Here is a 141183-nt window from a genome sequence, read left to right on the forward strand (position 1 = left end):
ATGCAAGAACATCTGCTTCAGGACAAGTTACTACTAAAAGCAAATAATTACTTTCTGAGCCAGACATGAATTTACCTTGTATATTTAGTTTAATTTTAAGCACGAGTAGATAAGTAATAATCACTGCACTGACCAACTTTTTACACAACATCCAGGAATCAGGACCATCAAAGAGGTAGCTGGCATTCCGATCTCCTGAAAAGGATATGTGAGACCTTCCTTTCCTAGTGTTTCCGGGAAATAATCTGTAATTCCCAGTCTCACTAGAAACCCTGCTTCCTGTCCATCAACCCCAAGAAGGATGAAGCCCTGGACAGTGAGAAAGCACAGTATATCCTTCAGATAGCAGTAGCATGGAGGTACCTGGTAATGATACCTCTGAAGATACTTGGTTGGTGGCTACTTGCGCTTCCATTTGGCTGCATTTTAAGCCTATTACAGAAGAACTGGTCTGATCAGTTTTTGTAAAGCATTGTATTAAAGGATTAAGCTGGATATCCAGCTGAACATCTTATTGCATGTCAGAGCTTTGCATCTGTGTAATCGTTTGAGTCAAAACATGTAACCTGGCACCTGATATACCTGACCCTTTAGCAAGATGGAATCCCTGCAGTGAGGGCTGAGGCTAAATGATTCACAGAATTTTGGTCTGCAAACCAGATTTTCAGGAAGCCTCGTAAGCTAAACCAGATTGGTAGTTTTTGATCTCCTGTGGGGAAAAAGATAGAAGTTTACAGAAGAGTCCCTTGGCTTTTTTCTCTATATGACTGAATGAAAAGAAACAATGGCGTTGATTCTGCCCAGGGGTAGAGAGTTGAGAGCCATTTATTTAAATATGAAGCTGAAGAATTTAGATCTGTTGCCCCCTCAGAGGGGCCGTGAGCAGTACGTTTTGTTTTTCTGGGGCCTCAGCATCCTCTCTCTCCCTCCCAATGGGGGAACTTACTGTAGGTCACGGCCGTGGCAGAACATTTACCAGCTTCTCTTTAGAAAGGAGAGAGTGAAGACAAATGAGAGTTGTGCTGGAGAAGGAGGCATTTGTAATTAAATATTCTGTCAAAAATGAATTGTTCACCCAGGCACTTACACTGCACACAAATACCATGGGAAGTACTACCGGCTATATGTTTAACTGCTGGGCTTGAAGGGCAAAGGTACCAGTAAAGCCCATAACTAATTACAGTACTTTAAAAGGCACAGCACTAGCTTGACAACAGATTTCGCAATTCTCAGTACTTTGCAAACCTCAGGATTTTGGGACAGATTGTTGAATGATGTATAGAAGCTTGCAGCAAAGGATGTCAAAATCAAAGTAAGAGTTTCCCCTATTTCCTTTCCTTTTTTTATTTTTTATTTTTTACAATATGCACTTAGTGACCACTTTATTAGGTATTTATTTGACTCATTTTTAAAAAATGTATTGGTCTTGTATTGTATGACTATTTGAGTTAATGTTGCCTTCCTGTCAGCTTGAACCAGTCTGGCCATTTTCCTCTGACCTCTCTCATTAAAAACGTGTTTTTGCCCTTGGTGTTTTTTCCCCTCACTGGATGTTTTTTGTTTTTCACACCATTCTCTGTAAACTCTAGAGGCTGTTGTGCATGAATATCCAAGGAGATCAGCAGTTTCCGAGATACTCAAGCCATCCTGTCTGACTCCAGCAATCATCTCACGGTCAAAGTCACTTAGATAACATTTCTTCCCCATTCTGATCTTTGTTCTGAGCAACAACTGAACCTCTTGACCTTGTCTGCATGCTTATATGCATTTACTTTCTGCCACATGATTGGCTGATTAAATATTTGCATTAACAAGCTGGTGTACAGGTCTGCCTAATAAAATGCTCAGTGAATGTATCGCTCCCAGGCAGACAGCTTCTTTATACTGAATCAGTCAAAATTAAGATGATTTTAAGAAGGAAGAGAAATGCCTTATTATCTGACAAAGCAACATGGATCAGTTACATTTTAGAAGAGGCCAATTTTCTGGATTATGCATTCAGATCTGTCCATCAGTCAGTATTACAGGGAGAATGAAAGTGCTATAAAGGTTCAAATAGAGGTGGGTTTATGGTTGGGGCAAACGTTTAAATAAAATAAAATGAAAAATAGATAGCATTAGGGGTAAATAGGAATGAGAATCTTTTGACCCCTCAAACAGGCTCTAAAATTTAAGCATGTGAATACGCAGGGTGCCTGGTGCTGTGTGGTTACCAGGCCTCCCTGGTCTCACCATGGTCTCACTTAATTGGAGGTTTCTATGGAAACAAAGAAGTAGCCCCTCTTAGATAAACATGTTTCCTCTCCTCAAAATGATCTGTCATCTGGAACCTGCCTACCTTCTTTGTGTGTAACCATGGCAACTTCACACAGGAAAGCTTTCTGTGATCCAGTCAGGCCAGTCTCAGTTAATAATAATAATAATAATAATAATAATAATAATAATAATAATAATAATAATAATAATAATAATAATCATAATCATAATAATCATAATCATATAATATGACTGTGCTCTCATACAAACACTCAGCGACCGAGGGTGGGGTGAGGGTGATCCACAGTGTGACCTTTTAAAGGGCAGATGGGGGTGTTGTTTACTCCTGAGAACTGCTTTCTCGCCAATGTGGGTCAGGTGTGGTTGACTGCGGGGTGCATGTATGTATGACTAAAAGAAACAGTATGACACTGTAAGACAAATATGAAAGAATAGAACAGAAAAGTGGAATAATGAGGGGGAGGTGGAGCGAAGGAGGAGGAGGTGGGCTTGTGTTGAAAATTACTGAAAACTGGACGTCAAATGAAACCCTCTCACTGTTCCATTCCCCTCTTTTTTAGTTTTATTTATTTATTTATTTCCCCTGGAGTAGCCTTTTTTATCATTGCGGTTTACTTTGACTCATGCAACTGCTACTTCCATACCCAGCTTGTAGAGCGCTATGTGTCTCACCAAAGTGCCTTGCCACTCAAATCAAAATTCCTGGAAATGGAAGATTAATTCTAAATGTGCGTGTCTTTCTTCAGGCCAATGAACCTGTGCAGAAGGCTCTGCTCAGTATTATCATCAGAAAGAATGTCACTGGGTTTTGTAATTGCTCATGGTAAAGAATGGAAAGTAAATTTTGTTGTTTGAAATGAATAAAAATGACTGTAGTTTCTGAGGGTGGTGGTGATCTGCAGTATTAAGATTACTTTTATTTTTATATTTGTCAAATTACCGACTTTTCTGTGAAAATGAAATGGCTGTCCTATTGGTTGCATTTTGAAAGCTTCCTTCAGTTAATTTGAAATCTGGTATTTATTTATTTTATTTATTCCTTCATGTGAGATCAGAAAGTCTTGCCAGCCAACCACTGCCATCATATTCACTCAAGTTTTTTTCAAGCAGGATTGCCATGGTTACAAAACACTGCACACTCAAGCGCTGATGTGGCCTCGTTGTCTCTGTCTGACTACAATGTATGTAGTGTGGGATTACAGGGCCCAAGACCAATAATGCTGCAATGCAGGATATTGCTGTCCTATTGCCAGGCTGAATCAATTGTTTTCAATGAGAGAACTCTTTTGATTGTCATACTGGGCTTTTATAGTTTGTGGGAGGCTGTGTTACTGGGCGCTTTTGTTCTAGTCTCATGTGATTCTGCATGGGTTTGAGGCTTTCTCCCTGTGCCTGTGTTCTGGATTAATTTCAGCGCCCTTCTATTATGTGGTCACAGTGTCTGCTTTTCACCACAGTATTGATAAAATAAAACACATTTTAATTCATTATTTTCCCTCCATCGTCAATGACCTTCAATTCCTGTCCCCATCCGTTCCATTATCTGGTATGTTTTGTACCTGTCACTTTATCACACCTTGATTGTAGTTCTTAAAGAAGCTGGAGGGTTTATTGAAACTATGGTTGAGGGACTATGGCTTGTTCCTTGTTGTCTTGGTGATGGGTGCTGAACTTGAGTCTGTAAACACTTTTTAAATTAAATGGCTCCACCTTTGTGACATCAAAATTCCACTGTACATTTTTGCACCAAACTAGCTTTTACTTACAAATACTGAAGCCCACCTGGAAGTTTTAGAAATGAGCCTTGGCCATATACAGTCAGTGTACAATGATTAAGACCAAAGAAGAGGTTTGTAACCATTTATCAATGTTTCATAGGATTTATACCCTCAAGTAGTACATAATATATAATAGTTCCTGCTGGTGCTAATATGTATATTAACTTGTTTGATAAGTGTCGTGGTCCTTGCCAGTTTTTCAAAAGCACTTTTTTTTTTTTACGGTCTCATGATTTGTGCTGATTTTATAGAAACTGCTCGCTCTGACTACAGCATTAGCATCAGAACCGTAAACAGTGCAGTACTTTTCCAGGTAAATAACACATTTTTCAGTGTCTGTACTGGACGATTGGTATCTACTCACACAAATAAACAGGAGAAGGCTGCAGAAAATATCAACTATTTATGGGGATATTGTGTGCTGCTGAGCCACTTTTATAATGCAGTAATGTGACTGCGGAAGGCAGCCTCGCTGCGTGACGCACTACTGGCCATAATGTAGCCCACAGATGGAGGGCTTCAGGTGGCAGGCTCATTGTCTCCCAGTCTCTCCTGCAGTGTTGACTCATCAGGTGCCCACAGTCGTGCAGTGCGCAGTGAACTGTATTGCGCTAAAGGAACCCAGCTTTACTCAGTTATAGTCAGCTTTACTTAACTTTTAATACCGGTTTATGTTTACTGCTGCAAATCATTCCTCAACTATTCAACTTTCAGAGTAATACCATCTTTTGAATGATTACACCATGTGTATTGTGAAATTTGTATAATTAATTACCATTTCTATCTTTGGCGTCGATTTTCTCAAAACCTGATTTTGGATGATATTTCAGGACCCATCCTATCATTGCAAACCTTTCCTTGATATCCAGGATAGTGATGGCGGAAATTTGTCATTTCCGCCATCTTGAATAAAGTATGCAAATGAAGTCATTAACATATTTTGTCTGACCTTTTCAAGTCCATACCTCATGATACTTTGATACATGTACCTCTGAAATGATCTGGAAGACCGAAGATGCGTTTTCGGTGGAACATAAGCTTAACTCACTGCTATCATATGCCCACCTGAATTACAGGAGCATGGCATAGCAACAGGCTTACATTAAAGACTGAGTGCAGATACTGGAGCGCAAATAATTTCAATAATAATCTCAGAGAGTCATGTAATTGAATTAGCATTTTGAAGCCCCAATTTTTGTTCCTGAAAGTGAATGTGGGGAAAAATAAATTATTGTATTGATAAGAAGCAACAGCTGTTACATGAATAATGTTAAATTCAAGGACAACGGCTATTGAATCAGAGGGACCAGTCATTTCCACCAAAGGTAAAATAGTTATCTAGCTCAGGATATTCTGTAATGCTTCTGGGAACAACAGGAAAAATACTTCCGTGTAAAGGCTGAAACATTCAATGACTCACAGTACCTAAAACGTTGATTTGAAAATTATTTTATGAAATAATTGTAAAGTGCTTTAGTGTTCTACACTGGAGGCAGAGAGAAAACACAAAAGAGAAAAAATACATTTCCCTGGGGCTTTGTTTGTGTAGTTAATGACTGCTGCCAACTCACCCTTCTATTACTTTTGCATTTTAAATCAGGAGGTGCTTCAGTATTTTCTTAAGCGTTTATTTTTTACTACCAAATGAGCAAAAGAAAAGTAATTGGGAAAATGTCTGGACACTATGAGCTAGTTTAGCAGGTGGTCTTCTGAGTGCTTGGGATATTCAGGTACACATTATGCCTGATGTGTTTAAGTTACATAATCGTTTACATTTTAAAATGTTTACACTTTACGTTTTTATTTTAAATGGATGAAATAAAAAAATTTGCCCATCAATCTACACTCCCATACCCATAATGACAAAGTGATAACATGTTTTTATACATTTGTGAGAGATTTCAAACTAAAATCTTACATTTACATAAGTAAATCTTTTGACACTGGACATTGTGCTGAACTGACAGAACAGGCCCTTGTGAGAAGTGTCATGTGGGTGAAAACAAGCGCCCCTGAGTGAGTGACCTGAATTGGGAGCCTTCTGCCCAAGGTGCCCAACAAAAAAGTCAAACTCAACTGCTTCATCTCCCTGCCTCGAGTGGCTTTGAGAACCATCAAAGTTCCCGTTTCATGGGGAAAATGCTATCTGCATAGCACATACTGCCAATGTAGAAGTCTGTACTTTCCAGGGGTAGTACATTACATTACATTAATGGCATTTGGCAGACGCTCTTATCCAGAGCGACGTACAGCTGATTAGACCAAGCAGGAGACAATCCTCCCCGGAGCAATGCAAGGTTAAGGGCCTTGCTCAAGGGCCCAACGGCTGTGCGGATCTTATTGTGGCTACACCGGGGATCGAACCACTGACCTTGCATGTCCCAGTCCTTAACCACTACGGTACAGGCCGCACACAACCTAGTATACACAACCTGAATACAAACATTCAACCAACCCTACTTCTCATACAAAAGATTAAATAACAATAATTTTAGTCTTCATTCAAATGGCCTCCTCTATATGCCTCCAGCAGGGCACTGAATGGCAAAGCCACTCTGTAAAGGACTGCAACAGGAAATGAAGACCAGGGTTTTCAGCAAGCTGCAAGAGGTTTTCTAATAAAGCAGAAACATACCCATCGGCCCCAATCTCACCCCACGGACCCAGAGTATTCCACTTACGTTCGCTCTGAGGTAAAGAAAATTGTATAAATTAATTACAAAACGACACGGTCTGAAAACGGTTCATGCTACATTGAGCAGGGATTTCTATTTATTTTTTGGATCTTGTGAGGGGATCTTGATTGTGCTCCTTCACTTTCAAAGCATGGGTCTAAAGTGTCTTCAGATGTTTTGTTTAAAATTACATGGGGATTAAATACAATTGCAAAGGACTTCAACAACTGTAAAAAATGTAAACATTTGTAAATTTCATTTTTTTATCATTTGGATTTAAGACTCCGTGATACAGATAGCTCATACAAAACGCTTGAATTATGCAGCCTTTACAAAGTGGCAGAATCACAAAATGAACAACATTTTGGTGAGAACTGGAATGCATGAAGGAAGTCAGGCAGACAGGTAAACGCGCATTCACTTCAGACCTTGACCCAGTGCTCATTCATAATGGTTTCTATCCAGGGCCAAGACTCAAGGTAAAAACCAAATCTGAATTCACAAATCACGATTCCCTCCAGGTTTACAATTGAATGACTTTCAAAAGTTAAGAGTACGAAAATAATTTAAATATACGAGATGAGAAAACTCATTTTTTATCAAAATATTAGCTGGGTCATCCGTGTGCAGTGGAGGTTGAGCTCCAGAGAACGTGTCCATCGGAATGTGGTCCCCCGACAGCAGAACCTTGGGTTAAAGGTTCCGCTTCTTAATACTGACCGTGCACATGAGGCTCTCCTCAGCAGGAAAGTCAGGCACAGAAGTGTGGGTTCAACCCTCGAATGCCACCACAACTGGCACTGCACTCGACAGATCGAAAACCAGATCCACGCCTTCGAAGATTTGGAATGTGTTGAAATATTTAAGTTATAAAAGACGATGGTCCTTCACACACACACACGCACACACGCACACATCCGGTCCCCTCTTGGTCATTTCTTTTTTTAAACTTCACTGGGGGGGGGTTCAACTAAAGCATTTGCCAAAAGGGGACCTAGAAAATTACCCTCTTGTGTAATGACAACATGATTCCCAGTTAGATAGGTAGACTAGCACGCGCGCACACACATGCACACGCACACATGCGCACACACACACACAGATTTGAGGCAACTTGGCAAGCTTGCGGTGGGGCCCAAGCACGGTCTTGCGCACAGAGCAGCGGTGTCACCTCTCTACGACTACAAGGCACGTGGGGTAAACTCAAGCCCCTCCGGTCGCTAGGTCTTACACACACCCCCACTATACCAAGCACCACCAGTACAGTACTTAAACTTGTGCTTTCCCCCTCCGTTTCAGCGTTTCAGTTTGGTACATAAATACACTCATTGGTTCTTCATAGCAATAAGGCAGGTGTCCATTGGCAGTGGGATACACAGACCCCCCCGCCCCTCAGTGGCAGTGGTACGCTCCTCCCTGGGTGCGGCACGGTAGGTCAGATGGCCTTCACGTCGGTGGGGCGGCAGTGCTGGGCGCCCTGGCGCAGGGCCTTGATGTGCTGCAGGTGCTTGCCGTGCAAGGTGAAGCGGGACCAGGTCAGCAGCTGGAGCAGAGCACAGGTGACGGGCACGAACACCAGCAGGTAGAAGCAGCCCTGCCGCAGCGTGACCGCCTGCTCCCGGCTGGAGACCGCCGCCTGCACCGCCTCGTGCCCCACGTCCCGCTCGAAGATGTCGTAGCCTGAGGAGGGGGGGGGGACCGGGACGTTACAACGGAGACAGAAGCACAGAGAGACTCCAGTACAGAAAACAAAGACCCAGTGTATGCGTGTGTGCAGAAGGGGAGAGAAGGATAGAGAGAAGGAGTGAGAAGGCGTGAGAAGGAGAGAGAAGGGGAGAGGCCAGTTAAGAATGCAGAGAGCCAGATAGATAACTGTATAGGACACTGAGGGCCAAGGAGAGAACACGAAGATGGACAGTGGACATAAGCCCCGAAGCCGGGGAAGACCTGGAATTTGTCCCCCCCCCCCCCCACCAAAAAAAAATAAAAAAATAAAAAATAGGTAAATAAATAAAATAAAAGAGAGACTTCCTAGAACAGCGGAAACGGCACGGGGTCGATCAGCGAAACGGGCGTGGCCGAGGCCTGTTCTCCGCACCTGTGTAGACGCAGAGCAGCCAGGTGCCGACGAGGGGGGCGAAGGTCTGCCCAGGTTTGGTCACCAGCGCGACCATTCCGAAGAGCAGCGCGGAGGCAGCCTGCTGCCGGCGATTCAGCACAAAGTCCTCGTCCACCAGGTCAGTGACCACCAGGTTCAGCAGCTTGCAGGTGCCCTCGGTGAAGACACGGTTACTGAAGAGAGAGAGAGATATACATATACATACAGGTAAGAGTGGACAATGAGTTAAGGGACAAGGTCTACTCTTGAGTAATGATTGGGGGCAGGGGGCTCCTCACTGTGTTTGAAGTCAGTGCGGCACACAGAAGGTTCTCTGCAACCGACCATCTTAAGCCCAGTTTCCACCAAACAAACGAGACAAGACTAGAGAAGTATGGACTAGGCAGTCCACACCAAAGCTCCACGTAAACAAATAAACGACTGTTTCCATGACGACCCGAGTTAACTAATGTTAAATCACTAATTGTTCTGAAACTCCGGGCTTAAGACTTGACAAGCTCAGTTTTCGAAACACCAGGCGCTGAGAGCCAACGTTTAAAACTGGACTGTTAACACTGAAAAAAACTTTACTCTAATTGACATTATTCACCTTAACTTACACAAAATTGTGTTTTGTGTAATAATTATTTACTTTTGAAATACTTCCGGCCAAATATCTTTTTTATCCATTTTATTTAAGCCTACATTCCAAACAGTCTTGTAGGCCAATGGATACGTACCAAGCTGGTATTCAAATAAAACCAAAAATCTACATAAGGGGTCTGAAGGAACAATGTCAACATATTCCCTTTTGCCCCCCATAAGTCAGAAAAACTGCATGATCAAGGTTGTCCCATTTTCAAGCCACCTGTGGTAAAAGGCATAGATAAGCCTTTCTGCTCCCGTCAATGTCTTTCATAGAGACAGGCAATAAAGAGCAGAACCAACACTGCCCCAGACCAACCGGAACACAACATGCAAATCAAGCTGGGAGAACCGGTGGTTCTTCCCCTCTGGGAGACTGTCAGAAACCCACGGAGAGGTCATTTGCATTTCCATACTGGAGCGTGTGCTTCTGAACTGCGCGTGACCGCAGAGAGAGGCCTACACGGGCCCCTCCCAGGAAAAATGAAACCAAAAATGGAACACAGAAAAGAAGGGAGAGGTTGGACATTCCCGGCCGTGAAACAAAAGAAGTGACACACTCCCGCGACCTCTCGCTGTGACGCGTTAACCACGGCAACGTCAACCTTCAGAATTCCCAGAATGGGCAGGGCTGGGGAGAGAGGGAGAGAGAGAGAGACACACAGACAGACAGAGAGAGATACAGAGTGAGAGATAAAGAGAGAGACAGACACAGAGAGCGAGAGAGCAAGAGAGAGATACAGAGAGAGATAAAGACAGAGATACAGAGAGAGAGAGAGAGAGAGCGAGCGAGAGCGAGAGAGCGAGAGCGAGAGAGCGAGAGCGAGAGAGCGAGAGCGAGAGAGCGAGAGAGCGAGAGCGAGAGCGAGAGCGAGAGCGAGAGCGAGAGAGCGAGAGAGCGAGAGAGAGAGAGAGAGAGAGAGAGAGAGAGAGAGAGAGAGCGAGAGCGAGAGCGAGAGCGAGAGAGCGAGAGCGAGAGCGAGAGCGAGAGAGCGAGAGAGAGCGAGAGAGAGAGAGAGCGAGAGAGAGAGAGAGCTACCTGGCGATGAAGAAGCAGAGCAAGTAGATCTGGTCCGCCCCCGCCAGCAGCATGGTGCCGCTGAGGGCCAGCTTCAGGATGAAGAGCCAGCGGACGACCTCATACACCCCGAAACGCTTGCACAGCGTCAGGAAGTACAGGTTGTTCACATGGGGGGCGATGTACGAGATTCCTGCCAGGGGAGAAGGGGGTCAGTGACGCGTGACTTCACAAGGGTGTTTTTTTGGGGGGTGAAGGTGAGTCGGCAGTGATGAGGACCCCTCGGTCTGGCGTGCTCTTACCCAGCAGGAAGGATCCGGTGGAGGGCGAGATCCTGTCCGACAGAAGGTGCTCCAGGAAGAGCGGGAAAAAGTTGCTGTTGAAATGGCAGTGAAACACCTGCAGGGGGAGACAGGGAGCACACAGGGAAGGAGAGTCGAGGGAGTGGGCGTACATATGGTGCAAAAACAATTACTGAAAAAGAAAGATTTATCTGGAAGGAAGTTAAACAGTGTAGTTTTAGGCCTCTGCGTACCGGGATAAAGTCATGATATCATAAGAGAAAGTAACACCTGTTATTATCAGTCTCCCCTTCTCCCCCCTGCCTGTGTGACTATCACAGCTGGTCCCCTCTGCGTACCTGAACAAGGTTCATCGACACAAACCACATGAAGTTTTTGTGCTTGGAGAGCTGGCTGAGATACTCCCCGAGGGTGACCGCCTTCTCCTGCACCAAAGGGGCCTGGCCAACACACAGCCTATCAGAGAGGGAGAAGGAGAGAGACGGCCAATCAGCATCGCAGCCATACCACTTACCGGCAATTAGAAGCAGAGCAATTAAGCAGACGATGAATATGGACCTACCGACTGTCAGTTAGCATGGTTAACCCTGCTGTCTGTATCCGTCTGTCTGTATGGGCCCCAGTTTTAACAACATTTTCACATCAGACTAGGACCATTTAAGAGATTCCTTTCCCCAAGACTTAATTTACACATTATAGCCAAAGAAGCAGATAATGTCCTCAAATGTTTCTCTCTAAACCGAAATAACTACATTTATTTGACTGTAAATGACATAACGTAATGCCATTCAGCCATTTTCCAACCACTAATGGGTACCTCATGCTCACTGTTTACCAACAAATTTGGTAGTATCAAGGCAGCATAATGATAACTGTGGGCATAATGCCTGCGTTTAAGTTACTGGAGATGTATTATTCCATCAGCACAGGGAACACCACACTATGCCGATTCTTTCAGCAGGACAGGGAGAAAAGAAAGAGAAAATAAGAAAGAAAGAAGAGAATAAAGGAAATGAGAACTAGGGGGTAGCCTGTAGCCTAGTGGTTAAGGAAAATGACTGTGACCGGGAAGGTTGGTGGTTCAAGCCTTGGTGTAGCCACGATAACATCAGCACAGCTGTTGGGACCTTAACCCTGCATTGCTCCAGGTAGGATTCTCCCCCATTTAGCTAAACAACAAATTATTATCACTAATAAATAATGAGAATGGGAGAGAAGGAGCAAGAGAGATGGAAAGGAAGCAACATAGAGAGAGAGAAAGCCCAAAATGGCCGCCGACGCGCGCAAAGGTTCTCACTCCCGGAGCTGCTCGTCCTCGTCGAGCCTTGGCCGCGCCTCGCCCTGGAACTTCCTCCGGAGCAGCCGCGACGCCACGGCGAAGCCCAGCGCCGAGAGGGCGGCCAGCGCCACGCAGAAGAGCCGGAACGAGGACAGGTCGTCCTTGTCCCAGAAGGAGTAGGACAGGAAGACGGACAGCGAGCCCACGGCGCTGAACAGCGAGCAGTAGAAGTTGAGCTGGGTGCGGTCGGCGGCCGACACCGCCAGGTCGGCCAGCAGGGCGCTGTGGCTGAGGTCCACCGCCGTCAGGAAGCCGTCGTACAGACACAGGCACACCAGGAACTGCAGGCCCGGACGCGCCCACGCCACCCAGAAGGCCAGGAAGGAGAGGGCGAAGAGGGGGCCGTGTCGCGCCACCGAGCGCAGCCGCCGGACCACCACCTCCGGGGACGCGATCTGCTGCCCCGACCTGCAGGGTGGAGGAAGATATCAATATACAGTGCGTATTCTTGCCCCCCAGAGCCATAGGCATTTTACGTCAGTCAAATTGGTCGCCACCCTCCAAAAAACCCCTCCCCCGCCCCCGAAAAAGCCCTTTAACTCGTGTATACGTCATATCGCATGAGCTAGCGCTGCCCTAACTTCTATTTCAGTTGGTCTTTAACGAGCCTGGCCTCAGTTTAATGAGCAGACCTCTGCGTGAGCTCGTTTAATAGGTGATAGCAGTTCTGAAACTTATAAATGCACCACAGATTATTTGGTAAAGAAACAGCAGCATTGGGGCGCCGTTAGCAAAACGCTTTATCAATGCGGTCCCAACTTCCCAGCCTCAAACCACCATGCTGCTGCCAGATATGCAGTAGATATGAAAATAATTGTTTCGCCTGACAAATTTTCCTGTTGAACTCAGCGGAAAAAAGATACAGGAGAAACTATTACTTTCATATCTACTGCATTTGATACCTTGGAACCTTGATGACTTAAAGCCACCCCCCAATTCCCACAGAGATCCGTTAAAATGCAAAGAGTTTTAGTATAGAATAAGAAAATAAGATATCCAGACTCTGATGATGTTGATAGGTCACAGACATCAGGAAGTCATGGCATGCAAAGGATATGCAAAAAAATACAAAGCATGACTGCTTTCATTTACATAACATTGTTGTGTCCCAAACATTATGGTGCTGTGAAATGGGGGGGGGGGGGGGGGGAGACTAGGTATAAACACTGCTGTAATTTTTACACTGTGAAGCCAAAATGTATAAAAATGCCCTTTTTTAAAAATCTGATTTTTTTATTTTTTTATTACCAATCCAAAATTGTGGAGTACAGAGGCAAATAAATGATGGGTCTTTGTCCCAAATATTATGGAGGGGGCACTGTAGTTTCATTTGTTAACATTTCAATGAGTGCGCCAATCACAAACAGACTGAACGGAAGAGCACCGTGTGTGTGCAGGACAGACCAGGCCAAAGACCTGGGGATGGATGGGGCTCTTACTGTGGAGAACTGAGGAAGGAGTGGTCACTCAGCCAGCCAAACAGAGGGTCGTTCAGGCTGTTCCATATCAGGAACACGGTCTGTGCATCAGGGAGAGCGGGAGAGGGAAGAGAGAGAAAAGTGAGCACATAACAGAATGATAAAAAACGACAGAGGGAGGGAGAGGAAGAGAGGAGGAGAGCGGGAAGTGTAGTGAAGACACATCAAATAACCGGGCCAAGAATAACACCAGCCAGGGTGGAAACAAATCCCGGTGTGTGCTATCAGCAGTCATTTCTCAGAAATAAGGAACCTAAAATGTATAGCAGCTTGTAGGACTATCGTCCAGCTCTCTCCAAAAAAAACACCAACCGGGGGAACAGATACTGCATTAACAACAAAAAATTGCTAACTGAAAACATTTCATTTCATATCAGCAGCAAAATAGAAAGAGGTAGAAGGCCATAGCACTGACATGGCCCACTGGCAAACATTTGCCAATCTATCAACTGACCAAAGATATGCAGGGGAATATAATTATTTGTTGGAGTCCTCAATTCCATTTTTATTTCTATTTCTATTTGTGACATTTACAACCAAATTAAAAAGTCACAAAGTGGTGGTGAGTAACCAGTGTAACAAGGAAAGGCAGCAAGAAAATAGACTGGTAGCTCAGGGTCACCAGGCAACCATTAGGGTCAGGCCCTGGGAACATTCCGAAAGTGACCCCTGGGGGCCCTCCTCACCTCTCCGACCCAGAAGGAGACCTTGTCGATCTTGTAGACGGACACGAAGGTCTCCACGTAGTAGAGGAGGAAGACGTTGTGCAGGATGGAGATGAAGAGGGACAGGGAGCCATACAGCACGGCCGTGGATATGCCCAGCCAGCAGCTCCATACTCTCAGGCCCATTCTTCTCTCGCTCTCTCTCTCTCGCTCTCTCTCGCTCTCCCCCTCTCTCTCTCACGGGCGCTCCCTGGGCCGCCGTGCCACGCCCGTCTGGAGCCGTCCCATCGGGTCAGCTCACCGTCCCGGCCTGGAGGAGAGAGCAGACCGGACAAACCCCCGCGGAAGTCAAGTGACGTTAAAACATCCGCAACGGGCATCACAAAATCCCATAACCTGCAGTTTATGACTGTGTGTATGTTCACCTGACCCCTGACCTCCATAAATGAAAAGCTGCACTTAACCCGAGTCGTTAAATAAGCATGCCGTAGCATTCAATAAACAAGGGGAAAAAACGAGAGTCCAGGCGGACTAAGGTGGACTAAGTTTAAAAGCTTAAGCTTAAGCTTAAAAGATCAGTTGCACACCGGGGACCGGGGTTCGATTCTCGGTCCTGCCAAAAGCCAAGTTTGGCCGGCTCACGTGGGGCAGCAATAATTGGCTCGCTGCTCCAGAGGGAGGGACTTGGCAGGGTTATTAGATCGCCGCACAATAAGCACCTCGGGCGCCTCGGAATCACGGCAACGGGCACGAGACGAGACGGCTTGAAGAAGGCGTGTCGTTCTCATTCGGGCCGCCAAGGGACGGGGTACGGGCGGTACATCTAATACGACTACCTCCAAATTGAATCAGACGAGGTACAATTGGCTACCAAATTGGGAGAAAAAGGGAAAAATCTGGAAAAAAGAAATAAAAAATAAAATAAAATAAAAAAAGCCCGAGATGACATGAAAGGAAAGGCACGCGTTTGTTTTTAATTTCCCCACCCCCTCTTGCAGGAATCATTTTATCACGCATGCAGTGATTTAGACTGGAATATCCCCTTTCACACGCACTCACAATTTGTCTCCCGTGAGGCAGAAACTGCAGCAGCAGCTGCATGTAACAGACTGCTTCACGATAACAATCAAGTGTTCCCCCCCCATTTGGGAGGCTCAAAAAACGGTAGGAAAAACGCAAACCCCAAAAAACAAGAAGTCCCTATTTAGCTGTGGTGAAGCATTGATGGCCAGCTGCAAAGTCAAAGTTACTGGCTGGGAAACTGCTGCGTGTCCGCCTGGTCTCTCAGAGGGCTTCCCCTCTCAGCTGTATTTGTGCGCATGAGCTTGTGACTTAGCGCCCGTGTTTGTTTAAAAGTTCCCACATCAGATAAATAACTGGACTGGGAGGCGAGCCAACATGCACACAAAAGCACTGTGAGCAAACACAGACACACAGTCACAGTCAAACAGACACAGTCACACACTGCAGTTATTCCACGCTAACGTTGACTGGGTCCTGAGTCTACACTACAGAAACGGGTCATTTAACACCAGACACCCTCCCAAGAGTTCGCAAACACAAACGCGGAAACACCCATCACAGGGAACACTGTTCACTGTCACTTCTCTCTCACCCACAGCAGTAAGAAATTTGATAGGTTTGGAAAACTTGGACCGAAAACCATGTAGGGGTGATTTACCGACTGGTTGTGTGCAGATGTACTGGAGCTGTTCCTCCAGTTCACATACATAGAATTTCCTTTGACAAAGTCTCTTTCAATGCTCAGCCAATCGGAGAACAATAGGGTAAAACTTGAGGATCATTGTGTGTGAAATAACAACGTGGCAGACGTGACAGTAAACACGCTGCCAGTAACTTTTCTACCACAAGTGAGTACAGGCAAACACACTGTGATCCATTCTTAAAAAAATACAAATACATTTTAGATAAATCAAAATAATTAAAATGTGTATCAAGTGTGCAGGGCTTGAAACAAAAAAAACAAAAAACAAACAGACGCTTCAACAGTCAATTTAAATAACATTAAAATCAAACCTCTGTATTCTAAATAAACTGATTCTGGTTAAATGCGAGAAGCAGCAAAGCCTCTTTGCTTCGGAACACTGAAGTGGCAGCTCATTGGCTGCAGTGGTCCTCAGGGTAAATGGCTGCAATGGAGACTAAAATATTATCTTGACATGTGCTCTTGCCATGTTGTCCTGCTTTTGCCTCAATTATTGACACAACATCTGGGCCCTTTTGTATGGACGTCCAGCTGGCGGTTCAGACGGTAAGCCCAGCCACCCTCCACCGTGATGGGTCTCTGGTGGGCGCCTGCTCAACTGTCATGCCCAGCCTATTTCCCGGACGGAGCAGGCTCACTCTGTTCCATTCCCAGAACTTACCAACGTGTGACTTGTTGCTGGTACAGTATTGATTTCCCCCCTTTTACAGTAGAACAGTCATCAATAAATAAATAAATGACAAAACGGCAGTTGTTTGACCTTGCGTGTGTGTGTTTTGTACAAATATATATATAGCGTGTACCATTTTGAAAAATGTACAAATGATTCACAGAATGTGGATTTCAGCAAAATACAGCACCCCCCAAAATAAAACAGGGACACACGCAAACATGTGTAAACCAGCACAAACACACACACATACCGTAAATCCTCAAATTGTGTCCAGGGTCTTTTATTTACTTAGGCTGCACAAAGCACAGGCCTTTATTTGGGGCAGGCTTGTATTCGAGGCAGGCCTTTATTTCTTATTAGGCTTCTGTTGTAGAATTGTATTCTTAGACATGAAGTAAAAGGCTACACTTAAAGTGGGCCAACACTGTTCAACACTTCCTGTAACCGTTCAGAAATCAATTAGTGTAGGCTAATCAGGAAACACGGTTTGGTAAGTCATAGTGTCAGTCTTAACAGACTTAGTTTATTGCAAATATTCTCAAACACAATAAATCACATGCAAGTCCAGAATCCATAAAATAACAACTTGCCAGACACGCCTTCATGAACAATAACAAATTAGCGTAGACAGCAGCAAGTTAAGGATAATTTTTTCCTAAAGTGCGTTTTATTGTGAGACATGCGTTTCGTTTGGAGCAGCATACCGGTAGGCTATCAAAAGATTTTCGCTTTGGTTTGGGATTTAATTTACTTTTGGACTGTTTGATTCTATTGCTAAATGTTGGGACTGATGGGCACTGAAATCTAGGGGGTATTTGATGGTTCACTGTTAAGTTTTATGTAGTTGAAAGAGTGTCGGGATTTCCACCCGCCTGTTTATTGCGAGCCAAGGCAGCCGCTTTCATTCATTCATTGAACGTGCGCTGTGCTGTAAATACATGAAAACATTATTGCGCAGCCAAGTAGCCTAAATTGAGTTAATTTTTAATTTTGCCTGAATTTATTATTAAATTCGTAGGCTGGAATGCCTCGCGGCAACAATTGTGTTTAAATGTATACTGCTTCAGCCTTTGGCAAGCTACTTCGAAGGGGGCGGCAAGCGACTGGTAGCTTGAGAGCAACGTGTTGGAGACCCATGGTGTAGGACAACGACTTTTCATTGGCAACAGTATTAAACCAACCAACAATATAAAATATTAAGAAGAACTCTTATTTCATTGCGTTAAATCGAAACAATGTCTTCTAGTGCTCATGGACTGATAGCCCAACTGGTAGCCAATATTACCCCGGCTTGTATTTGGGGACCGGCCTTTTTTTTTGTCCGAATCGACCACGCCCCCGGCTATTATCCGAGGCCCGGCTTCAAATAGAACAATAGAACCCAGACACAATTTGAGGATTTACTGTACCCACATAGACACATCAAAACACAAAACGCAAACAGCCAGGCACGCGCAAACGCGCATGAACACGCACAAATATGCACACGTGTGTGGGTTTGCTACTTGCCGCAAATACGAGCACCCTAGTCCAGCAGGAGATCAGGTCCTAAAAAAAAACAACTGTACCACTAGCAGGCAGGTCCAAGACGCTGCAGAAGCCCGAAACGTGGCTCTGGGAAAACATGCACCTGCGGGGACCTTGACTGCTGTACCTAAAGTCTGCACACGCCCTGGGCCATCGGCAACCACGTCCCAGTGAGACGAGCAAACATAACTGTATCGACTTCTCGCTCTCTGATGCAGATCTAGCAGAGGCAACAAAGCATAAACCACTCGCTCTCATGCCGTATTGGCATCTTAGCGATCATCTTTGCTCTCTATCTCCGCAGTAGCAGCAAAGGATGACACAGACAAACCCTGTCCAGTACTTCTGCATGGGTGTGGTGGCCAAGGGGTTCTGGACAAACAACTAGACACCAGAGTAAATAGGGCAACGCTCTCCCATGTCCCTTTCTGATGCCACCATATCTCCTCCTATAAACTCAAAGTAGCACTGCCAATACAAGCCAGTGTGGTGACTAAAATGCAGTGACAAAACAACTAAATAACACTCTTCCCTGTATCTTGAGCGTGAAGAAACGCCAGGATTTGATGCTAGTATGTGGGCAACAAGCGGCTATCAGTGTTGCCTGAAGCAGTTTTGACACCAGTTTTCCAGCAATTTAAAGCAACCGTGTGACATTTAAATAGACGTCCCAGAACGTGTCCTTTTCTTTACAATGTTCCAAAAAGGCTACTGTACTTAGCGCACTGTATGTGTCCCCAGAATAGACGCAGGGACAGGGGACAGTGGCTTACAGATAGTGGCCTTTGAAGAGATATCCCACGCCGGCAACATTGCCTGCGATTCGATTTTTAGGACTGGACTAAACTTACATCCACACGATCCCTTGCACCCCAGCTGTTTGTGGATGGCACAGCTTCCATTTGCACTAGCGCATGTCTCATGCGCTCTGAGCTAGTCGCTTTTCCGTATTTAAAAATGATCTAACGTCTAAAGTTACTATATAAAATAACTTACTATTTCTTATCCAACACGAGTTCGGAATATCTCTGAAGTAGGGGAGGGGGAAAGTAATCCATAATCAAACTAGTTAATTTTGTAGTTAATTTACTATTCTGAGGAAACATCGGCTAAATTAAAACCTTAAACTCTCAGTTTAATTTAGCAATTGTCTTTCAATGAAACCAGGGTTGGCAACAGGCTGTGTTATATCTAGTAGCGTTACCGTTAGTTATCTTGCTATCCACCTATCAATCACGTTATCTACATAACGTTAGTTAACTTAGCTCACCCATATTATATATATAAGTTAGAAAGTTAACATGACATTAATATTAACGCTTATCTAACGCATTATTGTAAAGACCAACAGTTATCTAGCCAGGTTAATGTTAACTTATTTAAACAAAAAAACAGTGAAGTAACGTTACTAGCTAGCTAACAGTCATTAGCTAAGGGTTGTCCACATTTAGCCTGTCATAGGGTGCCTATGTTACAGTTAACTAACGTTAACTTATTTAACAGTTAACGTGTTCATGTGGTTATTTCATAGACAGCCAACTAAACAGACGTATTTATAAAAAGGCTGGACTAAGGGTTGATCGAGGTCACCTTCCACAGGTACTACTAAAGTTAGATAGCTTGCTAGCAGCTAACTTAAATCGGTCGATCAGGAATCAATGCCAGGTGGCACATATTTCAGCAACCATGGTGACACTCAAATTATCGCGGTAACGTTAGCTAGCTAAGTACAACGTTGGATAGTAGCTAGACTATATAACATAAATAACGTTACTCAAACTGTACGTTTGGAAACATAGCTAGCCTATACCGAACGGCTTTGCCTGTAGCGAGCCAGTATCGGAATAGTAACTTACGTAGCTAGCTAAGTTAGCCAATTTAGCTACTAAAGTTGCCAATTTAGATGGCTACCCAAGTTAACTGGATAATCAATTCCCGTAGTGAGGCAGTGCCAACGTCTCTAGAAATTTAAGCTAGTTGCGTGAACTATCGATACAGTCAGCCAACAGTCATTTATCTTACCACTAACCTTATATGGTCAATACCTCAATTTGTTGAGCGTTTGATGATGTTCCCAATAAAACCATTCACGTTAACGTAGAATCCACAGCAAATCTTCAGGTCCTCACCCTCCACTCTCTTCCTCTTCAAACAGGCAATGGCAGATTCTGAGCCAGGAAATTTAATCACGTCACCTGACAACCCTCCTCCCACAGGCGCTGGAGCTTTCGTTCACGATCGGGCCATCGTGGCTAGCTGCTTTGGTTGAAGTTAGCTAGAGCTAGCTGACTAGCTAAACCACGTAGCTTACGCTCAGTGGCGATGACTTCCTCCCGTGGAAAAAGCGTTGATGAATCGCGCCATCTACTGACTAAAAATGAGTAAAGCGCCTCTGGCAGAAAACGAGGATCTCACCTACACTCATGGTAAAATAGTAAAAGGCCAGTCTTACTAATCGCAATGTTATCATTTTATTTAAAAAACTGTTTTTAAACAAGAAATCCAGCTCCTCATAAATTATACTGGACAACAACAGGCGTTTCATGTACAGGCCTTCGTATTTATGTATTTAGGACGATGGCATGACATGTCATGATGTAGACATGTAAAAAAGATTGGTCCTAACGATTTGTCGACAATAAATGTAGCGGAAATTGTGCGGAAACGTGCCTCTTATGATCACAATTAACTGCCTGGCATCATACATGCTTGCTTGTGTTCATATGGGCAATTCCACTTTCACTTAAAATTGGGGGTTCAGGGCGTGTGAACTGTTCAACTATTTCAGAAATACTTTAACTCCGCTCAAAATACTAATACAGTAGAAAATACCCTACTTGATCATCTGTCTAAATATGCAGATATCCCAGCATACATTGGCAGGGAAATCGAGATGGTGGTAAACTGAAACGTTTAATAAAATGCTTGATGAGCTGGGGTAATTTTCTAATCTAGCTTTAAATTGAAATTTATATGTTCTGCACGCTGATTTATTTTTTATTTTTTGTCGCTGATGTTTAGTAATGGGAGAGGCGTATCAATTTGCATATCGAGTCAACATGTCACCCACGGTCGGTGCAGAGTAGGTATTCGCACAGCATCAACTAGCAATTTTTACTCCTAACTTACCTACACGTTTTATATTTAACTCCACAGGTTTTTAATACTTCTCCGGTTTCCACGGAGTGGAAGTATTGTAATGAAGTACAATTTAACAGACGAACCTTAAACATTTTAACTGACCACATTGCAGGCTGGGTAATATGGTAATATCCCAAATAGTTGCATTTCTGCGAATGGTTCTGCTCTGAGTCTGTTTTAATGACAGATATATAGGTCATTTTACAGTTTGAACCTTTGTTTTATTTTTATTATTGCAGCAATAAATTTAAACTTTCTGTTCTGTTTTTCAATAAGTATGCCCAAATCTAATAGTAAACTATGACTAATGCATTTGTAACTTAAAATACACATGCACAGAAAACAGTTAGACGGTTAGACGGTCACTAGAACTCATTTACACTATATATTGTTGTCAAACTTAGGTCAATACTTTATTTCAAATACTTTAACCCTTTACAGTCCTGTACAGTTCAGCAGATTACAGCCATTCATATTTATTTTCTATGAATATACATTTCATGTATATCACATATTCAGAACAAAAGAGCTCATTCATATGACTGTTTTTTTGTGGTTTGTAAGGTGTCTCATTGATAATGTGCCGTTTTTATTTGATTGCTTTCAAATGTTTGAAGAAAATCTAATTTTCCAGGTTTGCTTCTGAGAGGATTTCTTTCTATTCTTTTCCAACTCTCGAATCCACACAAGTAATAACGGGACATAAAACCATTTTTCAAACAATCAGCAGTTCTTCATGGGTTGTGTATAGGATATGAGCTGACAGTATGGTGGTGCAGTCGGTAGAATGGTGACCTCAAAGCTCCCGTGTCCAGGGGCTCATTTATCATCTGAGCATACATTCAATCTTCAATGTGTGAGTATGGGCTGTTGGGTATGAGCATACATAAAGTTGATAAATGATGCCTAATTTAGTCTCTTTCCACAGTCACAAGGTCACACAAGCTAGTTACTTTGCAACTTTAAGTGGATTTAGCATACATCACGTAGAATAGAATGTAGAATAGAATTATCCCAGTTTGGATGAAAAAGTCATCAATCAGCAAGATAGATTTATAATATTATTTTGTGTAAGTTCGTGTGAATGCAAACTAAATTATTGAGAGAAGACCCTGCATATAAAAAACGACATGGATGATGATCTATATTTTATGTTCAAACATACAGGAAAACAATATACTTTTATTTCAATACATTTACTCTCATGTTCAATACATTTACTCACACACTCAACGTGTTTGGTGGCAAAATGTAATGCATACAAGGAGAAGCACCTCATACTTACTGTCAAATATGGAGATGGGTCATTGATGTTTTGGAGATTTTGGAGTTTTGCTGCTAGTGGCCCAGGGGCACTATTTAAGATCAATGGCACTATGACTTCAACAAAGTACCAGGACATCTTGGCAGAAAATCTGGTTGCCTCTGCTAGGAAGCTGAGTCTTGGTTGTAGGTAGATTGTCCAGCTTGACAATGAATCCAAGCATATATCAAAATCCACACAGAAATGGTTCAGTAAAAACAACATGTTCTGCAATAGCCATCTCAGTCTCCTGACTTAAATCCCATGAAAAACCTGTGGTCTGAACTGAAGAAGGTGGTATCCAAAGGATATCAATTAATCTGAAATGTTCTGCATGGATGAATAGTCAAAAATCCCTCCAAATGTGTTCTTTAACCTTTTCACAAATGATAGGAAAACACTCATGGCTATCGTCTTTGCCAGGGGTGTTTGCACAAAGTATTAAACCAGGGGTGCCAATAATTGTGGAACCTGTTTTTTGGGGAAATATATTTTGTATTTCAAAAATGGAAGATTTTGGTTGATTCCACAGAATTATTAATCAAGCACATTACTTTATGAATGTTGAAAAATAAAGCTTATGTCAATAACTTTTTGTTTGTTTTTTGTTTACAGCACGTTTGGGGAATATTTATCAAGGGTGCCAATAATATTGTATTCAGTGGGCTCCATTGCATGCTGGTGGACGTGGTCTCCAAGATGCAAAATTTGGGTTCAGAATTAAAGGAGAAACAGATCAGCTCAAACAACTTGCATGTCATTTGTACTGAAACAGTAATTAAAGTTTCAAACCTTCTTTATATGGATGTTGTAGTCTTCGTGTTAGTCAGAAACATGACTAAAAAAAGTATTGTCTGGTCTGCATTGTAGTTTTTATTTGAACTGAGCCTTAGAATGCCTCAAATAAGCTTTGAATTCACACCAGAAAAGACCAGTAGGTTGTCAGACATAAACTGGAAAAGGAAATTCCCTCTTTTACAACATTTCTTTTAAAAGGTTCATGACCTCTTGTCTGTTTATCATCTTTGTAAGTGATACAAACAGAAAACTATGTATGGCACTTATCTGGTTATGCTTATCTTTGTTCAAACAGATATAATTACAGGTATCCTAAACACACCTCACAGACACAGAGAGGAAAGGAGTGCAGCTGCATGTCTGTAAAGAGATTATTCTTCAAATAAGTCAGCTTTCCTATGCACAGCACACAGCAGGATACCAGGGCTAGGGCCACTGGAGTTCTCTGCCATGATATTCAACACATCAGATATGTTGATGCATTCATTTACTAATTTGTATCCAATATCAGAACCGCTCACACATTATATAAAGGACAAATCCCTCCCTCTCCATTCCAATCATTTTTGGGGAGCGTTCTGGTGTAAAATAGCTGCCATGTATTGCGCCTGTTGTCGCTACACATTTCTGGTGGCTGAGGTGAGCCTCCCTGAGATTGTGAAAAGTAGTCAATCTGTTAGCATGTTTAGCTACAGTGGAATACAGTGGAGTACTTCTTTCCACAGATTGGACCAATTAAAGGCAAAGACGAGACCAAGAAGTGTAAGCTGTTGCCTTGTTGGTGCGGGGAGAACTGAATTCTCTTGCTTCTTCTCATAGACCTGCTCAGTGTGGAAACTAGTGGTGGGAGGGGGCAAGGAAAACATTGCTCTTCAGCTGGCCGTATTGTTTGTTTAGCCTTGATTTCAACTCGGATTTACAAGCTACTGCACCCTGGTCACCACAGGGGCTGTTTTTTTGTTCTTTTTAAAATCGTTATATAAATAGTATTTCTTTTAGAATTTATTACCATTTTGGAATATTTACAAGAAGACATTGCTGGTCAAGTTGATTCATAGCAGTATTTCCTTTTTACAAAAATGCACATTCACATGTACACATTCACTTTACAGGAATATGCAGTGATGGTCCAATCCAATTTCAGATGTTCACATGACTGTCATCTCCTGTAGCTCATACATAATGTGAGAAACAACTTGTGTCTTAGGAGTTAATGTTCATTTATTTCAATGTCTCAGGTATTTATTTTACATTGGATGTAAAAATATACAGTGTAGTCTGTCAGTAAAATGTATATACAGTACATAGAAATACAGATTCACATACACTATATACATTGTGCTATACATTACTTATAAGAGGCATTTGGAAGTATTAAAAACCACTCTGAAACAGAACGGGTCCTTCCGACTTTGTTATTCTGCCTTCCTGATTGCTTGAGGTACTAATAAAAATGTTCCACTAAATCAGCCATTAGCTGCTGACTGGTCCTTGAAAGCTGCAGTGATACACGCTTTGGCACAGGGATCACGTCTCTCATTAGTCTCTCTCAGTAATCAATGACATTGGTGATGGTCGAGTGTGATTGAGCCCCATGGTGGAGGGAGCAGGTCCTCCCTGCAGTTTGGGTTACACAGTGTGAGAGCACCGGGCAAAAAGAGCTGAGTCCATAGATGGGTTTTTCTGTGTTATCCACCATCTATGGAATTCAGTTCTCATGACCCGGCACCCTTTCCAGGTGTGAACGCAGCAGTTGAGGCCACGACCCGAACAGCAGTTTCAGCGGGTCCGGTGAGTGACTCCTCTTTTCCTGCAAAGAACTGCATCTGTCTTGACACAGCTCCCAATGAGGGACAACTGGCCAGAACATTCACACACAAACTTTAAAATGGTGTAGAAAAAAAGCCTTCACTTTTTTTACAATACATTTTATAAACAATAGTAAAAAATTTTACTGTACTGGGAACAGGGCACCAAAGTGAATACAGACTCACACAGGCCCAGAGGCATTCTGGAGGGTGAATAAGCAGCCTACCCCCTCAAACATCCCACCCCCACCCCGCCCACCGCCCCCTGCCCGTGCCCCTGCCAAGCCACCCTCCCCTCTCCCCCAGCACAACCACACAAAAGGGAGTGTTTCTCCTTTTTTTCTTCTATAGCAGGAGTCAAACCACTCAGTTCCAAGGAAATAGGAATGGGAAGGTATTTCATAACAGGAGGTTTGTCACCAAAAAAAAAAAATCCCATTGCGATTGTGTCTGGCTTATGTCTGCTCATGCTGAGTCACGCCATGCAGAGGTGTGTAACTGGACAGGCTATGTGCCAGTGAGTCACAGCCAAATGATACCACATATGCAGGCCTGGGGGCCTTGCTTTCAACAGTGGGCGAACGCAACGGAACGATCTGAGCCTGTTGTAGCTTGCTGTACTGGACACATGCCCACTTGAGGCCAGCTGCCAACATCTATGGATGACAAAGTAACACAGATGCCCTGATCTCATGGCTATCGGGGAGCCAATGCTGCAAAGGGGTTACACATCCTTTTGACACAGCTCCAAAGTTTTAAAACTGTGGAGTTTTTCAGGCCTGCTCATAGTGAATGAGAGGCTCTTCTCGAAGGCTCGGCCAACACGTTTTTCATGGTTGGCGCAGCGGTACGAGAAAGCTGAACAAATGAGGCAACACAAAAAGTCAACATTCCCCTCCGGGTGTAACGTCAGGTGAACTAATCTGACAGCTTCTCTTCTATTCACTATGGTTATCTCTTCCAGGTATTCGTCAAGGAAATGTTTTATGGCCTTTTTGTGTCGAGTGTGGATGTTTAGACTTTGAACACTCCAATGACTGTTTCATTTCTATAATGCCATTTATTTTCCACGTGAAAAGGCAAAGGAAATCTTTATTACTTTACGCCCTAAAAAAAAGGAAATAATCGCAAGTGGATAGGAGTTTATAAGAGGGGGCTATTTTGTCAAAACCAAGATTAACAGGAAACTAAGACCCACTGTTTGAATTGAGTTAAATACCTTTTTGACATGTAGGACAAATCCCCCATATAACTCCAAAGCCCCCAATGTTGTTCAGATTTTGTATTATTTCTCTTTTTAAGAAACAGTGTGACAATCCTGATTAAGCCTATATGCTATCTAGCATATAACAATGCATTACTTTGCTGATCATACAACACAAAAATGTCCAGCCTGCTGAAAATCCAGCAGTCAGTTGACCCCTATACTCCATAATCCCAAAGCACACTGCCCCTGAAAGGGGGATGTTTACATTACAACATTCAGCATTCTTCAATGAGCTCAGACCAACTGCGCTTGTGTCAACATTCCTAATCAGGGGTTGGAAAAAACAACCCACACCTGACGCTGCTTGAAGAAACGAAGATAATCATAAGGAAAAATAAGCCCTTTTCTGGCTTTCCCTAGCTCTTCCACTGGCTGGAGCAATTCTTCTGGCCTGTTACAGATCGATGCTGGACAGCTCGTTCCAGCTGGATTCCCATTGCCAGACCCATATCCCCCTGACTTAGTGATCTCAACCATGTCAGAGATGCTGGCACTCAAAAATATGTCTTCCTTGTCTCTATAGAGGTACAGAGCTCTAAAACTTGACAAGGTGCGTCAAATTATTATTTGTTTAACTTTACACCCCCATAAACCCCCCACCCCGGATAAAAAATAGCGCCAAAATTTATTGAACACGAGACACTCAGTAGACCGGATAAGTGCACAAACAAGGACATTGGTGAGAAAGACCAAAGCACTCATATTTTTTTTATCACCTCTCTCAGGGCGATTTTAAAAAGTATGTTGAGGGTTACTCTTTTACAGTGCTGTCTCAGGAACTCTCTCGTAAATGGAAGGCACTTACCTGGATTCCCCACAAAAACCGGGTCGCTCTGGAGTCCTTTTTGTCCACCCTCCCCCCCTTTTCCACGAGTCCTTCCCCTCCAGCGGCAAGCGCACACACTGACACGATGTGGTACCGAGGAGACCAGAGGGGGTTCTTAAATACCACTCCCCTTCATGTCTTCCTCTCCTTCTCCCGCGCCGTCTCTCTCTCTCTTTCGCTCAGCACGGTGAGTCCAGCAGTCACTTCCCAGTAAGAAGGAAGGGGTGGGAGGGAACCTCACGCCCACTCTCTGTGAATCAATACGAAGCTGTTCTGAGGAAAAACAGCTGACTGGCTCCTGCCCTCAGTTTCCATAAAACAGCAAGCCTGCCGACGGCAGCGCAAGGAATTTCCCTTATTGCTCAAGAGCAGTCATTCAGAGAGGAGAGGTGGCAGAGCGGGGCAGGCTTGTGACAGGCAGAGGAGAACACAGGGGAACCGCGTGTGTACGTGTGCGTGTAACCTCACTCTCTACGAAACTGAAAGATAGGCTCACCCCCTCAGCCCCAATTGACCTTTCAGCTCATGCTTTGTCATGTTTATGATTATTAGGCGTTTCAAATAAAGTGATTAAAGTTAGCCCGTGTCATGACCGATGTGACATTAAAACTGTGAAAGTGACACGGATTAACTGTTATAAACCCAGACGAAAACACTCACCTATTATTTTAGCATGAGAACTTATGCCACACATGATGAAGTTCATTTTTTAAATTTACTTTCATGGTGTACATGTTAATTCTATTTGATATTTTTTAAATTTTATTTTCTATTTTCTATCTTGAATTTCTTCATAAAGCTAGATATTTTGTAAAGCAATTCAAATGAGCACATTATGACCTGAAGCTTTAATTCAATGATGAAATAACTGTTGATATCTTATTCATGCTTCTACAAAATTATTCACCCTTAACACACCATAAATGAAATTATGTGGTGTTTAATCTGTGGGGCACCCAAAACAAGAGGAATGACCCCCTTATACCTTTTCCCTTTGTGTAATTTCTCTCATGTCTTTTTGATATTTCTGATAAATCCCTCCTTTGTTAGCAACTTCTCAACAATTTCACCTGTCATGCTCAAAAGTTGTTCCAGGGGGTACTGGTTGGCACACATATTCCCACACAGTGATATGCCCCAAGGCCAATGCTAATGAGGCTAATAGACCTGTAAAACGGATGGATTATAGGGTGGGTTAGGGTCACAAAGATATGCCCCATCTCGTAATGAAAGAGCATATTCCGGGTGCATGGATAGAAAAATGTAAAAATAGGTAATAAGAAGTAACAGTTGTGTTTTTCTTTTCCTCCTCCATACTGGTGTGTGATGAAATGACTTGGTATAATTTTCTTAGTGAATCATTTCAGGACTTCTACTTAGTAAAGGGTTCCTGCTGACAATAGATAATGTTTTATAAATCATCTTTATAAATCATCAAATATATAAATAATATTTTCCATGATTTATTTCCAACTATTGCTGCATCAGTGAAATGCACATTAAATTTTAGGGGTGAGGGGGTGGTGGGATGCTTTCGGAGACATGCTATTTTCCAAATATATATATTCTATTTTTTCACTTTCAGTAAGTCCATTTCCTAGGAATATCAACTCACAGGCATTGCTGGACCATATGAAAAAAGATACTACATTCTGTGTTTTGATCAATTTACTGATGTTTTATGAAAAAAAGAATTTTTGAATATTACACATGACGTTTCCATCACTATGGAGTGAAATACTCTATAATTCTAAAGATTCTTCAAGAAAATTAGGAATCTAACCCTAACCCTTGTCCTAACCATAACCCATAATCCTAACTCTAACCCAAACCCCATTCGATAAAAAAATAAAATAAAATAAAAATCCACATGACATGCATTATGACATGACATTCCAGTCAATCTCAGTTTATGAAGTGCTGCAGGTCATATGCTGTAAGGCAAGCTGGCAAATGCATATGCTGATAAGAAGCAGGACAGCAGGGCACAGAGTGAATTCTGTGAAACTCCTTGGGTGGGACTATATGAACAAAGAAAAGTTTTTCTCTGCTGGTGGAATACATTGCCGTTAGTGCTTCCCACAGAGGACTTCTGAAACAAAAAGCCTGGTTTTCATATTACCTTTCAGCCAGGGGGAGTGCTTTTTAAAAATTTTAAATACAGTATCTATGTGATAATTTCCCCATTCAGCTCCCAGAAAGCTACATTTCAGTTCCCCCCTACATAAATTCCGTTGTCTCTTCATGCATTTACGGAAAGGTAGTAGACTTGGGGAAGTTGAGAAGTGTGAATGAGGGTATGGGAAGATGAGCCAGCAATTTTAGACAAAGTACTTCCCGATTGACTTACCACACAAAGTGTGTGGACATGTGCAGCCTGTCAGGTGAATCAAAAAAATGTCCAACACACCCCCACGCACACGCACATTGATCTTTGCTCGTTTACTCGCTGCACTGTATATGCTGAGATCATGAACCTGTGAAGTATCTCATTTCACTTATGATAAAGCTGGACTAATATTCACGATAGCAGTATAAGTGATTCTTGAAATAGGCCAATATTGCTCAGCATTTCTGATTGATACACTGTCAGCTCCATAACGTTTGGGACAACAACATATTATATTAAAGATTTGGAAATATACTCTATAATCTTTGTTAATTGTGATTAAAGTAGAGATTTCCAGGTTTTATTAAAGGGTATTTTCAAATATCTTGGTTTCACCGTGTAGAAATTACAGTACGCTGTATACATAATCCCCCATTCCATGGCACCGTAGTGTTGGGGACAAATGGCTTCATAGGTTTTAATCAGGTGTGTTTAGTTTACTTTCAGTAGTCTAGTCTTGAAAAGTCTAGGCTTTTGATTGCCTTCGAAGTGTGTTATTGACACTTGTCAACATGAGGACCAGAGTTGTACCAATGAAAGTCAAAACAGTCAAAGACATCGGCCAAATGTTAGGCTTACCAAAATCAGTCTGTTTAAAATATCATTCAAAATAAAGGGTCTGGTAGACCAAGGAGAAACTCTACAGTTGTTGAAGAATTCTCACCATAATGTCTGACACCTGTCTGACAAAAACACTTTTCAGGAGGCAGGTGTGGATGTGTCAGGTGTGGATATGTCACAGTAAAGTTAAAAAACCAAACTACAAAGGCTAAACTGCGAGATTCAAACCACTAATTAGTTGCAAAACAGGATGGCCAGGTTACAGTCCGCTAAGAAGTGCCTAAAACAGCCTGCAGAGTTCTACAGAAAGGTCTTGTGGACAGATGAGACCAATATTTGGACAGTTGAGACCAAAAGAAACTTCCCAAGATACCCCCTGCCCCCATCTGTGAAACATGGTAACGTGGGTGTTATTGTGTGGGCATCTACAGCTGCCACAGGTGCTGGCTCACTTGTCTTCATTGATGATGTAACTTCTCACAGCAGCAGCAGAATGAATTCTAATGTGTACAGAAGCATCTTCATTTATTCAATTAATTGAAAAGCACTTCATCCTACAGCAAGGCCATGATCCCAAACATACTGCTAAAGCAACAAAGGAGTTTTTCAAAGCCAAAAACGGAAAGATTCTTGACTGGCCAAGTCATTCGCCCACTCCTAAACCAAATGAACATGTGTCTGTTTGCTGAAGAGAAATCTTTAGGAGTTCTAGCCCCTGAAACAAGCAAGAGTTGAAGATGGCTGAGGCACAGGCCTGACTGGGCATCACCAGAGAAGATACTCAGCACCTGGCAATGTCTATTGGCTTCAAGCATTCATTACATGCAAAGGATATGCAACAAAGTTATGCAAGTTATGCACCATAATGTCTGGGTCATTTACATAACCCAGACATTATGGTGCCCTGAAATGAAAATCTACAGAGCCAAATCAAGAAAAAAATATCTTTGTCTCTAACATTATGTACAGTATGTACAGTATTTTGTAGATTATTTAGCCAACATCAAACAGTACATATGGATTTGTAATGCTCTACTAATACTAATACTTGTAATAGTAATTACAGTAGGCAAACCAGACATAATTTGGACATTCCTGTGGGTGTAGATTTCTAACTCTCCCACGTGTGGCAATGGGAGGAAATAACCACTGACTCACCATCACAAGATGTAGGAAACAGCAACACACACAACTACCACCACTGAACCCCCCAAAAGATTATCTCAGCTCAACAAACTCATCCATATCACATGCCTTTAAAAGCTACTCTCTCTATAGCAGCTTTTAAAGTCAACAAATGGACTTCCCAGTTACACATGCACAAAACACAAATGTGAAGACAACATGCACGCACACACACACACAGACACACAAACACAGTTCATTCCACGACTGTGAGTTCAGAAGACTGTGAGTTCAGCTCCACTGACGAGCTAAAGACACCAGTGCAACGTGTTTGCACAAGAATTCTGAATAGAGTTAGCAGACGCCTGGAGGAGGAGGAGCAAGAGGAGAAGGAACTGTGTGAGACTGCCGCAGGTTAGCTCACCTCACCCTGGGGGTCAAGGCCTTCAAAAGGCAGTCACTATAAGAGAAGTGGAGGAAGGCAGGCACTGGCTAACTGGCTAGCAGGTGATGAGCAGTGCAGAAAAGGAGTGCAAAACGGATAAAGGAACTGACTGAACAAGGAAACAAGGGAAACAGTTTTATTGCTTCATAGTGTAGAACAGAGATAGATACATAGAAAGAGAAAGGAAGTGAGAGAAGAAGAATTATGGTGGCGGCAGGGAAGTATCAGTCGGTCAGGAGATGCCCAGAGTTTAAGTGATTGTGCAAAGTTTTAGTTAGGTGTTTAAGTGACTATGCGAAGGCTTCACTTGTCAGGGGCAGCGACAAGCAGGCACCAAGCTGGAAGAGTTAAGGTGGATTGTTATGTGTTGATATGTATGATTCCTATTAGTTTGTTCCAGTGTTTGTACTGTCTCAGTATACAAGGTCCAGTACTGTATGTTATACCAGTTGATGACAACTGGGATGAATTTAGCAATTTAGGTTAAGTGAGGAGAAAATAAATTCAGTTTTGCAGTTGAAAATATCTCCCATTGTTTAAATAGAAAGAGATAGGAAGAGAAAGCCATAACTATTTTAAAATAAATTGTAACTTCTGGGTACAATTTGCGACTCAAATGAGATAACACTATTTATAGTATATAAGGTTTTAGGCAGCATACTGAATTTCTAGCATCACTTTGGAGAGTCATGCCACTGGATTATATTATTAAAGGATGTGTGACCAAAGTAGCAGGCTATATATCCTTTACATGGCTTAATAGACAGAAATATGAAGCAATCATTTGCTGAAAAAGGTTATTTCACAAGGAAGAGCTGTCTTTTTAAAGTTATAGAGATGGAGTACACTTGGTTTCATTCATACCCTGTTTCAACTATTTTTCTCTTAATTCTTTAAACTGAAACAAGAATAACTGTGCTAAACTTTTTTTGTGAGTCTGAAACAGCTAAGGCTGTGCCAGGACAGACCAGTCTCTTACTGTAATTGGGTTGTTGGTATTTTGTGGTGAATTGCGTAACCAGATAGCTGACGTGTTATCTTGCTATTCTGTTTTTGAAAGGTTGTGTCATTGCTAGTGACTACTTTATGGGTGGAAATGCAATGAAAGAAGGCTATAATTAGGCCTAGAGTCTACTTTTCAGTCTGAGCCAGCTAATTAGCTTGGTAAGAATTTTTTCAAAAAAAGAATGTTATCAAAATATATGAAATTAAATCAGAAGTAGAATTGAAGTTCATATACATTTTAGTATCCTTCTCAGGTTCACCAGCCCCTTGAAGATCCACAAAACAAGCTCTAGTCACATCCACACCTGACACATCCACACCTGCCTCCTGAAAAGTTTCAGTCTATAGTTAGAAAAAAAGAAAAATGCTTGGTTGAGGGATTTAGCAAGACATCTTGTAAAGTTTCTTGTCCACATTTTATCTAAATTATGATGTACAGGAAATTCTACTCACAAATAGCAGAGGCTTGGATTGTGGGCCGGCCAGAGAGGCAGATATTGTTCCACCAAGGTGAGAGGGACACCTGACACCCCCGTCGACCTATCTATTTTTTCCTGTTTTTGTATGTAGTAAAAAGGTGCGGGGGAAAAAAGGTGTGCCAACTGGTTCGATCAGTGCTCTTGATAGCGTGCCCACAGCACTGCACTTTTGTAAGGTGTTCCACAGCAATGAAAGGGCTTGTGTAATGTGCTCTTGTATAGCATGTGATTTACATAGGTGGGAGGTGGGGGCAGGAGATAGCAATGATGATTTGTGATTTCAGTTATTTTTGACATTTGAATTGTCTTTGTGGGTGGTTCAACCAAGGTCAGACATTCAGCCTTGTGGTTGGCCATTATTATACATGGAGGCAGTGATAACTCCTGCTCTCAGACTCTCAGTGCTCTCTGTGCTGTGTCCTCATGGCTTTGCCTGTGTATAGAGATAAAGTAACAAATGACTTTTGTTTTACTTTAAACCACAAACCACCTGCCAAAATGTCCCTACATTATCCACTGAAAAGTTGAAAAATCATCGGAAACCTCTCTGAATATCAATACTATCCTTCCACAAAAATAAAACAGCCAGGCCAATCACATACATTAAAACTGAAATACAATAAATATACCCATGTTGTTAACCAGGGATATCAATCTTTCCCAGAAAGGGCTGGTGTAGGTATAGGCTTTTATTCCAGCCAAGCAGTTACACACCAGATTCTACAAATCAAGATCCTTAGCAAAGACTAATGGTTGATTAATAGAATCAGGTGTGTAACTGCTAGGCTGGAACAAAAACTTCCACCCACACCAGCCCTTTCTGGGAAAGCCTGAGAATCCCTGATCTTAACTATGCCATAAACGTGTTATTCGACCTTATTAAAAATAAGTAGCCTTTAACAGTGGGGAGTGGGGGATGGAGGGCGGGGGAGTAAGCAGCACTGGGCCTTGTATTACTCTGTTGAAACTGTGTGTGTGTGTGTGTGTTCTACGACAGCAGGGTGCCAGCACTGTCTGAGTAACTCTGTCAATGCAATGTGTGGTCTACGACAGCAGGGGACAGCACTGGGCCATTAGCCACTCCATTCACGTACAGTACGCAGTGCGTGCACTTTATCATCGGCTGGAGGGGGGACCTGGCAGTTGAATGCATGTATACATGGAAAACATATTGAATTCCAAACGCCCATTCCCACTATATGACATCATTTGAGGGTTGTGAATCATTATGTTTTCCAGGAATAATTTCCTTTATCCTCCTCATCTGTGTTCCTCGGTACTATGAGTAACACCACAGATGTCTTTCCCTTGTTTATTCAGTTAGCAACCACCTAAAAACTGCTGCTGTAAAAAACTGCCCCGATTGCTGAGTACGGTCTGGCAATCGGGGTGACCTGAACAGTCATATTACGAGAATATTTCAACTTTAGCCCAGATAACTTTGGTAGAGTAGTAACGCTATGACCATGCAGAGGAAAGGGAGGCATTTCAATACAGTACACAGTACTGCCACAGTGATGGTCTATATTTCAACAGATTGTATTGCACAGATAGGATTGTGCTTCCCGTAATTGTCCTTGAATCCTTGATAAAATGGGGGGAAACAGGAAAGTAGTCAGACACACCACTCTCATTGAATTGTTGAAATGAGATAAAATGCTACATTTCATGAATGTACAATATTTTTTTAACTATTTAAAATAATATTTCTTTATATTATTAATGTTATATTTAAAAAATATATATATATTATAAATCCACACAGGCAATAAAAGGAATGGCAACTGACTTACTTTTCAAAAAACGATATTCATCATGATCCTATCTAGGGGGTTTTAAGATAGTTATTTTTTTAATCTCTGGATAAAAAATCCATCACACCAAGAATCTTGATAAAAATTCCTTCGCATACTTTTACCTTCCTGGGGTGATTTTCAGTCAGTAGTGAATTCGCTGGCCATTATCCCTCACAATGTGTGTACAGCCGATAGCCCTGAATCCCCCTGAATACAGCAATTTCTACAGCTTTTCTTGTTCATGGTACAATTGTTCATTATTTGCTAGATTACTGCTTGGCTGCATGGATAAAATGCAGTAAATGAAACAAAATGGGTGTTTATCGCGGTCTGTAATAAAAGACAGTATTCATGTACCTGTTTGTCATGGACAGGCAGTCTGAAACCAAGCACGGACTTGCAAATGGCAGAATAGATGCTTTATTGACAGAGTCATACTGTCCAGGGTCAATAACCAGCAATCAGTAGTACCAAGGACAAGGCAGTTTGTGACAGAACAAGGCAGAACAAGGTCCAGAGCAAGCAGGGGTTGATACCAGGGAGGCTGACACACCAGGCAGCAGTCTGGTGGAGGAGCCTGGGAGGGAGTTGTGGGTATACTCCACCCACGGAAGAGGCCAGGATGCAGGAGTCTTTTCAGATTGGCAGTGCAGACTCTTCCCCAGTTCCTGGTTTGGGCGTTACGTCTGACCATTAGTCTCTTCCCCAGTTCCTGGTTTAGGTGTTACGTCTAACCATTAGTCTCTGGGTGGAAGCCTGAGGAAGGGTTAGGAGAGGCCCAGAGGCCCTCGACCTTCTGCGGGGTAATTTTCAGGGTAATTTTCCCTTGGAGATAACAAAGCCCATGAACTATGAAGAGGAAATTGTGGAAATTCACATTTCTCAGCCTTAATGAACAATCTTTCATGGTCTGGTACAGACAGGAAGTAAAGTCTTCCTCTAGGCAGGCTGAGTGGCAGTTGGGACACCCCATAATGACACCCTTAACCCAATCGACCCAATCAATCTGTGCAGTAGCAGTCAGGGACTTCCCAGAACCACCGGTACCTGAGGGGATTTCATAAGAGAAAACACCACCTCCTCCTGGTGGTTGCCGGATACCAGGACTTTGATTGGGCTGGTGACTCTTTGTATCTTGGCCAGGGGGGTGCCAGTGAGCACATTGGTCTGCAGGGGTGTAGCCAGCTCAGAGGTTGGAACCCCCATGTGTTAGGCCAGGGACAGACAGATGAAGTTGGCCAACAGCCAACCAGGACCTGGATAAGGACTTGGACAAGGAACTGGACACCTCTCCTCGTGAGCAGGATATGCAAAGTGGAGTGGGAAGTGGAGGAGGCTGGAGTCAAGGAAGTACCTGCCAGGACCTCCTCTTTCACTGAAGTTATATTTTGCTACCCCGTCTGGCACAAACAATCATTCCACAATCAAAGTCACTTAGATCATATTTCCCTGATTCTGATGTTCGTCACATGATTGGCTGATTACATATTTACAGGACCTAGTGTACAGGTCTACCTAATAAAGTGGTCACTGAGTGAATAACGGCAACTACAATAGAAAGCAGTACAGAAATGTGTAATACAAGATGCAGAATAATTTGGGGGAATAAAGACAGAATTACCAAGACCACCATTACAATTACAATCCACTAGCCAGCCTCAGGAAACTCAATTCAATTCAATTTAGCGGTCCGTATCCGACAGTAAGACACAAAAGCCTACATTGTCTCAGTACTGTTCTGACACTTTGTACTGACATTCAGAAAACAATGAGGTTGACTGTGAGGTCATCTTGCCAAGCCAAGAAACTAGGAAAAGCCCTGTGAAAATGTGTCAAGACTGTTTAAAGTCTGGCAAAGCCAAACCTAGTTTGGGAGCAGTAGGCTAGTTTCCGATTAATGACAATGAACAGTAAGGCCATTTCCTTGGCAAGCAGCCATACCAGCCTTTGCCTCTCTCCTGCCTGATGGCTCTGTGTAAGCAGGGCTGTGCTTTGGATGGATGAGAGACTTTGGTAAAGAATGCAATTGCTAGATTTTGTGTTGGTAGTCAGTAGTGGGCAGCTGTCCTTCTGGACCAAGCAGAAAAACAACACCAGTGCAGTGTATGGCACGAATCTAGGGCCAATATTATTTACATGTGTTTTGTGTATTTTGTGAATTGCAAAATCCAATCCACAAGTTTTTTGTGAATGGTGAGCGTATTTTGTGAATTGCGATACACAACAGCTGTTTTAAGCATGCAAAACTACAACTCCTGTTTTACAGATACCAATCATTTTGTGATCCTTACTTGCACCCAATAGTGTTGCTCTGCCAGGACCTCAAATGAGCAGTTTATGCTTGAAACCCGAACAATTTGCCTGGGATAAAATTCCTCCACATTAATGTCAGAGACGTCAAATTATAGGAAACATTTTGTTGCAATTATTCATGCTAAAGGTGGTACAACCACCTATTATGCTTAGGGGGGAATTACTTGTATCATATGGGTGATATGAGTGTTTGACCCTTTTTCATTAAACAAATATTAATAGTAAAGAATACAATAATAGAGGAAATCAGGAAGGGGACAAATACTTTTTCAGGGCACTGTAGTTTGAAATGTGTACATGTCTACAGTTAGAACTCTGCTAGCCTGTCACTATGAATGTGTAATTGTGGGTCAGCTTTCTTTCATAGAGACAAGAGGTGATGATATAGACAAGAGGATCAAGTCTCTAGTTAATATAGAACTCTGTGGCAAAGCTCTGGGTGGATGTCACAGCAGCGCCCCCTTGTGGCCATGAGGAAGTTCTTTGTCATCCCGGAATTGCTCCCGGGAGAGGTGGTTATTCCACTGTACTGTTTTTTAGAAAGACCTGACTTATGAAAATGTGAGATGACCTATATAAACCCCATACCAAAAAATAAAAATAGAAATAAAAAAAGCAAACAAACAAAAAACAAAAAAAACACCTAGTGTAAGTAAGGTCCCTTAAAAACCGTGAAAGGGCTTATGAAATATAGTTTTAACCTCTTGCTAAAATCATCCATCCATCCATCCATTATCTGAACCCGCTTATCCTGATCAGGGTCGCAGGGGGGCTGGAGCCTATCCCAGCATACATTGGGCGAAAGCAGGAATACACCCTGGACAGGTCGCCAGTCCATCACAGGGCACACAAACCATTCACTCACACCATTCACTCACACACACACTCATACCTACGGGCAATTTAGACTCTCCAATCAGCCTAACGTGCATGTCTTTGGACTGTGGGAGGAAACCGGAGTACCCGGAGGAAACCCACGCAGACACAGGGAGAACATGCAAACTCTGCACAGAGAGGCCCCGGCCGACGGGGATTCGAACCCAGGACCTCCTTGCTGTGAGGCGGCAGTGCTACCCACTGCACCATCCTTGCCGCCCTTGCTAAAATCATGCTTTATTTATTTTAATTGTACATTATGAAATTGATATACACTCAATGAGCACTTTATTAGGTAGACCAGCTTCTTAATGCAAATATCTAATCAGCCAATCATGTGGCTGCAACTAAATGCATAAAAGCATGCAGACATGGTCAAGAGATTCAGCTGTTTTTTAGCCCAACAGACTGGCCAGACTGGTCGAAGCTGACAACAAGGTGGCAGTAATGCAAATAACCACACATGACAACAGTGGTATGCAGAAGAGCATCTCTGAACACACAAACCTCTTAAGTGGATAGGTTACAGCAGCAGAAGATCAAAAAGAACACAAACACAGAATAAAATACAGAATACATAGTACTGCAATAATAATATATAAAGATACAACAATAACAAAGACAGTTCTCATGTGGAATTAAAAGCAGTGAGATTTTAGCTGGGATTTGACAGTGTATATGGATGGTGCAGACCTGATGGAGAGAGGCAATTTGTTTCACAGTATTGGTATGACTACAGTTTGCTGGCTTTGACATTGGATTGGCTACAGTTAATGGCCAGATGCATCTGCAAGTGTATCTGTGTATGTCTATGTATTTGTGTGGTCATTGTTGACAGAAAATGTTTAAAAAGCAAAAAGGAACCCTTTACAATTTTGTATCAGTCCTTATAAATGTACGACATGGGACATGCTGATCTCTTGTGAGAGGCAGCCCTGTACACAGAGGCCATTGTGTAGTATAGTCTCCTCATTATCAGGCACAAGGGGCTCTCTTAATAACTCAGCAGCTGTATTCACCAATGTATTTGGTTATTTGCTATCAAGAATATAATAAATACAGTTAACTTTATTTATCACTTTGGAGCTTAATTTGACCAAGAGTGAAAGACTTCTCTGTATGCGGGTTATTTCAGACAGGACCTCTATGTCTTGTTTAGACTGTATGGGGAAAATGGACCATAAAAACAGTCTCTTCAATTAGGCTTGGATTCATGGAACCTACTGTACTATTTCACTGAACAGGGCACACTTCCATACAGGCTGACAAGGATGCCTAAGAATTATGGGACATTTGTGTACTTTTGGGAAAAAGCTAAGGGCATTACATAATAATATTTTTGGAAGCTTGAGACACTACACCTAAAAGATTCTACATTTTCTGTTATGCTTGTCTTTGTACATTTTGTTGCGAAATCATGCAGCGAGATGTTTTGGCTTTTCTGTTGGTTGCAGGAGCAAAAACAAAAACATTGCTGCTGTTCAATACTGCCAACCACAAGGCACAACCGAAAAGAGGGATGGATACATGCTTTTACGTGGGGAAACTTTGTACTTTGCTTTTCTTCACTCTTCATTCTTCACTCTCATTCTCACACCGGGTTGTCCTGCTGTGCACTCTACTAGTCATCCAGCAGATGGCGAAAAATCGACCCACTTGATTTTTGTAATTAATTTGTTTTTACATTGTGTGCACGGACTTACTCTCCCACATTTGAGTATGCATACTGAGTGGAATTAACCGGTATTTATTTTTTACCTTTTAACTGTGTACTGCTGTGTTAGGCTGCTGATGTATTTCACATAGGCTGTAAAAGAAACCGAGCATGGACAGATAATGTGAATCGGGGTGGAGGGTGTGGTGGAATTTGAACTTAGCTATTTGTTCAACATTATGTTGCAACAGTGCGCAAAACACCTCATTACATGGGTAACATAGACATGCTGTGTTCTCTTTCAGTATTCATCAACATATCCTGGTGTGATCCAATTGTTATATGAAGTGTTTGTAAAGCTGAAGTTCCTGGTTGTATGTGATATTTGCTAGGCAGAACTAATCAGAACCGATCATTATCTTATTGTGTATGTTATTTGCGCTCCATCATGGCTACATTACTCCATATACATTGCATAGGCTGTCAGAGAGAGAGAGAGAGAGAGAGAGAGAGAGAGAGAGAGAGAGAGAGAGAGAGAGAGAGAGAGAGAGACACACACACTCGTGTTTAATATTAATAAGAGGCGTGTCTGTACCTGTGTGTCCGAAGGTCTACACTCGGGCAAGATAGCGTGTGGTTTCACAGGCTTGACAGCGCTAGAGTATGTGACAAGACTGCGTTCTGTACACTAAATGGAACTCAAATGAGAATTTAGAAAATCCCGGGTTTCAAAATTCGACATAAAGCCTATAGGCTACAAACTCTTGTTTTTCTGATACATTGAGCCTTCCCAACAATCAGGTAAGACTGAAATTCTGCTCGTCTTGGTGGTTATTGCAGTTCAGGATAATCTATGTGCCGGGCGTAGTTCGCTTTATCTACTTTATTCACTGTACGGCATGAAATACAACTCAGCCAACACTATTGTTGCAAAATAAATGCAAGTGAATGTGATTGAATGGACTTTCCTTTTGCAAAACATTGTTTTGCTAATATAGCCCTAACTAACTGAACAGTCCTTATTATGTTGATTGCGCGTGGTTGTGTATGTGCTACAGCGGCATGAGCACTTAATCTGGTGATTGATGTTTGCAAGATATTGTCAGTTAAGATAATATAACAGTTACCCGCATAGGAGTCTAAATGCGTTAAAACAGTTGCGCTGGATTGGAACACCTGCACGACCCAGATGTCGGGAAGGGATGGCTATCATGTATCAAATTAAGCCATGGCGATTAAATGTTGTGGTGATTTATGGGTAAAGGGTTAGGTTTATATGATTTCAGTTCTGTTAATGTAAATGGCACAATGTGCGAAGTCTGCAGCGGTATAGAGCAAGGAGATTCCACTCCGACTGACTGCAATGCCGTAAGACTGGCTTTGGATTTGCTCTGCGGTCGTGCGGAGGGGCACCATTGTCATCAGAAAAGTATGGCTTCAGAATTGAATTGACTGTGCGGCAGAAAAAATAAATAAAAATAAACGATAAACATTGTACTTATGTGTGATCCTTGAAACTGTTCGTATCCTTTACGAAACCGTTTTAGTTGTATGCGATTAAATCACCGTCTTCCACCAAAACATCACAAAACATGTATATCGCGCAGCGTAGACTACAGGTGAACGAAATCGTTGTATTGCGCAACAAAATAAACACTTAAATGTTGACTGATTACTTTAAGCTGACTGTTTCTGAAAGAAAGTCATTATCATATAGCCTACAAGTTGCAGTCAGCGTTTATTAGCCTATTGATTCATTTATGTGACAAACAAGGTTACGGGATATGGGAATGGAACAATGAAAAGCACAGTGTTAAAATGACAAAAATAAATTGTGCGTAGCCTACATGCTTAATAAGCAGTGGACGTCGGGTATGACTTCGCTCCCTATGTGGTACGCTAATTTCACAATCAGAAACGTTGTTGGGCTATAGCCTTAACGCTTGACAACGAATACACAGGGATCCACACGTTTGAAAATGTAGCAGGAAGGCTGGCGCTGTTTTCAATTGGCAAAATATCGATAGCCTAATCTCGTGCCATGGAACCAAATTCATCATTTGTTGCCTTTGGGGTTTTAATAGACTACATTAAAACTGACACTGACGCCGCGAATACAGCATTTTCACATTGAATCACTATGCTCTTGAACCAACAACCCTCTTTGTGTCCAAGAGCGTAGCCTACGTCCAAAAAATTACCATCTGCACAATGCAGCAGAAAACCTGACCAAAACTATAGGAAACTACTAAGCAATATCAAGCAATTGCCTACTTAAGAGGAATAATATCGCTAGCTAACAACAATTGAATGTGTTTACCAGTTGGACAGTTTGCTCAAAAGCTGTGGCGGCCGGACAGTGGAAGGATTGTGTAGCTACTGACTGGGACTCAAGACAGGTGACCGTGCACACCAGTAACCGGCTCAAACGTATCAACGGTGACAGACGTTAGTTAATAAACTTAGACCTTTTCTTCTCTTCTGCGATTTTGTAACCCGACCCGTGGCTCGTGGAAGAATTCCATGTAGTGATTGGCAGAGGTATAGCCTATTGTATACTTTCACAGAGCTCAGCATCGCGAGAATGCGTGGTGGACACATGAACACGCCTTACGACGCAGCATCACCTAGTTCTACAGCCAGACTCAACAGTAAAATAATTCCAAATTTGGGGAGCTTGATCTTTTCCTTGGTGTTATGTATCAATGTGCAATGTGCAATGCGGCCGAAAAGAGTTCAAAACCCATAGCAGTCTTTCCTCTGTTACAAAGCAAACCTCTGGATGAAAAAGGCCCCACGCTGAATGGTTAATGGTTAATGGTTGGCATTTATATAGCGCCTTTATCCAAAGCACTGTACAATTGATACTTCTCATTCACCCATTCATACACACACTCACACACCAACGGCGATTGGCTGCCATGCAAGGCGCCGACTTGCTCGTCAGGAGCATTTGGGGGTTAGGTGTCTTGCTCAGGGACACTTCGACACAGCCCGGGTGCGGGATCGAACCGGCAACCCTCCGACTGCCAGACGACTGATCTTACTGCCTGAGCCATGTCGCCTGAACAAATCAGATCGATCCAAGGTCATGACCATGAGGTACACAGATGGCAACATCTTGTTCTAATACTCTGCAAACCTGCTCACAGATGAATGGCTATTATTTGATTAACCCGATTTAAGATTAATAAAGTAGTCAGTATCAACAACCATAATGCTCAGACACTGTATTCAAGGCAAAATGGAAACCTTAGTGATGAGGGAGCACACTTCATCATTTGTTATAGTAGGCCTATTTGCTCCTCTCCATTTAAAAATAGCCCTGGTCACCTAGCGCTTTTATTTTGCCAATAATTCACCAGTAAGCCCCTCTATAGCTTCTTTGTTGTATTTTGCATACGATAAGGTCTATTTTCAGATGAGCTAGTCCATGTACAGTGTCCCTTCAGACTGGAGGCTAAAATGGCATCAATAAGTCCTGTGTTCTTTTGCCTCCTTACACTCCCCTGATAGGATGGTACCGCAGAATTTATTGCCGCTATTGATTTGAATATGAAAGACGTATATGTATGTATGGACACCCTCTTGTTGTGCCTCTTAAACTGGGCGTTTGTTTACCACTGCATTGCATAAGGCCTCCCCTGTCTTCCTTGCTCAATGCAATTACTGTCTTCTTGTAAAACTAGTTTCTGCTCTCTTCTCCAAAATTAGCCCAAGGACCACTTGTTGGTGAAATTACATTAAGAATGCAAAAGAAAAGTGCATAATTGGTTATGATGAAAGCTCCAACATTCTGCTGCTGCTGCTGTTGTTGTTGTCACCAGCATTCATGGCCCTAAATAACACAATAGCTATATAAGGTAAAACAAATACAGATATATACTTAATTTTATTTTCATAAGGCATTACATGATGTATAATGCCTCATTAAACAGTTAATGGTGAGGGACAATAAGTGCGAACTCATTACAACTACAGCCTTGTTAAAGATGCATGAGGCATATCCACTCATCCAGGCAGCAATATGATTAGCGGTCAGAATGTTATAATCTTAATTTAACGTTTGTTAAATTAACCCCAGTTGTCCCTGCATGGGTCCAGCTGTATGACCAGTGGACAGTTTACATAAATGGGCACAGTTTGTAGGCTAAGTCACCCCTGATTAAGGACATCTGCGCAGCACAGTGGAAACAGCCCTCTGTGATGTTCAAACAGAGATGACATGAAACACGATGCTGCCTTGCTTGTGTTTGTGAAAGCAGCTCTTCAGACTCAAGGTGACGCACAAGGAGTGGAGCGCTAACTCAAAGCCAGCGGACCGCTGGTGTCATGGCCTCCGCAATAGATTAACACAGGGCTCTACAACTCCTCTCCTGGAGGGCTGCAGTCTCTGCTGGCTTTTGTGATTTCCTTTCAATCGGCAGCTAATGGAAGCCTTGGAAACAAGGTGTGCGCATTCTTTAGCCAATCAATGACTGAAGTTAAGCGCTTTTAAGTGCAAGGACACATTGAAAACCACCAGGTAGAGCGGTCTTCCAGGATTTGAGTTTGGGACCCAGTGAGCTTAAAGGGCCATACTGATCAAAGCATAACTGCTGCTCACTGGATGTTTTTTGTTTTTCGTACCATTCTCCGCAAACTCGAGAGACTGTTGTGTGTGAAAGTCCCAGGAGATACTCAAACCACCCTGTCTGGCACTAACAATCATTCCACGGTCAAAGTCAATTAGATCACATTATTTCCCTATTCTGACATTTGGTCTGAAAAACAGTTGAACCTCCTGACCATGTCTACATGCTTTTATGCATTTAGTTGCTTCCACATGATTGGCTGATTAAATATTTTAACAGTGTTAACAAGCTGGTGTACCAGTCTACCTAATAAAGTGATCACTGAGTATATATATATATATATATATATATATATATATATCAGCAACAGCTTGAAGGTTACAGATTTGACATGTTTGAGTCATCTCATCTATCAAGGCAGCTTGCGATTTATGTATGTTCAAATGCAGCAATGGAATTTCCAATGAGGCTGTTTGGATGCGTAGTCCACATCATCTCTGTCTATCTTAGTTTATATGGCTTTGTGACGAGTGATGTTAACTGAATCACTTCATAAAAAAATGCTTGTGGGTGTCTCATTGCTTTGCATGATTTGGAGGGCTTCTTAAATCGATGTACGTATTGGACGCTGTACAAAAAAAGTCGTGTTGGACAGACCAATTTATGATTTGTCTTAGGACTTTTCTGCTGTTGCGTTCACAAGGATTAGCTGTAGTCCAGTGGGACACTCCTGTCAGGAGGAGGCTAAGCAGAGGAATAAGCCAAATGTGATTAATGAAGGAGCCAGAGTGTGAGAGCGCATGTGTGTGTGTGTGTGTGTGTGTGTGTGTGAGTGAGAGAGAAAGAGAGAGAGAGAGAGAGAGGCAATGTGTGTTTTTGTCTGTTTGCATTTATGTTTGTGTGCATCTTGTGTGTGAGTTCATATGTATATCTTTGAAGAATGGATGTATCAAACGTGACTATGTGTGTGTGTTAATGTGGTGTACAGAACATATGCTCTTGCTTCGTTCATCCTTGTATTATGGACTCTGAGGAGGCAGTTGCTGTGGCGTTAGCTGGTCCCTCTATTGCCTGTGTGTTTTTGCTTTATAGTGCTTTGACACACGGGGGATTTACATGCATTTGTCAAGGGAAGTATATGGTCTAATGCCTTTATTGTTTACCTCATTGATTGTTGGCACACCACCAGTGCATTGTATCAGGGCAGGGGATATAATTCTCTTTTCCAACAATTTCAGGCGGTGGCTTGGGGTTGTTGGGCAGTAGAAACAGTTACGCTTTCATAGCATCACTCAGGCTGTCATATAAAAAACAAACGGCGATACCAGTTTTCTGCCCATACTGCATCTCTGTAAATATGATAAAAAGCATAAGCTGCTTCAAAGGTTTGAGTGCAGAGAGCACTGAAAGCTTGGAGACTGCTAAATGGTGCCAGGCTGTTAATTAACACTACTACAGCAATGGAAAAACTATCAAGGTGTTGATCATCAGAGAAAGGATTATTTGTCTGTTGAATCTAATTAGCAGACTTATGTTCCACATTCACTGCTAGGCAGGAGAATCTGAGTACTGTTTTAAATCAGGATAACATATTTGTCCTCAAGCAGTGTTTGACAAGTTTTATTATGGACTTCCATTTTGCTGTCTCGCAGGTTGTAAAATACAGAGACGAATAAAGATGGTAGATAAGAACTTTAGCTCCTTATGAAGTGTACTATTAATGTTTATTTGTTTAGGAGTGTAACATACCGACGGTTTCGGCGAAATTATATCCGAATAACACCAAACAACAATGAAAATCAGCAGACCCAGTGGCTCTCCAGAGCCAGGTGCCATACAGTGTGTGTTAAAATGCAGTATAAGACTTGAATAAATGAAGGCACTGTCTTCTCCTTTGTATGGTGTTCCTCATGTTCCTGGCCCTCTGCTTGCCGGAAACGTTCCCTGCGCCATGTGTCATGCGGCAGCTGCCTGTTCCCAAGCTATCGCCATGGTGATGGAATTCAAATAAGGATCTGGCAGTGCCTGGTGGCAGCAGGGCTTTGTGAAATTCTCTTGCCCAGGCTTCCCAGAGTGGCTCCAGGTGTCTGGCAGGTGTTAGCCTGGAGACTGGGGAAGAGAGCTGGTCTGAGAGAGAGAGAGGATGTGTTCGAAAACTGCATACTAAGCATACTCGTCGTAATACATTTCAATGAAAATCAGCCTGACATGTAGTACGGGTAGTATGCTAGTATGCAGTTTTGAAAACAGCCACAGAGAGAGAGACAGGGGTAGAGGTAGAGAGAGAAAGAGCAAGATATATATATATATCGAGAAAGTGAGAGAATGAGAAATAACATCACCTTACTTTAATAGCAGTGTGCCAAAACAAATATAAAACACAAACTCAATTTATATGGCATGCCTGACATTGTAGAGACAGAGCCAGAAGGAGGAGGGAAGGTGGGATGGAGAGAGGAAGAGAGGGAGGGACAGAGAAAGACTAAGGGAGTGATAGTGAGAGATTGATAGAGGAGAGAGTAATGGACTTGGACTATGAGAGTGTGAAAAATGAACACAGTGTAAGGGTGGAGGAGAAGTGTATAATATATGGTGTAAATGTTCTTTATAGGTATATTCAATAAAGAACATTTAAAGCCTTAGCCTCATGGCATTTGTCGTTATAGAGATATTGGCTTTTAAATAAGGGGTGGGTGGCACCCAAAAAGTCACCCGCGAGTAGAAATTGGGATTTGTGGCGATTTGGGATCGCCATATCTTTGGTATTAAAGCAGCGACAACGTGTTGTCAGACACAATTTTCTGTCTACTTTCAGATGTCTACTTTTTCAGTCTATGAACTCTGATTTTCACAATACTGCTCATAAGTTATGGTCATTCATAAATGCTAAATCACGGCACTTGGCAGTTTGTTTTTCAATATTTGATGGCTTACTACAACAGCACCATGTGGTGTATGGCTTCGAAACTTCTTAGACTAGTATATATTTTGGTTAAGAATAGGCACATAGAAGTCAAATAGATCATTTAGTGACTTTTTTGGGGCCACCCACTCCTTATATAAGAATTGATATCTGTAGAACGACAAATCCAATGTGGCTAATTTTTAGGATTTTCTTTATTGAATATATAAAGACCATTTACACAATGGCTCTCTGGTTGATTTTTAATGGAATGACCCGATAGTGGTTATCAAAAAAAGATAATGTGTACATAAGGGGAAGAGAGAGGTAGTCTCTGGAAGGTGGAGAGTATGTCTATGGACAGTACTGTGAAAAGGTATTTTCCCCCTTCCTGATTCCTCTATTGTTGCATATTTGTACTGAATCAGGAAGGGGGCTTTTTAATGGCACTGTATGGAGAAGATAACACTTATACTGTATGTGAAGAAGGAAGAACAAGGGACTGAGAAAGAGAGACAGTGGAAGACAAGTAGTGAGAAAGTGAGGAAATGAGAGAGTGTGTGTTCAACGTCTCTGGCGAGAGGAAAGTAAGGAGCACAGCTTCTTGTGAAGACAGCACTATTCCCAGCCTGTTTACCCATTGTTCAGAAAGACACCAGGTGTGCTCATTTGTGTGTCTACTCTGCTCCTACCATTCTCCTCCAGCTTCAGGTGCTACCCATGGTACCAAGGTCTTCTTCATTTCCCTCTTTCTATGTGATGGATATCTTCCACAGTCAACAGTGTATTATTAATTAATGGTATGAGCCAGGGCTCTCAGTGACTAATTTCCCACAACTGAGCGGGGACGATTATTTGCGTGTTGAAACATATGGTTAGTTTTCCTCATGCAGCCTGGTTCCCTTTGTTGTTTCCGTGTAGCGAATGTGTGAGAATTCCTTTATTGGAAACTTTTTGTTGTTTAAATGCGGCATTTGTCTCAGTCGCTTACCACAGAAGTGTTTCCGCAAGTATTCTGCCCATGAAAAAAGGCTTATTATTTACACATTAATTCACCACTTGAAATTTGGTGTTGTTATTTATTCATGTGCGTATGCTTATACCCCGAGCGCCTAGCTATTTTACATATTCCAAAATTCAGAGTTATTCAGTGAGAGATCTATTGCACACCTCCAGGATAAAGACAGGAAGCAGACAATGTTGGATTGCAGTTTTAGTTTTTTTGTAGAAAAACAAGAAAAACAAGAGTTTTCAAGTGATTGATAGTGAAATGTTGTACGAGGTACTTCAGCTGTCATATTGTATTTACCACATTACTGTGAATGAAGCCTCCCCCTCCCCCAATGGGTACAGTATATCAAACTCAGCGATATGGGAACCTAATGTTGGCCCAAAGGCTGCTTGGGCTGACAACATTGAATTTGAGTACAATTTTAGTCGCACATCCTGCATATCCTCCTGAGAACTGGATGAAAAAAGTTTTAAGTACTGTCATTTTTTGACACGCAAGTGTCTTGAATGACACAAGCAGGTTGCAGTTGAATTTATTTTATTTGTGCTGAATGTCCCGTTTTGTGTTGGTTTCAGCATGTGTATGTGGTTCCTGAGATTAAGACCAGAGGCTCTTATTTCCCTATAGAGAACAAAAAATGTATTGGTAGGTCCGAAGGATACAGTTAGTGACAAAAGTGAAAAGACTGAAAAAATTCGGTAATATTAAAGAATAAAGCCAGTAAAGGAATATGTCTTCTTTTAAGCAAGGTGTTGTCTTTACAGTCAATGTTATACGTAAACAAGTGCAACAAGTGATTGTACTGTTTTAATGAAAAGGCACCTTTATTTCTTAGGTATACATACATGATAGCTTCTGTGGAGCACCATGGTACCCACGTTGATGTGAACTGAAGAACATCAAACACATAGGGCCCTTGGATGGTCTTATGGGCTAAAACACTGGGGAGTCCTTGTGGTCCAGAATCAAACCTCACTGTATCAGTCTCACCAGTGGCCTGGGGTACTGCTTTGGGGGTGTGTGTTTTGTTGTTTCAAAGTCATTTTCGAGGCCATTTTTTCACCCAGAATGACCTTTTCAATAATACATTTTTACAATCCGCATTTTTTGCTCAATTGTATAAGAGAATTGTCTAGCCTGGTTTTTTTTTTTCTGTTTTCTGTTTATGGTTGGTTCTCCATGCTTTAATCCAAAATCACGAAAATGAGCATTAGCAATGCTTTCTTTCCCTTTGTGGTTGTCTCCCATGACAGGACAGTGTTGTGTAATATGGTTCTCTTCAATGATGTCACGGAGAGTTTGAATTGAAAGGGGCTGACGTGTTTACCTTCCCAAATTGACTTTCTGTGCTGTTGCTAAGGTGACAGATTGTTGGTCAGTGCTGTTCAGTAGGAACTCTGCTGTAAAGATTGGTTGTAATGTATGTGTGTTTTTGTCGGTCTAATTTGCATTGCATGGGCCGCAGGGCACGAAAGTTAAATGTGCCTGGGCTTCAGTAGAGTCTCATAACGGCGTATGGCTTATCACTCGTCACTCGTGTGTTCGTCTAGATTTGTGTGTTTGTGTGCGTGTTTGTGCCTATGTTTCTGTATCTAGATTTTCCGGAGATGAGAGAATACTTCATAGCAACATCATCCGGTAGTTTCTTATGCCATAGACATCATGCACAGTTAACTCTCACAAGAAATAATACATTCGAAAAATGAAGTAAAGGCTCGTGAAGGTATACTATTTTGGGTTAGCTGCCATGAGTTAAGTACCTGTTAATAGCCTTCCTGAATGTAAGGGCTCTGATTGGTATTTCTCCTGTAATTAGCTTATAATTAGCTTAAGTGTCATCTGTGGTGACACTTTAGAGTCAGGTATATAAGTCATCAATCTGTAAAATCATTTCACACAATAATATGCCAACACATTTGAATCTTTTAGCCTCATCTTAACAAAAAGTAATCTGTTTTCTGTTTTGTCTTACAGTAGTTCATGACATTTTATCAAAAATATTTAAATACGTATTGTTTGAAGAACTATTCATTGGACTAGAGCAGGGCTGGGATGTCAAAGAATGGTTAATTTAGGTAATTGATTGGCTAGAGAGTCAACACACTTTGTTCTCAATTCCTCAAAAGGCTGCTGATTGAAAGGAAACCACAAATTCCAGCAGACACTGCATCCATCCAGGACAGGAGTTTGACACCCCTGGACTAGAGCATAGAGTCCCAATGGGCCTTTCACAAACCCCATGTAACCCTTGTCAGTGCTCCTTATGTATAACATCATGCTGTACAGTAGTATGGGCTATTATCATGTCTCAAATCTACCCTGCTGTGCTTTCTGTCGAGAACCTGCAGTGTTGAAAGTCTCTATAGAGCTACCTCTCACTAGTTCTAAGACGGTGAGACTCGAGGTGAATTTCAGCAGTGGCAGTGGCAGCCTGACAAACACAACATCAGGCTTACCTTTGAAAAATGAGGACGCGGGGATGTATCTGTTTATTCACTCACGCGGTGGCGGCTGCTTTGTTTGCTCTCCAGATTGAGTCTGCCACGAGAAGATGAGCTAACGGCAGGAGAGGAGCGGGAGAGGAGCCTGCTGATTGGTACGTGCGGGCGTACGTGCGTGCTTGTGTGAGACGGAGAAGCCTAGGTGGCGAAGATGGCCCGCCCCGCCTCGTCACTGCACCCCCTGCTGTTCCTCGCCTTCGCTGCGGTTCTGTGGGGGTTCCCCTTCAGGCCCTCCCTCGACCTGGATGTCACCCCCAGGATTACGGTCTTCTCAAATGGTAAGACCACTGTTGTGTTTACCCTTGTCTTAGTGACCATGATGCAGTACCTACCTCCGTCCTCTGGGAAAACGTGAGCTCATATAAGGTATTAATGGTTGTAGGCATCATGTAGGGCTTTGATGTCTTGATTTGATTTCTTGTGTTAGCATCCCAAAGAAATACTTACTGTTTGTGGATGCTTGATACCTCAGCATTGTCTATTGGAAATGAGTGTGACAACCGTGCCAAGGCTCGTTGCAAAGCCTTTTTACTGGGTTGGTGGTTCAAACCCCAGTGTAGCCACAATAAAATCAGTGCAGCTGTTGGCCCCTTGAGCAAGGTCCTTAACCCCACATTGCTCCAGGGGGATTAGCCCCTGCTTAGTCTAATCAATAATCAAGTCGCATTTCGCAAGGCAGGCCTTCACTTCATGTCGTGGGGGTACAAAGGGGGTTTTTGGGTGGACACTGGAGCTGCAGCGCACACGTGGCCCCTCCCTGGGCGTGGTGTGCCAGCATGCAATACCCATGGCCGGTGTGCCCATGCACTGTGTGATATTTGCAGAAATCGATAGTTCTTCAGCACAGCGTGTGCTTTACTTCAGATGTTGAAGGGATTATTAAACAATCTGCCTCGCCCTAGCCCTGTCCTAGTTCACAGTGCACCCGCCTCTCTTCTAACAATAGAGAGAGAGAGGGGAAGTAGAGAAAGACAAAGAGGTAGAGCACTGCCAAAAACAAGGTATAAGTCAATCTTAACAAGCATTCTAGTCTTATATTTGATATTTTGACTCATTTCAAGATTTGCCAGAGGGGCAAACAATTGAACTTGTCATAACTTAAAACAAGCTAATATTTCCTACCCTAGAGAAAGAAATACGATTTTAAGTCTCTCATTACAAGACTAAAACACTTAATCCTCCTATTGTGTTAAGAGTTTATGACTGCTTTTATGTTTGGGGTCAAATTGACCTGAAGAGTTTAAATAAACGCAGAATTATTGTGAAAGAAAGATTTTGATACTTTGTGTGTCGCCTTCTTACTGTCTCCCAAATGACTAGCCTTTTATCCATAAATATGAAAAATTGTTGAGAAAAATGTAATTTACAGGTACGGGAAGTGAAAGTTTGGCACCTGTATGGGAAAGTGCCACCAGAGTCATCCACAAAAAATCTGAGATAAAAATAAAAAGTCATATATTTTCTGATATTTTATACAGGGTCACTGAATTGGATCAAATTGACCCCAAACATAAAAGGAGGGTTAAGACAGACTGTTCTGAATTAAAACCAACATCACATACTTTAATTCCAATGTGCCACTGTGTCAAAAAAAAGAGAAAACAAACATAAAAACAAACTCAGTTTATGCCATGCCTGGCTCTGTAGAGACAGAGCTAGTTGAAATAATAAAATGCATATAGTATGCTCAACCAAGAGAAATATTTGTTCTAATATTCAAACATTGATCCCACAAAGAGCAAATATTATTTGAAAGTATGTTAAACTAATGCTGGGCTACAAAGCCAGAATAACAGAAAGTGTACCAAGTTCTACCAACTGTCCAAATACATATGGACTACACTGTACACTCATTGAGCATTGAGTACACCTACTTATTAATGCGATTATCTAATCAGCCAATCATGTGCCAGCATTGCAATGCAGAAAGTCATGCAAATACGGGTCAGCAGCTTCAGTAAATGTTCACATCAACCATCAGAATGGGGAAAAAATCTCAGTGATTTTGACTGTGGCATGATTGTTAGTGCTAGACGGGCTAGTTTGAATATTTCTGTAACTGCTGTGTGTGAAAATCTCCTGGGATTTAATAAAAACAGTCATATATTTTCTGATATTTTATACAGGGTCACTGAATTGGATCAAATTGACCCCAAACATAAAAGGAGGGTTAAGACAGACTGTTCTGCAGTGAGAGAGAGAGAGAGAGAGAGAGAGAGGGAGAGAGAAGGAATGAGGTGATGAAGGATAGAATTAAAACCAACATCACATACTTTAATTCCAATATGCCACTGTGTCAAAAAAAAGGAGAAAACAAACATAAAAACAAACTCAGTTTATGCCATGCCTGGCTCTGTAGAGACAGAGCTAGTTGAAATAATAAAATGCATACAGTATGCTCAACCAAGAGAAATATTTGTTCTAATATTCAAACATTGATCCCACAAAGAGCAAATATTATTTGAAAGTATGTTAAACTAATCTCACAAAATAAATGATTCATAAAAATATATTTAGACAAAATTGAGTGTAGCTGTACAGTGGTTGAGGAAGTTTCTAAAAGAGGAACAGAAAGGGGATAAAGGGTGAGTTTAAAATTAATCTACAGGATTTTGCCAACTTTCTGTTTATATTTATTCATTGTATTGAAAAAGAGGTGCTTTCTGGAATCGAGATTCAAATATATTCTACTACTTTCCAATGCTATTTCATTCTGTTTTAATAATAGCTGGTTTTATATACAGAATTAATTATTTCTTGAATAAGTCACTTTTCACAGAGAGTATTTATAAACTGTAGGTCTGCATAGAACAGGCTGAGATTTCCGTGTGTATTCCCACACAAAGGTTACCACTGAACGACTGAAATAGCAGCATCAGAAACATACTGTGCGACAAATATCATTTAAATTGTATTATTTAAGTGCCTAATTTATCAGAGAACAAATACTGTGATATTAAACTAATTTGATTCTGTTGTGATTCTGGGTGTTTTTTAGTCCTGAAAACCAAACAGCCCCAACTACAGGATGCTTTTTATCAACAGTGCATTTTTAGTGCTCTGCCGATCAGAAGTGGACATCCATTATGTGCCATGGACACACTTTGTCAGACTTTCAGCTCTGGTGTTCAGATACATTCCAAAGAAGTAAAAACATTATATTGTGGAAAAAAAATAATTGCACTGGGTCTTTACCTGGCCTCATAATAGCTTCCTTGACTGTTGTTGGCACAACTCTGGGCCTCATGTTGACAAATGCCAATGACAGACTCCAAAGGAAAACAAAGGCCTAGAATCTAGACTAGATACTTAAAGTGTTCTCATACCTGCACTAAATGGTCGGCATTTATATAGCTCCTTTATCCAAAGCACTGTACAATTGATGCTTCTCATTCACCCATTCATACACACACCAACAGCGATTGGCTGCCATGCAAGGTACCAACCAGCTCATCAGGAGCATTTGGGAGTTACGTGTCTTGCTCAAGAACACTTCAACACACCCGGGGTGGGATTCAAACCGGCAACCCTCCGACTGTCAGACGACTGCTTTTACCACCTGAGCCATTGTCGCCCCTAAGGAACTGATTGAATATACCTGACAATTCAGAAGCCAACCGCCCAATTACTTTTGGTCCACTAAAATGGGGGCGGGGGGGTTTATAAAAAGTGATGTGATTCCTACATGCATTACCTGGTATGGATGTAAATACTCAAATTAAAGTGGACATCTGCATTTAACCTCACATTTGTTGTTTCATTTCAAATCCAATGTACTGGGCTACAAAGCCAGAATAACAGAAAGTGTACCAAGTTCTACCAACTGTCCAAATACATATGGACTACACTGTACACTCATTGAGCATTGAGTACACCTACTTATTAATGCGATTATCTAATCAGCCAATCGTGTGCCAGCATTGCAATGCAGAAAATCATGCAAATACGGGTCAGCAGCTTCAGTAAATGTTCCCATCAACCATCAGAATGGGGAAAAAATCTCAGTGATTTCGACTGTGGCATGATTGTTAGTGCTAGACGGGCTAGTTTAAATATTTCTGTAACTGCTGTGTGTGAAAATCTCCTGGGATTTTCAGACAGGTAACCACTCTGTACAATTGTGGTGAGCAGAAAAGCAGAACACCACAACACGTCAAACCTTGAGGTTGACGGGCAGAAGACCACGTTGGGTTCCACTTCTCTCAGTCAAGAACAGAACGCTGAGGCTGTAATGGGCACAGGCTCACCAAAACTGGACAGCTGAAGACTTAGCCTGGTCTGATGAATCTTGATTTCTGCTGAGGCATACAGATGTTAGGGTCAGAATTTGGTGCCAACAGCATGAATCCATGGGCCCATCCTGCCTTGTGTCAACAGTCCAGGCTGGTGGCAGTGGTGTAATGGTGTGGGAAATGTTTTCTTGGCAAACTTGGGGCCCATTAATACCAAACAATCATCACTTGAATGCCACAGCCTATTTGAGTATTGTTGCTGACCATGTCCATCCCATGGCCACAATGTACCCATCATCTAATGGCTTCTTCCAGCATGATAATTCACCATGTCAGTTTCATGTACATGACAATGAGTTCAATTTTCTAAATTGGCCATTCCAGTCACCGGATCTGAATCCAATAGAACACGTTTTGGATGTGGTAGAACGGGAGATTTGCAGCATGAATGTACATCTGACAAATCTGCTGAAATTGTGTGATGCAATCAACATGAAACAGAATCAACATCTTGTAGAATCCATGCCACAAATAATTGAGGCTGTGTTGAGAGCGTGTTGTGTTGAGGGAGGCCTGGTATTAGTATAGTGTTCCTAATAAAGTGCTCAGCGAGTGTACAGTATACAGCGTATATATGCAGTTATTTGTCTTTCTTACTACAAAAAATGTGGAATCATCCATTTTGCCTTTGACGCCATCCCAGCCAGTCACGGTTGTGCAGGCAGCAGGTAGCGAGCAGGGTTCCTCTGATGCACTCAGCTGCAAGTCAGTCACAGTCACTGCCACAGTCAGAGTTTTAAACATGACAAGCCACATGGTACAGCACGTTCCGGTCATGTGAGAAGCACACCTCTTCCTCACTGGTAGCCTGTGGCACCTCGCATGCTGTGGTGAAGAACAAAGTCCGTAACCTAAGGGCTTTTGGCCGACCCTGACCCACCATACCCATGGTTGGCAGCGCAGGCTATCAATGGCTATGCCTGAGGACTCCCAGTCACTGCACTCGTCTTATAGTTAGACCTAAAAATCTTATGTCTATGACTTTATTTTTGCGAAATATGTCAAAAATATTGCCAATGAGGTGAGCCAGTTTCACTCATTTCACTCAAGCAAACAGTACAAGCAAATATTTTCTATTTGAGAGAGAGAAAAAGGGATTTTAAGTCTCATTACAAGATTAAAATACTTGTTAAGACTTATTTGCAGTGTGGGCTAGTTCAGGCTGGAAGCTACAGCTGTGGGCTCAGTCTACACATTTGATGAGCAGCTTTACTTGAGGGAGAGTGAGTTGGGGACATTGATGTAGGTGTTGTGAGGCCAGACAGACTGAAGGCCTTTGAAGAATGTGTTTAAAGAATGCCGTGTTCGCTGTGATGACGTCACCGCTCTGAAGCAGCAGCGCTGGGGCAGGCTGTATTTCACAGCCGTGGCACAGGAAGCGCAAGCTCGCCCAGAGCGGAATGTAAATCTCCACAGCGCCTGTAAATGTTTACACCTGTTTGAATGCGCTGATGGTCTCCGGGCTTTGAACGCAATATCTCAGAGACCATCCTTTCTCTCAGCTTAAGAGGGCCGGCGTCGTGTTTTGGGCCTTATGTTTGCGTGACAGTTTGGAAATCTCGTCGACTGCCTTTGGTTTCGGTCTCTGCTGTTTCATGTCACTTTTATCAGTTGATTGGCTTATCTGAGAATTAGTATGCAATACACACTGTGCCGTGTTTATGCATTGGTTGCACAAACAAACAGACTTGTGCGCTCCAATCAATGTAAACATATACAGACATACGCACGCACATGCACACGCACGTACACGAGCGCTCTCACAAACAAGCACGCACACACACAGAAGCGCATGGATGCGCTTGCTCACAAATTCACCCACGCAAACGTGTTTGTGAGCTGCATTGAAAATTAGACATAATGGCGTTCGGCTGGAGAATCAGAGTTTCTTCTCCCGAGGCTGCGAGGGTGACGCAGCGAATGATTCAACCAGCTCACGGGCAGAGCCTTTCATCGGCTGTCCTTTTCAGCGTCCTTCCCTCCGCTTTCATTCCGCTCCACAAGGTCCTACACCCTGCCTTTTCTGAGCACCACTGGGGGGGCAGGGGGTGCTGGTCTCAGGCCCCGTCAACCACAATGCTCCCCTCCACCCTCTCCACGGGAGGGTATAGGTGCTATACTGCAAAAAAAGTCTGTCTAATCAACGGTTTTTGTCTTGGAATCTTATTTATTTTCTCTCAAGTAGAAAACATTAGCTTGTTTTAAGGTAGCTTGACAAGTGGAATTTTCTTGGCACATCTCGAAATGAGTTAAAACTGCCTCACCGCATTGGCAATTGTTTTGTCCAATTTAGCAAAAAAGTAATACGATTTTTAGTCGAAATATGAGAAGAAAATACTTGATGAGATTGTCTTATTTTTGGGGGGTTTGCCAAGTGCAAATGAAGAGCGCAGAGCAGTGAGGGTGGCCTCTCGGTGCAGTTCTGCTGAGTGCTGTGGCTTCTCTGCTCTCCTCAGCTTCTCCCTGTTGGCCCTGCTCACCCTCTGGAGCACCATGACATCTTTATTCAGCAGCCGCTGTTTACCATTCACACTGCAGAGCCGGAATGTGTAAATTAACATGAAATGAATCATATTAATTATTATAATAACATGTCTGCACATGCATTTTTGCCTGTGCATATGCGTGCCTCTATGTCTGTATGTTTCTGTTTGTACGTGTGTATGTATGGATGTGTGTGTTCGTGTACGTGTCTGTGCACACTTGTGTGCGTGCGTGCATTAACAGCCCACCGAGGAGTGTGAGAGTAGCGTAGACAATTATGAAGAGACTAAGGTTACCGTACAAGTTTCTGTGATGTACAGACCTGCATGTGGATGGGTAACCAGATATAGGACCCTGCACAGTCTGGGCACTGAGGAATGTGGATGAATAAATGGGAGGGAAGGGAATAAGAGGTGTTTAGTGGAATGGGGCCTTTACGAAAAACCCCATTAACACCCTCTCCGACCGGACAATGGGAAATTACTGCCTCCGCATCTGTCTCAGCTTACCACACTCCATTGTTCTGTCTTCCTCTATTTCACTCACCTCACCCACCCTCCTACGCTGTGGTGTACAGTCAAATCCTTCTTCTTTTGCTCTCTCTCTGTCCCCACACCCTCCCATTCCCCTTCTTAACGGCAGCTCCCTCGGTTTTTCGCACCTTATTTGGTCTGCTTCTTCAGGAACCACTTCTCTCTCTCTCCCGCTCGCCGTCGTGTGGAATTGTACTGGAGAACTCTGCAGAAAGTTTGCTGTTGAATGCTTCAGAGAGTTGGGGGGAAAAATGACATACTGCGTTGACAGTTGCAGGGCAGGAGTTAACTATTGTTGGCAGCTGGGAACAAGAGACGTGCTTTTCAAATAATCTGTCGCTTGAATATTCAATGTTTTCGAAAAATTATCTATTCCCACCTCAATGTACACCCTCAGTTCATTCACTATTTCTGGAAGTATTTAAAACAGGGATACTCAAATCTGCACTGCATGTCTGTCTTAAATGTTTTAGTCTTGTAATGACACCTCAAATCTTTATTTTTTGCTCAAGAAGAAGGCATTAGCTTGTTTTAAATTTGTTTGACAAGTGGGATTTTGTGACCCCATTGGCAAATTACTTGAAATTAGTCAATCTGTCTCACCTCATTGGCAATATTTGCAATATTTCTGTCTTATTATACAAAAAAAGTAATACAAATAAAGTCCAAATGTATGACTAAAATGTTTGTTGATATTAATTGTAGTTGAGATTGACTAATGTTTTGGAGTTTGCAGTGTAGCCCTTGAGTCCAGTAGTACTGGTTTATGTTCTACCTTCTAGTTAATTGGTTGATTAATGCCACCAATTGGTTTGTCCGGGGTTTGAATCAGTCTTGATTAGAGGGGAAGAATGAAAACCAGCAGTTATCAAATTACTAAGTATCAAATTACTTACTTTGCTTCATTGCAGAGTACTACATTTCTCCTTGCTTAGATTTCAGTGATATCAGAATATTTTTGTGTTTATTATCTAACATTCTAATAATAATTTTAGTAATTGAATTCCAGCGGTGCACAACTTCAGTCCTTGAAAGCCGGTCTGCCTACTGGTTTTGTTCCAACCAATTGCCTTGTTTTTCATTTGCTGACAGCTCAATAAATTACCCTGGTTCAAGCCTGTACTTGGGCACAGTAAAATCATTAGGATACACTTACAGTCTGCAGTTGTAGCCGGTACTCATACACACGTCAGATAAGATATGATTGAATCAATTAAATAATTAAGACCAGAAGTCTCAAGGCACAAAATCCTGAAACGGATCGGCCCTTGTTGTGCACCCCTGTCGAAGTCGCGAAAGACAGGGGTGCACAGAGTCAACTAGAGCTGCTCGAACACGTGAATCCTCCAAAAAACGGTTCCCTCCCTGTGAGCAGGTGCACCAGGTGAGCAGAACGATGTCCTCGCCCTTTGTGCCCATTGTAACGCAGCCAGCCGGACAAAGACGCCCTTTGTGTGATGTGCAGCGGAGGCGCAGTGAATGGCCGGGTTTTAGAGAAGAGCCGGGATTGAATGGCTCCAAGGCCGACTCGGCTGCGGGGTGTTGAATCACAGGCGGGACCTTTACCGCCGCCCCTCCGAGCGAGCTATTCCGCCGTGGCCGTGGCAGTAAAAAACCCGGCTTCATGAACGGGTGAAAGAGTGTAATAGCTGTGAGCGTTGTGAGTTGGCCGAGCACGTAAATAACACGGTGAAAAAAGAGGGCAGAGGGAGCTCCCTTCAACCCACGTGCTGGAACCAAAAGCAACAACAACAGCATGCTAAGGCTGCGAAGTTTTGGCATTGTGGGTGGAGCCCTGCTTGCAAATAACCCGCCTTAGGCCTTGGGTAATGTGTGCATGCTTACTGCCCTGCCTGAAAAAACTTCTCACGCTACGTTTTGAAACAGCTGGTAGCTGGTTGACCAGTTCAGACCAGCTCCCAGCTCAACAATGGTTTAGCCGGTTGACCAGTTCAGACCAGCTCCCAGCTCAACCTGGTTTGACCAGTTCAAGCTATGTTTTGAAACATCAATTTTCAAGCTGCTCAAGCTGGCATAGTTGGATTTTACACCATTTGTCCAAAACTGAGACGTACAGTATGAGCTGCATGCTTGTCGCACCAACTGCCATATTTTCTGTTTGTATTATTTATTCATGTTTGTTTTTTTTCTGAGCAGCTTTTCTAATCTTTTCACACAAATAACTGAAATTACAGACACTGACACTACATAAAATACTACAGTGTACAAACACATTTTGAAAGAGGTCCTTGATGAAATGTGCAGTGCCCCGGAAAAATGATTCAGAGTGGCTCGACCATTCCTGCGAAAGCCTTTGACCTCTCCAAAACAAGAACGCCAAGGAAACCGTCCACACTGATTTTTTAAATGAATGTGTGGGAATTACCCAGTCCTCCAGGATTGATTTCTTAAAATTAAGTCAAGCCAAGGCCATAAAATGTGTCTTGTGTATGTTTTATTGAGTTTCATAGTCATACCCAAAATGAAGCGGTTCCAAGCACAAAGGCTATTAATTTTCTTGATATGAAAAAGGAATGAAAATTTTGACAGTGTCTTCCACACCACCCATATATCTTAAAGGAACCCATTGTCCTTTTGCCCAACTGGTCAGCATACTGTAGTGTGATTTATGTTGTGTTTCTAACTATGCTTGGAATCCATCAGTGGCCTAGCGTACCAGCCCACGGCCCATTCTCAAAGCCACGTACCGTAGTTATTGCTGCCCTCGTAAAATAATCTGGGCTGGAAAACGCGTGCAAACTCTGGCCTGGCAATCCTGGTTAACAGGGGAACTGGTGTGCCCGTATGTAAGATGAAATGTTTGAAATGAGTTGAAATGAGTTGAACATAGAATAGAAAGCAGGGCCTGAGGTCGACTGTTCGACTGTTGGAGATTTAAAGTGCTCTGCATGTTATCCACTGTTGGAGATTTAAAGCATCCTGACAGCTTTCCACTATTTAAGATATAAAGCATTCTGTAGGTTTTCCACCATTGGCGATTAAAAGCATTCTGCATGCTTTCAGTGGTTGGAGATGTTAACCAGGCTGCTTGCTTTGGCTGTTGACACAGAGTATGAAATGAGCAGATTGTTTATTACTTTTTTTTCTTTAAAGGTTGACCCTTTATAGCATCAGCCCAGTGCAATGATCCAGCAATAGTGTGATTTCCCCTAGTCGGGATCGGAAACTGACCATCTCTGGGGGCTAAGATCTGCTGGTTTTCAGAAGCGCTAATTACCCGGGAGAAAAGAAAACCAGGGCTGGATTTTGATTTGATGGATTTGGATTTAGATTGTGCTATTTGTGCTATTTGCTAACACAGATCATTTTCTGTTGACGTTCAGTAAAAAAATTGCGATGGATTGAAAACGTGCAGAGGATTGTACTCTTGACTGCCCATTGAAGCCCCATTCAGTGGTGTGGTGCTTGTGTGCAAGGCATGTAATATCGGGAAGAAACAACACCTCTCGCTGTCTTCCTCCGTCCCCTGCTCTGTGTGGAAGATGCCCTTGACCTACTTAGCTGTGATACAGTCGAGGGCTCAGTGGCATTAACACATGGCTCTAACACATAGCATATTTGCCTCTGCTGTATGTGTGTGTGTGTGTGAGTGGTAGGGGAGCAAAGTTTGCTGGACTTGGACTTGACTACTTATGCATTTTAGCTGCCTGATTTAATCATGCATGCGTTTTATTTTTTGCCAAAATGCAAAATAGTGCAGTATTTAAATGTAGCCCTGTGGTTAATAAAGCTGACTGGAAAACAGCAATAAAGCAGACATTTTCTCACTTTAGTATCTGCGCAAATGTGTCTGTTGTGGGTCTTTCACTGAACATAAATTTTCAGTCTGTATTTTTAAGTGTGTGTGTGTGAAGATTCATATGTATATATATGTGTGGCTGTGTATGTACCTAGGGACTCTATGTGCAGTGTTTTCCATTAGACTGTAGAATGCTGACCTGCATTGAGGGATTTCTGATCCCCAGTTCTGCCAATCCACTCACGTAGGGCCAGAGGTAGGAAGTCCTGGGGTCAGAAAATAGAAGTCCTGCCATGTGTTTCTTCCACCAATTAACTCAGCCAGCTGATTTCAGTAATTAGTTCTACCTCCTGGCTGACAAATTGCGCTGATTAGCAAATCAAGGTTGATTGAAACAAAATACGAGGGAGGTCCTTTTCTTACTGAACCTGGATTACCCACCTGTGGGTTGGGAGATTATTTCAGCTGTGCCCTGATTCTCCTGCGCTGAAGCCAACTGGACCTGGAGCGATCAGATACTGTAATATTAATGTGTGTGTAAAGCAGGGGTGCACAACTCCGGTCCTCATACTGGTTTTTGCTCCAACAAATTGCCTTGTTTTTCATTTACTGACAGCTCTATAAATGACCCTGGTTCAAACCTGTACTTGAACACAGTAAAGTCATTAGGATACACTGTCTGGTACTCATACACGTCAGATAAGATATGATTGAGTCAATTAAATAGTTAAGACCAGAAGTTGGCACAAAATCCTGAAACGGATCGGCCCTTGTTGTGCACCCCTGGTGTAAAGCATCTTCCTGAACAGATTCAGGGGAAAGCCTCAGTCCAGCCCCATTCCTGACCTCTGTCTCTGGATCTCTGTTCCTCCCCAGAACCACGCCCTCCCATTCCTAACTGACCAATCAATTGAACGGGTTTCCATTGGATGCTTTCCGAATACATTCCTGCAGACTAATTTTTGTTATTGCCAGTGTCAGTCAGCGTAAGCGAGAAACAGCCCCAGCATGCCTTGCAGGAGTTGGAACTTGGGCTTTGAGACCTGAGGGTTTTTGGGGTTGAATGGCAGGTTCCTGTTAAAAAGTAAAATAATATTTTAAAATATTCTCAAAAAGTAAAAATCAGCTGTGTGAAAGAGTTAAGCAAAGCTCAGAACCCAACGCTCATTCTTCGCTGCCGGTTCACCGGGTTTCTACGCATCTGTTCATTGTGCCAAACGCAGAGATTATCCTTGACAGTTGATTTCATTTCCTTTTACGCTCGTTCGTCAAGCCCATGGCTGTTAGTCCCAGTAGTGTTTGACATTGTGTGATCCTGTCTGTGTGAGAGAGAGATAAAAGCACTCTTTTTAAATGACATTTCTCTCTGTGAGTCCTCCGCGTTTCAGGCCTTTTGATCGGCCTCCTCTGATGTGCCTCAGGTTTGATGGAGAAACGGAATCGGAGCGTTGTCAAGTTTTTTTTTAAAACAACTAGACTAAAGCGTAATTATGCACTGCATATGCCTAATTCTGTGAAAGGTGCCTTACTGCTTTTATGTTTTTATGAAATATATGTATATATTTAAATAATTTTAAATATATATATTTCTCAACCAGTTTGACAGTCGAGGGATGAATAAAGAGAAAGAGCCTTCCTTCTCTGGAATTGTAAATGTTGAGGTTGAAACCACTATGTGGCTGTAAACATCACAAGTTAGAAGGAACTCATGATTTAAAAACACCATTCTGTTGACAGACCGTGTGATGTAGGAGAATTGCACATCGTGGAAACCCCTCACACACAAGCTGGGATCTGAAAGAAGAATTACTCAACATTTAGATCAAACTAGGAATTTAAGATAACTAGCTAAAGAAGATAAAATGGTGAAATATACAAAAAATGACAACGTGCAGAAAATATCAGTTATCAGTGCTTTTATACACAACTGTGCTGTTTGATTTATGTATTCTGAGAATATATCGGACAATAATACCTATTAATTCAACAACCTGTATCTGAAATTGGATATATGAATCCAATATGCATTCTTCATTTCCAGTTCTAATACATCCATATCCTGTGCATATTACATTTCTTTGTATATGTATGGACCTGATGGTGGTTTAATGGAGTAAAGTAAAAAGCCAGGAATAACTGCATTTTGAGTGGACAGAAAGCTGGTGCTCTGAGACGTGACCGCGGTCGACGCTTGTGCGCTTGCATAATGTTGATCCACGTCTTGCGACATGGCGACCGGCCGTCAGCGGGGCTGCGGTTGGTCAGGATGGAACACACCAGAACAGACCAGGTCAGGACAATCCCAGCATGCTGTGCAAACACCGGGAACAAACAGGTACGCACTGAACACGAGGATTCGTTTAGCGGGACTGCTCCAGTTGAAAAAATAAAGAAAGAAAATTCAGCAGTTTGAAAGAGTTAGAAAACTGGTGAGGTGTAAAATTGTAAGTACTCTCTGCTGGCCAGGATGATGGCTGGGGTTCTTTATGTGTGTTCACTGTGCTCAAATTTAAGGACAAAGCCTAGCACTGTGCCAGCCTGAAATAGGTTCAGCCAGTGGGTTTTAACTACTCCTTTCACCCGCACGCATACACACACATAAAAAACACACACATACACGAACATGCGCACACAATATACACCCACCCACCCGCACACACTACACACAAGCCCCTACTCAAACACACACCTTGTACAGGGGGTCATTGTTTGGCAGGTGGTCGCACCTGTATTTATGTCTACAGTGTACACACTTGGCACATTCCACACACGCAGTGTTTGACAGGTGAGGGGTTGCAGTGCAGGTGCACAGGACACCGTACACACGGGAGGCTGCAATGGTAAATAAGTCTTTGGTAATGTGCGTACGGGAGTTGCCATCTCAGCTGATTTACTGTTTAGACAGAACAGTCCTATACAGTCCAACCCATGCAGTTCTAACAGTGACGAACACACTGTTCAGCAAAATTGCAGTTCTTTTGGGAAATGTGATCAACCACATTGGTCAGAAAATAGTGAACTTACAGAATTTACAATTTGATCTTGCTCGTTGGCTGTCTGCGATCAGTGGGGTTACTGGATATCTCATGACCGTGGTCGTCATGGGGAACCTTTCCTGTCTCGCGGGACTGGTGTTGGGAATAGGGCAAGCCCTGCCTAAGGGTCAGTCTGGGGACACAAACACCAAGGTTGGTAGGGCTCAGCACGGACTGCAGTGTCCTGGAGTCCAGGGACAGTGTTATATTCACTGGGAACCTTTGACTATTGACATCTACACTGTGGGAGACAGAAAGCCTGGAGGCATGTGGTTGATAACCTGTCTGTTTCAACTGTGGTTGAAAGTCTGTGCTGTGCTGGGTGTGGTCATTTTCTTTCGAGGATGTCTCCTCCCAACGGCTTCTGTTGTGTCAAGAAGTGGGGGGTCGTGTCGCGTTGAGAGCCACGTGAGGGAAAATGGCCGTTCGCTTTTGCAGATGGAGGCTCAGTTTGACCTGTGGGCATTAGCAGTAAGGCGTATGGGACAATCGCGCAGAGAAAGTCGATCCCTCACAGGGAATACAATACTCGGTCAATGGAGAGGGAATTCTTCTGCTTGGCAGGTGGAGGTGGTGAATGGCGGGGTCACCTTGGGTGCTGTCCCATTGTACAAAACTGTATACTCACTCTAACACAGTATACCTCTGTGCTTATGAACCTATTTGAAATCACTGGCAGGCTTGTGAAGAGGTGATGTTTCGGACATGGAAAACTACACAGGGAAAAAAATCTGTGTAGCTTTCAGTGTTCAAAGTTTTCTTTTTTTAAATGTTCTTTACCTCCAGCCGTGGTCTCGCTTGCTTTTGAAATGGATTTGTTTTCGCCATAGGAGCTGCCGTGTAAAACATTTTGGCCGATAAACCATCAACAGTGCATATTTGAGGCTCTCCTTTCTCATATGTAGGAGTATTATATCTAGGTAAATATACATCCCAAATATTAACTGTCATTAAGGTATTTGTTGTGTTGTTTGGCTGTCTTTAAGCCTGCTCTATCTCAAGGTCCTGCTGCCCTGTTTAGGTTCAGCCCTGACTCCGGTCACTCTCACTGGTATTCAGCCTGGGCCTCTGTTTGGGGTGGGTGGTGGTGCGGGTGGGCGGTGGAATTCTGGGCACAACAATGCTCTGGTCCCTGTCACGGGCGTGTCCTTGGTGTCGCTTGAAGGAAATTGAGTGCTTGTCCTTCCTCTGTCTGTCATATTATTTCTGCTGATGTCAGCTTGTGTTCAGCTGAGTCGAGTTCCCTGCTTGCTTACTGCTTACATCAACACAGGGTGGCCTGTAGCGTAGTGGTTTAGGTAAATGACTGGGACACACAAGGTCGGTGGTTCTAATCCTGGTGTAGCCACAATAAGATCCGCACAGCTGTTGGGCCCTTGAGCAAGGCCCTTAACCCTGAATTGCTCCAGGGGAGGATTGTCTCCTGCTTAGTCTAATCAACTGTACATCGCTCTGGGTAAGAGCGTCTGCCAAATGTCAATAATGTAATGTAATGTAACACACACACACCCACACACAGACACATGCACGCACACACACAAACAAACTGGCCTAGCCACTTTTTTCGATGTATTATAATTATTTTGTAGCCCCTCCCTCAGATGGGACCTGAAATTCTAGTCTGAGGCACATTATAGGCCCATAAATCTTTCCCTCCGGCTGTCAGAAGCCAACAGACCAGAGACATTCTTTTCTGTGCCGAGTATGAAGGGCATGTTGTTGTTGTTGCTCCAAGTTGCTGAAGGCCAAATGGCTTTTAGGACTTGGTGTCAAGAACCCGCATTTCCCCTCTCTCCTCTTATGGTCCACGGAGTTTAGTTTCATTATCATCACACGCATCCTCATCATCATTATGCAACACAAAAAAGAGGATCTCCATTTTATGTGAGGCTGTTGAATGCGCTTGAGCCATTACGTTTGAGCCGTAATGGAAGGAGGTGACCTCACACAGGCCTGGGGCTATGTCGTAATAGCGTTTGCGTAACTTGTGTTATTTGTGCAGCGCGTGACTTTATTTTTAGAACCACAGTGTTTCCAGAGACATTGTGCATCTGGGGAAATGTCCCCATGGCTAGGAGTGTCCTGTCACTGGGCTTGGTTATGCTGATGTCACAGAGGGATTGGGGTGTTGTGTGACAGTATGTGTGTGTGTGTGTATGTGTTTCTGGTTTCTATTTGGTTGTGTGGCACAGGCTGCTCCTTATTGGCTGCCGGCATGCTAATGTCTTCTGCCCAACCCTCTTCTGAACCCTCTTCTGAAGCTATGAGTTGTGGGTGGGGGAGGCCCTTGGGAGGGAGCAACACTGGTGATCGATGCCCCGAATGGAGTCAGCCAACTCCCAGGGCCAGAGTGACACTGTCCATAGGACTGCTGACTCTCTCTCCTCTTCCCACATGCACACACACACACACACACGCACGCACGCATGCATGCACGCACAAACACACACATACTGTACACACATATGCATGCATGTGCACACACACACACACATACACACATTGGCACATTCTCAGCCACACAATGCTCTCTCTCTCTCTCTCTCTCTCCCTCTATCTCCCTCTCTCTCTCTCTCTCCCTCTATCTCCCTTTCTCTCTCTCTCCTCGCATTCTCCCACGTGTTTTCCCCTGCTCCATCATCTCTCTGTTGCTCATGTCTGAGATGAACAGCAATGGCCAAGCTGACAGTCCCTTGAGTCCCCAGGGCATGTGTGTGTGTGTGTGTGTAGGTGCTCAGAAGATGCACTGTAGCAGAGGAAGGTTGGGAGCGGGTGTTGAGTCAGTAATGCCTGATTTGGTGCATTCACTGTCAGAAGCAATCATACTGGGATTGCAGAAACCTGCAGTATTCTGCAGAGTTGAAGCACAAGAAGTGTCTCCTATTGTGAGGAGGCTAGATGACATTTTAAATAATATTACAGGAACTGCATCTACAATAGTCCAGTAAAGAACGGTTAATGTAGGTGGTGCAGTACAATATAGTGTAATTTAGGAGGAACAACTAAGAGGAAGCCTATCTAATAGTACATTTCTGAAAGAAATGTTTCATTTTTGGTACTGTTTTTCACATATTTTTCTCTCAATTTAAAATGCCCAATCATATTCACCAGCCAACAGCGGTGGAGAGTCCAGGGGTCAGAAAGTGAAAATCCTGCCATGGGCTTCTTCCACCCATGAACTCGGTCAGCTCATTTCACTAATTAGTTCTCCTGGCTGATGAATTGTGCTAATTAGCAAATCCAGGTAATTGGAACAAAATACCGGGGAAGATTTTTCCTTTGCTTTACTTTTACTTATCTGCCAGACATGAGGTGCATTCCTATCCTCAGAAAGATTTTCTCCTTTCCTCGTACTTCTGGATAGAAGATGAGGTGTCAGTGGAGGGATGGCGCATGTATTCTGGAGTATTGGAATGCACCCAGGGTGAATTTCTGCAGCCTGTGCAGTCAATGCAGGGAAACTGAGGCATGTGATGCAGTCCACAAGATGAACTTGCGCAGACATTACACAGACAAGTAGGAGGAAGGAGCTTCACGTGTGTCTTGAGCAAGCAGATCGTGGCCAGCCGGTTGACCGGCTGGGGTTGCCAGAGAGCGATGACATGCAATTTCCCCTGGCAATCCCCTTGGCTATAGAGCCAATTATACACAGTCTGGATTCGGTACCAGAGTGTGGGACCCCATCGCTCCCTGGAACGGTACCGTAACAGGATTAGTCACACAGCAGCCAAAGGGGCTGTGTTTTGTTTCTTTCCCAATTTGGATTGTCCAGTAGTATTTGTTGGCCTGTGTTGTCACTGCACTGTCCTCTGTCTGTACAGAGGAGTGCAGACGGGCGTGTTCATTGTAGACCTGGGTCAAATAATGTAATTTTTTTGGATTCAAATACTTTTCTGTGCTTGATTGATCTATTGACCGTGCCTGGTGCAATTGAGTCAACCAAGAGGAGCAGAAGGCAGGGTGGACTGACAAACTCAGTAAAGCACAGAAAGGTTGTTGAATTAAAAACGATGACATTATTTGACCCAGGTCTGGTACATTGTGTAACAGTAATGTTGAGTGTGAATAAACAGTACAGGACTATGGGTGTATGGCAGTTTTGAGGCGATTTTATAATGAAATTCAAGCAGTGCATGTATACAATACACATTATACATTGCACAATATACCCTGGGTGACCACTTTATTAGGATTACACCAGCTTGTTAATGCAAATATTTAATCAGCCAATCATGTGGCAGCAACTAAATGCAAACACTTAAATTAAAAATAAATAAGTCTAATTATAATATACCTGAGTTTACATTTAATACATCAGATCACCATTGCCACAATACACAGCTATTACAGTGGCAAACTCATTGATACGTTGAATTATACAACCAAAAATAGCTTACATTTGAGAACAGAGGAGATATTTCGGTGACTGAAAAACCCAAATCAAAGGACACGGCCCTCCACTCCTCCACCACGATTACTGGATGTTTAAAAGAAATTAATAAAAATATCACATAAAACCAATTATAGAACAAATGTATTAACTTACAGCCACCCTAAATAAGTGCATTTTCAGCTGCGTTTTAAACCTGTTAACTGGCAGTGCAAATCTGGTATGTTCTGGAATATTCCACGTTCAGCCTGTAAATGTTGCTTGGCTGCAGCAGGGAGATCTAACAGCAGGTTTGGCTGGATAACAGAGCCACTCGGCCCTCCACTACTGCGTGTACTGTAATTATTGTTTTAGTGCATCTCTGGCGCAGACAGTCGGTGATGTGTGTGGTTTCACCCCGTGTCATTTGCACCGCGACAGTCTCGACATGTGCTCTCCTCTCGAGGGTGCGGTGTCATCTACCGTAATGACCACTTCCCCATCACCCCTCCGCCCTCCATCCCCCGAGACTTCCCGGTCTTCTGTCACACTGGAGAAATCCCGTGCTTCAAACTGCCCCATTTTGCTGGCTGTATAATCCATGCACCTTGTTCTCAAGGCCTTAATCGGCTGAGGAATCCACAAATACCTGTGGCCCTCCAGGATGCTCCAGGAGTCTGACTCCCCTGAACTATGTGTACACTTGTGATGTGTATTTTGTGATGAAATTAAATCCAATTAAAATTTAATTCAAAGTAGCTTTTGCTTTAAAAATGCCTGAAGAAATGGCTTTTATGTGAAGGAGGTGGGAACAGTATTATTGTCTCAGGCTCTGTTTTATTATGTTTAGGCCTGGTAAACCCCAAGTGCCTTCCCACACAGTTTATCATGGCATTTTCTGGTGTTTCAAATCCACAAAATATGACACATTTTACGGCGACAACATTCGCTTAGGTACTGTAAATCAAGCTCTTGTTTTACATACTATAATGCTGACTGGTTAGCTGTGCTATGTACTGGCTTCCTCTCTCAGTTAGCCATCTTGTTAATAAGTTAGTATGAGGATATACAATTAAACCTGACACAAATTATCTAGCTTATCATTGCAAAAAAGTCTGTCTTAATAAGTCTTGCAATGAGACTTAAAATCTTGCTTGTTTTAAGTTACTGTTTGCCTGACAAGTTAAATGTTCTTACCTCATTGGCAAATCTTGAAATGAGTCAAACTATCTCAAAATAATAACAGAAATAAGACTTATAAAATATAAGACTTAAATACTTGTTGAGACTGACTTATTTTTATTTATTTTTTTTGCAGTGTGTACATAATGTGTAATGTATAGAGAAAGACCATAAAGAACAATAAATAACCTCCATGATACCTTCAGGGACGTTCAGTGCTAAATGACCCTGGGTGTACTCTTCATTTGGCCAGGCAGCAGTGGGTGAGACTTACCGTAATGTTATCGTGGTCTCTGCCTGCTGTCTCTCTCCTGGCCAATCACGGTGTGCTCAGCAACAGAGACATAGGGAAATGCCAACCTGTCCTCGCTGAGCAATCCCTGTGAGGCAGGGATTATGTGCTGGCTGGCTTGTTGTAAAGAAGCCTGTGTGTATATATGTCTGGTGGAGGGCTACTCTGGCTATGAAGGGGATGCACTTGGATGTGTGTGTGTTTGTACGTGACTGGGGGAGGGAGTACTCTAGCTGAAGGGGATGAATTGGGATGTGTGTGTGTGTGTTTGTGGGATGGCTGGAGAGATGGAGGGGGGTATTGGCAAGAAGTTGTGTATCAACTGGCTGGTTTTAGCGGTAGGAGTGGCAAGTGTGCGTCTCTGTTTGTGTATATGCAGGGGAGTTGGGTGGGAGTTGGATTCCAGGCATTTCCCTGGAGAGTTACCAGTACTGCCAGCCCAGATCTTTTCCCTACCCTACATACCCCTGCCCCCCTGCCCCCTTCCTTCAGCAAGAGCACGGGGACAGCCCCTCATGACCATGTGCATTTGTCTGGCACAAACCTCTTGAGATATCCTTTTTTTTTTTTTATAAAAGGGAGTTGAATGTGTTAAGTGTTCTGTTAAATGCAGTGTTGAACATTCAGTTGCACTCTGAGGCAGCCCAAAGGAACACCTTTATCTTTTGTCCTTAATTTGTGAGAACAGGTCTTTTTTCCCATTGTAAAGACTGTTAATATTTAAGCACCTCTCTGGAGCAGTCTGAAAAAAGGGGGGGTGGAGAGGTGGTGGGGAGAGGTGAGATGCAGGCAAATATGCCTCTTAAGAGCGTATGTTTGGTGGGGGTGAGGTTGGTGTTTGCTCTTTGTTCTCTCATTTTTTCATATTTGCAGGCATAGTTCGCTTTCTTCTCCTGGGGATGGAGCTATGGGGCAATGGCAGGGGTGTGGAGAACGATCATAAAAATACAATACCACAACAGCTCATGTTTAGTGTAATTGCCACAGTATAATGGGAGTTATCATACAATGGCAGGAATGTAGTATGTTCATAGGATATGCGATGCCATGAATACATGATACAATACTAGGGGTGTGGTATAGCAGCAGCAAATGATATAATGGTATGACGTAGTGGCAGGAGGATGGTATAATAGTAGTGAGTGATATAGTGATATGATGTAGTGGCAGGGGTATGGTGCATTGGTAGGGTGGGGTATGGTGGTGTAGTGATGGTGCGGCTAAGTGGCTTTGACTGGCGATCTTTGTGATCTTTCACACGCGAGGTGCTGAATCAGGAGCGGATGCCTGTGGGGAGGTGAAACCAGAGCAGCTGCTGTGCCAGTTCAGCCCATGACCTCCAGAGCGAGGAGAGGGAGAGATGCAGAAAGAGAGGGAAATAAAAGGAGGAAGATATAGATAGAAAGAGAGAGAGGGGGGGAGAAAGCGATGAGGAGAGGGAAAAATGGATAGAAAGGCAAAAGGAGAGTGGGAGGGAGACAGAAAGAAAAGGAGAGTGGGAGGGAAAGGGGGATAGAGTGAGAGAGGGGGGATAGAGAGAGAGCAAGAGAAAGAAAGTGAGAGAGCGAGATTGAGTGAGAGAGAGCGAAAGAAAGCGAGTGTGAGAGAGAAAGAGAGAGAGGGGGGATAGAGGAAAATCAAGTGAGAGTGAGAGAAAGCAAGTGTGAGAGAGAGCAAGATTGAGAGAGAGAGAGAGAGAGAGAGAGAGAGAGAGAGAGAGAGAGAGAGAGAGAGAGAGAGAGAGAGAGAGAGAGAGAGAGAGAGAGAGAGAGAGAGAGAGAGAGAGAGAGAGAGAGAGAGAGAGAGAGAGAGAGAGAGAGAGAGAGAGATGAGTCAGCAGGTTTCCTGGGAGGCTTTAATAGTTGCTCATTCTCACCACCCTCGTGTGAGGCGGCCGGGGAAGCAGCCAGCTCCTGATAATGAGATAACTTTTATGTTGCGCTCCCATTGATTTATCATCCCAGGACGCTCGGTTATTACCCCTGCCGCAGACAGACCGCTTCCCTTCAGAACTCATTTAGCGTTGCGCTTTAAACAAGAGAAACTGGCTACCCTCCTCTCGGCCAATGGGAACGAGAAACGGACGCGTAACATCAGGGAGAGGGGCGTGGTCTGCTGACGCCCGGGGGCTTCGAGTGTTCTGTCGAGGGAAATGGGCACGTGCGGTTAATTAGCCAATGGAAAGCAGTGGGCAGCGGAAAGATGCTTTGGTTCGGCGATCGTTAAAGCGTTGCGTTGTAAATCGTATTCTTGGCACGCCCGTCCTTCATTGCGGCGCGGTTTCACACGTTGCGTGAGTGATGTCATTAAGCACATCCGCGCGAAGGATGGTCGAAGTGTAGGCAAGGCCACTGGGGTGGATATGCATGCGCATGAACACCCGCCCACGCACACACTCACATAAATATGAACACATGCAGTACGTGTGTACACAAATTTACATGTGCATGCAAACGCATGGACGCACATGTATGTACATGCATGCGTGTGCTGACATGCATCCTTGTGTTTGTGCACTGAAAAGAAATACAAATAAGTGCCTCTACATTTCTTGAGTATTTTGGTCTTATATTTAGGTTTACAATCTTACTTATATTACTTTTTTGCAAAAAGAGACATAAATATTGCCAATGAGGTGAGACAGTTTTACTCATTTAAAGATTTGCCAGTAGGGTAAGAAAGTTTCACTTGTCAAGCAAACAATAACATAAAACAAATTAATATGTTCTCTACCTGAGAGCAAAAAATAGGATTATGGGCTGGTTTCACCGGCATAGATTAAGCCTGTAGCCCTAGACTAAATTGTTGAATGTTGAATGGCCCCATAAGTCTCATTACAAGACTAAAAACTTGTGAAGACAGACTTTTTGCTGTGTGAAGAAACTTTCTGCTTATGTGCAGAACAGAGCACTGCAAAAGCCAAAAAAATAACAAGTACTTTAGTCTTATATTGAGACTGAAAATCTTATTTTACTTTTTTACTAAAAAGGACAAAAATATTGCCAATTAGTTTGACTCATCTCAAGACTTCAAGCAAACATTAACTTAGAACAAGCCAATATTTTCTACTTGAAAGAAAAAAAAGATCTTACAAGACTAAAATGAGCCTGGGGGCTGAATGTCCTGCTGTTCTCTGCCGTTTCAGGGTTGCTGGGATGTCGGCGTTTCGGGGGGACCACTCTGAACTACAGCACCCTGCTGCTGGAGGAGGGCTCGGCCGTGCTGTACGTGGGTGCCAGGGGTGCAGTCTTCGCCTTGGACGCCAGCGACATCGCTGCCCCCGGCAACAACCTGACCGTGAGTTCACTGAACTCGCCTGGAGTGAGGCCGTTTCCAGCTCGCAGCGGTTCAGACGAAGGTCCGACGCAGTTTGCTGCGGAACTTTCTGAACTGTTTACTCAAGGGGCTGCCAAGCCAGTGCTTTGTGGGAAGAAGAGAGAAGGGTTAGCAAGCAGGGCAAGAGGCTGTAGTTTCCCAGCATTGCAAAAAAGCAAAAAATAAGACAGTCTTAACAAGTAGTCTTATATTTAGACTTTTCTATTACTTTTTTTTGCTAAAAAACTGCCAATGGGGTCAGAAAGTTTGACTCATTTCAAGATTTGCTGATGGGATGAGAAAATTTTACTTGTCAAGCAAATAGTAACTTAAAAACAAGCTAATATCTTCTACTTGAGAGGAAAAAAATACGATCATATGTCTTATTACAAGACTTGTGTTAAGGCAGCCATTTTTTGCAGTGTGGTGTTAAATCCATCTTATTAATACTAGTTACCCAGCTATGAAATTACCAGCTACCCTCTGTTTCAAAGCATAGCTTGAGCTGGTCAAACCATGTTCAGTATGGAGCTGATCTGAGCTGGTCAACCAACTGCCAGCTTTTTCAAAGCTAGCCTGTTTTTTTCAGCAGGGTTTGACCCTGTCTGTTGCCCTTGACAACACTTCTTACTGCACTCTAGACTTAATGGGTAGTGGGTGGAGGGGGAGGTGCTTATTGTGGATGGTCATTAGCAGAAAGGTTATGAAAAGGCTGACTGGCACCTCCTGCTCTCTCTCCCTGCCGTTAATGGGTCTCCTTTGATGCTCTTTGCAGATTGAGTGGGAGGCATCAGCGGAGCAGAAGAGGCAATGCTTAAACAAAGGGAAGGACAATCAGGTACAGGGGCCTCCCAAGGATATTGTTCTTCACCCTCCTCCCTGTCATTTCCTGTCACACAGCACCCAATGACCACACCCTACCCACAATGCCCTGCACACAATGCCCCGCCATTACTGCAGTTGTATCGTAAGTTACCATGGAAGTACCTAGGTTCTATGCTCGCACCTCAGTTAATCTCACCATAGAAAGACTGTTTGTACTTTGATGGTACAGGTTGTAGTGGTACACAATATCGGATGTTTGCCCAATATCATAATTATCATATTTCTTAATTCTGGAAGTTTAACCACAGGGAAAAAGTACAGTACATGTCAATGTCAACTATGAGCATAGTGCATGCAAGTGACTGGAAGCAGGGGGTACATCCCCCCCCCCCCCACACACAAGAAACAATCTGTCATTTTTTGAGCGACAGAGCTATTAACCTCCCTGCTACAAAGTGAGTACCCCCCCATCCCCCATCTAAACTCCAGATTTTGAAAATTAGATTTAAGCATTGATGGAATTTGAGGATAAACCCCCGTGTTAAGTTTCAGCCACCTGACTCAAGCACTTTTTCGACTCAGAAGGGTACCTCCACAGATGCATGCCTCGTGGGCAGCTGAAAATATGCGCAGCTGCAAAAATGACGGAGCCTCGCTGATTATCTGTGTGGGTTTAATGACGGGCACGGATGGCTTCATCCAGTGTCTGTGCAGCAGGTTTTATCTCAAACTGTATCCCCAACGGCCTGTGTCTCACTCGAACAGACCCAGTGCTACAATCACATTCGATTCCTCCAGAGGTACAACGAGACGCACTTGTACGTCTGCGGAACGCACGCCTTCAGACCTCTCTGTGCCTACATAGTAAGACCTTTCACCGTTATATTTTGGATATATACACAATGCATTGCAAAAGTAATTTTTATGTTGCAAAAAGCAAATAAAACTGTATTACATTCAAATATGAAAAAGAAGAGTAAATAACTGAAAGTTATAAGCTTGGCTAGTGATATGAGTGTGTGTGTGTAAATATACTGTGTAATGAAATCTTAACCCCTTAAGTCTCACCAGCTGAGTTTCCATGTGTCCTTTTGCAGTCTCCAAATGTCATTTTTGGAAAACTGCCTAGACAAAGCTTAGAAAAAAAATGCAGAACGCATATTTTTGGTGACATTGTCATCAAATTTGAAAGGGAATTTGTCCAGAGTTTCGGCTGTGGCTCAATTGTGCTCCTAAGCACACCAGCCACAGCTACAATAATCTATATCCGGTCAGAAAAAAAAAATCTTTTACATTGTGTTTGAGCTTCATTAACATTGATTTAGTAATACTTAGAGTAATACTGGAAAACAAACCTTAAAGAGTTACCCTTCAGAAGACACTAGGATTATGCCTGTAGTCAAAAGGGTTCAAGAATAGTAGGCATTTTATTTTGGGTATGTCATTTTCATGCTTGTGTTAAGGATGATACTTTAGGGGTTAATATAATGACCATGCTATGAATGGCATTTTTTTCTGTAACCTCAGGCTTCATTTGCAATGATAATTTAAAGGCTGTGTTTCTTCATATCAGGAGGGTGGTGACTCAGAACTAAGCTTGTCCACTGAACTCCTCACTTCTCCTCTCCCCTCCCCAGGATGCAGAGCACTTCAGGTTCTCCTCTGCTTTTGAGGAGGGGCGGGAGAAGTGCCCCTATGACCCTGCCAAGGGTTTCACCGGGCTGCTTGTAGGTGGGTGCTGTGGCTGCAGCCTGTCCTATTTTCATGAGTGGCTCCTGCCTCTGGCAGTTAAAGCTAGGCCTGCTTTTGAAAGCCTCATTAAAAGGCTTTTTAAATGCCGACACACCGGTTATTATGACAGAGCACAGCTTAAACTGCTCTCAGCTTCACAAGGCTGTCGAGCGACTAAAGGCAATAAGTGGCCATCAATATAAAAATTTGGGTGCAAGGCTTTTCATTTTGAATGTGTGTACACACATGCTGTGAGATTGAGTGCGTGCATATGATATGTGTGTGTGTGCCTGTATAAGTCAGCATATATGCTTGAATGTGTGTGTGTGTATATGAGCACACGTGTATGCGTCACACAGACGGCTTGCAGAGTGCTGAGGACAGCACTTCTGCTGATATAATTAGGAAGTGGGTCAGTGAGATGATGCATTTAGATTTGTGTGTGTGTGTGTGTGTGTGTGTGTATTTCTGTGGCTGATATTTGGGTTACTCCGGTGTTGATGACATCACTGTGTCTGGACGCCTTAGCTTCACGCACAGACCACTTTGCTTCCAGATGGTGAGATGTACACAGCCTCGCAGTACGAGTTCCGCAGCTCCCCTGACATTCGACGCAACTTCCCGTACCCCATTTTGAAGACCGAGGAGGCGCCCACCCGCTGGTTGCATGGTGAGGACAGACCATGTCCATAGAGGGGTCTCAGTTGTGTTTTGGGATAGGGGGAAGTTGGTATGGGGAGTCTACTTCATAATTACATTACATTACATTACAAGGCATTTAGCAGACGCTCTTATCCAGAGCGATGTACAACGAAGTGCAGATCAAACACAAGTACAAATGTGAAGAGGACCTTAGAGGACAAATTATGTTATAAGACTTTGCTCATTCAGCTAATTGCTACTGCAGTGTAGAAAACCACATGCTCATACCTAACCGACTATAGCTTTAACAAGAACTAACACCCCACAATAGCCTGGTCATTGTACAGGTCCCAGATCCGTAGCAAAATAGTGAACTGCCAAAAGTGACGTCTTAACAAGCATTTTAGTCTTGTAATAAGACTTACGATTTTATTTTTTGAGTAGAAAATATTAGCTTGTTTTTAAGTAAATTGAGTTTTGTTATTCCATTGGCAAATCTTGAAATATACATTGTCTGTGATGTATGGTTACAGAGGCAGATTTTGTGGGGTCGGCGCTGGTGAGAGAGAGCATAAACAGCTCGATTGGCGACGATGACAAGCTCTACTTCTTCTTCACTGAGATGAGCCAGGAGTCGACGCCATACTTCAGCCAGACCAAGGTGGCTAGGGTGGCTCGGGTTTGCAAGGTAAACTTTACTTATTTACTCTACTGGCATACATTCATGCCAATAAATTATCTTTGAATTTAATTGTATTGTAAACATGCCGATGGAATGGAAAATTCCACACAGAGTCTCTTTACTTCCCTCGCTGAGCACTTTGTTAGGAACATTTTATTTTATTACACCTACTTATTCATGCAATTATCAAATCAGCCAATTGTATAGCAGTGTGCAGCAGTGCAATGCATACAATCATGTAGATACAGGTCAGGAACTTTAGCTAATGTTCACATGAACCATCAGATTGGGGAAAAAATGTAATCTCAGTGACTTTGACCATGGAATGATTGTTGGTGGTTTGAGTATCTCAGAAACTGCTGATCTCCTGGGATTTTCACACACACTAGTCTCTAGAGTTTGCAAAGAATGGTGCAAAAAAACAAAAAAATGCAGTGAGCAGGAGTTCTGCTGACAGTAACGCCTTGTTAATTAGAGATGTCAGAGGAGAATGGCCACACTGGTCAAAGCTGACAGGAAGGTGATAGTAACACAAATAACCACACATTACAACAGTGGTATGCAGAAGAGCATCTCTGAACACACTAACACATCGTAACTCCAAGTGGATAGGCTACTGCAGAAGTAGAAATCAAAAAAATAAGTCTAATAAATACCTAATAAAGTGCTCGGTCAGTGTATATGCAGTATATAAATATATAAATTGCTCACTGCCTGTATATATACTTATAATGCTTATGGCATACATTTGGTATTCATGGCAAAACGTTTCCTTACGAGAGTTAATTACCCCCCTTTAGACATTAAAGGTATTTAAGTAAGACCAATATACAGCTTGTTCCAATTCAGGGGGAGCATTCATAGTTGGAATAATCCCAGCATGCTCATTCGGGCTCTGGGTTCAGTACAAAACTGAGACAGAACAGACTCCGGGCTTCTGGATATGAAATAAGAAGGAACACAACCACAAACTCAGTGTCAGTGTCCTTTCTTCTCAAGCTGGTTTCTTTCTGGACTCCAGGCTGCTCTGTTACTAGGAAGATTAGACATCCACTCTCCATCATCCAAACAGTGCACTCTACTCTACTCTTAAATCTGTCATTTCATTGGGACAAAGGGGACCAATCAGGATCAGCCCTCCACAGTCTAAAAAAAAAGCATGCTTGGAAACTGCTTCGTTGCCGTGAATTCTGATGTTTTCATCGAGCTTTTCTGAGAATGAATTCATCACAATAATTTCTGTCAGTTTTTGAGAATTCATGGTTGTTTGAATGAGGCCGCTCCGCTCACTCACACTGTGATGGTCCGTTACCCCCCGGAGCGCTGACTCAGACCGGGCCGCGGCAGCAGGCCCAGATGTCAGAGCGCCGCGTGCGGCTACTCTCCCGTGACAGCGGCCTCTACGGCACGGACGGGAGGTCCGCAAACACAGAGCTCAAATTAATGAGGACCACTGGAGTCCTGGTGGCTTGGCAGAACCCTCCGCTCACCTTCATCTGTCTTTCACCCTCACCCCTCCACCCCCTACCTTCCGTCTGCTGGCACTACCCTGCCCCCACCCTTCTGCCTTGCTCCCCGCTCCTCTGTCTCCCTCCCCCGACTCGCCGCCCCCGTCTCCCCCAGAAGTGCAGGCTCTGCCACCCGTAGGTGGCTCACCGTGGGCTTGCTTCAGGCTTCGGTGATCTCCTGGCTCATTTATACAGATTATAACGGTGCCTGGCACCAGCAGCTGAACCAACGCGCGCAAATTTGCCAAGGTGCTTAGGCAGCGCGGGCGGCGTTATCCTAGCTCGTTAGCCCGCCCGATTCTCACCGCGCTCCATTAATGGCGTTTCTCCTAGGCCCGTCCTGTTCAAGCCCCCCCCGATCGGGGCTTTCCATCAACCCGGTCATGTTTTCATGAGTCTGCAAGATTCAGACCAGCTCGCGTCTTCATCATCTTCATCTTCTTCTTCCCGCCTGCTCTCGGTAGGGTGCTGGATTAGATACAGGCGGTGATTAATCTTCAAGGAGGCAATGTTCAAATGAAAAATTACTATGAGGCGGTGAAGCTGTGACTGATGTGGAATTTGAAGACTGAGAGGCGAATTCATCAGCGCGCAGGCTGTGCGTGTCCTTCAGGGTGTTAAAAATGGACTGTGTGGGGTGTTTCGGGTTCAGGCAAAACCGCGCAGAGACGGAACCGAGCGCCGTTCGCTGCACTTTGTTGTGCTGCAGTGCGGCACAGTATTGGGGGAGATTTCAGAGGATTAATAGATTGAAACTTAGATACTGCTTCTTAAGGGAACCGGCAATTACCAGAGACATAAATTAAGAAAAGTGCCTGGCCCTGCAGCGGAACAAAGAAAAAAGGAGAGAGAAAGTTTGCTTCCGAATTAAGTGTGTCACTCCTCCTGGTGTTTCAAATCTTTAAACTAGATTTATACTGCAGCGCTGCTGAGTGAATAGTCATCGTAATGAATGTTAAAAATAAAAATGTGGGTTTGTGTGTGTGTGTGGATGCATGCGCAGGTGCGCGTGCGTATGTGTGAGTGTGTGGGTGCGTGCGTGTGTGGGTGTGTGTGGGTGGGTGAGTTTGGGAGAAGGGGAAGAGGGGAAAAGTATTCTGCTATAGGTAGCCTAAAATCTGGAAAACTACTTATTTTAGCTGAAGCGTAAATGTCTTGGGTGCTTTTTTGCAGAAACATTCATCACCGTTTCTAAACTGTGTCAGGCTCTATTCTCTCTCTCTCTCTCTCTCTCTCTCTCACACACACACACACACACATGCACCCATATAGCACACACACAAACATTGAAACTCATTCAAAGAGCCCTGGATATTTATCATCTCTAAACAGGTACTGATGGTCTATCAGGCCATGCTGTTGAGGGTCAGCAGAGTGAACTTGATCTGCTCTGAGCAGAAGATGAGCAGCTGAGAAATTAATAATAATCTAATAATAAATATAGCCTCTGTATCAAAATGATAGTGGTCTGAATGGCTTCTTCTGAATGGCATCTGAATGCATGTTCAATATTTTTCTATCTATTGATCTTTAGCTAGTCTTGGAATCAATGTCTTCACTGTGGAGAATTAGTCATGAAATCCCTCATGAAATATGATATTCTCTGGTATGAGGAATGTAGCTTTTATCTCAATTTTGAGTAGCCAGTTTTAGACATAGCACTCATTGCTGCAGTATCCTCCTTTGCCTAGTTGGGAGAGAATAGACAAGCTGTCTAAGAGCAGTGTATGTGAGGAAGGATTCTGCGTTTCTGCCATTTTTTGCAGAAATGAATCATATTCCCTGGTGTTAAATCCAGGTATGACCAGCTTCAAATGACCAGCTACCTGCTATTTCAAAACATAGCTTCACCAGATCAAACCATGTTGAGTGTGGAGCTGATCTGAACTGATCAAGCAGCTACCAGCTGTTTCAAAACTTTTTCAGCAGGGATTGGCACTGAGAAGGAGGTACATCCACAATGCCTGTCTCCGCACAATCATTACTTCCTTGTCATTCTCCTACAGAGCGACTGGGGGGGCCAGAGGACCCTCCAGCGGAAGTGGACATCCTTCCTGAAGGCCCGGTTGGTCTGCTCCGTGCCCGACTACGACTTCCACCTGAACGTGCTGCGCAGCGTGTTCGTGGTGGAGGGCGAGAGCCAGCAGAGCACCGTCTTCTACGGCGTCTTCGGTCTGGAATGGTGAGGTCATGGGGGAGGGGAGGGGAGGGGTTTCATTTAAATGAAATGCATAGTGGGACATTTCCACAGAATGGCGCCAAACTGGAAGTTTATTGTGCTGCTTAGTTCTTCCTGGTAAGATGATGGGTTGAGGTGGAGATTAGTGTTGAAATGACGGTGGGGGATAGAGGGTCGGTACAGATTTGAGTTATTGGGATAGCATCTGACTGAAGAACTCTTTTAGTGGAGAATTATATTGCATCCCTGAATTAGAAACCGTCATAAGGGAATGAGATTATAGAGCAGAGGCAGAATCTTAAAGCCATATAATGCCACATACTCCCATGCCTAACATAGACCAGGTGATGGATCATGGCTGAATTAAATTGTGTTGTGCGAAGCAGCATGGTTAAAAAATAGATAGATTTTCTTGCTCACCCACACGCACACATTTCCAGCTAACCCTTTCACAGAAGGCTTTTGCAACAGACAAGCCTTTGATGACCTTATCGTAATATTAAAAGCCGGTTGCTGGAAGTGTCGCCTCAGAGCATCAATTGGGTTCTATTCAACTCTCTGATCCATTCAGACATAGGAGGTGTACCTATACACTCAGCTTGACATCTTTTTAAAAGCTATTTAGCCCCCCTCCCCAGCTGCCTGCCAGCCCACACAGAGAGCTTTGTAGCTCACTCTTATCCCATAATGCACTGCACCACTGCAGAGTTGGGTCCGGGTGAGCAAAGAGAGTGGGGTTGGAAAATGAAACGGCCAGCATTAGAAGTGCTGAATGACCTGGGTTTGTTTCCAAGGCTTTGTAGGTACAAGCCTCCCAGGTGGGGCTCTGGACCTTTGAGCAAGAAGCTTAACCTGAACCTCTAAGTGCTTGGCTGTCCAGATTTATGATATGTAAAAATTGTTCACTCCGCAAGTCACCCTTGATAAGATGTGCTGGACTGCTGAGCGAGTGATTGTAATTCAATGCGGGGAGAGGATGAGAATAAGCTGCGGTTAGCGGCTCAGGCTTCCGACCCGTCTATCGGCCTAGCGCAGTCGGCGGCTAAAATCCTCTGCCCTGTCGTGTAATAGCACCTCAAAACGCAGTCCTCCGGTAGCCATTTCGGCTCCTTAATCCGATGGGAGAGATACGCTCTTTGTTGGAGCTGGCTGGCTTGTAATTAGCGGATCAGGGTAATGCGCGCGGCTGGGGCTGCAGTCTGCTGCGCTTTGCTCCTCTCCGTATCGGGGAAAATTAAAAGGGAGATGGAATCAAAGGCATGGTGGCGTTCTGGCTAAATCGCGGTTGGTCCAGCTTCTCTCACCCGACCAGCTGCCTACGTGGCTATAAGAGGATTAGGCCCCTGGCTGTGGGGTGGTCGCCCATGTGCCTGATGTCATCCCCCAGGTCCCCTTGAGTGCCCGTTTCAGAAAGAGGCTCTTGCTTCAGGAGTGCTGTGAAAGATGTGTTCTTGCATTAGTGCACACTAGCCTACTTTACACCGCAGTGAGTACTAAAATTCCTGCTGTGTTTTCTGTGGGAAACATTTGAAAACTGTTGTCATTGTGAACTAATTGGGCACAGTAGTCATTTTTATGAGCTGCGAATGTTATTTTATTAAATGCACCATGGTGCACCTTAATTTCCTGTTCAGCTTTATTGCATAAACCTGAGAATGCACTTAATTACAGAATCCCCATCCACCCTATGCAACAGAGAGCTTTTTTTAAAATCAGAATTGTGATGTGTTACTCACATGCTGCTAATTTGAAAATGGCTTTGGAACAAGTAAGTAGTCTGTATACTATATATTTTTTAAAGTGTTTTAAACATTGAAATAGTGCACCTCCTCAGACTGCATTACAGGTTAGAATCTGACAGTCCAAAGAAGCCATAAAATATACCTGCATGGATACATGGCCAAAAAAATGTTTTCTTTTACCACATTGTAAGGTGAACAAACAGACTAGTTGTCGTGTTTGTATTAACATTTTCTGTGCTTCAGTGAAGAAACTGTTTCAATTAGCTAAATATGGAATATAATTATATACACAATAGCACAAAAGCTGCCTACACAATACAGTTTATACTGCCAATCTGAACTATGCCTACAATGACATAGCAACAGCCGCTCAGTCAACAATGAATGTGGGTTGTGCCAGTTCCCTGCAGTGAGCGCAAAGCCAACAAGACCCAGCTTGCCAGGACCCACCGTGGGGTTTTTATTAGCACCAGTGCTTCCACAGCCCATCATACTGCTCTACTGCTGCACTGCCCAAAGCCATCCTTCTCTGGATCTAGTGGATTACCCCTTCAGGATTGCCCAGATTTATCTCAGACTGGATCTAGTGGATTATGTGGATCATTCATTCAGTCTTACTCCGTTCTGAGGTCTTCCCTTGCTGGATCTAGTGGACCACCCCTGCAAACATATCCCAGCTCTACAGTCTTCCCTTGTAGGATCTAGTGGATCACCCCTGCAGTCTTACCCAGTCATAAAATACATTTTATTTGATTTATTTAGCAGCCATACAGTGTGGATCTAGTGGATCCCCCATCTGATCTTTCACAGGCCTACAGGCTTTCCTGTGGGATCTAGTGGATCCCCCAAGTGGTCTTACCCAGTCATATCATCTGGATCTAGTGGATCACACATATGATCTTAGCCAGTTCTACAATCTTCTTTTGCAGCCTCTGGTGGATCACCCCTGCAGTTTTACCAGTCATACAGTCCAGATCTAGTGGATCACCCATGCAGTCTTGTCCATTTACTACAGTGTAGATCTAGTGGATCACCCATGCAGTCTTACCCAGTACTACTGTCTGGATCCTTAACTGGATCGGGTGCAAATCCACAATGGCTCTCTCTATTTACATTCAGCTCGCTCAGACCAAGACAAGCCAGCAAGCTGTGGCAATGTGGGCGAGCTCAGTCTGCGTGCGTCTCAGCTAAACTTTTATCAAACGGCTGACGAGGTCCTTTTTCTCCCCCTGGACAAGCAGCCGTAGTCATTCGCACAACAGTTCTGTCTCATTAGTGTTATCTGATGTAAAAAAACAATTAATTTACCTGGGTATTAATGCGATATGGGTTTATCTTTTTTTTATCTTTTTTGCTATGGGTCTAAAACAGAAAGAAATCACCACCCACCTGTGTTACTTCTGTTGCTAAAAAAAGTGTTTTTTTGCGGTGTCATTTTATATTGCCATTTTGACATTTTGATTCCTGCTGAGGAACAAAGTCCTGTCCTCTTTTAAGTGTCACACCACAGATCAGGTGACATATACAGTAAAGGATGTGTGTTTCAGGAAACAAGAAGTGCTGGCTTGTGGTTATTTGATAGTGGTGTGTGGTTTGAGAGTTGAATGAGGGGTGTGGTGCAGCATCTGATTGGTGGAGACATCGAAAAAGAGTCCAGGAGGATTTGTGACGTCATGTCAAGTGTTTCACCTGGACAGACTGCCCTGCCACAGAGGTGTATAACAATGTCAGAGGAGGGTGGAGCTGCTGGTGTTGTGTGTGCGTGTGTGTATGTGTATGGGTGTGTGTGTATGTGTGTGCGTGTGTGTGTGTACTCACACACTGCAAAGCAAACATACACCACTCTCTCCACGTCTCCCTCTGACGTCCTAAAGGTCAGGTAACAGTGAGTCAGCAGGAAGGAACCTTTGCATATGTTTCTCTCCCCACTTATTTCTCTCTCTCTTCCTGTTAATCAGGCCACTCTGCATCTCACAATTTCTTCTTTCTCTTTTCAGCTTACTTCTCTTGCTCGCTCAGTCTCCGCTCTCACACCTAGTTCTCTTTAATTCTCATTCTCTGCCTCTTCCCTGCCCTCTCACTGTCACTCACAGTTGTAGGTAGGGCACAACATCGTTTCCTCCGTGTTCTCAGTAACAGGTCCATGCTGTTAATGTAATGTCATTGGTAACGCTCTGCCCTCGGCCCAGACCGCTTGTTCTGATTCACCTTTCGGGGGAGAAGGTTTTGCGGCCCTGACAACACCAGGGCGCTCAGAACAGCTTGTTCCATCTCACCTGGAATTCATTAGGTGATTTACAACTGCAGAGGAGGAAACTACCCATCTCCGGTTTCCCTCTACCTACAGTCATGAAACCAAAGGGCTATGCTATACATTGCTTCCCTGAGGGGGTGAGAGGGGGCAGATTAAAACAGTTAAAACGGGTTGTTTGCAAAGGAAGGCAGAGGCATTTCTATTACGGTCAGTATATGAAAAATAACTCATTTTCCCCAAATATTTGTTTCTACACTGAATAGATCATAGAAAAAGATGGAAACGACACTAGGACTGGACATGAAAAGTTTGTAGAATTCTGTTCTGTGTATATAGCTTGTGTAATGTGTGTGCCTGTGTTGTTTGTGATTCAGCCTGGGAGGCCAGTTTCACTTGGCAGAAACAGCTCTTTCTGTTGACTCTTTGTAGAACTATTAACCTCAATCTTTTCTGTGTTGTTTTCTTTAAAGGAAAAATGTCAAAGCATCCGCTGTCTGCCAGTACTCTATTGCGGATGTGCAGAAGGCTTTTGAGGGTTCCTATGTGGAGAACCAGGACTCCTCTCAGAAATGGGCTGCATACACGGGGAAGGTGCCGGAACCCAGACCGGGCTCGGTGAGGTTCTACAATGTCACGCCGCGTTGGTGCGGTGCCCTCTGTCCTGCTTACTGCTACCGCATGACCTGAAGGGCATTCCCTTAGTAAACCATGACTCAGTGGTTCCCAAAACTGTGATCAGGCCCCGCTAGTGGGGCTGAGAGAGGGGCTGTCAAGATACTGCAATGTAAAAAACGAATTTACAGTATATTACAGATTTTCAAAAGATATTCACACATTCACTCACTGTTGTATACAAAAAACATGTACTCATTAAGTGTGTCGGAAAAGAGTGATAGAAAGAGTGACTGCACTTGAGTTAGGAAGCAGTCCAGGCTCCTAATGAGTAACCAGGACATTCTCTGTGTTTGTACAAAAGGAAATGCTGATGAACACGTTTGACTAGCTAGAAGACAGACCAGGAACGGAAAAGCAGCTTAAAAGACACACATACCCATATACAATTGCTAAAAATCACCATCAGAGTTGAGATGAAACTGGAAATAATAAAATAGCATTCTTAAAATAGCACAACCTTCTGTCATTTGTGATTTTGATCACAAATTGTTTTTGTAGTTATTTCAATTTTATTTTTCAAAATATTTTGGAATGTCCAGTTGGAGTTGTAAACATGTTCAAGAACTACTCCAGCACTCCTCTCTTTCACTCACATGCAGTACCAAGACAACCAGGCAATCAGGCAATCACAAGCTGATTACCACCTGACTTTTGACTGTTTTTACCCCATATCACCCCCCCCCCCGCAGTGCATCACAAACCACTTCCGAGCCAAAGGCTTCAACTCCTCCTTCGACCTGCCCGACGACGTGCTGAACTTTGCGAGGAGGCACCCGCTGATGTATCAGCAGGTGCGGCCCAGGAAGGAGCGCCCCCTGCTGTTCAAGAGGAGTGTGGACTACACCAAGATCGCCGTGCACAGGGTGGCTGCCCTGGACGGCCGGCAGTACGACGTCATGTTCATCGGCACAGGTGTGCACATTTTCACATCTCCTTACGGGCCACCGGCGGTTTGTTTCGGTGGTTTTCCAGTTCTGTAGAGCTGAGTCCTGTCACCGCAGGTGGCCTTTGTGACGTTGTCTCTGTCCCCATGGTGACAATCCGTGACCTTGGTTTTACGGAAGTGATGGGTAATTGATGGATGGGGGAAATAAATTTGGAGCATTGACTGTTCAAAACTTACAGCAATATTTGATTAATTGAAATGTTACTGGTGGAAACTGGAGGGAGTGAAAGTGATCATAGAGGGCATTTTTTGCGTTCATGTCATATTTTGAGCAGAGCAACAGCAACACAGGCTCAGTGGTCATGTTTGATTTACGTTTGAGTTACTGTTCCGCTGGAAAGGAAGCCCAGCATGCGGGTAGCTTTCTCTCAGCTAATGCTGTAAATCTTGAAAAATAGCAAGAATGTGGAATGCTGTGGAATCTTCGTCTTCGCTGTTGAAGCGTTTTGTCAGCGTTGTGGGTTGTCTCTGCAGATGAAGGCTGGCTGCACAGAGCTGTGGAAATCGAAGGTCAGGTACACATCATAGAGGAACTGCAGCTGTTTGAGGAACCGCAGCCGGTTGATGCCATGGTCATCTCCCGAGTACAGGTATGTGCATAACATTGTCTGTACCACTATGCACATATGGCTTCTACATTCATACATGCATATACAGCCACTGCTTTAGGACCACACACCTACCGTGTATGTTCAGGACACTGCCTTTCAGTATCATCCAAATCCTCAGTGTACTGAACATATAGCTACTCACATACAGTGAGGATTCGTACATATTTGGACAGTGCTATCGTTTCTGCTCTTTTGGCTCGATACTCCTGTGCATCTTTTATAATATTACTTTTCATTGTAACTAGCTTCATACGAGTGCAGCGTTAATATGTGAAATGTCACTAAATAACAATGATTTTTGTTTAAAAGAACCAATTTGTTCAAATTCTAAGTAGAAGTGCAGAGGACTAAATAACAAGGATTTATTTGTTAAAAATGACTGTTCATTTCTTAATAAAAGCCCAGTTAAGGGGATGGAAATTTCCTTTAATTTCCTCCTTGAATTCAATTACTAGGAGTGCGTTGCAATTAACATTTTTTTCCGAGGAGTTCTATTTCATTTTCATTTTTGTGCATTCACTGGCTCAATTTCCATGTTAACATAATGTGTTAGCTTAGCATAAAGACTTGAAGCCTATATGAGTCAGTTGCCTACCTCCTTCAAAGTGAAGAAATACACCTTATAGCAAATAAGACTCAAAACTGTCTTTATTTACACAAGGTATCATATGTATTCGAAATACACGTGCTGGAAATTATTTAACAAAATGAGAGACCTTGTTTTCGGAGAAGTTCTACCTTTTAGAATTTGCATGTGTGTTCAGTAGTTCCAACTGTCTTCACTTCTCCAAAAACAACTTGTCTCACCAAAACTCCTACCCCCTTCTTCTCCTCAACAGAGGAGCATCTATGTGGGCTCTCCATCTGGAGTTCTCCAGCTGCCCCTGTCCAGCTGTCACCGGTATACCTCCTGTTTCAACTGCATCTTTGCACGGGACCCCTTCTGTGCCTGGGGTGGCTCAGAGTGTGTGGAGATTGCGTCTGTGACAGACAGGTAAGGGGAGAGGCGGGATGATGATCACACCTGATGTCTTGTGCCTTATCTGCACTTTTACAGTAAATGGATTACAAGAGCCTTTATCTTATCACAACTTGAATTTCCCTCAGCACAGCTGGTTCTGTTGTATACTGTGGGGATCTGCTTCATCATAAAATACACACTATATTGACCCTGTGTGCCTTCATATCCTCCTGAGATGATCTTCTGGTCTTAATCTTTATCTTAATTCTACTATCTTAAAGATGACAGTACAAGGGACATTCATTAAAAAAACATAATAAAAAAAGAAATAAATTTCACTGCATGTCACCCAGGTCACTTGTATTATGTAAAAATACATTTTTTCTGCTGAATCTCAGGACATGCATGTGGATAATACTTTTACATGTACTTTTACATTACAGTGAGCTCTTTATTCTGTATTTATTAGACCTATTTTTTTATTATTTAAGTCTTCTGCTGCTGTAGCCTATCCACTTTTTTGCCTATCCACACAAGGTTTGACGCATTGTGTGTTCAGAGATGCTCTTCTGCATACTACTGTTCTAATGTGTGGTTATTTGCATTACTCTCACCTGGCTTCCTGTCAACTTCAACCAGTCTGGCCCATCTCCTCTGACCTCTCTCATTAACAATGCGTTTCTGCCCCCAGAACTACTTTTAGTTTTTCGCACCATTCTTTGCAAACTGTAGAGACTGTTCATGAAAATTCCAGGATATCAGCAGTTTCTGAGATACTCAAACCACCCTATCTAGCACCAACAATCATTCCATGGTCAACGTCACTTAGATCACATTTCTTCCCCATTCTGACAATTGATCTGAACAACAGCCGAACCTCTTGACCATGTCTGCATGCTTTTATGCGACATGGCTCAGGCAGTAAGAGCAGTCGTCTGGCAGTCAGAGGGTTGCCGGTTTGATCCCCCGCCCGGGCGGTGTCAAAGTGTGCCTGAGCAAGACACCTAACCCCTAAATGCTCCTGACGAGCTGGTCGGGGTCTTGCATGGCAGCCAGTCGCCGTCGGTGTATGAATGGGTGAATGGAGAAGCATCAATTGTACAGCGCTATATAAATGCCTGCCATTTACCATTTATGCATTTAGTTGCTGTCACATGATTGGCTGATGAAATATTTGCTTTAACAAGCTGGTGTAAAGGTATACCTAATAAAGTGCTCACTGAGTGTATATACATCGTATTCTAAGTGTACTACCATAATGACTTGTTGTATACCTTTGGATGAGAGAATGTGTGAACATAAGCATGTGTTTTCTGCTCATATTGAAGAGGAGCAGATTTGGATAGAGACCGTGTGTGTTCCTTCTCCCACAGATCCAGGCTTACCCAGGACATTGTTAATGGAAACACAGGCTGTGAGTCTGGCACAGGAGAAGGTATGGAGTACCTGCTGTTTCCCTACCTCTTCTTGACACTACAGTGCCAGGAGCCTTTTTCATAAATCCACTTTACTGTCATTCCTGTAGAACCTCTGAAACCCCATTCAGCAAAAACAGCCTTAAAAAAGGTATTAGCCACACTCCCTCCAGCTTAAAATAATGACAGACCCTCCCCCCGTATGAGGTCTTGAAACCTTCTTTTGAATTTCCCTGAATTGCAGGGAATAGCCTAAAGCTTATGCAAGCATTCATGACAATACTGAATAATAAACTTTTAACTTATATCTGATAAAAAGGAAAGAGAGTGAACTTAATAAAGAAGTATTTTAAAGATGGGGGGTGAGTGAGATTCAGTTCATAATGCAAAATGCTTCTTTCATTGTACACCGATGAGCCGAAACATTATGACCACTCACAGATGAAAAGACAGTGATTACATTGACGATGAGATAACTCAGAATATCTCACAACAATGGCGCATGTCAAGGTGTGGGATATATTAGTTGGGAGGGTGTAGCAGGTGTTGGTTAGGGAAGGCTGAGGTAGATTGGGGAGGGTGTTGGGTGTTGTTTGAAGAGGATATTGTTTGAAGATGCTTTAACGGGCCCCTCCCCCTCCCGTCCCCAGGCGCAGTAGTCCACCGCACGCGCTCAGTGATGGAGGGGGACGACGTCCTCCTGCAGTGTGAGCTCCAGTCCAACCTGGCCTCCCCACGGTGGACGCTGGACGGCCAGGAGCTGCAGGGGTACGGGCTCAACTCGGGGTACCGCATCGGCAACGATGGCCTGCTCATCATCAGGGCCCACGCGGGACAGAGCGGTCACTACCGCTGCCTCGCAGTGGAGAACCAGGTCCAGGTGCTGGCAGGGAGCTACACCGTGAAGGTCCGGCCTGACCTGCCTCCCCCAACTCCACCTCCGGCAGCTATACCCACCTCAACAACAAGGAGGAAGACTGTCGTCATCCTTTCGTCGATCACCCACCTTCCCCCCACCAGCAACCCTACCGAACAGCCACTCCCCTCCCCGCCCTCTCCCCCCGCCCCCCTGCCCCCCGGCCCCGAATACCAGACCTTCAGGAACATGGAGGTCATGTACATCTCCCTGGTGGTGATCCTGGGCGGGCTCTGCCTGGTGCTGACAGTGGTCCTGCTCTACGTGGCCTTCTGCGCGCAGGGCAGGAGCCGGGGCAGGAAGTACTCCCTGCAGGGCCCTCGGCCCGACAGGAAGAGGAGCTCCCACATGGAGCTGAAGACCGTCTCCAGTCACTGCAATGGGAAGAGGGAGGGCCCAGGGGCGAGGAGCAGCGGGGATGGAGGCGACGGCCCGGGCCTCCTGCAGATCGTGCCGGGCGAGGGCCAGTCGTCGCCCAACAAGGAGCCTTGCCCGCCCACACCCGCCCCCCCGCTCCCCCAGCCCCCTCCCCTGCCCACCTCCGAGTACGTCAACGGGCTGTCGGCCACCCTGCCCAGCGTCTTGCGCAAAATGAACGGGAACAGCTACGTGCTCCTGCGGCAGGCCGACCCAGAGACCACCTCCCCGCTCTACCACTCCTTCACGGAGGAGCTCAACAAGATCCTAGAGAAGCGGAAGCACAACCAGCTGGTGACAAAGCCGGATGAGAGCTCCGTGTAGGTGGGGAGGTCTCACTGCACGCCAAAGTGCCCGAGGGCTCGTTTAAAAAAGTCTTTACACCCGAGAGCTTCCGGAGCTTTCACAATATCAAACTCGACTGGTGCAGCAGCAACCCCACGGAGCATTTTCAGTTTTACAGAAAGTGTGTGTTTAGTTTTCCTGGGGAGGAAAAGTATTGCCTAGTCAGGAAGCTATGACTCAAGAATCTTTGAGAGAGAATTTTGTTGTTGATTAATAATAAACAATAGCGAGGTCTGGGGCCATCACCTACCTTTCACACATTCCCTCATTAGTACCTTCTCTCCCATGTAATGGTGAAATGAAGGTGCAAAATGTACTTTGAGGGAGACACTCACCAAGTCAGCGAGTGTACGAACAAGTGAACGAGAGACTCCACCAATTTGTAGGTCTGCATATTTGCCGTAAAAACAGACATCTACCTCAGTAGAGTAGCAAGCACTGTTGACCCTCTGTGGATAATTTGATAACGAGGCAAGGTCTGACTGGAATAGGTGGATCAGTCGACAGCAGCGGTCTAGTGATGAGGGAGCTGTTGAAGATACAAACAGTGGGCAGGCAGTGACCTATACGACAGACTCCAAACCTCACCCCCATCCATAGAGGAAAGGGGGTGGGGTTGAGACAGCATGGCATCTGGAATTGTCTTGCTACACGAGTACACTAATGGCTGGAGTGACACCTTTGCGAAGAAGGACAAAATTTAACGACGGTATAATCCAACCCACACCCCCGGTCTTATTTTTCTTACTGTTGTTCTCATTGTAAAATATGTAAATATTGACAGTGATGGAAAGGAAAAGTCAACAGCAGTCAGCCAGCCAGCGACTTACGCTGCCACATAACTAATCAAGAGGCATGTGGAGAAAACAAAATGGATGACTGGACGTGTCAATCTTTTAAATCTTATTTTATGTGGAGCAAAGACGATGCCAGTTGGCATGGATGCCAGTATTAATCGTTGAGATGCACTTTTTTTTCCCTGTTTCACCGTGTCTTCCTGGGAGGTAGAGCTTTGCTTGAGCCGGGCATGTTTGTCAGGAGGGGGGGGGGGGGGCGGGCAGCGGGCAGGAAGTAGCCTTGGAGAAAAGGCACGTCTGGACCTGGTTGCCACAGAGACTTCTGCATCATGGGAGTCACACGCACAGAGGCACGTAGTGGGGGGTGGAGGTGGGGGGGGGGCTGGTTACATAACTGTCCCGGCAGTCCCAGGGGATCACTGAGTCCTGTTTAGTTTATCATGGCCGAGGCATGAGACCACACTGTTTCCTTTACGGAGCCGTTTCCACACAACCACGAGAAATTAGGCTCTGGCTGGGAAGTATCGATGATCCTGCAAGCACTTGAGTTGTTACACACCAATCCCTTCCTCCCTACTCTCCTGGACCAACACCATGGACTGCTATACTGCTTGAGCTTTCCCCCGATCAGTGTTAGTAAACCCTTTACCCCTAACTGCCACAAACTGGTCTGCCGTCACAGCCCCCTGCGTGAACTGCACCAGATCACAGGGGGCGCCAGAGAGTGATGCAGGAGCCAGCTCTGCTGGACCCAATATCAAACACAAGAGGTTTCAGAGGTAAGAAACAGCTGAATTGCATGCGTGTGTTTGAGAGATGATGGTGTCTTTTCCGTCACCTGGTCAAGCAGATAATGTGTTATTTTAAGCTACACATAAATTCAGGCTGCCATACAAAGAGGCTGCTATATTATTTTAATGATGTAAACATTTTTCTAAGACTTGTTACATTATATCATTCAAAAAAGTGCTAATTTATATTAATGTATAATGTAGATATGGTAATTCCAATCCAAATGTCATTTTGACACACTGAAGTGTGTCCTCACTGCAAGCGTGAAGTTGTTTCAGCGTTTCCGTGACGTTGCAGCTGTGTTGCTTTGGGTGGTTTGCTGATGACTTACGTGGAAGTTTCCGCATGCTTGATGACGACAGGAAAAAGTTTGTCAGTTAAAATAAGCCTCACGAGACGTCGCCCTTCGGGAGCGATTTGTTAAGCCGTCACACCCAACACTGCAGGGCACATGGTGTGCGTTGCATGGTGCACGTGCTGCCGGTGACGTTTCCCGTTTCTTCCCGTACCTAAGAAAGGTGTACCCTTCTGTCGTTTCTGTGAGGGAGATAGCAGTAGCCCGGATCAGCTCGGTCGGGGTTACGGCTGAGATGAGGGAGACATTACGCATACCTGCAGGTTACCCTCCTCTCTCTCCCTCCTCTTTTCCTTCCCTTTCATGTTTTTTCCTTTCCTCCTCCCCTCTCATCCTTGCCCTATCACATCTGCTATCCTCTCGCTCCTTCTGGCTCCCCTCTCCTTCCATCTTCTACGCTGCCCTCTTTCCCTGTTCTCCTTTTCCTCTCCTAAATCTCCCCTTTCCTCCTCTGCCTTCCCTCTCCTTCTATCTCTTCCTCACCCCTCTCCCCCTCTTCTCTCCTTTGCTCTCACACTGTAGCTCCACTCCCTGTCCACCCCCTCCTCTGCCCTCTCTTTTCCTTACCTCTCCTTTCCTCTCTGCTTGGTTTGTCTAAAAACGAAATAGTATCTGGTGCCATATCAAGCCTGGTCTTGCACCCCCCAGTGTTTCTGCCTCCACACAATGACCACTCTCTGTGTGAAAAAATACCCCCTAATGTCTGTGCAGAATTTATCCTTTACTAATATGCCCCCTTGTTTTGCTAACTGAACTCACTATTCTATCTCTTCCACTCCCTCCTCTTCTCCTTCTCTCCTTTCCTCTCCCCCTGTAGCTCCCCTCTTCTTCCATCTCCTCCTCTCCCCCCTCCGTGAGCTTCCACCTCCCTCTGCCACCCTTGTCCCTCCTTGGGAAATCGCGTGATGGCTACAGCCCCTGTAATCAATTACAGCTAGCCTTCACAGGGTCCCTGACCTATCCTCTGATCCATAGATAACCACCCCAGACCCCACCCCCTTGTGCTCGCTGACGTGGGTAAACAGTCGCTGCGGTACACTGCATACGCATGTCCAGCACCCATGTGATTGAATCCGGCATGCTACGACAGATCCACCTCGCTGGCACACGGCGTTCTCTCCTGACTCCTGTGAATCTGAAGCAGTGAAATAATGGTGTTCTGCAGAGCTGCCGAAATGTTTTTAGAAGCAGTGAGTGAGCTGCAGTATAACCCAGCTTTGATGAATGTTAGCTTGGTTTCCCTTTTTTTTATATTAAAGGATAAAACAAGCATTTAAAGTAACTTACCACTGTAAATGTGGATTTTAGTAAAGGTATTTCACACAATCAGAGTATATGTCTTGTTTTTAACGCATTCTGACAAACTACTCTTTCGATTGTTTTTGATGTGTGGATGTGATGGGAGAAGAATCAAATAGTTTCAGTCTCAACTGAAAACATCAGAACACTGTAGACAACAATGTAAAAAAAAAAAACATTTGACAAGGTGACAGAAGCTGCCTGCTTTTATTTATTTTCTAGTTTATTTATTCTTGTTTGTAGAACAGAAAGGTTGTTATGAATAATGAGAAGATAAGAGGTGTGTTTTTCTTTTCTCTTCCCTTAGATATGAAGAAATTTACGCATTGACTGTGCCAGGAGGACTGTGTTACAGGGGGTTTCCCATGGAAAAGGAGGAAATGTGGACAGTTGGAATTGTGACAATTGGGACAATTTTAAGTAAACTTCATCAAGATATCTCGGTGGTGTTCTCCCTGCTTCCCGCCCAACATGTACAATGGAGTCCTGCTGAGTTCACTACCCTGCTGAAAAAAAAAGAAGTTTTGAAATAGTGGGTAGCTGGATGACCAGTTAGACCAGCTCCATACTCAACATGGTTTGACCAGCTGAAGCTGTGTTTTGAAAGAGCTGGTAGCTGGTATTTCAAGCTGGTCATAGCTGGATCTTACACCAGGGAAGGGAAATAGTGTCCATCTTAGCGGAAATCCCTAACGTTGTGTGACGTACTAGCTTCCTGGGGTGGCAGTATTCACACATCACTGGTTGCTTAACATGTTGCATACACATATGCACTTTGGCAGAACCACATACACACACACACACACACACACAGAAACATAACATGTTAGTTTGTCAGTATCACTCTTCTTTTGCAATAAATCCGAGTCCTAAAATACCTATTTGAAGACAGTGATCGGTGATGACCCCAGTGGACCGCTAGCTTAAATCGTACAGATTTGCACTAAGCTTTAACTGTGGATGATTCAACGGAAGGCAGTATGAGCATCATTGACGTTGCACTGTTTTGTAGATTAGGATTATAGCTGTTGTTTTGTGTTTGACATGATTCAAAGCAGACCATTGTGGGTGGCCTGGTTTTGTTTTCATAAACTACACTGTATTTCAAGAGCTGAGTCTGTATCTGTCCTCCAGTGTATATACCAAGCGGACACATGGCCAGGTATCAAATCAATGAAAAGGAAAGGGATGTTGATTTCACAAGAGAACATCCATAAGAAAATAGCATGGTATATTAATGGTGGACTATGGAGAACTAAAAGGAAAATGAAAAGTGTTGAACGTTTGGGTGCCATCCATGGTGTCCCTAATGTGCCTGAGGCTTCCTAGTGTGCCAATTAGATATTATGGTTAATATTACAGTTACATATTCTTCTTCACTTTTATATTTTTTACCAGAAAAGAACACAAGGGACCCTTTACTGATGATCATGTAGTGGTTGTATATGTGTTTGTGATGCAGGATACGCACCGGATGCTTGAAAGGTTTACGGTTTATATTTTGCTGATGTTTTTTGTTCAGCTTGTGTTGCGCCATGTCAATATCCATGATTCAGAATGTTATTTTTATTTTTTAGGGGGGAGGGGGTAGTGGGATTGGGTCAATCTGAAACCAAATTTTTTAAAGAGACTGAATTTCAAGGTACAGAAGGTATACACTTAACATGTACATTTCTTTAAAAGAAGCCAGTCCATTGACCTGACATGGGTATATGTTGGGCAATGCTTTCTGTTGGTACCTCCAGTACTCCATGATACTTTTCTATAAGACTGCTTAATTTATGATGCTGTTGGTCAAGAAGAGCCCTTACAGAAATTGTATATATGTCCCTATATAAAAACTGACATATATGAATGATACTTATATTCGATTTCTGTATGGGCTTGCTTGGTATTAATAAATAAGAATTTGTATTAATCTATTTAAAAAAAACATAAAAAATGAGTATATGTTAACATGCTGTATGATTACGAAAATGAAATGAAAATGATCCATGGCAAGGTCCACAGTATTGTAAATGCACAGCTGAAGTAGCAGTATAATTTACATATTTCCAATCTAAATTAAAAATATATTCCCTGTATTTTCACATAAATTACCATATTACCCCCAGATGGGGCTGGCTCATATTCTCTGTTCCATAAGGACCTACTTACCAGATTTTCCTGAGCAGGTTTCTATAGGCAAGTCAGATACACATTCTATATATAGTCCCAGTCAGTGGGTGCAGCAATGGGGTGGGGGGAGAGGCACATGTGCCATTAGCCCAGTATTACTCACGAGACAGGTAGGGGGTCATATTATTGCAAATTATATGACCCCCAGGCTCTTTCTAACATCCACAGTCCCCACTGTCCCATTCCTGTCTCCCAAGACTATATTTTCTGAAAGCTACCACTCTGAATTTCTCAAATTCTATATTGCATGTAGCATATTGGATGTTGAGTAATTGCTAGGTAGGTTATGAGACGCTAGCTATTTATTCAGCACTGAATTCAAACTCCATTCCAGCATAGCTTTTTGCTTTACCCCTCTGGCATCTGTTGATTAGGTAACCTTGACGACACAAAATCTCAGAGATTCTGTCTGTAGGATCCTGCTCCCCCAAACACACTGTAGTTGGGGAGGGAGTAGGCAGCAGTGTCCTACTTAGTTTCCTTTCAAAGCTGCTGAAGCCTGGTGCAAAGTTTGCTTACTGCTCCCATTGTAAATTGGCCTGTTCTATAGGATGCTTTTGTCAGGTTTGGGCTCATATCAGTGTAAATATTACAGCAGTACCACTGTACAAACTGAAATTCCTGTACGTGTATGTATATTCAAGACCAGTGAAAAGAAGCTGTTCTACTTGTTCCTTTTTAACCGTGAAAACCTTTCAGCTTATGCCTGCAATATCTTTCAATACTGTAGGTCCTGTCTATTTTTTAATTAGTGCTTTTATTAGATTACTATTCCGAGCTATAGTAATAATAACTACAGGAAATGTATTGTTGTATTCTGTGCCTGTTTTAAGTTATTTAATTACCTAATAGCTTATATATTTTAATATCCACCCATCAAAAAGGACATTATTCACACAATTACAGTGGACGAGACGGTGAGGAGAGTGTTGTGTCAAAGCTTTCCGGGTCTCACATTCAGGTCACCGTCCTGACCTTTGCAGATAAGTACCCTGGGAAATGGAGTCCGTTCCCTGGTGCAACGTGGCTGTGCGCTGTTGGTGGTGTCCCCTTCCAGCATGCCTTCTTCACAAAGCCCTCAGCATGATAATGACAGCGTACTGGTGGTGTGGGGGCGTGGAGGCGTTATCCTAACTTTGAGGGGCAGAGCTTGGAACAGTGCCTGAGAGAGGAGGTTCGAGGGATCAGGTGACTTCAGAACTGGCAGGTGTGAAATCACTGAGCCAAAGTATTTCCTGTTTCATTGGCTCTCTATAAAACCCCGTTTTAGCGGGCCTGGTTTCCATCTGGCAAAGCCACTTGGATGTGTTTTGTACTCCCTAAAAAAGTCTCTATTTAATCCACTTTATTTCCCTTAACTTCAAACCCTTGTTTTTATTTTCAATCTTATGGATTCCTCCCAACCCTGTTTCTCTTTTACATGTGCATGCCATATTGAAAACAAACTGTGAATAGGTCAAATCGAATAAAGAAAAATACAGTAAACTGGGGAGACCTCAACTTTGTAAGGATAACATTTTGGCAGCATTATTTTTCCATAGCTGCAGGTTTTTGGTAAGATGTATGGAGTATGTGTAAAAACTGAGTTTTGTAAATGCCTTCAACAGTGTTGGCCTGCAAGAACTGAACAAACTTCTATTTTCATAATCAAGATGGTTTTTGTTTTTTTTGATGTTTTTAAAAAAATTAAAAAAAGATGAATGGGGTGATGCACTTAGACTGTCAACGTCATAAAAAAAATATTCGGAGGGCTACTGTGACTTGTTTTTCCTGATAGATGTAACATTTTGCAAAATACACATGAACTCAAATGTGGCATCTGTGTGTACGGTGTGGGTTTTTTTTGGCAAGGCTTTACTGTGTTTGGCAGACGTGTCATACACTCATTAGCTCTTGAGGGTGTGCATGTGATTTATTTGCCGTTTCCGGTCAGTAATCTCTATTTAAGGTCATGTTTCCCATCTGCCTGAAAAACTACCTTAGTTAGAACAAAGAGTGAATTATTTAATAAATAGAATTTATGTAGCACCTGTCACTTCATTTCAACGACAGAGCTCTTTAAAATGGAGGAGGAGTGGGATGAGTCACCTTCAGCAACCTTGGTGAGACATGACAGCTATTTGAAGCATTTGTGACAAAAACCTCTATTAGAAATAGCACACTGAGGTAAACTGCTAAATGTCAGAAAAACTCAATAAAATGACAGTTGTTGACATCCTTTAAAGTATGGGGATATATAATCTGAACAGTTAGTTTTTTCCAGTTGAAGAGCATTTCCACTGAGAACCCTACTTATGTGCACAAATAACAGGATTATGAAAATGTATTTAAATTAGTTTTAATGAAGAGTATGTGGTACAGATTGCCGCTTGTGATTAAGATTCATTTTAGGATCGGCTGTGATAAATAGGGCTAGATCAGGTCACTGCAGGTGAAGAGATGGGATATTTATTTTTATTGTGGTGACTTGGGAATAGGGGCATGCAGGCCCAGTTTGACTTGAAGACTTCAAAGTCCTTAAAGCCAGTACCCAGGGTGTGGGATTTATGCCCAGGTTTAACTGACAAAACTTGCTTATGGCCCAGCTGGGGCTTCAGCTGTCAGGATTCCAGTTCCAGATGGTTCCGCCAGCCTGCGTGGAGCTCTGGTTTTGGCTGTGGTGCAGCGTTGCTCGTACCCCTAAGAGCCTGGGCGTTCAGGGTGCTTCAGCCCCCTCGGTATTAGCGGCTAATTAAGCCATCATTATTATAATTCTGTTATCTGACTCAACATTGAGAGGAAAGGCGAAGTCTCAGAGATCAGCCACGTCCCCTAGCTTGGAGCTTGGAGAGGGCAGCGCTGGCACACATGGCGGTTGCTTAGCAACAGAGAACCTCATTTAGATCCCCCCCCCCCCCCGCAACATGTCCAGATATGCAGTCATTTTATTATTTTTATTTTTTATTCTTTTCAAGATGACAAGCAAGACAAGCCTTCGGGTACTGCCAGAAACTGCAGAATTTCATAAGGTAGTGACGATCAGCTCAGTAGGAATCAAAATGTGGTAACGTGGTATACTTTTGGCTGCAAGAAAAAGTGATTTAGAGCTTTGGTACTAATGAAAAAAAAAAAAAAAAAATCTCCCAAAACTTATTGTACAGCTCCCTTGTATATTGCGCATAGCTTTGGGAAATCTAAAATTGTGAATATAGGAAAATGAAGAAAAATAACAGGGGGAGAAGAGACTATATTTCTTGATTATTGTATACTCCTAACATTTTCCCTCAGAATAAGCAGTATTTTACTATTTTGGTCACCTTCCAGTTTACCTTACTAAAGAGGTAAAAAAAAATAATAAAAAAAACATCAGAAAGCTTCTGGCATCGCAAAAGCACTCTCACCTTGGCTGGCCATCATCGACAACAAAAACTAGGCGGGTGCTCGTAAAATGGCAGACAAAGAAGAGGGATTTCAGGTTTGGTTAAAAGGGGTTTAGCTAAGCAGCTCACAGCACTTGCCTCACCACCTGGACCAGTGTTCATGCCATGTCTCAGATTAGTGTTCAGAGAGCTGATCTGGGAACAGATCTCACCAGTCCATATCCTAACCTTTCCCATTATGAGCTAAAATGTGAAGCTGATCCTAGAGTACTATTATGAGACACTTTACAAATTCAGGCCCTGGTGGGGATAGTACCACAACGCTGCCTGGCAATGCACTGTCCGGTATAGTACCTTATAGTAAAACATACACCGAGCGTTATTGAGAGTACCAAGCGGTAGGCTAAAGTGATGCCGGATATGAGCATGTGCTCAGCTAATGCTAATAATCTGAGCGCATCAGTCTTGAGTCAAATCTAATCCACCAGAAACACGAAGTAACATTAAACTGCAGGAGGTTCGGTTTCAGTAATGGATGCACATCGGAGCCAGCGTATTTTCCTGCTGGGGCAAATCCTGTGTGCCAGGAAGACTGACTTTACTGAGGTGAGAGCAGGTCACAGAATTCAATTTAAAACAACACTCATTCAGACACAATAAAGGAGTTCACAGCATTCAGCTGAAAACAACACTTATTCACAGACAAAATAAGAGTTATTTGGCAACAACAGTTTGTCAACAGCAGTCACTTTATTTCACAGAACATATACAGGTAAAGGTCCCAAAACAGAGGCTGTAGTGAAACAGTCTGCCTCCCCCATCCCAGTATGAAATCATTTCATCTGCATGAAATATGAAAAGGTGAGATGACTGTGCTGTAAAAACACATAAAACAATGGTGAATCAAATCTCAAACCACCATATCATACAGACAATGTGTCTGTTCAGTCCATGATGAGAGAGAACAGTATAGGGCGAACTTCCTCATCCCCACTTTGTCAGAGTTAAACTCTTTCCTCTGGTTCTGTGGTGGTACTGCTGCACTCGTTGAATTGGGGTTATGGCCCTACAACGCCCTCTGCTGTAGGGAGATGGTATTGCATCGGTGGCCGAGGTCACTGGGGGGTCTTGCGGGGCTGGACTGGGCCGATGGAGGGGGGCCGGTTGGTGAAGGGGTGCCACTGGCCCTGAATGCTGGGGCTGTTGGTGTGGAAGGGCTTGCGGATGCGGATGACGTCCAGGCCCGACTGCTCCGACAGCTTCTGCACCAGCGCGGCCACCTCCTGCGCCGCCTTTGAGTGGACGGCCTCCTCCTGCACGTTTCCGTTCACTGCAGAGACAACGCACAAGCACGCACGGACAAGCACACGCACGCGCGCACAGGCACACAAATCCTAATTAACTCATTTAGGTTTAACTTGAATATTGGTATGGTCATGATCATTTCATTTTATTATCCTGGCTAAGTTACTAGACTGGGACCTGGAAGTCAAGTTTGGTAGTTCAAGCCCCAGTGTAGCCACAATAAAATCAAAGCAGCTGTTTTGCCCTTAACCCCAAATTGCTCCAGGGGGAATTGGCCCCTGCTTAGTCTAATCAACAGTACATTGCTTTTGATGAAAGCATGAGCTAAATAACTTACTATTCATAATTTAACAGTAATAAGAATAATAATTTAAATGATGAGTATGCAATAGTACATAAATGAATACGTTTCAAGCACATACAATGCAGTCTTTACATAGTCTCATCATTACCTCACTTTTAAAATAAGTGAAAATACCTTTAAATGCACCAAAAAGGAGTTTAAGCTAATTTTATATTATAAAATATATATTATATACGTATATTGTCTATATGGGTGCACATTTTAAAGGGGGACTTACTGACATCCCCGCTGCTTGGTCACCGTGAAAGCATAAACCCTGAAAGTGCGTCACTACACACTGATCCATTCACAAGTAAACAGAAGCGACTCTGAATTTCACAACGTAAACAAAGCAGCTATCGTTATACAGCTTGATATTAAGTGATTTGGTGTTAATCCTTCCCAGTACTGCCGCGCGAACAGAAATGGAAGTCGAGACGTCAAACTCTCTGGAGTAAATGACGCAGTTCGAGAAGTTGAGTGCGCGACTGCCCCTGGGAAACGGGATCAAATCGGGACAAGTTCCCGAAGCTAAGAGTGTGAGCTAAACAAATCTGATCTCTCTTTTCAACGAGGCAAAAAAAATAAAAAACAGACGAAGAGAGAGATCAGGTGAAGAGAGAGATCAGGTGAAGAGGGACAAAGGGAAAAAACTCAAAAGCTCTTTTATCTCCTATCATCTATCGTCCGGTAATCCCAGCAATTACGGAATGAACTCAATCGGGAGTGTATCGGATAAAACAAACTCATTGCGGCCAGCTGAAATATGGCAATTTCAAAAGGATAAAATAAAGATGTCTGGTCTGAATAGCTGGCCGATTAGAGACCCATATATTTGTCCTTTCAAGTTTGAATTGCTCTTTTATTAATTAATAAAAAACCACACTGTCATAGGCAAAACTTTGCAAATGACCATTCAACACCCTTCCTCCACAAAAAAATAAAACGGTATGACGCTAAATTTTAAAGGGGTGTATTAGGCTAAGCCTTAAGTTTATATATTTTCATGTGGCTTGTGATGCTTATATATATTCTACTGGGTCTACACTTTGCAGAGAAAGATGATTCATTTAGTTCAGTTTCTTTGCTGGAACATTCCTCCACAGACCTTTTGTTATTATTTTTGGGCAAAATCCATAGGCTCGACTACATTCTCGTTTTTCTGTATGAAAGTGCTTGTAAATTGTACAATTGACAACCTATTCTGAGAATAGCTATACACTTAGTGCCATCCATTTAAACACAAAATGTGATGCAAAACATCTTGATCACTTAGTCAGAATCAGATATATAAATTATCACAGATATGTTCTATCAATCTTGATGAAGTAAAACAAAGTATCACCAAATGATAGATCATGTAAGTTAATGGTCTACCTATAAATAATTAAGAGAAGAAGCTGGCATGAAATCCATTAACAGATTGGGCTTCCTTGATATAGAAGATCCCAGGGTGGAGTGCTCAAAAAAGAAAGAAAAAGCAAAAGCAACACAATATGTCATGCTAAAAAATCCTGTCACCAAGCATCAAGGCCACTGAACAGGACTGGAAATGTTGGTTGTGAAAAATCATATCAATTTCCCTCCAAACCAGCGTGATATCCACATATGAAACATAATGTTTGTCCATGCCAACTTCAGGAGGTTGCACCACAGATCATTAGATCATTTTAGATCATTTTCCTGTGTGTTGGTAGATAATGATGTGATATAGAACTCCTGGACATTTGAGCCACATACATAGTGATACGAAAACAACAAACCTAATTAACAGATTATTGAAGTTGAATGAGGATACGGTAATAAAATTAAACCCTGTTTAAAAAGTGAAATACTCCACAGTGTAATGGCAATCTAATTTCCATTTTAGATTATAGGGGTGTTACAGGCGTGAAGTTACGACAGTTGGAAATGTTTTAGAAACAAAACCCACTGAGTACCAAGCACTTTCTAGAAAAGTTGATTCAGGATGTAATTACATTATTGGCATTTGGCAGACGCTCTTATCCAGAGCGACGTACAACAAAGTGCATATCCATAACCAGGGATAAGTTCGCTGAAAGAACCTAGAGGGAAGTACAATTTGAACTGCTACCTGTACAACAAAGATAAGGACGAGGGCCAATTTTTTTTTTTTTTCTTTTTTTTTTTTTTTTAAACAAGAAACAAACAAACAGAGCAAAAGTGACCAAAGTTAACCATCAAAACACTGCTTACCTAGCCAACTAAAAAATACCGATACACAAAGCAAGTCACAGAGACAACAATTAAGGTTCACAGGGAGGTAGGGAGGGATGGGGAGAGGTGCTGCTTGAAGAGGTGTGTCTTCAGCTTGCGTTTGAAGGTGGGGAGAGATTCTACAGTTCTGACCTCAACGGGGAGTTCGTTCCACCACCGTGGAGCTAGAACAGACAGCAGTCGTGAGCGTGAGGTGGAGGTTCGGAGAGGGGGAGGTGCCAAGCGGCTTGTGGAGGCTGAACGAAGAGGTCTGGCAGGGGTGTAGGGTCTGATGATTTTTTGTAGATAAGCTGGGGAAGACCCCTTAACTGCTTGGAAGGCTAGCACCAATGTTTTGAATTTGATGCGAGCCATGACAGGCAGCCAGTGGAGGGTAGTAAGCAGGGGGGTGACGTGCGAGTATTTGGGAAGGTTGAAGACCAGATGAGCTGCTGCATTCTGGATAAGTTGGAGGGGTCTGATGGCGGATGCGGGGAGGCCAGCCAAGAGGGAATTGCAGTAGTCCAGGCGGGAATGTAATGTCAACATATCCAAGATAGTGGGGTCAGGGCAAATTTCTGACATTTACAGGCAGGTCTATATGTGCCAAAAATGGCTAACTTCAATATTCAATGGGTCATATCACAGCTAATGCCATTAGTAATGAGTTTCTTTACACAATGAGAAAAAGCTCCCTGATGACTCATTTACAAATAAAATGACACCAAAAATATGCTTACTTTTGGAGATAAGATAGATACATGTTTGAATGAAGCGTCATCCATTGGGACACCCGGCAAACCTCAAATGGCTCTACTGACAAAACAAAACTGAGTATAAAGCTCAAATTTTCAGGAATTTCAATTTTCATAATTGTCCACCGAGACACAGACAGAGGAAAACTCAAGAGGTGCTGTGGTGAAACCTCTTGGAGTCAGCATAGAATGGCCCCGCTGAATGTTTTTCCATTAAATCTCTATGCTGCAGTGCTTGCTGTGTCCATATTTGAGTCAGAATATTTACACAGTCTTGAGTCTGGGTGCCAGATGTTACGGTATACAGCTATGGCCTAGCTATCATATAAACAGAGGGTGAGGGTAGGTTGACTGCTTTTCCTTAATATCTGCATTATATAGAGTAATTTCTGAAATGCTGTTCTAAGGGATTTGTATAGACTCAATTGTCTTTGGAACACCTTTTAATCTAAATAAAGATTCTACTATACACACATCAATACCAAAGTAAGACTGAAATTAGGCCACTGAGGTTCTTCATTAATTTCAGTTCAGCAAAACTGTTCTGTTGGAAGTCTGGCATAACTACAGTATGGTATGGGTGCTACAGTTTTGTTTTTAATCAGGGATAACATCAGTAATAGTATATGTGTCTACAAAATTGCAGTGAATGGCAATTTTAAACAGGATTGTCAAGCTAACATTGTCATGGGTGTGTGATTTTACATGTAAACACATAGAGACAATGTGGAACAAGATGCTTTAAGATGGTAGCTAGCTGTATATTAAAGGCATACCAGCATTCACTATCAGTATAAACCCTCAATGGGGGTGCAATAGCCTGCCCCCTAAGGGTCCAGGATCTTCTCTTTACACACACATTTCTGTCACTTAACTGGACAAATGACTGAGTTAATTGAACCTAATTAGATCTCCCTCCAGAGAATATAAGAAACCTCCTGCAGCTACCAAAGCATAACATATGTATAATAAACCAGCAACCTGAAAAACGAATTTGTTAAAAAAAAAAAAAAAAAAAAAAAAAACGATTACTGAAAGCACATTAGAGAGAGCATGAAGCACAAATGCCATGCAGACCAGGTTAACAGGTAATACCGTGGCCACCACCAGGTCTAGACTAATAGCCTGGGGACCTGTAGCATAGGTTAATTTTACAATTGACTGTGACAACTGAAGTGCCATATATGCAAAAAGCACCAGGATCAAAGAGAAAAATTTGTCGGAAAATGCGTGAGATGCGCCACCTAGCTACAGATTTGGTACGTTTTTACTATTCTACCAATCTCCCTGGTACAATAGCCGCGGTTTTTGTCCGATTAAAAAAAGACGTTAAATGTAGTTTTAGAGTATCCTGGCGCAGAAATACCAAAAATCATCATATTTTTGCAAGAAATTTCTATTATGCAAACAGTGGCTTCTTAGGCATGACGTGAGAAACCTGCGCAGAACAAAATACTCACAGTATTCTGCGACTATTTTTGGAGTCGTGCAGGATTGGGGCGAGACGTAGACCACGGTCCCCGGGTTCTTTTTAGCGAAATCCACTACACCTTCTTCTATGAATTCCCTGTGTCAAAAGAGAACATTGTTATTGCCAAGCTGACAGAGTTCGATGTGTTATTTTGAAACCTAGCTGACTGCCGAGACAAGTTGACAGACAGAGGACACCACGTTACTTTTTGTATTGTAAGCTTGCAACGGTGGGGCTAAACTGAGATACAAGTCACATCAACACAAATACTGCGTAGGTGTCATAATGGTTTGCGGTAACTTGCTGGCCACCTTGCAAATGAACTAATGTTAATTGACAGCGCAACTGACATCTATAAGTTAAGGTAACGTAGCGAATAAGTTACAGGTCAGGCCTAGTTACCCTGTATCTAGCCAACTACACAGCTGGCCAACAAACAACAATACTCTGCTAATTCAGTTACGATTTCATAGGTAGACGACAGAATTATTCTTATTACAATGTGGTTAGCCCAGCTACATGGCAGATATCTTAATTACCTGACTCCCCGCGAGCTCGGTGACTTCTTTGAGAATATAAGAGAGATGCGCTTCAGCTGACAAACGTATCGCCCCAAGCCATTTTGAAGGACACTCTGCAGAAAGCGACTTGGTGTACCCCTCGATGTCATATTTATATAATAACAAGGTTGCTATCTAGCTAGCACTACTTCACGCTTACTCGATTACTTAATTTCTTTAGAGGACATTTTGAAAGGGAGAACAAAAACTGCCATGTGAAGGAACAGTACGCCAATATTAAATTCCGGGTTGATATTTGGCAGTCATTATCTTTGGACCACCACAAATTGCTCACTCAGTGTTGCTCTTTAATTCAGTCTTTAGATCAAGTGGGGTATACACTTTACATAATATAAACATTGTGCAATTATTATTGTAATCATATGAACGATCATAAATCAAGATTTAGATATGCATTTTCTTTAGAGAGTATCGCTGTCTTAACTTTCACACGGACTTATTTTGAAGCACACTTCTATCTACGCGCGCACGTGAAAGAAAATGCCCCCTGAAGCTGAACACAGTTTACGTAAATAATATGAAACAGGTTGGTTTACGTTCTTTTACGCTTCTATTGTGTCGTACATCTCGGATTAAAGAATGACTATGGTAGTGTATTTTAGTAATTCCTTTCTGCTCAAAAGCAGGTCATGCGAAGTTGATAGCTAGCTAGCTGGCTAAATGTAATGTATAGCTTGCTAGATAGGCGCTCTGCTTGTTGCTATGCTACAAATATATGCACACACTCTAAAGCTTAGTATTTAATTTAGAATACTGTATTGGTAGTGTACGGAATTGGTGGTTGGTGATGTGTGTTCCGATTGCTAACCTAACGATGAAGCAACGTTGAGAACGTTATATAAATTTGCATTCGGGTATTTTTAAGTTGTTCTTTTCATGTTGCACATAGATTACGCTCGGTGACGGATAGCGAACATGTGGAGGTTCAGCTCTGTCCCGAGGCGGATCTCCTGTCTCTTCCCGCTCAGAAAGGCGCGGACTCTCAGGCACTTTTCCATTTTTTTGGTGAAACACAGCACAGTTTGGCCTGCTTCTGTGCGGGCTTCCCCTGTGTGCCTTCGCTTACCCCGCCTGGCTGAGGTCAGTTTTTCCAGGAGCTTCAGAAAGAATGCCACGTCCACATTGGATTTCCCTATCACGCCTATCACTGTGACAGACATCAAGCAGTACCTGCGCTCCAAGGACATCCCGTTCCACGATGGCTACAGCTGTTTGCACGCACCCAGCATCTTCCTGGAGCCTACAGAGGCTACTGGAAGGGACGCGTTCACGCTGTTCATTGATAAGACCACAGGACAGTTTCTGTGCAAGGAGACGCTAGTGGAGGGCAGCTGGGAAGACCTGCAAGACTGCATGGAGGTGATGCGGCAGGACGGTCGCTCATCCCTCAGCCCCAACGTGCTGCTGGGATACCCGGAGAGCCCGGAGGAGGAGGAGGTGAGGGTGATGGAGCTGCGTGAGGTGCAGAGGATCTGGTCGGCCTCCGTCTCCTTCTCCGACCTTCTGGATGAGGAGGCGCAGCTGGTCAAAACCATGTTCCAGATGGCCAAGGTCACCAACGCCACACTCAAGCGGTTCGGCGTGAGGTTCTTTAAGCCCACCAAGAGCCTGGTGTTTCCCTGGTTCGGCGGGCGGGACTCCAGCTTGCGGGGGCTCAAGCTCCTGACGGCCAAGTGCGACCAGGACGGCTCCGTGACCTACGCCGACGCCACCTTGCCCAAGCCGTCGGCCTACCACAACCTGTTCGGCCTCCCGCTGGTGGGCCGCAAGGACTCGGAGGTGGTGCTGACAGGCCGGGAGGTGGACGCCCTGGCGGTGAGCCAGGCCACTGGGCTCCCGAGCCTCACCCTGCCCCGGGGGGTCAGCTGCCTTCCGCCCGTCCTCCTGCCCTACCTGGAGCAGTTCAAGCGGGTGACGCTGTGGCTCGGCGGCGACATGACCTCCTGGGAGGCCTCCAAGATCTTCTCCCGAAAGCTCGGCCTCAAGCGCTGCTCCCTGGTCCGGCCGGGGGAGGAGCAGCCATCCCCCGGCGAGGCCCTGGAGAGGGGCCGGAACCTCTCGCGAATACTCAAGGCCTCCATACCCGCCAGCCACAAGTCCATCGTCTCCTTCCGCCAGCTGAGGGACGACGTCTACGGGGAGCTGGCTAACACGGAACTGGTGGCCGGGGTCAAGTGGGGCCGCTTCCCCGACCTCAACAAGATCCTGAAGGGACACCGGAAGGGAGAGCTCACCGTCTTCACAGGTACCGTTACTGCCTCTGTCTGTCCATTCATTAATCCGTCCCTCAGCCTAGTCTGTGTTTGCGCCTCTTTTTTTAAACATTTGTCATTTGAGGTGAATTTGACATACAAATGCCAAAATGACCATGCAGCTGTAAAATGCAGACCTAAATCACATCTCAGAGTGCTGTAAAATTGTTGCAATTCTCAGTCCTTGCTGGCTTTACTAAAATGCTCAGTGAGCATTGGCCTGTTGGCAGCACACTAGGCAGTTTATGGTAAGCTTTGAACAGGCTCAAATGCAAATACTGCATATCAGTCTGTTCTAGCATTATCTTAGCCACTTCATATATGTGCTTGGTTCACTTCCTAAAATCCATTGTTTCTTCTGTTATTCTTTATTTGTCATTGTGCTGTATAACTTTGTGCAATATATTCAGTTATATTGCTAACATAAAAATGCCAAAAAAGGACATTATTTGTACAGGCCAGGGCCAGATAATGGGCTAATCACAAAATCTCAGTGCAATGGTGGGCGGTCGCCAAGGTAACTGAAGTTGTTTTTCTCTCTCCTCTCCAGGTCCCACGGGCAGCGGGAAGACCACTTTCATAAGCGAGTTTGCCCTGGACCTGTGCAGTCAGGGCGTGAACACGCTGTGGGGCAGCTTCGAGATCAACAACGTGCGTCTCGCCAAAATCATGTTGACCCAGTTCTGTATGCAGCGACTCGAGGACAACCTGGAGCAGTATGATGCCTGGGCGGACAAGTTTGAGGACCTCCCCCTCTACTTCATGACCTTCCACGGACAGCAGAACATCAAGTAATTCTTCTAGGAACTCTTCTAGGAAGCCTTATGTGCGCTGTAACTGTGCGTTGATTGAACCAAACACTTGCAGACGGATCTTGGATTTTATGTAGTACAAATTATTATAAAAGCACTTATTTGTTAGGCGCAGTTCCTGCTAACGGTTACAGCCAAAAGTGGTTAACAAAGGAAATGTTAAAATGAGGCAAAATGCATAAAATGTGAATAGCAGTAATTAAAGGCAATACAAGTGTCATAATATTTAGAGAAAAAATTACAAATAATACAAATACATTTGTATTAGAATGACGGGTCATGATCTGTGGGACATAATATTTATATTGCACAAAATATTTTTAAAATAAGTATTATGGGAAATATAAGTGTGGATGCAAGTAAGTGTGAATTCAGGGCACCATAATGTTTGGGACACAGCAATGTTATGTAAAGGAAAGCAGTCATGTTTTGTATTTTGTTGCATATACTTTTCATGCCATGACTTCCTGATGTCTGTGACCTATCAACATCATCTGGATATCTTATTTTCAGGTTGTCCTAAAACTCTTTGCATTTAAATGGATCTCTATTGGAATTGGGGAGTGGGAGTAGATTCAGCTGTAAATGCAGTATGGAACACATTTGTTGGCTAAATGGCTTCTAGTCATCAAGGGTCCAAGGTATCAAAAGAATCTTCAGGAGTTATTTATTTGCCTCTGCTCCAAATTGTGGACTAGAGGCAAATAAATGATAGGTCTTTGTCCCAAACATTATGGAGTGCACTGTAGCTTATATAATTGCTGACTCCACCTCTGTCTCTACAGAAATGTGTTGGACACCATGCACCATGCTGTGTATCTGTACGACATCAGCCACGTGGTCATTGATAACCTCCAGTTCATGATGGGCCAGGAGAACCTCTCTGTGGACAAGTAAGGTCCTGACACAATCGAGCGCCACCTGTAAACACAACGCTGAACCATGAACAGATTGCCGGCACTGAAGTCGAGGGGTTTCTATAGAACATGTTTGTTCACACATGGCCATCCCCTTATTATAAAGAAAATGATAAATGGCTATTTAAACTTGTATTCTGCTGAAAATTGTGATAAATCCGCTGAAGAAAGTGCCTTTAGGCTCAGATAGCCACAGAACATACAGTTGAAGTCAGAATTGTACGTACACCCGCCAAATCCATTTAAACTCCGTTTTTCACAATTCCTGACATTTAATTCCCTGTCTTAGGTCAGTTAGGATCACAACTTTATTTTAAGAATATAAAATGTAAGAATAATAGTAGAACTAATCTATTTCATCTTTTATCTTTTATCTTCCCAGCGGGTCAGAAGTTCATTCTGTTAGTGTTTGGTAGCATTGCCTTTCAATTATGTAACTTGGGTCAAACATTTCAGGGAGCCTTCCACAAGCTTCTCACAATAAGTGGCTGGAATTTATTCTATTCCTCCTGACAGAACCGATGTAACTGAGTCGGCCTCGCTTTTTCAGTTCTGCCCACACATTTTGTATAAAATAGAAATGGACTGCAATCTGTAATTCTTTGCAGTTTTTCATAAGCGACAGCCAACAACTCAGAGTGCCTGCCTAATTTTTGGTTTATGTCCCTCGGTATTTTGTTCAACAGCCTACACCACCAGTGTTGGTTGTGACATAAGGTCAGGACTTTGTGATGGCCCTCAAATATCTTGGCTTTGTTGTCCTTAAGCGATTTTGCCACAACTTTGGAAGTATGCTTTGGGTCATTGTCCATTTGAAATAGCCACTTGTGTCCAAGCTTTAACTTCCTGGCTGATGTCTTTATATGTTGCTTCAATATATCCACATTATTTTCCTTCCTCATGATGCCATCTATTTTATGAAGTGCACAAGTCCCTCTTGTAGCGGAGCACCCTCACAACATGCCATCCCCGTGCTTCACGGTTGGGGTGGTACTCCCAAACTCATCCTTTTCCTCCAAACATTGCTGAGCAGCCTTTCAGGTTATGTCGATATAGGACTCGTTTTTATCTACTCGGCTGTAGATACTCTTGTACCTGTTCCCTCCAGCATGTTCACAATGTTTTTTGCTGCTGTTCTGGGATTAATTTGCACTTTTTGCACCAAAGCATGTTCATCTCTAGGAGACAGAATGCGTCTCCTTCCTGAGCTCTTTGACAGCTGCATGGTCCCATGGTGTTTATACTTGCGTAATATTGTTCGTACAGATGAAAGTGGTACCTTCAGGTGTGATGGAAATTGCGCCCAAGGATGAACCAGACTTGTGGAGGTCCACAATTTTTTTTTTCTGAGGTTTTGGTTGATTTCTTTTGATTTCCCCATGATGTCGAGCAAAGACGCACTGAGTTTGAAGTTAGGCCTTAAAATACATCTACAGGTACACTTTTGACCCTCTGAAATTGTGATATAGTGAATTCAAAATGAAATAATCTGTCTGTGAACAATTGTTGGAAAACATTCTTGTGTCAGGCAAAAAGTAGATGTCCAAACCCACTTGCCAACACTATAGTTTGCTAATATGACATCTGTGGAGTAATTAGAAATTACTTTTAATGACTTAAACTGTAAACTTCCGACTTCAACTGTAAATACTATATATTGTGTATTCAAAAAGACAAAACCCACAAAACTGTCTTGGTTGAAGCCTGTCAGTAATGTCACATTGTGAGAAAGCTCCTGTACACTTTATGGGGTTCCCTCTTTACCTCCTCCTTGCTCTTTGTGATCAGTAGCCCAACTCTCCCTTGACGTCTGCTTGCAGGTTCGCTATCCAGGACCGCATCATTGGGGCCTTCAGGAAGTTCGCCACACACAGCAGCTGTCACGTGACCCTGATCATCCACCCCAGGAAGGAGGAGGACGACAAGGAGCTGCAAACAGCCTCCATTTTCGGCACGGCCAAGGTCAGCCACGGAGCAGACCCCTGGCCCGGGTTCCCCTGGCCTGTGTCATAATGAGAGATGTGCTAAAGCGTGTGGCTAACACCCATAATTATCTGTCAGGCCGATAATTTAATTTGACACACTGGAAAAGGAATCGTGATGATGTCCTGGATTTAATCACATTTGTTCTTGCCCTCACTCAAATGCTAATTTTTATTATTCAGCCACATCCAAAATTAGCTTACCAAATTGAGTGCGGGATGGAAAAATCTAGAAGTTGCTCTGACGACAGCAGACTGCTCCTGGGCAGAGAAGCGTATTAGACTAATTGAATTTGTCTGTGGTTTTTTTCCTACAGGCCAGCCAAGAGGCAGACAACGTGCTCATCCTCCAGGAGAAGAAGTTGGTGACCGCCCCGGGCCGGAGGTCCTTGCAGATAGCCAAGAACCGCTTCGATGGAGACGTGGGCATCTTCGCCCTGGAGTTCAACAAGTCCTCCCTCACCTTCTCTCCTCCCCAGAAGGGCAAGAACAAGCTTCGCAAGGTCAATGGCGACAAGTCTGACACCCCGGAGAAGGTGGAGAAGGTGGGGAAGGTGGAGAAGGTGGAGAAGCTCCCCCGGGCCACAAAGGCCCCCAAGGTGGAGAAAGGGCCAGCGAGGGTAGGGGGGAAGGGTGCTGTGGGGGGCTCTGCCAAGGGTTCGGCTGGGGTGGGAGGGGAGAAGCAGAAAACTGGGTGTGAGGAGGGGTGACCCAAACTCCGACTGCACGTTGAGGTTTGCCTGACTGAAAGAGTTCCGGTTAAGAGTATGTGTTCAGAGAGGCACAAGGTATGACTGAAAGCATTTCAATTTATGCTGTAACTTGTAATGGACTTAAATCATTTACATAATGTGAATCAACAGCTTATTGGCGAGGTGTTTCATGGTATATCTACCATGGATGATTTTTCCTCTGAAAGGAGTGTATTTCTATGGTTTCTAACTAAAGAGTATTTTTTCATAAGGAAAGTAAGTGGTAAGTGACTACTGAAGAATGAAATTCAAAAAGCACTGACAACCTTGGTCCATTTTGAAATAAGAGTTGGCATTCTTGCTTGATGATTACATTAATGCACTGGTCAATATTACTAATTAAATTAATTAAAATAACTTGACAAACGATTAATCAGTTACTGATTTAAGCCACACCAACCTCCCCAAAAGTATTGAAATGGTTGAGGAATGTAAACATTGACCATTAAAAGCATGTGTTGGAAGTTTTAACCAAGACTGCAATGAAGATAAGCTATCTTCCGTTAGTACTACATATATACTGTGAAAATGATTTCACTTCTTGGTATGGCATTTTCATAAAATGATACTGGCTGATATTGATCAGTGTTTCTTCTTTAATAAAATATAAAAAAGAAAAAAAGAAAGTGTATTTCTTTTTGTTGACTGCATTTACATATTATGTCCACGAGAGGGCATGTGCGTCAAAGTCAAGGAGAGATACTCGCACAGTGACGGTGTCCTCGGGGAAGGTCTGAACCGTTATTGTTAGGCTGTGACAAGCCGCGATCTGGAAAGACTGCGTCACACAGTCGGATCATATCTGTAATTATAAGCCCGTTAGAGCAGCTTGACCAGGATTTAAAATCTATATTTATTTCCTGTGTATTTTATCTCGTGATATTATTGTGTTCAGTCCCATGGGTCGGCATGGGGGTGGATGCAGATATTAATAATACAAGTTATCTGACAGCTGAGAACAAGCTACACCTTATTGCTTCGTGATTTGGGCCTTTGGTGTTGTGTTAACGTGAAGCTTTGTTTATAGTTCAGTGCATCCCGTTTTCTTTTTTAATGCACTGTTCGGCAGTAGTCATGTAATATTTATGGGAGGCAAAATATATATAACTTTTATATTTCCCAATTTTTTCATCACCAAAATATCAAGTTATGTTATCCTATTCTTTAAATAACTTTAAAAAACCTTTTTACGGCATAACATATAGGCCAGTACTCTGAAATCGGTTACCCGTTTTATGCTGCGCTAAGCATGCAGAAAGAACTTGACGTGGCTTAGTCGATTCTCGGTGAGCATATTTCTACTTAAGTTAGCACTTCCACAACGTAGTAACGACAATACAAGTGCCGCATTGATCCTATGCTTTAACCGCAAGCACATCCAGCAAAATCATAGGCCTCCAGTCCCCCTGTTCTGCTGGCCTTACAAATAATTGATTGGAAAGAAAGGTCTCAACAACAATTTGGCATTCTCAAAGAAGCGGTTAAGAGATGCATCAGCGATATGTCTTACTGTGGAATGCTGGCCTCATTAATTTTTATCCCTCAGTTATCTCCTTATCACCCCTTGTCCTCAACCAAGGATGGTCAAATGGCACACCATATCCAGATTTACCAGTGGTCAAAGAGGATATGGGCATCACACTCTTTTTTTTCTTCTGTGCTTAATTGATTGAAGCAGTTGATTACACAGTTAACTTGCATCATCTGGTTTCTTGAATTGGAGCTGGTTGCTCATAAATAGAAAGCAGCACAGCTTGTGGCTCTCCAGGGCCAGAGTTAGAGAAGCCTGTTCTTTTGTATAAAAATGTATCCATTTTTATTGTTTATACTGCGTCAAACTTGGCCTGTAAAGTTTTCTGGTGCTAGTCAGGACCATTCAGCATAATGATTATTTTAAAGACTTTTAGTTATTTGCTATGGATTACTGACATCCTTTTAGAGAAACGGCTATTTTGCCATTATTCTGAACAAAACTTCTTTCTAATGATCGAATGTTACATTCTGAAAATTCCCAAGGATGTGTTGTCTTTTCTGTATGCTAAAATACATCAATATTTTTTTAACTGTGCTGGGTCATATGCAGTTTGTGGGTGGCAGGTTTACCAACCACATTTGGACATTCAGCAGATGGTCTTATTTAGAATGACATGCATAGAAGTGCATATAACAAGGGCAAGGCCAGGCATAAATAGATTAATCACAGTGAAATCAACAGGTCAGAAACACTTCTGGAGGCAGGCGTGGAGGTGTCAGTGACTACTCTGCAGAACGCTGCACAAACAGATCTACGAAGGCCACACTGCAAGATGCAAACCACAAGTTAGCTGGGAAAATTGGATGGCAGGTTACAGTTTAAGTAAGTAGTACCTAAAAGAGCATACAGGGTTCTGGAAAAGGTGTGGACAGATGGGACAAAGATTGACTTCAGAATGATGGCAAGAGCAAAGTGTGGAAGCTAAAAGGAACTGCTAAAGAACCAAAACACCCCCTTATCTCCCCCCTCATGCTGGCTCACTAATGCCTTCATTGATAACATAATGGCTGATAGCACCAGCAGAATTAATTTTGAAGTGTACAGAAGCATCTGCTCAAGTTGAATCAAATGCCTCTTCATTGGATGGTGCTTCATCCCACAGCAAGGCCATGTTCCCAAACATACAACAGTGCTCTCTTTCTTCTTAAAGATGTTCGGTAAGTCAGTTGTTTGGCCTATGTCACTGACTGTGTTTTTTAGGCTCATAATGGCTTCCTTGATATCCAGCTCTCGTCCTCATGTTGACAAATGCCAATAACAGACTCCAAAGGCAATCAAAAGCCTAGAATGAAGACTAATACTGAAAGCATTCTTATACCTGAACTAAGAAAGTGATTGAATACACCTGACTAATCAGAAACAGCTGAGACGCCAACTGTCCAATTACTTTTGGTCCCCTAAATTGAAGGGACCCGATATGGATGTAAATACCTTCAAATTGAAGGTGACAGTTTGCACTTTAACCTCATATTCATTGCTTCATTCAAAGAATATTTCGGAAAACAGGTGGCTGGTAAGCCATACTGTCAAGCACAGAGTTTATATGGCGGTTTTGTTTCGCAGCGTGTAGCCGAGCAGGTAATCAAGGCAAGAGAGTGGGGTATTTGTCAGAAGAGCAATAGCCTTTTGTTCCTGAGCTCACTTAAGCCGGGCTTCTAAGTGGAGTAAAGGTCGATTGTTAGACGATCCCGTACCCAGAAAAAAGGGATTACATCTCATCTCACTGAGTCACGGAGGGTGTCTCCTGCGACCGTGGTCTCAGTCCCCGCACTGCGCTACGACCGCTGCCTCCGCAGATGCAGCTGCGGTCGGGGTTGAGTAAGGTACTGTTTATGGGTCCAGAGGCAGAAAGGGCCGTGGGGATTACCTAAAAGCGGGTAACGTGAGAAGGGTCCGCCCACTCCTTTCCAGTTCCCCGTTGACTCTGGTGCCAGAGACCACTCCGGCATGGACCTCGGCCATCAATCATCTCATGGGTTGATAGGGATTACGCGCGTGATCGATTGGGGAAAGTAATGTTTGCTGTCTGCTTTTTGGGTTCGGCTGGCTGGGGCGCGTGTGTGTGTGGGGTGTGTGTGCCAGAGAAAAACACACAGTCTAATTTCCAGGTTGGCTGTGTTGGGGCGAACGGTCTGAAACCAGAGCTGTGGCCTTTTACCAGAATATACCTCCTGCACACCAGGGGTTGGAGTTTGGTGTATTAGGCCAGTGGATACCAGGGCTAGACAAATTACAAATCCATGTTACGTCTCTGATAATTTGCTAGTACCAATTTTTGGTAGCCCAGGTATAGAGTACCCTTTGTTTTATACCCTTTATTTTACTTTATTTAGGAGTAAGTGAAATGTTTGGAAGGAAAGGGCCTGTAACCTGTGCCTGTTGATCTAAATCTGTTGATTTTGTTTGAAATACTGCTACTGGATAGTTTATATTGTTTTTGACATTACTAGTTTAGTGAAGGGTCTAATGAAAAATAAAGAGGTCTCGCAGACTACAGTGTGCCACCAGTATTCAAACAGTGGTTCAGTGGAAAATCTCATATGGTTCCATGTTTCACTGACATTCTGGCTTCTTAGCTATTTAAGGATTGCTTTTTGGGTGAAACACCTTTTATGGTCGCTGGATAGCTGTGAGCCTGACAAACGTGGCTAGGGTGTGCATCATTTACCTGCCAGGCTGCTGGACACATGGCTACATGAAGGACTAGTGCTTTTAACTTGATGCACTGCTGCAATGAATTTTACAGAAAACTGACAAGGGGAAATGATAGGAAACGAAAAGCTCAGATGTGAATCAGTGCTTTAGAAATGACAAAGTAAAAATGCCAACCGAATGCTGAGAGGGAAGCGGCCCTGGAATGTGAGAGGGAAAAAACGAATCTGATACGTGTAGCGTGTTCCTCTCTTTTCCACTGCTGCGTCCAACTCCGCCTCTGACTTGTTCAGGGTTTACGCTCCCTTTCCAACTGGCATGAGTTTGCCGGCAACCACTACAGCATATTTTACATGGGAAATGATGGGAAAAAGAGATTACAAAAAAAATCTATGCCCTGCCACATGCTTGAAATGCAGCCATTTTGTAGTTGCTGCAACTTGCTGCAAATGAAGAATGAGGTCTCTGTAGCTTATTTTTGTTTAAGTGTAACTGATATCAGTCCTTGTCCCTGTTAGGAGCAGTAGTTGAAACATGCAAAAAGAAAGGAGAAGAGGTGTACCACGCTTAGAGAATGTGAAATCATTCTTGAGTAAGGTGCACGGATGAACATATTTCTGTTATGGTCCAAATGGCAAATGAGACTCAAAAGCAGCTTGGGATCTCCAAGGTTGGAGTGAAAATGTTAGCTCTCCCAGCAATTGACACTAATGCTAATGCTTGTGTCTGGCCAATGGGCCAACACAAAAACATCAAAATCCACCAAAAAAAGTGTTGGGCCGTATATCAGCTATTTCATCAACCAGTCAATTAACCTGCCTTTTTTCCCACAATAAACCAATAAAATATTCTGGTTTAGGGCTCTTCAGCATCAGAATTATTGCGGAGCATGGTACAAATAACACGCCCCCCCCCTTCCTTTAATACTGATATCTGGGCATCCTCTGTCAGTTTGGGAGATCACTTGTTAGCAAATGCTTCCTCTGAAATTAGTGCCTCCGGCTGCTGTTTTTCGTCTCTCTGCAATGCACCTGCTGAGCTGTGCGTTTATCGTTCTGGAGGAGTGTGCAACTGATGCAAGCGGACCACAGACACTCCATCAGCCAGAGTGCTTGTTGGTCAGTGATGAGGCAGGGAATACTGTACTGATTGAACACACCCTCCCTCCCTGGGGGATACTCTAGCTAAATGTGCAATCACTTTTCAGGTAACCTGGCTACAGTATAGCTGATACTGGCTTAGTAGCAAAAGTGTGTTTCTATTTGTGGACCTCATGTGTTTAGAAATGTAGTGCAGTTTCTGTTTCTTAATCTTCATTTTTCTTATTTTATTTTTACAATGTTTTAAACGAGTGCAGTCAAAAGTTAAATATTGAGTCAGGAAAGAAATGAAAAAATATGTTTCATATCTGGAACTTCACACACTAATGCCTCACGGCGCGCACGAGAGGAAATATTTTCCAAAGTGAAATTGAGGTCTCTCACGTACACAAAAATTTATAGTCTGCTTCTGGCTTGCACCGAAGCCCCAAGCAGGCTCGCAGTTATGACCCCTTCAAGAAATGAGCGCGATTTATGTCTGCCCAGTAGAACCCGCTTCAAATGACTGTAGCTTCCATAATTTACGCTGCGTTACCCAGAGTTCAGAGCAGAAGGCCAGGCTCTCTGGCCCGGTGTGCACTGGGAGCTGCACTGGGAGCCTGGGGGCTAGCATGAGCCTGGGGGCAACCACGTTGCTGTGTCTGTGTCGGCAGATGGGCATTTTCAGATACACATGACAGCACCAAGCTCTTAGTTCATTTCATACACTGTATATTTACACACCCATGCACACAAGAATGTACGTGCGCGCACACACGCACGCACGCACACACATATAGTATAATAAAAATACAAATCTGATATATATATATTTTTTTAATTGAAAATCACATCTCTATACCTTCTTTTACCCTCAGGTTCACCCACGGCTCATTTTCAAGACAGACAGCAGTCCTACTGTAGGGTTTGCTGATGTGCAATGAAATACGGACTTCACCCTGACTGATGCAAATTATCCTCTTAAGACCCGCCAATTCATTTCTGTGCCCTGTAGGGGACATAAGTCTTTACTCTTAACCTCAAGAACCATACTATATGCTATACTATACCTACCCTACCAGGGACATTCAATAAAAGTAAAAAAAAAAGAAAAAAATTTTCACTACAGAATGATTTTATTGACATCCAAGACACTTGCCAATACTTGTAAATGCAAATACTTACAATTCTTCTTCCAGGTCTCAGGAGGTTAAGTACACAGTACACACTAACAGTTAGGTCAGTCCACCAGACTGTAGTACCCGTTCTTAACAGTATGAGGTTCTAAGCCAATTCGACTGGATTTTACATGAACATAAATGAAAGGGCTTTTCCTCCAGGGTACCCTTCTTCATAGTTTTGCTGTATCCATTGCACTACACACTTTCACAGCACTATTGCAGGATTGCTATAATGTGTTTTTCCACCTTGGTTTGAGTTGATTTTGGTTAAGAAAAGACACACATTTCATGCTGTGCTTACTGGGCCCTGGGGACGATATGGACATTTTCCAAAAGGTCAAAGGATACCCAAGTGATCAAAGAAGCAGAGAAAATGTTCCGATAGTGCACAGTAGCCAATAAGTAAGTGTAAATAAAAGCTACACAATGATGTTTTGAATGTAACTGAAAATAGCATTGCTGCTCTTAACATTCTCCAGTACTAATTGCAACCCTAATGTAATCTTAACCGTGTCTTCATTGACAGATTGGATTCAACAGCTGGAGGGATAAGATGGCTGCCATATTCTTTAAACTTAAGGTCACGTTAAGAGTTTAAAAACCTGAAATATACATAATATGTAAAATAAATGGCTTCTGCAGACTTGCAAATTCACAAGCATTCCAATCATTCTGGTTCTGTGTGAACCATGTCAAATAAAATTGAATTTATGCGGCGAGAGTTTGGTCTGTTTTAAACATCACCCTTGTTGCATGTAGATTACAGGTTTCTGGTCCTGAGGTTTGCATCTATGCACCAGCCTTGCCTTTCCACTAACAGCCTGGGGAACAGACTGTGGCCTGAATCAAAGCAAATACAGCTGGACCCAAGGGACCAGCCCTGCTGGAACTGTGGAATAGCCTTATTGCGAATATGAATATAAAAATTGAGGTTGGTTGGGGGTTTGATCCCAGATACGGCTGCAGTCGATGTCCCAAAGAACTAAACCCACAATTCCATTTCAAATTAAACATGCTTAAAAGCTTAGCTAGGAAGATGGCATGTTTAGCTGAGTTCATGAAATGTAGTGGAAGTTTTCACTGTATATATGTACCTATGTTTGCTCAGTTGTTCCTGTCTAAGTATAGGACCTATTCAAAATGTGGCTGGTGAAAATGGTGAAATGTAAACAAAAGCCTATTTTCGGCCATTTTGTTCTTGATAGTTTCCATCCACATTTTTCCAGTGCTGCACATTTTACTCAGTATATATGAAAGCTGGAAAACTGGCTTCACTAAGCAGTGTTGTGCAGTGTGCAATGGGTTTTCATGAAGCGTTTGGGACTTGCCTGTGGATGCTAGTTGGTACAGGCTCATTGTGGGCTCTGGGTGTTCCCATGAGGGGGGGGGGGGGTATTTTTTTGTTACCATGACTCATGGACTTGAGGGAACTTGAGACTTGTAAATTCTGTCAAAACCCTCATGCCAAACCAGTAAGGTCCCTGAACAGTCAACAGCACCTGGACTCTTTTTTTATATCTCAGGCAGTTGCATGGTTCATGATTTATGCTGCGTGCTGTGTTGCAGGTGCAGTGTCCATCGTTTGCCCTCTGTATTTTTCTCAATTGAGAAATCCCCTTTTGTGACTCATTTGTGCTTTAAAAAAAGGAAAAGCACAAAGTGTTTGTTTTTTTCTTTTTTCTGCGGTAAACAGCTATTGATACTGAAAAAAAAATCCTGTGCCAATGTTCTTAGTTTTATGCTCTGAAGACTTGTTTGCTCTTTTTTGTTTGTTCTGACAGCTCTTAACAAGAGCTTTCATGCTGTGAATGCTGAGTGAGTACCCGGAGTTAATAATGGAATGGGTGGGATTAAAGTAACTCCCAAATTGAGACTTCTAATTACTTAAAGAGTCGAATCTCGGCAATCTTTTAAACCCAAATACATACTGTAAATAACTACACTTTAAAAAAAAACATTCTTGCAAAAATCAATTTGCCTTTTCCGCCTCGTCCCATTAAATATAAGAAACCTCTGAATGAGAATGGATAGGGAGCAGGGAGATACGTGGATATGGAGAGATAGGCAGGTTGTGAACTACACTGAAGAACTTAAGGAAGCACCCTGACTTCTGCCCCCTGTTGGCCCTCCAGGGAAATGCTCACAACTGAATTCAGTGTTTGTCGTGTGGGTGAATTACCTTGGCTCTAATGGCCAGGGGGAGGGGGACTCTGTACACTGTATAGTATCTCTATGTGCCTATTTGTTTGCAGCTGATGTGATGCGTCCCTTTCAGGTAAGCCCTTCTCTGGTTACTTCATTACTGTTGGTTTTGTTGTTTGTTCCTTGGAGCAGAAGGGGGTGGAGACGTATGCTTTGAGTGGAGGTCATGTCCCCACAGACTAACCTTTAGTCATTATAGATAAGGCACTCATATTTCCATTAGCCCTGCACTGGCATAAATTCAGAAACTGCCCCTCCCCTAACCCCGCTTCTACACCCAAGAACACTTTTTAAAAGAATAGTTGTTTTCTGTGAAGCCTCATCGCCCAGAATAGTTGTCCTCTGTGTCTGTTTCGGTTTGTGGTAGAGGCTCTGAAATCACCCCTTTGGGGAATTGTAGTTTATCTTTCGGTCTCTTTTTATATTTGTGGCTCAGATTTAAGGATAGAGGCTGTTTTTGATATAGAGCCTCTATCTCCTGATTACATCTAAAAACTACACAATTATCTGCTGTGTTATTCGTGAATTGATTCATTTGCCTGGATACGCTTGGACAACTCTGTTAACCGTCTGAGGTGACCCCTCGCTCCTTTTCCCCTTTGACTTTCTCAAACCCCCCCACCCCCAACCCCATTACTGCCTCTGAGCTTCAGTGAGCATGTGTGGCTTCATTGATCAGCTACATCTCGTTCTCTGCTCTAGAGAACCAGCGGAATGAGGCATTGAGTACTGTGGGTGGTACACCAAACATATGCTTGAAACAGGTAACCTGTGAGTTTATGTGAGTTACACAACTCTGAAGCACTCCACCCTGCTACCCCTACACCTCTATCTTAAATTGGGCCTCATGCATAGTCCAACTCTTCCCATAGCTGAGGCTTCCCTGTTTAGAGTTCTCTGCTTTGAGTGTCCTTTCCTAACCTGTAACGGCCAGCGAGCTGTTTGCAGCTCCCTTGGGTGGTTGCTGTCTGAATAAAGTTGAGAGGACTGAGAGTCACTTGGCGGAACAAGAGCTGTTAAAGCAGTTTCCTGTCCTGTTCTGTCTCCAGTGTCTACCCTGTGTCTCTCATGTGTCTCCTCTATGTCTCCTCTGTGTCTCTATGTAGTTCCTCAATTTCCCTTCTATCTGTTGTGTCTCTTCTATGTTTCTAGTGCAATGTCATGCTTGAGAATTACTGTATACTGCCTATATTTGTACATTCTACTGACATGAGTTGATAATATCAAGTGCTTTGGCTATCCTGAGTAAAGAACTAAAATGGGCCCTTGAGCAAGGCCATTAACCCCCTCACCCCCAGGGGGGATTGGCCTCTGCTTAGTACAGTATAATGAAGTCACTTTGGTTAAAAGCATCAGCTAAATAATTGTATTGTTGTGAATGCCACCTCACAAAATGCCACATTACTTTACAGGGAGACCAGACTCCCACAAGAAGGGTAGAGAATTTAGGGCTATAAAAGACTAGGTGGGGCTTACTTCTGCCATGGAAGGAGATAAATGAAAGCTATGTCTGGGCGACGGTCGGCAAATGCTCCATTAAATCTTTCCACTCATTCATTTCTTCTCAGATATCTGTCTGTGTACACATCAGTCAAACCTCCCCGTGTGACGGGAGTAATCAAACTGGGATGTGGATAAGGATCCTCGCAATAGAAGCGTGCTCACTCCTCATACATGACAGGGTCTCACAGAAGAGCAGATAGTGAGAAGAGAACTCATATGTGCTGATAAGCAAAATGTACACAGCTGCTAACAAAAGAAGTGGGTCAAAGAGGACGATCCAGGTGATAGGTTCATGGAAAGGAATATCCTGTTTTTCCATTAGTTTATTACCAAGTTGTGTAAAACCCCAAAAACAGCGAGTAGCGAACGGGCCTTGTCACAAGCCTTTATTTTGTTCTGTGACCTTTCTTTCACCCCTGATGGTATGAAGTACCCTACACCCCACCACCCCCCTCACCACTCTATGACAGATAGAAAAAAACATTGAAGAATCTAGGTTTGCTGAAAGCAACTCTCCACAATGGCTTTCACTTGCAATGCACATAAGCCTGATTTTTATGCCACATTTGGAGATAGTATATTGGAGATCTGGAATACTATCCCAGTATTTCCAAATAAATCTCAGTGGAATCCAACTTCTTCTCACACAACAAGTAATACTATCTTATGTTAACAGGTCTTGTAAACATTGTCACAAAACCAATATCCAATATGTATCATATACCAATATGTGCAGCTGGAGCAGTCATAACAATTTTGTGACTTTTTGTGATTTATTTTGATTTATTTTCCTTAAGATCATACAAATATTTTGAATTTTTGTATGTACTCAGATTTATTTGAACCCGAGGCTAATCAAAGCTGATCTTCGTTCTCTGTACCTCAAGGAATAAGACATTTGTTTTCTAGGTATTCTTTGAAATGGTCAACCTGGGTTTACTGGAATGAACATGTCTTATCATTATATACTCTTGTGTGTCAAGAAAAAAAGGTCGCTATAGCATGAGAAATCTAAGAATAAGAATCAGGATAAAATATACACAAGTGAAAACAGTTATTCGGTCACACCTGTTGTTTGTGTGTGTGACAAAAGTGGTGTGGAATGTGTATTTACCAGAAATGCACTGGTGAGAGTGTGAAGGCAAATGGAATGTGCCCTTTGGTCTGTGTGAAAAGCATACCCAAAACATACTTACATTATGGTGCAAAAAGTAAAGATGACCTGGTTGCCATTGACATTACAGTACATTACTTGAAGGTCTGTATGTAACAAAACATATTTTCCAGTGTGCAGTATTTCCAGAAAGTTATCTTCATTTGTATTTTCCAGTTTATTGGTCTTCCCCAGTTTAATTTAACTTGGATTACATTTATCCACAGAATAAAGTGCCCTATGGCATTAACATTATTAAGAGCAATATATCAAAAGCAAGTTGAGCACAGTTGAACTGTGAGTAACAATATTAAGCCCTGAAGTGTGTTTTGCTTCTTATGCAACATTATGACTATGGCTGGGTCTCCTGCACTTAAAGAACTGAGTTTGTTATCAGAGGGTTGTAGGAGTAGCGCACAGGTGGTCAGGTCCTGTTATACCTCCTGAGCGACCTTCTTGCTTTTAACTGCCTCTGTATATACTGTACATCATGTTCTCTGAAAAGATACAGTATGTATCATAAAAGAATGAATATGTTCCAGGAGCCGTGTTATTCACACTGGATAAGTGTATCTGCTAAGTAAATAAACAATATAATGTTCTGAGTATGTAAGCAAGATAATAGAGTAGAATTGGTATTGAAGGTGAAGGCAAACTTCAGTATTCAGTATCAGTATTGGCCCGATGCTATGATTATAGATACTTAGATCATTGCATTTTTACACTTTAGCGCTTTTCTAGATACTGAAAGTGCTTTACAGCGATGAGGGGGAAACTTAACTCAACCAGCACCAATGTGTAGCACCCACCTGGGCGATGCATGGCTGCAATTTCTGGGCCAGAATGCTCATTACACACCAGCTGAGGTGGAGATTTTTGCCAATCGAATCAGGGGATGATTAGGTGGTAGGTTGAAAGATCCAGGTTAGGCATTTTGCCAGGACATTGGGGAACCCCCTACTCTTTGCAATGTGATTCCCATCCAGGTACTAACCAAGACCCCACCAACTTAGCTTCAGCCATTTTGCAGGAGCAGGGTGCATGGTGGTATGGCTACCAGCATTATGGCCAATATGATGGATCCATATGATAATTCAACCTACATCTGCCTTAAAAGGGTATGCATTTGATGACCAGATGATGCTGTAAATGAAGTTTAAATGTAATGATCTAAAAGTATCAAAATCATAGTCATCCAAACCTTTTAAATGTATCATTTTTACAAAACAACTCAGGAGCTAAGCTATACATAGACTCAGTAGCTCCCTGCTGAATAATAAACCAAGCAAGCTTACACTATATTTTGTTATACAAATAAAGTGGGAAATCTTTCCGTCATCAGTGCCCATTTGCTCATATGCTGCACTTCTTCCAAGAATGTGGAAACTTGGTTGTCAGTTGCTACAATGTAAAAGAGGTAGGTATTAGCATTAATATCACCTTCAACCAATATGACGAGTCAAATATCGAGTCATTGATGTCGGCCGCAGAATGTGAAATTTTGAATTCCTTAACTAGTAGTTAACTAGAGTTTCTGCATGGGTTAATAAAAAATGTAATGCATTTGTTTTTGGCCTGTCTGACTGAATCTGTCCCTGCAATGTTTTGGTCCCTCTGCTTAAAAACATGTCTGCTACATGTGAGATCAAGTATCTGCACTATTCCTCTAGGGCTTGCAGGAAATTACATAGGGCCTCAATTTAATCTTACTGCAGTGTGGTTTGGCTCTGCCCATTGAATAAAGTTTAGCTGAGCAGTTAGTATTTATTTTACAACAAATAATAAATGTTTTTATTAACTTTCCTTTCCTTTCTCCAATCCCTCCAGAATTTGGAATGTTCAATTTACGAACTACTATATGTACGAGCATGCTCATTTTATTGCTGTCTCTGATGTTCTTGACCCAGGAGCAAATGATTGCATGGAATTTGACTGAGTGAGGGCAGCAACACGTATTGAATTTCATTTTCACTTTGCCTTGGACCCTCCTCCAAAGTTTCTTTTTACAGGTCCAAAATGCCACGGGGCCTTCGCCAGTACAATAACTCAAATGTGGAAAACCCTGTGGAGGCTTGGGAAACCTCTCTTATGGCAAACATCAGTGGGTCAATTAGTTTATCCCAATTTTGGATATCGACTTGGTCATCAAGGGTCCCCCCAAGATTCTTGGCTGTGCGGGTGGAGAATACTATAAAGTCCTCGACAGTCAGTGAGAGGTCGATTGTCTGAGATTACTTAGCAGGGATGTAGAGAAGCTCAGTGTTGCCAAGGTTAAGCTTCATACTGCAGTGGGACTGGAGGAGACACAATCATACGTACAACGAGTTACTTGATCAATGATAACAGCTATCCCTCCTATATATTCCTTTGGCAATGCAAAGCCAAAATTGCAACACTCTTGCTTGGCACTGGCACAGTTAGGACCGAGTGGGCCAACCAGCAGCAAAAGACAATGTATTACCACCAAACCAGTCCTCCTGCAATTACCCTCAATGAGGATGCTTCTGACACACATAAGAAATACAAACAGGTCTCCATCTTCCTAACACAATGTTAAAGGTATACTATGCAGGATTTTTACTTCATAAATAACACAAACATGCTCAGTCATTACTATGATGTTTTTGTTTACTTCTGTCCAATACCTTTCTTGTCTACTTCCATTTGTTATTTTAAAAACTCGTTGGGCCTCTTCTGGGACCCTATAGAAGGAGGACAGGTGGCAAGACAATTGGCAACTGCACTGGTGAACTGCCCTTGCAAGGAATTAGCCTTGGTTGTTAACCATTAATCAAGTGGCTGGCCAGCTTTCAGTAACATTAATTAGCTGCAATGTTATAAAGCTAACTAAATTCAGTTGTGTACATCTGCTGGCTAGCCATGATAGCCGCGTCCCACTGCACAGTACTAACATTACTGCTTATATTTCCGCAATATTCTACCATCATATTTTCTCTCCTGGGCAGGGAGCTCATGCCTAAATTCAAAAGACTCCAGAGACTTTCAGAAGCCTTGAGATGCTCTATTAAAAATAAAAGTGAGAATAAATTGATGCGTTGGTGAGTATGCATACTTATGTTACAGAATTGTGCAGGCAGTACAGACTGAAATCCACTGGTGGCTAGCATCCCCACTAGCTAACGTTTAGCTAAAGTTAGCAAACTAAATACAAGCAGGAGTAATGTCAGTTAAATAGCTAGCTAGTTAAATGGCCTGTATGGACAGCGATTACAAAACCTAATGTTTTGCGAATCATATTAGACCATAGTTTCTTAGCTCATTGCTATCACGGCACAAGGTCGTCTAAAATGGAGAGGGGTTGCGAATGGGGCATTGATGTTTTTTTATATGTAAACACAGGAGTAAGAAATTCTGCATAGTCTGGCTTTAATTATTTTTGTAATTTTAATTTTAACCATCAGCAGAGCATTTGTTAATGCAGTAATTGTCAGAGGTGCGGGGCAGAGGAACCAAGAGCAGACTCGGTAAGATAAGATAAGGTGAAAAATAACAGGCTTTGATAAGGGTAAGTAGATGAAGGCAGGCCATGGTCAATATCCACTAAACAGATAAATCTGAGGTAATCCAAGACGTAATCAAAACACAGGCAAAAGTTCAAAACCAGGAGGGCAGTCCAAAACGAGCAACAGTACAGAATATGCAATCCAAAAAACAGAATCCAAATAGAGGTCGATACCAGACAGATAGGACGAAAACCAGGATAAGGATAAAGGGTCTACTTCTGTACCAGACTGCTGTAAATACAGGATGTCATGCTCAGCATGGACATTTTGAGCGCCACTTTCCACAACTCTGTCAACCTCTATCACTCTCTAGGCTCTTTGATTCTGTGACTCACTACATTTGTAAACTCCCACTGCTTCTCCCCACCTTACCTCAGAGATCTTCCTCCATCTCCTTTTTTTGTGTCAAGACTGTTAATGCCCCCAAGGGACCATCTTGAATCACCCTAACTTGCTTACCCTTGGCGGTGCCAATGCACCGTTGCCTCGGTTACTATCTCTGCTCTTTTAACTGGACTGGCCATTGGCTCCCCGTTTGGCTGTTTTTCCTCCACTCCTCTCCATCCCTCCATCCTCCTGCTGTACCCATCAACCCCTCCATTGTCACACCAAATTACAGGTCCCCCTCAAGCTCCCCTGTTGCCTAATCTGAGTAATAGACCACACAACCAACCCACAAACTCCATGTACTGTAAGTAAAATCAGATAACATATTACCATTCCACTGATACACAGTCCTTGCATCTACAGTAGCACACACCCTTGCTATAATGGTATTTATTTCACAGAACCCCTGGAAGTGGTACTGTGACTACAAGGCTGCCTAACTGAATTATCTACATACCATAAATAATATTATAATCAGAATTGCATGATCTGGGAAGTGTTCAGATTTCTTCCTTCATCCCTGCAAAATAATGCTCTTGTCAGGCTGTATATCTGTTAGAGAACAGTAACATTCTCACTCACTTTCTGAAGTAAAATATGAAATATAAATCATGAGTTTATTTATTTATTTAGGTAAATTTTTACTGCGCAGTACATGGTTATAAACAATATTATAATCCTCAATAAATGTACAAGAAATATTTACTTACATGGTATACAGTATATGAAATCAAATTTATGACAATGACAATGCAATATATAATAATATTATTGAAACAAGTGCTGTTTTTAACTTTCCTTTAGAAATGTATTCCTCACACTTTATTTTTTGACATTTGAAACTTTTTCTGTTTTGAAGCAAGGGCAATCTGTTCTCTTTTCTCTGTGTATACCCGGGCGAGGAAGTGGCCCTGGGGGATTCTGGGGCCAAATATGGTGAGTCATGTGACTCCGGGGGCTGACAGATCTCAGCATGGCTCAGTAGGGGGCCAGGACCAATACACAGAGCTCACTTCTCCCTGGCTGTCAGTTTGGAAGGTCAGTTTTGATCTTAAGGTCACATAATGCGTCTCTCTCTACTGGTTCTCTCTCTTTGGTCGTATTTATATGCAGCCCTGTAGAGTGCTTCAAAATCCACCTACACAGCCCCCACCTTCCCTCCCCATGGAGACTAATTGGCCCTCTAACGGTGCTAATTTCTCGTCTGACCTCAGCTTTCTCTCAGTGGCGGTGAGTAGGTACTTCATCTACACTCACTGCTACATTTCGGTGGAAACAGTTTTCAAGCCAACTAGGACATTGCCAGACTATAACCGGGTATTCAAACTATAATAGCTAAGGTTCGGGAGGAAGGCCACAACTCAAACATTTCCTTTCTACTTATTTCCTCCCAAGGTACCTGTTTGTTCTCTTTCATTCTTCTTTGAAATGCCGTACTCTCCCACTTCTTTCTCTCTTTCTTTCTCTCTCTTTGGGCAGTAGAGTACTCTAGTAGCAGGCCGTTTGACTGCCAACTGTAACATTGCTGGTTCAAGCCCTCAGTGGGCATATAGGGATGCTCATCTGTATCTGGAGAGATGTTGGGTCCCTTAAAACAAAAAAATAAGAACCCTGCTGTTGGACCTTTGAGCAAGGCCCTTAAGCAAGGCCCAGTGGCCCAAGGCCCAAGGAAAAGCAGGAGGGTGGTAGGGTTATGTAAGGTACTGTGAAGGGCCCCCACATGAACCAGGGTGGGTGTGAAGACGGAGCTCTGTGCTGTGTCAGAGGGGCCTCTCTGGCTCTCTTCGCCCATCGGTGGAAGCTTTTCAGCAGGCTCCAGCGTGCTCACAAGGCCTTACAGAGGGGTGGAGGACTGGTGCGGTGGATAGGCAACAATGTGGAGTGGGGTGGGTTAATGCGACCCAGCCAGCATTGTTGTATAAAAGAGAGAAAAAGAGAGAGACAGAGAGAGAGAGAGCGAGAGAGAGTAGCAGAGAGGGTGAAGAAAGACGCTTTTCTGAGCTTTTGAACGAAGCCTTTAAGAGGGCGAGAGACTTTGTTTAAAAGAGGGGACATTAGAAGTCTTTGGATGAGTGGGCACTTCTATGTCTCTCTCTCTCTTCGTTTGTGAGGGTGTTTGAAAAGGAGGGAAGGCCCCCTGGACGAGGATGGAATAATGAAACGCAGGCCTGATTAGGTGAGGCTCTAATCCCACGCTCGCCCGTGTTTTCGGGTCTCTGCGGGAAGGCTAGCTTTGTGCAGCTCGGCCCGACAACCCCTGCCAAAGCCACTCAAATCCTTTCTAAGAGGCCCCCCCTGAAATTAGCCCTCGACGCAAGCCCCCACAAACGGGCTCTCCTGGGTTTAATCGGCTGTGCGAATAGTCCAGCAAAGAATAGTGTGCAGCAAACTGAGGCCAGCAGCCTCTCACTGCAGAGCATAATTACAGAGAACTTGGGGCTTGGGGGGGGTGCAGTCTAATTCCACAGCAGTGGTGTAACCCCAGATATGTGCAGAATGCACAGAGTGCAACCGGAAAGCTAACTCAAGCGTCTCCCGATTAGATTGCTAAAGAATGCCATAGCACGGAAATCTGTTTTAAATTAAATTTGTGTGTGTGCCATTTTATGTATCTAATTAAATATTTAATTAAAGTTAAACACAATCATGCAGGTATGGGTTGCATGACAAATTCAAAGTATGTTGTAATCTTTAATTTTACACTGTGCAATATACACTCAGTGACGACTTTATTAGGTATTTATTAGACTTATTTTTCAGACTTCTGTTGTAGTAGCCTATCCACTTAGAGATTAGACGCGTTGTGTGTTCAGAGACGCTCTTCTGCATACCACTGTTACCACTGTGCTTATTTGCATTACTGTCACCTTCCTGTCAGCTTCGACCAGTCTGGCCATTCTCGTCAGACCGCTCTCATTAACAAGGTGTTTCTGCCAGCTGAATTGCTGCTCACTGGATGTTTTTAGTTTTTTACACCATTCCCTGCAAACTCTAGAGACTGTTGTGCATGGAAATCCCAGGATATAAGCAATTTCTGAGACACTCAAACCACCCTGTTTGGCATTAACAATCATTCCACGTTCAAAGTCACTTAGATCACATTTTTTCCCCAATATATTTGCATGAATAAGTAGGTATTCCTAATAAAGTGCTCAGTGAGTGTACATTAAATTGCACATGCCATCTGTGAACTGACATAGACATGAAAAGAATGTCATCACATACAAAGAACAAATTCATAGTCATTAACAGAACTCGTATACATATACATTTTGCAATAACAGTCCCTGGAGCCTAGTGGCTATAGCACATCACTGGGCCCTTGGGAGGTTGATGTTTCAAGCCCCGGTGTAGCCATGATAAGATCCATATAGCTGTTGGGTCCTTGAGCAAGACCTTTAACCCCACATTGCTCCAGAGGGGTATTGTCTGATCAACTGTAAGTCGCTTTGGATATAAGTGTGAGCTAAATAACTGCAATATGTAATGCAGAGGTCACCAACCCTGGCTGCTGGTTTTTGTTTTCACCCTAAAATCAGCCCCCTGTTGAGACCCAGGTAACCAGGTGAGGTGAGTTAGCTGTGTAATCATCTGCTCTAATTGATTAATTAAGTGCAGGGTAACAGCGAAATCCAGCAGACCCAGTAGCTCTCCAGGACCAGGGTTGGAGACCCCTGATGTAATGTAACAGATACCCAACTTTTTCTTGAATGGACATGGCAGATTCATTATTTTGAAAAATATTTCCCATCAACAGGGTTGGTCAACAGTGGAGTTTTAATTTAAAATCACAATAGGTATTGCTACAACTGGAGGCAATGCAAACCGTAGCACTCCTGAGAGTGTGTAGGTAGTCTGGTATCAAATTCTGACCTTTCCCATGGTGACTATGACTGGCAACCCTGTTATTTTGTTACCAGAGGGAATGTTTCAGAATGTTCAGAATGTTGTCCTCATCTGGCACAAGTGAGACTCCTCTGGCTTATCAGGCACCTACAGCCTACCTGAAGTAGCTCTTCTGGACCACAACGGAGTGAAATGCAATGCTTCCAGCATATGCTTGTCAGCAGGATTTCTGAAGAAAAATTAGTTATGATCTTAGCTAACATTTAAATTTAGCTTGTTAAAGAGGCAAGCATGACCTAACTTTCAATTCACTCATGGCTCATGCACTATAATTAATCTACCTGAATATCTCATTATAAGAATGACAGCATTGCACAAACTTGACTCAGAGCCAAGAGAGATAATTCAGGTATCCTTTGCCGTTGCTGGCTATCTGCCTATGTGGAAAAATATAGCCTATTTTTAAAGAATGTTCAGTACATACCTGTTTCCTATGTTATGCATCAGTCAGACAGGAAAAAGACTGATAGTGTAATAGACAGAGAAGGTATCACACCCAGGAGAAACCTGAAATCTGTCAGAGTAGCCCAGTAGTAGGATGTTTCACTGGCGACTGTGGCGTTGTTGGTTCAAGCACTTGGTGGTGCTCACCTGTTTCTGGAGAGATGATGTTGGTTCCCTCAAAACAAAAACAAAAATTAAGAACCCTGCTGTTGAACCCTTGAACAAGGTCCTTAAACAAGGCCCAGTGGAGATTCACCAATCCCAGGAACTACAGTGAATCCTTTGCTGCAGTCTTCCCCACACTGCTGACTTTTTCTATAGGCCACACTACTATTTATAGCTTTTTATTTATTGCTACTATTTATTGCTATGAATACTTGCTCAATAAACTTCCTTGCTTGCATTCAATTGATGGTGCGGTCCTTAGATGGTGCGGTCCTTAGATTGTGAATTGAGATTATCCTAGTCCTTTTATGTCAAAACATCTCTCAACCTAGATTTGTACAGTAGTCCACACTACTATTTATTGCCTTATCTTCATTGCTACTATTTATTGCTATGAATACTTGCTCAATAAACTTCCTTGCTTGCATTCTATTGATGATGTGGTCCTTAGCCCATGAATTGAGGTTATCCTAGTCCGTTTATGTCGAAACATCTCTGAACCTCAATTTCCACCCCTCTGGGCATCTAAATTCTAGTTTGTGCTCACTGGGCAGCTCAGGTGGTGCCATAGCGGGGGGAGTCAAGGCCCAGTCATGTGTGGTGGGAGCTGGGCGGAGGGGAACTTGTATGTGAGTTCAGGGTTGGCTGCTCTACGGACTACAGTACACAAAAAACCTTGAGCAACAAGCCAAAGTACAGTAGCTATCTGAAAGATTTATCTCCGAGTATATTGCTTTGGAAATAGCAATCCTGGCTGACTCTGGCTATCTGTACAGCTGCAGTAACGCTACCCCATGCTATAAACAATGCTATTCCCAGAGCTCATTCAGTGAAATGCTTCACTTTTGTACTCTGTCATGGACAGAGTGTTATGTGAATTGAAGTACACTCTGTTATGTGCAGGGTTTGTTCTCCCAGCCTTCGTTCCAGCAGATTTTTATGCTGACAGCTAAGGCAAGGAGAGTTGGCTGCTGATACTTGGATAGCATTATTTTACAAAGTTCAATGCCGCAGAAAAATTTGTTTAACTCTGACAGTTATGTTTTGTGAATTAGCTCCAGAATTACTCAAGTTATTTGAATGTGAGAAAAACATTAGGCTAGTAAGATGCTCATTTTTTCACTGGGCTTTTTTGAAATCACTTCAAAGAGATACAATCCACAAGCTGGAACATTTTTTGGGGGGGTAAGAAAACATACAGTATATGGCTGTTGTGAATACCATTCGGCTGCAGCAATAAATTGAAATATTTTTGGACATTTCACAATGGAATAATAGGTATGTGAATAAAACTGCTAATTAAAAAGCAATTAAGCTGCAATTACCGTAAACCCTCCACATTTGAGTAGTGTTTTGTAAACACGATCTCATCCAAAATGAAATTGTTTAGATTGCAAGAAATTAAACTCATCTTGCTAAGGTCAAAGGACGTCCACACGTCCAAATTGTCCACAGTTTGCTTGTTTGTCTAGTGGATAATATAGGCTACTCAATTTTACCCATATACTATAAAGCCAATTTAAACTTTCTGGGCTGGGACATTCCTAATTAGATGGGTTGGTTAAGGGAGTTTTTTTTTTTACCTCAGGTCCTTTCTATTTGGGGGTTCAACCCCGGTCTTGCTCTTTTTCTGCTGCCCTGTAATCTGCTGCGTGTTTGTGACAGTTTTCTGTCAAAAGCATGGTGTGAATACATTTTTTTAAATTATTTATTTATTATGAGAATTTGCATATTTCTGAGTCAATCTGTTTATGAACTAGTAGTCTTTAATGTAGGCTCCCCCAGGTATTGGCAAAAGCTACCACTGCTGTTCATTGTGAATGCGGACTGTATTTTAATGAGAGAAGAACAGAACATGATGTAGTAGCTAGGGAACATGGATTTCATTGAATGGTTTTTGTCAGTTTTATATTGCTAAGTTTTTTTTTTAAATAGCAGCAACATGTCTTTTTAGAAAGGGTTTACATTTTGTTTGCTTTTCTTACTTTTTGTCATTCCCAATTAGTTCCTTTTCTTACACTGCAAGCATTTGCTGGGCTCATTTTTGGGGAAGTAGGAAGATGGAAAGATGGAAAGTTAAAAGGGATGTGCAGCAGTGGGTGGAGGAGGGGGGGTGAAAATTTGTTATGGTGGACCCAGTGAGACTTGCATATGAGTCTTTTGTATTTTAAGGGCCGAGGCTAGGTATCATAAAATAATTAACCAGGGAGTGTGTATGTGTGTGTGTGTGTGTGTGTGGGGGGGGGGTCTTGCAGGAACAGCATAAAGCGGCTTGGAGTAGCACAGGGAGACCACAAGACCCACATATGGGTTGAATCACTGATCTACTGGTTGGACTGGACTGACTTTTCTTCTTGTGGGAACAGTATAAAGAAACAACCTTTAACAGTTGCTTGGAGTAGCACAGGGAGACCACAAGACCCACATATGGGTTGAAGCACTGATTTACCGGTAGGACTGGACTGACTGCATTCACCGAATTCAACCAGTGCCTGTCTCCTTCTGGGCTGACTACAGTGAATTATGTTAAACAATTTTGAGAGGTGGGATCATTTCTCTTTTTCACTTTCCTCCCAATCAATGCAAGTGTAAAATGGGTCTGACCTCTCTTCCCTGCATGTCTCTGTTCTGCTTGGCATTGGTGGCCTGCAAACTGTCAAGTGTCACCCCAAGGGTCCATGCCAAATACACTTCAACCTCCATCTACTGTCTTTAGAAATCCATCCATTAACATTAAACATTCATCACATTAGCAAATGTTAATGCTCTCCACCTTGGTCTGGCCTGTAATTCCTGAAATATGCAAATTACAATTACAGTGTGAATTACCTTTCATTCAAAATGGTTACTCCTCAAACTAGGCAACTAAGTAGTAGGTATGCTTCAGGGTAGGAAAAGGAGAGCCCTCCTGGGGCCATTAGATTATGTTTTGCCGTGTTATGTTATGATGTCATTCCCCGCACCAATTCCCAATCCTCAATCCTCAGAATAAGGAGAAACACTGAAGGTGGCTCAGGACAGGTTATATGATGTTTGCTGGGCTGCCCTAAATCCAACTGTGGGTCAACATTCGTATACCATCCCAGCCTATCGAACAACCATCATCCCAACCTTACAAAACAAATTATAATTTCCCTGCCCTTACCTACAATAATTTCAACCAAATCAAATCCTCTTCAATTAAACCCTGAGCTGTTTAGCTGTGGGAACTTTGGCCGATGGCTGAAGGAACAGAATGCCCTTGGAGGTCAGGGTGAGGCACTAATTGGCTCAGGGGGACAATGGTGGTCTCTTTCAGACATCTTTGTGTATTGTAGCGCTATGCTGAGGAAACAGAGAGGATCTGTTGTTTCCTTGGATTAGTCAATGGTCAGTAGAGCACAATATGTGTGCTTGATTAACCACCATCAACAACAATTCCAGATAACTTCTAGAGCCTATAAACCTTCCCATTGCAGGCCTCTAGAACAGCACTATCAGCTTGCCAGAGAAATATATCTGAAACTGGATAGAGATGCCTGTTTGTAGGGAGGGAAATTGCTGATCCAATAAATAGCTGACATTTAGCTTAATGAGTTGTGGGAGGGAAGGCAGAGTTTCATAGCGGAAAATAAATTTAGTGATCCTTTAAATCGGAGGAGGCAATTCCATTCCTGCTGGGCCATCGTGTATGCAGGTTTTTGTCGTCATCAATTACACTTGCCAAATTACTAGGTGTATGCACTTATACGGGTTTAAACCACAATACAAGGCTTCATGAGACACAGCTGTCATTCATGAACTCATGAGAAAATGTTGGCAAAATATCAATAACTTAATGATTGGGCTAATTCAATATTTATGAGCAGAACATGGCATGAAATTCAGAAACAGATATGGCCCTACTTGCACATAATTGCTCAAAACTGACACCTCATCAAAACTTTTTCCATTGCAGATTCATTAGTGAAGTTCAAGTCTTAGCTTGAAATGAACAATTTGTTAAATGGCTTTCATTGATGGAATGAAAAGAAAATGGTATACCAGAAACAAATCTATTATTGTGGTATCCAAACAATTGCTTGCAAGCTAACCAAATACTCACATAGTCAACTAGCTCACTAGATGCATATCATATATTTTTTGTTTTTGGTGAGAAGCCAGTCACAGAACTTGTATACTGAGAGCTATTTGTTATTAAGTGCAAGTTTCAATGCAGTTTCAGCAGTGGCCAGCCTGATGTCATGATGACATCAACATATCTAATCAACTCACTTGTCGTCAACCCAAGCAGGAACAAATTGAAACAAATTATATGTTGTGTCATGACAGGCAGGAACAGAAACTGAACGATTTGTTATGTCGTGACAGACAGGAACAAAGTGAATCAAATTCTTCTTTCTTATCTGTGGATGGGCAGGAAGATAGCTTATCAGATGATTTGTTATTTCATGACAGACAGTGAAAAGATAAGTAAATAATTTGAAAGGGTGAAGTGTTAAGTGCTGTAAATTATGTGATAAGAGGATGAAAGGGAGCACGGTGCTCCAGAGTAGATGAGGCCTTTCCTGTGGAACTTCACTGGGTGCAGCTGGCTTGGACCCAATCCATAGGTCTCAGCCACCATTCAGCCCAGCAAGCTCTGTCCCTGCCTACAACCCCTGGGCTGTCGGATAGAAATATATCTAAAAAGGGCCTTCCAGTGCCTTGTGGGAAAAGGTCATGATTAATACTTGTAATGCATTTTTATTACTGCGTCATTACGGTCTTTAAGTGAAGATTAGATACCGAGGGCTATATTTTACATGGTAATTTTCTGTTTTGCAGAAGTTTTTATTTACAGCACAGACTTGAATGAATTTACAGGATTATGCTTTTGGGGAAGTAGAAACAAATAGAATATGGTAAAAGGAAGTCGAGACAATTGTACAAAACTTCAGAATTAAATTATATGGCCTGTATTGTTGATTCATTTTTACGGCATGGAGGCTGTTGGCCCAGATGGGGTCAAGGGTCAGCAGGACAAGGGCAATTCTTCAAAGATTCATCTAAGGAGATCTTAATTTTCAGTGTATCATACCTATCTTTTGGATGACACCTGAGGAGAATGAGAAATCAAAGACAAACAAACCTTTCTTTCCCTGTACTGTGTTGAGGAGTGTCCTGACAGCCACACACTGATGTATTCAGTGCTGACTAGAAGAGGTCCAGATGAGTTGAAATGTTTTGCTAAAAACAATCGTGTAAAATAAAGCCTCAGATGGATTGTTAATTTGGCCATTGTACTTTGTGTAACTTAACAATAAACACACAGAAAGGCCTCATTATTCAAACAGAGGCTGCAAAAACGCTACTCTAACTTTTTAGTTGGATGTCTGAGTACCCCTATTGGCTCCCCATCTGTTCTTGTGGTCTCAAACTCTGCTCACTATCCCCAAAGCCATCAAAGTGGCTTACTGTACGCTGTGCTGCACACACATGATTAAGCACCTCTGGGGCTTCCAAGCATGGCGAGGTGCAAATGGAGAGCCGAGAGCCAGCTATCCATAGGGTACTTATAAGGTCGAAATCGTTCTTACTGCAGACCTATGGGGCAAATAATGTCTAATGGTGTCAGTCACACTTAACCTTTCACATAGCACTGTGTACGGTGCTGTTTTTGATAGAAATATACACCCAGTCAGCACTTTATTAGGTATTTACTAAACCACCCTGTCTGGCACCAGATACTGAAACCACCCTGTCTCAACAATCACAGTCAAAGTCACTTAGATCAAATTTCTTCCCCATTCTGACATTCGGTCTGAAAAACAGCTGGACCTCTTGACCATGTCTGCATGCCTTTATGCATTTAGTTGCTGCCACATGATTGACTGATTAAATATTTGCATTAACAAGCTGGTGTACAGGTCTACCTAATAAAGTGCTCAGTGAGTTTATGTATTAGTTCATTAATTGGCCTTTGAAGATGCATGCACCTCACCAAACACTCACATGCACACACACACGGATGCATGCACCTCACCAAACACTCACATGCACACGCGCATGGATGCATGCACCTCACCAAACACTCACACGCACACACGCACGGATGCATGCGGACTCACACTTGTACACACTTTTCTCACACATTATTACACATAAGCATGCACACACATGTATGCAAATACACCCCTGCACACACAATGACACTCTCTCTCTCTCTCCCTCACACACATAGGACTTCTTCATTATCACCATAACATCTACTTAATTAATTCAAGTGGATGCAGTTGTAGTTATTTATAAAATATATGTGATGTTTGAAAGTGACTGGCAGCAGTGTGTGTGTGTGTGCTTGTGTGGTGTCTATCACTTATTAGCACTTAAACGCAGTAGAAAATCTGTGCCGAGGTCTGTAGGGCACAAGAGACAGGAAAGCATGTTTTTCCCCCATAATAGCCACAAAATAGCAACTTATTTCTAGTGCTGGTCCACAGAGGACATAGAGATTAATTTCCATATCCAGTTTCTGCATGGAATTATATTCATGAAGCAACAACACAGGCTGAAATGAAATATAGCTAATTCTGAGAGTAGTAAAAAAAATGGTGCATGCACATCTGAGTGTTTCTGTGTGTGAAGAAGTATGGAAGTGTGAGAGAAAGCGTCTGAGTGTACAGTATGTGTTTGTGTGTATGCATCATGTGCCCAGGTGTATTTTGCTGTATACATGGATATTTTTGTTTTGCGTGTGTGTGTGTGTGTGTGTGTGTGTGTGCGTGTGCATGTGTGTGGCACATGGGTTTTCATGTTGTTGTGGTTCAGGATATAAAAAGAAGGGAGGCAGGGGAAGGGTCACTAAGAGTTCAGCACTGAAGGAGCTCACAAATAACAAGTGCTTCTGCCATGTAACATTAGTAAAAAAGGGCTAGGGCTACACTGAGCTAACAGGTCCCATAGTGTCTGAGTGTGCAGCCCACTTTTAAAACGGCACACACCAATCACAGTAACATCGCAGGTCTGTCTCCTTTACCCTCACTCACCAACGCAAAACCTGAAATGCAAGATGTACAAAATTCCTCATGTTACATGCAAGGTTGTGATGTTTGGGTCTGTTTCAGTTCAAGCAATCGATCTGGAACAAGGACAAGAGCTCAGGCACTCAAAGTGAAATCTAGGACAGACTCTCTCTCACAAGCAGCAGAAGGACTAGTTGCGCTGCCAAGGACAAATGA

The 141183-nt window shown here is 43.1% G+C and overlaps 4 protein-coding genes and 1 long non-coding RNA gene across 7 annotated transcripts; 3 read left to right on the forward strand and 2 right to left on the reverse strand.

Moving 5' to 3' along the window:
- Positions 1 to 6798: 6798 nt before the first annotated feature.
- Positions 6799 to 20474, reverse strand: mfsd13a (major facilitator superfamily domain containing 13A). Of its 2 annotated transcripts, none has more exons than XM_061233241.1 (9): positions 20247 to 20474; positions 14297 to 14585; positions 13572 to 13651; positions 12091 to 12540; positions 11132 to 11249; positions 10794 to 10890; positions 10513 to 10684; positions 8829 to 9022; positions 6799 to 8410 (listed from the first exon to the last, which is right to left on the reverse strand). In XM_061233241.1, the coding sequence occupies exons 2-9, from the start codon at positions 14459 to 14461 to the stop codon at positions 8166 to 8168; spliced, it is 1521 nt and encodes a 506-aa protein (XP_061089225.1). In that variant the 5' UTR covers positions 14462 to 14585; positions 20247 to 20474; the 3' UTR covers positions 6799 to 8165. The 2 variants fall into 2 exon arrangements, with proteins under 2 accessions (XP_061089225.1, XP_061089224.1); XM_061233240.1 differs by having other exon boundaries at positions 20231 to 20474.
- Positions 20475 to 40618: 20144 nt separating this feature from the next.
- Positions 40619 to 93108, forward strand: sema4gb (sema domain, immunoglobulin domain (Ig), transmembrane domain (TM) and short cytoplasmic domain, (semaphorin) 4Gb). Its single transcript, XM_061231198.1, has 15 exons — positions 40619 to 40788; positions 51007 to 51254; positions 74069 to 74220; positions 75014 to 75076; positions 75829 to 75927; positions 76701 to 76794; positions 77351 to 77464; positions 77970 to 78124; positions 81633 to 81808; positions 86272 to 86416; positions 87166 to 87388; positions 87897 to 88012; positions 88873 to 89027; positions 90368 to 90429; positions 91060 to 93108. The coding sequence occupies exons 2-15, from the start codon at positions 51128 to 51130 to the stop codon at positions 92064 to 92066; spliced, it is 2688 nt and encodes an 895-aa protein (XP_061087182.1). The 5' UTR covers positions 40619 to 40788; positions 51007 to 51127; the 3' UTR covers positions 92067 to 93108.
- Positions 93109 to 93264: 156 nt separating this feature from the next.
- LOC133111776 (uncharacterized) lies at positions 93265 to 99324 on the forward strand. The gene is made up of 2 exons (XR_009705015.1): positions 93265 to 93663; positions 95638 to 99324. It is a non-coding gene; the product is annotated as an uncharacterized LOC133111776 (long non-coding RNA).
- A 2274-nt stretch (positions 99325 to 101598) lies between these two features.
- On the reverse strand, positions 101599 to 107758 carry mrpl43 (mitochondrial ribosomal protein L43). Its single transcript, XM_061231376.1, has 3 exons — positions 107498 to 107758; positions 106948 to 107054; positions 101599 to 102197 (listed from the first exon to the last, which is right to left on the reverse strand). Exons 1-3 carry the CDS (start codon positions 107626 to 107628, stop codon positions 101983 to 101985), a joined length of 453 nt encoding a protein of 150 aa, XP_061087360.1. The 5' UTR covers positions 107629 to 107758; the 3' UTR covers positions 101599 to 101982.
- A 224-nt stretch (positions 107759 to 107982) lies between these two features.
- twnk (twinkle mtDNA helicase) lies at positions 107983 to 114850 on the forward strand. 2 transcript variants are annotated; one of them, XM_061232273.1, is made up of 6 exons: positions 107983 to 108065; positions 108429 to 109784; positions 110342 to 110582; positions 111389 to 111496; positions 113341 to 113482; positions 113820 to 114850. In XM_061232273.1, exons 2-6 carry the CDS (start codon positions 108455 to 108457, stop codon positions 114210 to 114212), a joined length of 2214 nt encoding a protein of 737 aa, XP_061088257.1. In that variant the 5' UTR covers positions 107983 to 108065; positions 108429 to 108454; the 3' UTR covers positions 114213 to 114850. The 2 variants fall into 2 exon arrangements, with proteins under 2 accessions (XP_061088257.1, XP_061088258.1); XM_061232274.1 differs by having other exon boundaries at positions 108059 to 108127.
- The last annotated feature ends 26333 nt before the right edge of the window (positions 114851 to 141183 follow it).

Source organism: Conger conger, chromosome 2, assembly GCF_963514075.1.
Source record: "Conger conger chromosome 2, fConCon1.1, whole genome shotgun sequence".
NCBI lineage: Eukaryota > Metazoa > Chordata > Actinopteri > Anguilliformes > Congridae > Conger > Conger conger.

Coding starts and splice junctions, on each gene's coding strand:
- mfsd13a (XM_061233241.1), bottom strand. CDS start 14,461: ATGGGCCTGAGAGTATGGAGCTGCTGGCTGGGCATATCCACGGCCGTG. Junction 12,541..13,571: donor TCCTTCCTCAGTTCTCCACA/GTAAGAGCCCCA, acceptor TCCACCCTGCAG/GTCGGGGCAGCAGATCGCGT. Junction 11,250..12,090: donor GAGGACGAGCAGCTCCGGGA/GTGAGAACCTTT, acceptor CCTCTCTGATAG/GCTGTGTGTTGGCCAGGCCC.
- sema4gb (XM_061231198.1), top strand. CDS start 51,128: ATGGCCCGCCCCGCCTCGTCACTGCACCCCCTGCTGTTCCTCGCCTTC. Junction 75,077..75,828: donor ACAAAGGGAAGGACAATCAG/GTACAGGGGCCT, acceptor TCACTCGAACAG/ACCCAGTGCTACAATCACAT. Junction 90,430..91,059: donor TGAGTCTGGCACAGGAGAAG/GTATGGAGTACC, acceptor TCCCGTCCCCAG/GCGCAGTAGTCCACCGCACG.
- mrpl43 (XM_061231376.1), bottom strand. CDS start 107,628: ATGACATCGAGGGGTACACCAAGTCGCTTTCTGCAGAGTGTCCTTCAA. Junction 107,055..107,497: donor CCGAGCTCGCGGGGAGTCAG/GTAATTAAGATA, acceptor CTTTTGACACAG/GGAATTCATAGAAGAAGGTG. Junction 102,198..106,947: donor AAAAATAGTCGCAGAATACT/GTGAGTATTTTG, acceptor TTGTCTCTGCAG/TGAACGGAAACGTGCAGGAG.
- twnk (XM_061232273.1), top strand. CDS start 108,455: ATGTGGAGGTTCAGCTCTGTCCCGAGGCGGATCTCCTGTCTCTTCCCG. Junction 109,785..110,341: donor AGAGCTCACCGTCTTCACAG/GTACCGTTACTG, acceptor TCTCCTCTCCAG/GTCCCACGGGCAGCGGGAAG. Junction 111,497..113,340: donor GAGAACCTCTCTGTGGACAA/GTAAGGTCCTGA, acceptor GTCTGCTTGCAG/GTTCGCTATCCAGGACCGCA.